This window comes from Syngnathus typhle, linkage group LG1 (assembly GCF_033458585.1).
Source record: "Syngnathus typhle isolate RoL2023-S1 ecotype Sweden linkage group LG1, RoL_Styp_1.0, whole genome shotgun sequence".
Lineage (NCBI taxonomy): Eukaryota > Metazoa > Chordata > Actinopteri > Syngnathiformes > Syngnathidae > Syngnathus > Syngnathus typhle.
The window spans coordinates 20,391,431-20,535,609 of NC_083738.1; the positions used below are offsets into that span (position 1 = coordinate 20,391,431).

General features: G+C 41.4%; 2 protein-coding genes and 1 long non-coding RNA gene across 3 annotated transcripts; 1 reads left to right on the forward strand and 2 right to left on the reverse strand.

The window, feature by feature from the left end:
- Positions 1-13,148: 13,148 nt before the first annotated feature.
- LOC133151004 (C-type lectin domain family 4 member F-like) lies at positions 13,149-17,059 on the reverse strand. The gene is made up of 7 exons (XM_061273742.1): positions 16,900-17,059; positions 16,404-16,493; positions 15,703-15,804; positions 14,126-15,619; positions 13,908-14,050; positions 13,706-13,815; positions 13,149-13,529 (listed from the first exon to the last, which is right to left on the reverse strand). The coding sequence occupies exons 2-7, from the start codon at positions 16,474-16,476 to the stop codon at positions 13,394-13,396; spliced, it is 2,058 nt and encodes a 685-aa protein (XP_061129726.1). The 5' UTR covers positions 16,477-16,493; positions 16,900-17,059; the 3' UTR covers positions 13,149-13,393.
- A 4,687-nt stretch (positions 17,060-21,746) lies between these two features.
- On the reverse strand, positions 21,747-22,760 carry LOC133153117 (uncharacterized). Its single transcript, XR_009714261.1, has 2 exons — positions 22,025-22,760; positions 21,747-21,934 (listed from the first exon to the last, which is right to left on the reverse strand). It is a non-coding gene; the product is annotated as an uncharacterized LOC133153117 (long non-coding RNA).
- Positions 22,761-26,398: 3,638 nt separating this feature from the next.
- fat4 (FAT atypical cadherin 4) lies at positions 26,399-106,980 on the forward strand. Its single transcript, XM_061273619.1, has 17 exons — positions 26,399-31,874; positions 63,972-64,103; positions 69,814-70,075; positions 70,683-71,027; positions 73,941-74,863; positions 76,121-76,295; positions 86,406-86,586; positions 88,322-88,572; positions 89,089-93,438; positions 94,802-94,906; positions 95,049-95,356; positions 97,532-97,617; positions 98,914-99,093; positions 99,394-99,518; positions 101,401-101,618; positions 102,725-102,986; positions 104,065-106,980. The coding sequence occupies exons 1-17, from the start codon at positions 26,793-26,795 to the stop codon at positions 105,966-105,968; spliced, it is 14,889 nt and encodes a 4,962-aa protein (XP_061129603.1). The 5' UTR covers positions 26,399-26,792; the 3' UTR covers positions 105,969-106,980.
- Positions 106,981-144,179: the final 37,199 nt, after the last annotated feature.

Sequence of the window (144,179 nt, forward strand, 5' to 3'; positions counted from 1 at the left end):
CCATAGACGTCTATCAGACCTCGTCTATGTGTAGACCTAATTTAGACGTCTATATTAGGTCTTTGAAATAACCAAATATAGAAATCAAATCCATCAAATATGATTATATTTAAACATATAAACTCTCAACCAGCTGTAAGTTGTATAAATAATGTACAGAAGTTGTATGGCTTTGTTTTTAACAACCATTGATCCGTACATGTGACGTTTGGTTATTTCTGCAACCTGATATAGGCGTCAATATTAGGTCTATGGAATAACCTAAAATAGACGTCTATATTAGGTCTATGGAATAACCTAAAATAGACATGTATATTAGGTCTATGGAATAACCTAAAAATATCATAAATGATCTTCAAAAGTATAAATAAAGGCAATTATACTGGTGAGTGTTGTGTTTTTTCACTGTTTGTGACAGGATTTCCACTGTAGCCTCATGACTGTAATTTAATATGAATCTAATATTGCCGTTCTTCGGAAGGCTTTAAATAATATTTCTATTGATGAACCCGGCAAATGATTGACGATTAGTGGAAAAAGTGTGTCCGCATGATTTTGACAAGTTTGTGGATGAGGAGGGGTGCACATTGCTCTTCCCAGCGTCCCACAGGAATCAAAGTGCCCCATTATAGAATGACTTTTACAAAATGACATGCAAAAAGAAAAATAATCAATATGCCACCAGCCACAGCCACAATGATAATGGAGTAATAATGAGGATCAAGTGCGGTGCTGCACTCCAACGCAGGCTGGGTGTAATTGGTAATCACGAAACGTTATCACCACGGGTTTGAGGGAGTGCTCGTTTTTTTTTTCTTTGCAATCATGAGAGTTACGTCTCAAGAATCTGTGAGCGTGTCGAGTTTGTCACTTGTGAGAATCCCCTTTCAAAATGTAAGCTGTGGGGAAACAGATGAAATCTGCCAGCGCGGTATATTTTCATCCATTTGAAAAATAATGGAGTGAAGTCTTTAGTAATGGTGGCCTCTATGATGGGATGAATACTGACAATCTGCATGCGAGTGAGATTCCTGCAAAAAGCTTTAAAACTCCCCAACAAATGCTACAAAATGGTGGCAGGGCACACTTTTCTCGTTATGGCTCTGGCCTGATTGGATGAAGCTCCTCCCCTCAGTTAACCAAATCTCTTGGGCACCAAAATGTCTTTAACATGTCTCTGATGCACTTTTGTCAAAATAACAACAATCAGGAATAATGGTACAATTTTCACCCTCGTTTCCAAAACTCACAAAATTCTTAACCTCTTTTAAAGGGGCAGTTTCAGATTAATGCAATGTTTTTTTTGTATTATTCCAGCAAATCTTCGCATATTCTCTCTGTCTGTATTATATTGCAAACCTTGAGGCTAAAGCGCATACACTAGGAGGCCCATTGAATTAATGCACAAAGTGATGAAAAATTAATTATTTAACATTTTTAATTGTATTGTTGCTATGTTTATCTCTTAAGTACCATAACGTGGAGTGCTTTTCTTTTTCCTATTAAAAGTAAGAACATTTTCAGTTTTCTTTTTTTTGATGGCTGGAACAGATTAATGGTATTATCATTTATTTCAATGGGGAAAGATGATTTGAGTTTTTTTATTTATTGAAATATAAATATTAGTATAAAGTATAATGTCAAAAACCATGCACATATGAGGGGGTACATCAAGTCTGTGGTGATGAAGGGGCTATGTGACTTTCAAGGGTGGGAAAGAGAGCTTTAGAATACGTAATAATTCGCAAGAATCCGAATATTCTTTTTCTTCTAAAGTCAATGACGAGTCATAACACGAGCTGAGGTTATTCTGTTTCCTCACTTGTGCCATTTCCAAAATTGCCTCGCTGAGAGCCCAAAGTCCTGCAATTTTTTTTTTTTTACTTTTGTTTCTCGTGTCATATTTGACAAGCCCTGTCTCTTCGGTATCCTCGGGAGAAATGAGGAGCATTCACTAATTCAGAAAAAAAGGAGTGACTGCGCCGAATTTCAATGTGCGGAATGTAATGCCGAGCAAAAACCTAAGAGACCAGAGATGCTTCCATTGAATTTTGGACACTTTAATGACTCTGACAAATGGTCCTGTCACAGGAACTGTCTTCCCTTTCTTCAAACTCGTCCGCCCTCTTATATTTCTTGATGGATTGTTCTCGCAAGCCTAATTGATGAATGGATTATTTCCTAATATTTGTCAGACCTTGATGCCGGATTAAATGAAATGTGGCAACAAACAAATCAAAAGTCTTCACATCTTGAGTGTTTGTCACCATCAACTGTGTAACCTTTTGTGTGATATGTTTTAATGGGCATCCAAAACTTAGGCGACCCTTTAGATGCATTTACTCTACAGGCCTGCACAATTTCTACATCATATGTTCTACACAACTATAATAGACAACATTTTTTATTATGTGTCCTCTACGACTCAATTTTACCAAATTAGCATCATATTTCACGTTTTATGTAACTGTATTATAACATATTGCAATAGAAAAATAAATACTGGTGTGCATTTTGAGTGAAAACCGCTCCAGGGAGCTTCATGTTGATATTTTGGGAGGATGAATGACAAGGTCCAAACATGTATCTGCAGATTTAACAGAGGAGTCAGATCAGTTTCAAGTATTTAGTCTTAACAAGTTGTGAATCTTATAACATAGTAGTCCGGAAGGTGTTTGTTGCTCAGCTGGGAGCTTGTCGGAAGCCGGCAGACTGGAACTAACAACTCTGAAATATTTATGTCCCATGAGGTGATCGTGTGTGTGCGTGTGCGTGCGTGCGTGTGTATGTGTGTGTTTGACTATTAAGAGGAAAAAAGTTGTCGCTCACTGAAAACTGGAGCTGTAATGTTAGTTATGATTATTATTATTGTACCAATACAAAGAGAAGCTGATGTGGAAATGTTGACATTCATGAATAGAAATTACGACTATTTCTCAATCTGTTTCGACTTTTCTACTCTGAAAAAATACAACTTAATTTCCGCAGCATATTTTTTTTCTTAGAATATCCTAACCACTCATGGAATATTAAAACTTCTTTGTGTTTCCCTAAATCTTTATTATTTCTCTCTCTCTCTCTCTCTCTCTCTCTCTCTCTCTCTCTCTCTCTCTCTCTCTCTCTCTCTCTCTCTCTCTCTCTCTCTCTCTCTCTCTCTCTCTCTCTCTCTCTCTCTCTCTCTCTCTCTCTCTCTCTCTCTCTCTCTCTCTCTCTCTCTCTCTCTCTCTCTCTCTCTCTCTCTCTCTCGCTTCCTGTTGTTTGGGGTTCAAGCTCCCTTTTGTACATTTACGGCAAAGAAGCTTGTTTAAGAACATAACAACTCAGCTGAGGTCACGCTTTGTATTTGCACATACCATAAAGTCAACGAGGGTCACGTTCATCCTCCCTGCAGCTCCAACTTCCTCTTGTTGGGGCCACCCTGCTGCATTATTCATGCCTGTTTTCTTCAGTTGAGGTCAAATTCCTGGATGACCCAAAATGTCAAGTGATCAAGAAATACATCAAGATATCCAAAATACAAAACACCTTTCTCCATTGAAATGCCATGAATCAATTCCAGCCGCTCAGACCCCTAACATTAGAATGTGTCATTATTTTGCATACGTAAACATGCCCGTGAGTATTATGTTGTCTGTCTACATGTGTTGCTGCACCGTTTGTGCTCGAAGAGCTTTTGCTTAAAGGGTGATAACATCGTGCCTATTGCTGCTCGTTTCATTAACCTGTCAATGGCGTTTTTCATTGTGCATTACATATCTCTTTGTTTCAAGTGCAATTTGGCAGTAAACTTCAACTGGCAGTGGAATTAATAGCCAGAGGAGGGGAAAACATTGCCACTGCAAGATATAAATCACAGAGAATTAAATAATGCAGAGCAAATTACACAAATTATTTTACATTAATTCTGTTACTAATATGTCTGCATGAACAAAAGCACTGAATATAAAAATAAAAGTGACTACAATACATTTTAAACACTGAATTTAGTGGTTGTTTTGCTATTCTTCACAGTAAAGATTTTGTCTTAATTCACAAACACAACCCCCCCCCCCCCCATTTTTCTTCATTCCTCTTTAAAGCAGAATATGAACACAGCATTTTTAAAAAAAAAGCCTTTTTGCCAGGTTCCCTTTTTCAAGGTTTTTTTTTTTCTAGGGGGTGGGGTTGTTGCTACTGCTCTGTGTGACCTTGCAACAAATGGTCCAATTATGCGAGGTATAGCAGCAGGCTCATGCATTCTTTGCTTAACCCCTCATGCTGTCGCACGCACTTGCACACACACTCACGTACTCAAGCGTGCACTGGCATGGGGGGTGGGGGTGGGGTCAAAGTTCACTGCACACTGTGCTGGGGCTGTTAATTTTATTTTTCTTCAATTTGGTGGCTTAACGACCTCTGCAAGGGTGAAAATACGGCTAAGCACTCAGCGTACAGGTGCCGTAAAAATGCATCATAAAGCTGCTTTTTGCACGACATTGAAGCCAGACAAAAGCAACACAGTGTGAAAGTCTGTTGTGCCAGCCTCAGCCTTCGAAATGTTTGCTGAAGCAAAGTTAATCATAATGCTGTCCATTATTTGTTCCCCTCTACTACACTGAAAAAGTATTTCCATTTTTTTTTGTTTTATTTTGGAAATTTCTAAAATCAAATAACACTAGAACTTCCTGGGAGACACAAAAGCACTCAATTGGAAACTGAATCCAAAAAGGAAGCAGGACAGAATGCTGGAAAGATGAAGTAACTAAAAAGAGCAATCTGGCTTAAATAAAAAAAAAAAAGTGAATTTTTCTACTTGCTGAAGAACTGTAGTTATGTAGTTTTTTTAGACAATAAACCAGACCAATAATTGCCATTGTTGAATCAACAGTTTTTAGGAAAACTAAGTTCAATCTTTTTGATTGATTTATTAAAATCAGCAACTGCCAATGTTAGGGTTATACTTGCCAATTTTTTTTAACCTCAAGTAAAAAAAAATCCAAAACCAAATGTTGAACTAATTTCTGATCAAGCTAAAAAAAAGCCATTATCAAGTATTTGGGACTTCAGGAAATCACAGTCAGGTCCAGTTTTGACAATTTGAGAAACCCAGTGGGGTGACTTCTGAGGAGTATTCGGCCAGCCATAATTAGTCCAAGAGAGCAAGAGACCACAAAAGAACACAGACGACGTCAGTTAGGTTCAACATTCATGACTGAGAAACGACTTGGACTGAAAATGGTTAGCTGATTGGAAAACAATTATGTGTAACAAATATGCTTGAAACAAATCAGGATGAGTGAAAGCACTTTTTCACTGCACTTTAAATATTTATAGCAAATGAAAGGCCCTCAAGAGACCGCCGTGTTCGGGTGTTTTGTACGTTTCACGCAATGGAACTGGAAAAGCAATCAAATGGTTTGCTCATGATTTATATGATGTTTTTATAAAATCTCTGCCACAAAGCAGAGCATAACCAATGGCTAACATTTGTTGGTTCAATAAAGACGACTGTGTCTTGGATGGAGCAGTTTAGGCCGTGGTTGCCATGACAATGGGGCTAACATCGGACACGGTCCCAGATATGTCTTTTAGTTTCCAAACTACTCCTATTCAAATTGTTCCAAATTGGATAGTTTAGATCAACAGCTCCTTTATTTTTTCTGACAGTCCGGCCTTTGCTGACTTTGATTTGAAAAATCACTCGTAACACTTTCCACACCATAAAATAAATGCTCAGGGAAATCCTTCCAAGAAATCAGGTAGTCAGAGTTTTGCTTGTAAATATCGGAAAAAAAAAACCCCATAATTCTTAACATACATTCCAAAGGATAATCACTCGGGATAATATTTTTAAATACACTCGATAATCTGTCTTTTGCTGATATTTAGTTAAAAATAAATCACTGTAATACTCCTCATTACAGACCGAAGGATAATCACTCCGAATAATCTTTCCGAGACGGATAATCTTTCAGATACGTCTGATTTTATCAGAAAAAACTACTCTTCACACACTCAAACCAAAAGATAATCTTTCAGGATAATCTTTCTGGGACATCCTTTGTTGAGTTTGACCACATACATGACTCTTAACACATGCCATACCAAAGGATAATCTTTGAGATCCAGCCGATGATCGAGCGCATGCTGAAATCGATACATCCCACACCAAAGGATAAACTTTGAGGATAATCTTTCCAAGACATCAAAAAAATTACTCTTAACACTCCCGAGTCCCCACACCACACAATAGTCACTCAGGATAATCTTTTTGAGACATCCATCAGTTGAACCGTTGTTGACTTGAATAAAACTATCAAAGGGACAATCAAGATTTACCATTATTGTAATCATAAAAGCATGAGTGGATTGACACATGCATGAGGATCTGCTCGTGTGGAAAAAGTTGGAAGGCGGGTATGAAAATCATGGAAGAGCTGCCATTTCCAAACACCATCTGCTAGTGCGTGCATGTGTGTATGTGTGTGTGAGTGCGTGCATGCATGTGTAGGAGGAGGCAGAAGCAGGACATATGGCCTGTGAACCTTCTCGCAGAACAAGATGGGAGCAGTGTTGGGGGGCTGTCAGTGTTGAATGTGTAAATTCCAAAAATCCGTCATCTTTTGCTTCCTTTGATGACATGTTGTTTATAGTTTGTTGTTGGATTGCCCTATTTTTTTGCAGTTTATGCTGATTTTTTGCACAGCATGGAATTTACTTGGGTCACCTCACTTTATTTAATATTCATAGCCTAATGATTTAACCGACATGCTCTGCGATTGGCTAGCAACCAGCTCAGGGTGTGGCCCGCCGACTCCCCGAAGACTGCTAGAATAGGCTCCAGCGCGACCCTTGTTAGGATAAAGCATTTCAGAAAATGTGTGGATTGATAGATTATCTAACTGATATTAACTAATATTCTTACACATTGTATTAACAAAGCTTAGCAACTGTATAATAAAAGAAAAATAGAGTAAAATTACTAGCCGTATCAAAGAAAAGCAAACTAAAACGGATTATACATATTGAATGATTCTTTTATACTCTTTCATTTGTGTTTATTATCACGAGGCCACAGTGCTGTTTTTCCTTAAAATATACACAAAGAATGCGAGGATTCAACAAGTTTGTCACAGGAAGGACAGATAAGGTCAATGCAACAGCCTTTAAATGGAGCACCACGGCCACTCAGAAGCCTTCTCATAGACAGGAAGTCAAGTGTATCATTGGCCCGCTGCTACCGGGATGCAGCAAGCTGTCCGATCTCCTGCGACAGGTGCGGTGTTTTTCAGAAGGCCTGGCAGTGGCGCTGCCAAAGCCTCTTTATATCTCCTGCTGATGATGCGTATCCATTTCCCGCCAATGTGAGTAATTATGTTTGTGGCCGAGCCTTACGCAGCAAATAGTCGATGAATGAGCCGTGGCGGCGGCCAGACAAAAGGGGCTCGGTTACTTGGTTATAGCGCTGTATCAAAATTCCCTTTATACCCGCACAGGTCAGCGTGAACGTCCGATGTGTTCAGTGGTTTTAACGATTATGATAGACATATTTTGCGCTTGGTTTGACACAGTGCAAAGTTGGCTTGACTGAAAGTGTTGGTCAGCTGCAGCCTTACAACCAAACAACTGGAGATAAATTGGTTCTGGAAAATATGATACATGTCAATGTCAAAAAGAGAAAGTAAAGCTGGATTTAATGTTGAAAGCAAAGCCAATATAAGAGCCAAAGAACTCAAACATTTTTAAACATTAACAGATGTCTGGAAAAGGCGGACTATTTCTACTATCTGTTCAAGGCAATGTTTTTCCACTTTCTTCTAATGTCACGGTTTTGGATAAATGCCACCAACATAAAACTTGGGGAAGAATTACTCTTGCAGTGTATAAGAATGCCAGAATGCCAGGGCAGGGGTGTGAAGCTCAACAGGCAATTATCCCTTCTCTATTATGTTGAAAACAATTTTCACTGTCCGATAAGTCACATCAGATGGCGATTTCATTAAATTTGAGAGTCCTTTTTTATTTTTATTTTTTTACGGTAACACTAAATGATGCAGCCATGATGTAGAGTCAGTGGTGAAATTGTAGCAAATCAAGTCATAGAGCATCATAAATTTGATCTTATTAATGAAACTCGATAAAAAAACACAGCGCAGGCTTTGTTGTTATCATGAGCAAGTTAGTTGTTTGATGTGACAGATCTTCGTGTAAATATTGCAGACATGAAGGAGTGTTGTTGATAAAATCATAGAGGACCCAGTACAGATCCCTGTGGGACTCCTTATGTGTTGTCAAGTTTCCAAGTTAATTGTGGTTTGAGGAAACCTTGCTCGCGGATGTTTCGATGTGGTTGTCATACAATGTCGTCATCTAATTAGCAATTATGGGATGTTTTGTTGGTGATTGAAAGTTGTGGCAAATCCCGGTTCACTGGGTTGTGTGTATTGCCTGATCTTCTGCTGGGAATTTTTGGGGGGAATACAGTGTAAAAGACGTTTATGGACTCAGATTAACCCCCACAATTTAGTGAGTCATCCTCTGCTATCTATGAGCGATTCTTGAGCTACTGCGGTGACTTGTGCTCCATTACTGGAAACCATGAAATTTTAGATGGCAAGGCCAAGCAAATTCAAACTTCCAGCTCAGTTTATTCAAAAAATTTCATTGGGTTTAATACCCGCAATCTACTCTAAAAGTAGTGAAATACTGCAACCAATTCCTTTATTTTACCTGGAGATAAAAAATATCAGTTTGACATCAACCAATGAAGATGACAGATGACAGACTTTTATTCTCAAGTACTGTACCATGTATAGGGCTGTAGTCTGGCTGCTTTTATTTTTTTATTCATTCATTCATTCATTCATTTTCCGAAGGAGGTTAGGAAGGTTACATCCTGAACTCGTCACCAACAACACACACAAATTGAAACGCACACTAATACCTTTGGATAATTCTGAGAGGTCAATCGGCCTCCCATGCATGTTTTTGGAATGTCGGAGGAAACCCACGCAAGTACGAGGAGAACATGCAAAGCCCACACGAGAGAAGGTCGGAGTTGGAATTAAAGCTCCCCCTCTGAATTGTGATGCGGGAAATTTTATGGGGTGAAAAGGGTTTTATGGTAAGTGTGACAGAGGCTCTAGATTCAGAATGAATAAACCATATAGCCTCATTTTAAAATCAAGCAAATTGCAGGCCCAAGTGTTCCGTATGTTTGCCCTTTGAGACATTTCTGTGATTAAAGGCTTTATAAATAAACTTGCCTCTTTCTTAACTTTGCCAACTTAAAATGGGACGACTGGAAGAGACAGTGTTTTGCAAACATCCTCACACACCAGACATAATGTGTCTAGTTGGGTTGTTGAAAAAAAAAAAACCTCTGGAGCTGATGCCTCTTGGACGTGTGATTGAGTGTTTTCTAGGGCACGTTCGCAGTGCAAATTCGTCTCGCCGCTCGTTTCCCGGCCTCGTCCTCACCGCGTTCTAGTTTTTGAGCGGTGTAACAAAACATCATCTACTGCCGAGCAACCTGCTTTATGTTGCTACCGGTGTGGTTGTGTAGGAGGAGTAAAAAGGCAAAGAAAAAAATGCTGTCAAAATATTCCTGAAAAAGGCCTGTTGTGTGGAAATCAATGTTGACGAGATTGTTCAGCACGACACGGTCATTCCAAGTGCATCTGGTAGTTTGGAAAGGTTGTCTGGAGTACAGCAGAAGCTACCAACAACACATATAAAAAAAGGGACACTTTAAGATGTACCTTTTAATGATTTGCTAGAGTTTGGGGGTTAGGAGTTGGTTACTCAAAGGTTTGTGTAAAAATATATAAAATGAATAATCTCAGGTCTCCATAAGATTATTGACTAGCCTGAATTTTCACCAAGCCTTTTTAAAAAATATTTTGTATTAGCTTCATGTTAGCGTTCTCGCTCCCTTTCAAGCAATTTACCTCACGTATGTTTTTCAACTTGACGTCACACATTCAGATTACAAAAAAAAAGGTTCAAATTCTCATTCAAGCCCGTGAAATCTTCAACCTTAGTTAAATGACATGGAAGGGTGTGTTTATTAATGAAGCCATCACAGAAAGCGTCATCCTTAGCCACAAACAGATCGGTTAGAATCACGATGAAAAAGTCTCTGGCCTTTTCCACCAAGTGTGAAAATCCAATAAATAAAAATTTCCTCTTGTATGTTTTAATAGTTTTCCGTCCCACGGACTTTGAACACATCTTTACGTCATTGCTTTAGGAGCAATTCCACAGCCGTGCGCTAATCCACTTGGTGGCGTAAACTAAACGGAAACATGCAACTCACCATGTGCGTCAGAGGAAAGAGAAACCAGTCTGGCAGACTCCCTTGTCCTCTTAATACGTGGCAACGATTTTCAAACCAAAACCAGTCTTCTTCCCGACGTCTGAAACGGAGAAAACGTGTTGTATGTTTTTCAACGTGACACAATTAAGAGACCTGTTATTTCGTCAAATGTGATGTGTGTAATTTAGTCCAGCAAGGAAGAGCGAGTGGAAAATGTATGCGGAGAGGAGATAGGATAAAGACAAGATGGGCATCATATTGCAATTATGTCAGAACATACAAGTGAAACTAGATTATTTGGAAATCCAAGTTAAATCACATTAGTTAGTAAGGGATAAGAAATCAAATGCATGAAGGTCTCCTCTGACCATTGAATACCAAAACTGTAGAAGAGACTCCAAGGGATCCATTTGCGCTGTGCTCCTGCAACCTTTCAGTCATCTTTGTTTGCCAAAGAACCATTCAGTCTCAAAAGCTTTGCAGAAGACTTTGCTGTTTGGAATGATTTTCTGCAGCCTTAAGTGAAACATGAGCACACACAGTGGAAAAGGACTCCTACAAAAGCTCAGACACAAACTCAGATGGAAAATCTGTCAAAATTTGACCGCACGACAAAGCGCGATTACGGACGTCCATCATCGTCAGTTGCCTCGTTGTTAGAGACGGTGCCTCGTTATTTGCTCTTTTCTGCTCTCAAACCGCTACATGCAGTAATATGAAATGCCGCCAAAACATGTATCCCCTCTTTGTGAACAATCCAACACATGGTGGTGCTAGAATTCAGTTTCAAAGTTACAAAGTACCATTTACAGAAACAAATTATGTGGATATTTTCATGTTACGTTACCTTGATTACCCTCTCGCTAGTTTTGTTTGTTTTGACTGAACAAAAATTAGATTGCATCAGCATAAAGACTCAGGTTGGCTTTTTCCAAAACTGCTAAAGTGCCTAGTCAGGTGCCGGAACAACACGGTCTCTAATCCTAGTGAAAAATGTAATTGTGTATACTCATTCATTGCAGTGCATGAGTTTTTGAGCAAATTGGTAGTTTTTGTTTTTTCACTTTTTTAAATGATGGCTACACAAATATGTTTGAGCCCAAATCACAAATTTAACTCGATGAGTGTTGGCTTCTTGACACTTCTTTAAACCTTCAGGCAGAAAACCATGATACAGTAGGAAGAATGCAACGGGAGTGGATGAGCCTATTTGGCTAGAAAAAAAGGAAATACTAAACTTCATCAGGGATTCATCCAGCCTTGTCTTTTACTTTTTTTTTTTACCGCTGGATATAAAATATGGAACATCTGCTTTCTATTTTCAATCCCTTGCGATAATATGACCTGTTTGCACTTTTGACTGACAGACTGATGAACGCTGGCAACGTGTTTAATTGGCACCTTCTTTAGCAACACCGCTATTTACGCCCTTCCACATCACCATAATTGATCTGGTCGCGAGGCAGCAGCATCGACGTTGCAGTCGAATTGTGTAATTTAATCCCGAATGAGACCTCCCCCCCTCATGCTAACACAGCACTGCTTCTAAAATTAGGAATTGGACGCCCACATAGTTGTTTGTGCATTTTTGCGTTGTGGATTTTTATTTTCAAAGTCTGTCTCACTCAACCTCTGTGACACACATAGGTGGCTAAAGTACTCAAACTGTACTTAGAAGTACAGATGCTTGAGTTTAAAAAAGAAAAACAACTGTCTATGAACTGATTCAATCCCTTAAAGTTACTAAAGTGGAAAAAATATCTTGAACTGAGTGTTGTTATAAATTCTGCCAAATTTAAATGATTGGAAAAAACCTGAGTATACAAAAAGAGGCATCAAAATGGGAAAACAAATCACGACATTTTCTTCTTTTGATAATTTGTATGTCCATTGAATGGGATAAAACCACGCCCCATTTAACTTATACTCAAATAGCACAAGTCTTTCTAATATCTATGTTTGAGCTGCAAAAATTGATACATTTAAAACCTTTGGTGAATATAACCCACATAGTCGTCGCTCGGCTTTTCATGCCCTGAAAGTGCTCGTCACCCGCTACCAAGCAAGCCACCAGAGGCTAAGTAGGAGAAATATCGTTCTCAGTTGTGTCATCGTCAATTATATTCCCTGGTTCTTGTTGCTCCATGTGTTTTTTACAAGTTATAAATCCATAAATTCTTAATTAATTGGTCAAACAAGATTTCCATCAGGGTTGACTTTGTCTCATCGTATCTACATTGTGTTCTTCATCCGTTGATATAAAAAAGTAACAATGAAGTATGGAGTTGAAAATATAGGATGTACAGATACCTGTTTTTAAATGTATGGACTAAAATTAAGTGGGAACCCTTCCAAAAAGTCCTAAAAAAGATATACTTAAGGTTGTAACAAATGATTTGTATTTTGTTACTTCGCACCACTGGCGTTATCTCATTGACTGCTGTGTCAGGTCCGTATGCGTTCCCTCCTCCATGCCTGCCTTGCCTGCCCAGCAACTCGGGATTGATGGCAGACAGAGGTCAGCACATAATCGCCACTGATGAATATGGAGGAGGCGTGCTGCCTTTTTGCGCTTTGCACTGAGCAGTACCCCCCCCCCCCCCAAAAAAGATAAGGAGCCCTCCTCCACTGTGTCCTCAGGGACCCACTGACTCTCACCTCAAGGTTGGAGATAGAAGGTGGTTGTGTGGGTGTGACGCTTTGAATTGCACTTAATGAGAAGGCTCAGTCCAATTATTGGTTGACAGCCACCGCACCCAAAATGACCCTCATGGGAGAACATTTTGAACCGTCACCATCCAACCATACTGGTCCCCTTTTGCCCTGGAAGAAAGAACGGCCCTTGCTGCTGTTCAAAATTTAACCAGTCCTTGTATATATTTATTTACATGAATGGTAAATAGAATATGAGTCTGTGAAGCCTTTGACGAGAGTGCCCAAACAAATACAGCTTTTCATTTTCACATGGAAATCATTAAAATAGGACTGAAATAATCAAACGAGCTAAGAAAGTGTGTCTGAAGCAATTCAACATAAAAGATGTGCAGTGTCACCAGGTATCCGTTAAGTCTAACAGGTTAAGGCTAAGTATCGTCATCAGTTCTCACAAATCCATCGTTGTTCAAGGGAACAGCTGTCATCGTTCCAGGCTCCAAACGATAGAAATGATTTGCCCTGGATTTCACCACAGTCCTGGTTCCGGAAGTTGTTAGGCTGGCCATTCTGCCAGAATCTGTCACCCAGAACATAACCTCAATTTCCGACATTAACGAAACGCTTCTATCCGGCCATATATGTACATGTTGCATCACATTGCACCCTCTTTTACTTCTCCAAACCTTCTTCAAACTAAGTGAAACCTGGAAGTGAGAACTTTGCTGGGAAATGTTGACATGTTCTAAAACTTACGCTATAGTGAGGTTGGTCCCATCCACCCAAATCCACGTTCCCTCCTTGATATGATCACTCAGACCAATCCATGCGTGCAGGGCATGCCCCAATAAACCATTAAGGAATGTCTGTTTGGGAAGACAACAAGCAAACCACCTTTGTGTAGCACAGGAGCTAAGTGAATGAACGCCTCATTGACATTGGAGTCTGTTGGTCATACCTGTTCCTCTCTGTTGTTGATGACAACCAAATCGCCTCCTCTGTTGATGCAGTCCTGTCTGCTTTCAGCCCAGCTCTTACTCAAGGTTGACAAAAAGTAACAGTTGCTAGCAAACTTCTTCCAACCGACCCCACAGAGCATGGCTACAGAATGTAAACAAAATGGAGAGATTAATGACGCCATCAGGCCATCACTGGACCGGTGTCCAAAGTACTTACTACTCATCTTGGTGGTCATCTTGTCCACTGTCTTCTGAAGCGCGTACTTTTGTGTCTCCAGGCTGCTTTGATTTATGCGGAGCTGCTCGTTTTCAACACGTACAGTGTTGCAGTCACCGTGAGTTTTTGGTCTTTGCAGCAGACTGTTCCTGATCTGACACATCCTACTATTTATGCTCAGCACTGTGTAATTTCTTTCCAGTCGGTCCCTGTCAGCCTCCAGCAAAGTATAATCTCTCTGTAAATGGTCTCTGTCCTTTTTAATATCGTTGTAGATGGACTTTACCACATCTCTCTCAGCAGCCATTCTGGTTTTATTGGTCATTAGTATTTGTGTCTCGTGAGCCAGGGATGCGTAGCGGTTCTGTAACTCATCTTTCTCGCTTCCCAATGAGGAGTAACTGCGTACTAGCCGATCTTTCTCGCTTTTCAGATCATTAAAGCGGGACATGCACTGATCTCTTTCAGTTGCCAATGTGGTTTTACTTGTCAGGAGGATCTGTTTCTCTTTACCGAGTGAATTGTAGCTGGTTTGTAACAGCTCCTTTTCTTTTAGAAGGGATTCATAACTGGCCCGTAACTGGTCTTTCTGGCTTCTCACTGAAGAGTAATTGCGTTGTAACTGATCTTTCTCATTTTTCAGACTGTCCAAGCGAGACCCCAACAGATCTCTTTCAGCGGACAAGGTGGTTTTACTCGCCTGAAGGTGATCTTTCTCTTGAACCAGGGAGTCATAACTGACCTGTAACAGGTCTTTGTCCTTCCTCAGTGAAGACTGACTGCGTTGCAACTGGTCTTTCTCATTTTTTAAATTTTCAAAGCGCGATTTGAAGTCATCTCTTTCTGCAGTCACATTTGTTTTATTAGTGACCAAAAGCTCTCTCTCTGTCATGAGGAAGTTGTAACCGGTCTGTAACTCATCTTTCTCTTTAACAAGAGATTCATAAGTGGTCTGTAATTGGTCTTTCTCCTTTTCTAGTTTGTTGAGGTGGGACTTCAACTCAGCCCTTTCAGCAGCCACAGGAGTTCGAAAACCTTCCTGCTCTTTAACGAGGGAATTGTAGCTGGTTTGTAACTGGTCTTTCTGCTGAACGAGGGATCTATAACTAGCCCATAACTGGTCTTTGTCTGTCCTCAGAGCACTATTTAGGGTATGTAACACAGCATTCTCTCTATTTAGGAGACTGTAATTGGTCTGCAACTTATCATGCTCCTGCTTCACACTCTGGAAATTGGCCCTCAACTCATCTCTTTCGTCAGTCAAAACCATTTTGCTGCCGAGAAGGTGATCTCTGTCTGATACCAAAGAATCGTAGTTGGTCTGCAACTGGTCTTTGTCTGTTGTCAGGTTTTTCAACATCACCTCAAGCGTGTTTGTATAGACATGGGCTCTGTCAGTGGGAGAGCTATTCTTGTAGAGATGGTGATCTGTCTCTTGAGTCTGGTGGTTGGATTTAGCTTGGCTCTCTGTTGAAAAACCAGGCAATACCTCATCTGTGAAAATAGATTCAAAGTGTTGAAATCAGTGAAAACAATGTCCCTTACAGTCATGCTTGGACATATTGAGGGTGACGTACAGTTGATAAATTGCCCAATGTTACCGGCCAGTAGGACAGCGCACAGCAAACCAAGACACACAGTGATGCATCTGGATGACTTTTGTCTTTGTTGAAAGTTCACTGAATTAATTGAAAGGAAACATATTGTGAGTTTACACCGCGTCACGGACGGAAATGGAGCTGGGCGGCCAAATGCAGCTTAGACCAGGGTTTATTGAGGGAAAAGGTAGTTGGAAGGGAGGATGAGGGGAACAAACCAACAAAACCGACAAACTAACATAACTTAACGGCGACAGAATGACAGGGGTAACTGACAGACCAACTTGGAGAGCAAAAGACAAACCGACGAGACTGCAGGCGAGAGGCGAGAACAATACGAGTGAGGGGAGTGAGGGGCAGACAGGACTTGAATACACGACAGGTAACATTGATTGTGAGGTAACACAAGAACGAACAGAAACCATGGTAACATATACACATAAGAAAACAACCAGGGACGAGTCGTGACACACCGAGATTGGACTATTGTTAAATCTTTCTCACTAAATATAGATAAATAAAATAAATAAAATAAATAAAATAAATAAAATAAATAAAATAAATAAAATAAATAAAATAAATAATTACTTAATTACATAAATAAAGATAAAATACAACATAAATAAATAAAGAAATACTATGTTGAACTGATTAATTTGTTGATTATTATTGTACATTACCTTCAGTGACGAGCCCCTGCATCGTTAAATTCTTTGTTAAATAGCCGCATTCATCAAGTTCCATAGAATCCATGTTAATCTGTATTTTTTCTAGTTCAAAAAGGAGAAATCCATAGATTGGTACAAAAAAGAATGTAGTCAGTTGTCACAGTTTTCAAACAGTACTGACTGATTTTGTGATAATGGTATGATATTACTATTACTATTTAGTGACCATTGTAAAAAAAAGGGTTGTAAACATTTAAAAATATAATAAAACCAATCAGTTTATTTAGCCTGCAAATTAAGACATATTTAATTTTACTTACTAACCCTAACCCTCCCTAAAAAAATAAACCTTCACTTTTAAACGCAATAGTTTTTTATGCAACAATATATTTATTAATGTTGCTGTTTCCTACTATTTCTTGTTTCACAATTACGGATTTGACACTTCATGTTTTACAATAGCTAATTTATGTCAGTGTACCATGATAAAGCCATGAAACGTCCTTACCTTCGATCCGTCTTGATAGAAAACTAGAAAGTTTTAGAGGTTCTGCTTTTACATGAAATCAGTAAGATTTTTTTTCTTTGCACCACAGGAATTAGGAGTTTATCTGGGCTCTGATTGGCTGGATATGAAAACATTTATATTGACTGTCCACAACAGTCCATGTAACTATGGTTCAATGACTTCTGGTCATCATTTATAAGAAACAGTTCCTTTTTCCTTTCTTGACTCGATCAAGTCTTTCACTTCCCTTTTTACCACACTTCCAATCTTTGCTCAGGTCAAGTGGAAAAAAAGTAAAAAGGACTTGTTTCCCACGGATGAGGTACCATAGTTAGCTTTAACACTCAACGTGTTACTCAAAGTCTATTATTTATTTTCAACAGTGAAGACAGAAACTTTGAAAGAAACTCAAGATTCAGCAATAAAAAAAGATTTTGCAATAAAATCTACATTCTAGTACAAAAATTACAATAGCCAAGGTTCCTCTGAAATACTAATACTCTAGTCTACACTGTTTACGTATCCGTCCCACAGACCATAGTTTGCTCATGTCTGGTGTAGAACATTGAGTGCGTTTGGAAATTACCGTTTTTTCCCATGTATAATGCGCCCCATGTATAATACGCACCCTGAAAATGGCATGTCGATGCTGGAAAAAAGCCTGTACCCATGTATAACACGCACCCAAATTTTGACTCCTGCTTAAGTCCGTAAACGTAAAATTATTTCAGAAAAAAGATCGTCTTTGGGAACAACCGGATGTTATTCTGCCGGTCAGTATTACTGCGCATGCGCTAGCAAACTCAATAGCGAAGAAATGTTTCGGATTTGTGTAGGGTACATTGTGACAGCAAACGAGCAGGTGATCGAGCAAGCGTCTGATACGAGAGCATTGTGTTCGTAAGGAGCGTGTTTGAAGTGAACAGCAGAGAAGAAAGCGCATCTGTAATGGCGGCCTCCGTATGATATCCGGATAATAAAAAAAATAAAAAAAATTGTACCTATGTATAATGCGCACCCCAGATTTTAGGACAATAAATTGGTTAAATTTTGCGCATTATACATGGAAAAAACGGTAAATGAATGGGATCACACACTTTCAGAGCCGAACAGGAGTGTCAGAGTGAATTTTCAAACAGGCCCAAAATGAAGTGAGAGTGCGAAGACAAATGGAGTCCAATAAGCTTTGAGTGTGGTGTTGAGATTTAACAGCCGGCTGTGTGGATCCTGGCAAAAAGACAAATAGGATTAAGTCACAGTTCATTACCAGATAGTGGAAGAAGTAGAATGTTTTAAATGCGGCAAAATGAACCTCACTCCAGCACAGTAAATCAAAAGTGGATCAAGGAGGAAACAGGCGTCGTGTTTTGAGTCGGACTTCAATCATCCCTCGACTGCAAACAGCCAACATGATTTAGTTTTCTTTTCAGGCCGCAATTAGACGCAGAAACATGTTCAGAGAAATATTCAAGTCTGAAGAAGATGGTTAAATGTTCCCTTTGCAACTAGGCTGATGATGTCCGTATCATTTCTATGCACAATTGTATTGATGAAGTACAAGAGGGATCCTCTTAGCGGCAGTCTTATTTTATCCCCAAATTTGATATATTGTATAAAAGCTAGGTGGGTATAAAGGAAATACCAAGCATTTGTGCGGGGAAATGACAAATAATGAAGATGCATAGATAGCTAGGTATTCTTACTCCTTCAAATTACACAAGACGCAAAAAAAAACATTTTTGCATAGCAGTTTGTGAGTCTAAATTTGCATTGTGACCTCACCCAAACACATTGAAATGCAAGAATGAGAATCGCAGATCTTTAAGCTATGCCACGAATTGAACGGTGAGAGACGGTTCAAAAAGCTCTGATTGGCTGGACATGATCAAGACAACTTAGAACATTGTAGTATATTATACTGAATATATTTAATGTTCTGCATCTTGATTTTGACTTTTGAGAGCGGCGTAATAAATGTTTTCAACATCTCCGTTCCTGTAATCAGTTTCTGTCTCTTGATTTTCATTTGAAATCTGTTGGCTATCTACTTCTTCTGAGTTTATATTTAAAAGTTTTGGATAGCAGCACTACTGAATATTTTTTTTTTAGCTGCTACGGGTCTGTTTGTCCCCTCAAAATAGTGTGTTGTGTTTTTATAGCATAATAAAAAAATCTATTGTCATAATAAAGGCTGTTTTATACATACCACAATAACAATATATATCATGACATAATGATAGTCTTCTCAAATCTGAATATGGTAAATAACTGTTTGATTTTCTATTTCCCAAACTCAGTTTTTTCATCACACGCTGCTACTACGACTAAGGCTTTGGAAAACGCTAAACTGAAGGAGGACCCATAGAGTGCTGTTAGGACTCATAAAGGTTCTACGTGTTGTGATGATCATGTGACTCATGCGTCGTTAGCCTCCACACACCAAGGCTTTGTTCCCCACATTCCTCCACTTTGATTGACACCTGTGGTCACTGAGTCACAGGTACAGGCCTGGTCTTAACATTCCCGCCACCTGCAGTCTCCAACACCCTCCAACACCCCCGCTCAGCTGGCTTCACAAAGAGGCTGTGATGGTTAACAATGCAACAGTTTCAAGTCAGTGAACCAAATCTGGTTTGAGTCTTTTGTGTTTCTAGCGAGTCTGCACCCTCAAGTCAGTGAACCAAATCATCTGAGTCTGCAGTTTTTGTGTTAAATCTCCGTACTTGAGTCAGTAACCCAATTTAACAGAATCTTTTCGAGTTCTGGGAGCCCACTTGCATGAATATGTTGCCTGATTGAATTGAATCATTTGAGTCATCCATGATTCTTGTAACTTTGCTAAATCGAGTCAGTAAAGTAAATTTTTGGAGTCGGTAGTGTTTCTGGTGAGTCAGCTACTTCAAGCCAGTTTCCTGAGTCAACTGAATCAGTGGTGTTGAGGATGTTAACTCGAGTCAGTCACATGATTACACTGAATCATCGGGGTTTCCGGTAAATTCGCTAACTTGAGTCATTCACCCAAATCAACAAAATCATTTGAGTCTTTGGGGTTTGTAGGTGTGTCCACTAGTTGGTCAGTTTTCTGATTCAACTGAATCAACGGAGTCAGCAGTGTTTCTTGCGACTCCACTAACTCTAGTCAGTCACCTCATTCAAGTGAATCATCTGATTTCGCTATGTTTCAAATAAGTCCACTTACACAGATCAGTATACCAAATTAGACTTAGCTAATTTACCTTGTGTATCGTGATCTCATCAAGACCACAATTGTTTTAAGTCACGATGAGTCTAGTCATCTAAGGTAACTGTTCAATGCCCAAGTCTCACACCCGAATTCTTAATATTTGAATCATGGATGTAAATATTTGTGGTGCTGAATCCTTAGTTTGATCCAGTTACTTAATTGCTCCCCACTAAAATTATTCGGCCCCGACGTCTGTTAGCTTGGATTCTGCTGCCAAAGTAAGTGAACATGATTTCCACACTCCCACAATTACAGAGCTGGGAGACATAGCCAGATAGGTTTCTCTTCAACCAGGTCATGCACAGTCTACAACGTTTGGATTCCCAAGACAGGTTCAACAAGGGGCGTCCATTAGCTTTGCAAATACACAGCATCATCGGCAAAGATCTCACGTGTTGGAGAAAGTCAAAATTATCATGAAATGCGCTGACTAACTTATTCAACTAATCATAACGATATGATTGGTTGAATGAGGCGGCAGGTGGTGATGGAGGTGGGTGGCACAGCAGTAACCTGAGGGCAGCCTTGGTTCTCAAAGCGGCCCCACCAAGCACTCCATCTGACTCATGATGAGACTGCCTCAAGGAGATCAAACACTAATCTCTCGCTCATCACGGAGGCCGTTGTTCCCCGACTATGTGATCATGTTTTGGCCTAAACAACCCCCGTAAGCCTCTCTTTTAATTATCCCAAAACACACTGACAGTTACCACAGCACAGTTTTCTCCTGAGTCATTTCATTGAGCGGCGGCCGACTGTTTCGGCTTCTGGCCTAAAGGCTTCCCTCCACGATGGCCCTGAACTGGACTGACAGAGGAATCATGTTGGTGGGCGGGCGAGAACACAATTTCAAATATCCAAGGTCGTTATTTTATCGGAGGTGGCTGAATAGATTACGTGTATGTCCCATGATGAGCAGGAGTGCAAAGGCTTGAATAGATAAACTGTGTGACTAAAAATTGTTGGTTCCTTCTGGGGAAGCCAACACCTTCAGCGTCTAAAAGTTTTAATACATTGGTTTTAGTGTACAATTGTATTGCCCAACTTCACAAGCAAGGAAACCTTTGTTCTAATTTTTGTTTTGTTTTGTGTTGAGGTTCAGATACTGTATTTTCCGCACTATAAGGCGCACTGGATTAAAAGGCGCACCTTCAATGAATGGCCCATTTTAAAACTTTGTTCATATATAAGGCGCACCGGATTATAAGGCGCATAGAATAAATAACTCAACGTTGCTCAAATGTTAATACAATCACAGCACAGTAACACTCGAAATTGTGAAAACAATAACAATATATCAATAACTCAACGTTGCTCAAACGTTAATATCACACAACACACAAAATAAACACGTAAAGCTTACTTTAATAAATTAGTCCTCATCCATAAATCCGTATTTATCCATATATAAGGTGCACTGGATTGTAAGGCGCACTGCCGGCTTTTGAGAAAATTTGAGGTTTTTAGGTGCGCATTATAGTGCGGTAAATACGGTACTAATAATGAGGGCCACAGTTTCCGAGCAAGTCAATCAATCAATCAGAGTTTATTTCTGCACGAATAATTCTCCTTCTCTCGTACAAAGAATTTGTATTTTTGCCACCTCCTGCTGTTTGTAGCAGATGTTTGAACCATTCCCTCCACGTGATCCTCAATTGTTAAAATCACTCGCATGTCCTCCGGCGTCGCACATCACGTGTATGAAACGGCGACCCCAGGTTATAACGAGTGCTTCAACGTGGAGAGAGCGCCTTCTGCGTCAGCCAAGCGTGGCGCATCGATCCGAAAAAGCTGGAAGACAAAAGATGAAACGTGATCATGCCATCCTGATGGCATAGATACTGTAAGAGCGATGTTGCGACGAAGCGGGACACTTAATACCTTATCATGCTTGGCGGAGGGGGACATTCATCCCTGGGAATGCAGGAGTGATAAAAGTGGATTTATGGCCCATTACGAACGCTGCAGGCACACACCGTTGAAACATTATTTGCTTTTCATTGTTCATACATACAGTAGGTTGCCAGCTCGTTTCGACTCCTATACACTTTTGTGCAGGAGAGTAATTTAACCTTTAACTTAAAAATGAAGTGCACCTAATTATGATTGGTTATGTCTCATCTTAATAAAAGGGAAAGGCAGTGAAAGCAAGAGAGTTTCCAGTCAGTGTCCAGTGGCAACACCTTCCCTGTCTTTGAAAAACTTTACCCACAAAGTCTTGCTAAAGTAGGGCTGACGTCAGTGAAGTCACTTGAGACTGATCTGGATTCGAGTACAATTTGAGTCGTGGGAGTTCATGCCCTGAACGGGGATGGAATTGGTACAGTCCTGTTCACTCGTTCAATTTACTCTAGAGTCTCCCTGTCTGTACTTTTTACTTATTTATCTCAATGTAGACATTATATGAAGATTACAAAAGGACATTCAGGAGAATTCCAATCTGAATTCTTTGGATGATAGAGAGATGAACTTCACAGGCCTTGAGATTCCATGTTAAGTCTTCTTGGGAGTGAGGTATCAAACTGGAAAACACAAAACGGAACAAGGCAGCAGCAGCACATGGTCTCCTCAGGGTTCCATTAAAAAGTCAAAATGAAGAGCTACTAAACTCCAGAGTGGAAAGCATGCAAAACAGATTAGTTAAGTGTTGCAAACTGCACAAATCGCGACCTCGGTAGAATGACCCCCCCCTCATCCCCAATCTTCTTTCCTAATGGAGCAGAGTGTGAAGGTTCTGTCAGAGCTTATAAGGAGATGGACGTTTTCTTTCAAAGCGAGTCTCCCCACAAGAAGGCTTTTTCCAAACATAGCTTGAGGCTCGAGTGCAGATTCTGATTTATGCTTCCTTTCGACGCTTCACAATCAACAAGGGATTCGATACCGTAAACGCATCTGATGTTGAGTTTGACTTAATGCGTGCCTCAGGGATTCGCCTGCACCTCTACTTACCATTCGTGACACACGATCGCTAGATTGAGCGAGTCCACTCGTAAGGTTGAAGGTTTCCCTTTGGCCCCAAGTCAGAAATTTTCTTTTACATGTATATTTAATGGCACGACGGTTGCACTTTGACAGCGATTATCTTGACAAACATGACATGGTAATTGCGGCACCGGAGAAGATGTTTACAATTTGACAGCTGAGTGTAAAGAAATGATTTACATGCTTACAAGCCATCTATTTTCAGTAATGCATGTTTGTATTTCTGGGAAGTGTCCTAGGAGCTTTGACGATGAGGATCTTCAAACCTTTGGGAATTATTGTTAAACAAGCACACTGATGGTTCATTATCAGCCATCTATATACAGCCTTTATATCCTGTCTCTATATCTCCTCTCGGATTGTTTGTCCCTTGATCATCTTTCTCTCCGTCATATTTCCAGTCGTCATTTGTCCATTCATAAATAAGACCTTTGAAATTCAACTTAAAAGTTAAAAGCAAATATAAGCTTACTATCATAAAACATCCTAATCTATTTCAAATCATCTGTCTGTTCCAATGTTGTCTTTGTATCTGTCCCTCTGTCCATCAGAAGAGGATACTTATGTGATCATTAGCAAAAAGGCATATTTTAAAAACTTAACAGTGCGGTCCAGTCACGACCTTCTTTGATTTAATTACGTCCAACATTCATTACTTCAAACTGTACAAAGACCGAAATGCAAACGGAAATGATGACGCTGCAAGCGAGGATATTTAAAACAATGCAACCATGACACCTATCGGTCGTGGTTGGTATTACACTCAGAGCATTCTCGTTACGGTACATAAGTCTAAAAACTTAACTATTATGTCATGTTGAAATGTTTCTAACCAATTTACAGACTCTTTACAATGAATTATATCTTTACTTGTAATTGATCTATTAAAGAAAAAACACTGTTAAAAATACTTGTAAATTTGGTTGAATCAATGAATGAAAGATGTACAATATACATAGAATCATATTTTTAAGTTAATATTTTATAAATTAATTCATTTGAAATAAAATACATTCACTGTATGTTATTTTTTTCTATCAATGACGAATCGGCCAGTAAGGCAATATTAGTGTTATTATTATTGTCATGATTGTATCATTTATTTATTTATTTATTAGATTGTTGATAATCCCGCTTTTCAGGTTCATTTTCATACTGTACAAAACATTAAATAAGAACATAAATGGAAAAGGATATTTTGATAATTTATTTAGCCTTTAAAATGAACAGTACTGTTAAAATAGACCTTCTTGGCACTTGAGTTAGGAAGCTTGAGCTATGCCGTTATAATTTAGGTTGGGAAAATAAACACAATTACAAAAATCACGACACACACACACACACACACACACACACACACACACACGCACGCACGCACACACACACACACACACACACACACACACACACACACACACACACACACACACACACACACACACACACACACACACACACACACACACACACACACAAAAGCACATTTAGAAAACCAAAACAAATATATAAAAGAAAAAACTATTTATAAATAAATGAGGGCCATATGAGCACATTTTGGTAGCACCGCTGATCAGTGATAAATATCAATCATTGAAGAATTGGTCTCCATAACCTTCCGAGTGTGCAAAGACAGATTGACTGCTTACCAAAGTTACAACTTTAAAGGAAAAAACGACTAAAATAGGTCTGCACTCTTGTCTGGAAAAGATTTTTAGACTTTATTTACAGACCTGTTCCATCTGTTTTTATCGTTGATCCAACTTGTGGTCGGGGACCATCTATTTGTGTCTTTATTACTGCTTAATCATGTGTATTTGGATCCTCGTTTCACTTGTTGGACCATCAATGCCATTGTTAATCCTTTTCTTGGATTCATTTTTATTATTTGTTCCCTAATGTTTCAAGGTTTTTTTTCCTGTTCCTGACCTGTCCATTTGAGTCTTTTTTTTCCTGTTCTCATGGACTGTTTGTGAAGGCTGTTTACTGATGTTGTCCTAAAATGATGCTTATTCCAAATAAAACAACACAAGCAGTCACTCCAGCAAAAGTGACCTGCCTTCCTGCTTGCGAGCTGGCCGTCTTAGTATCCGGCTAATTCTCATCACGTGTCCTGTGGGACATAATCTGCTTTGACGCTCTCTCCGTCATGTCTCTCTTCTTGCCCGTTTCAGTTCATCCTTAATTCAATTACTGGAGTTGACTCATGTCCTACTTTGCATCCAGATAGAAAGTGAGCTATCTCAACGCAGCATTAAAAACATTGCTAGCATTAGTACTAATTAGTGTTAGTACTACTAACACTACTAGCATTGGTAACTTTAGTAACCTTAGTAACAGCAGTAACTGAGAGCATAAGTCATAACACTGAATTGTTATTTATATTTTTTCTTTTTTTTAATTTGATCTCATTTGTACTCATTATTCATTTGTTAATCCTGTTCCTGGACAATTCGTCTTTTTTACATTTGTTCCTGTTCCTTCACCGTTCATTTATTTGTTCTTGTTTTTAATTGCACGTTCACTTTGAGATCAATTTATTAGCAATGTGACATACATTTAAATGTAATGTTTTTAGTTTTCAATTTTTTTTACATTTTGATCATTAATAAAAACACGTTTTCACCTTGATTTACAATTTTTTTTATACTTGAAATACATACATCTCCATCTGATTTGACTGTTGCTGTAGCACGTTGTAACCGCTTAGTGGTGCTATTGATCCATTTTTACAAGTGCCCCATGATCATCAAAATCTGTGTTTGTCATGGAAAATGTACTTTATTGTTGGCGTAAAAAACAACAAAAAAAGAATAATTAAATAATAAAAAAATTTTTTTACAGATGGATGGTTTTAAGCTGTTACATCAAATTAACCAACCAATCACGTCGTTTTTCTTTGCACATGGTAATTGCATTTAAAAAAAGTATTTTCATATTGTAAATGGTTAAAATGTGTGATTATTAGCTAAATTTTTATCTTTGTTTCCTGCTTTAATCTTTTGAAAAGTTGCTTATTTTGTGTTTTGTGAGTTTCAAAACACTTTACACTTTTAAAAGGCGTAATAATGAGTTATATGAGGGGTGTAATAACCACCGTGCAGCATGATTGACAGCTCCTGCAGTAGCAAGAACAGCGCGTGTGTGCGTGCGTTTATACGTGAGCGCGTTAGTGCGCGTGTGCATGTAACAATGGAAAGTGACGGAGGCGGTGCGAGCGCGCTCAGCTCCGTCCAATAGGATTGTCGCTGGGAGGGAGCTTGCCCCGACTCCAGCTTTGTTCTAACTTTTTCTAGTGTGACTTTGCCGAGTAGCGGCGCAATGTTGAGTGCAAGCGCAAGTGGTCCGTTATTCTTTTCCCTCCAGGGCAGTGCGCCGCTCCTCGCTCCTCTGGTCCACCTTTACGCACGGATACTTTGAGTGACATTTTGACGCGCCTTTTTGGAGGGGATAAACGTAAGAGGGAGGTGGGGAACTTTCTTGTATGTTGCAGGAATGCTTTTCACCATCCCGTGGATGTTGCATTGATGAGGAGCACACATCACTGCAGGAGTTGAGTGCTCAAAAGGACATCACCACTGAAAGTTAAGTTTCCACTTTCCTCGAGTTTGGATTATAATAATGGTCTAGTGTGGATGCTTCAAGCTGCACCGGGCTGGCTGACCTGACCATGGCGCGGCTTCACTCACTCCTGCTGCTGCTGTGGACTCTGTCACGCTACTCGGCGTCCATGCAAGTCCGCCAAGAGTTCCGCGTGCTGGAGGAGCAGCCCGCGGGGACCTACGTGGGTCAGATAGAGACCCGCGCTGGTTTCACGTATCGCTTCAGCGAGAGCCACAGACTTTTCGCCATCAACGGCAGCACTGGGGTGATTTCCACTTCGTCGGTGGTGGACAGGGAGCTGCTGCAGAGCGATGTCATCAACGTGGTGGTGCTCTCCAGCCAGCCGACCTACCCCACGGAAGTCAGGATCGTGGTGTTGGATATTAACGACAACGCACCTGTGTTCCCGGATGCATCCATCATGGTGTCCTTCAAGGAGGATGCCAGCAGCGGCCGCCAGGTCATCCTTGACACAGCCACCGACTCTGACATTGGGAGTAATGGCGTGGACCACACCACTTATAAAATCGTGAAGGGCAACCAACAGAGGAAATTCCGCTTGGATATTACTGTCAATCCCAGTGGTGAGGGAGCATTCTTGCACCTGGTGTCGACAGGGGGCCTGGACCGAGAGCTCACGCCCTCCTACCAGCTCCTGATCGAAGTGGAGGACAAGGGGGACCCTAAGAAATTTGGCTATCTCCAGGTGAACGTCACCATCCAGGATATTAACGACAACCCGCCTGTGTTTGAGCGTGAACAGTACCAAGCGAGTGTGTTTGAGGACGCCGCTGTCGGCTCCAGCGTCCTGCAGATCACTGCGTCCGATCAAGACGACGGGACCAATGCGGAGATCAGGTACTTCCTAGACGAGGGCACCCCCTTCCAAATCGACCCCAAAGATGGTACCGTTATCATAAGGCAAAGTTTGGATTACGAAAGTAAGAAGGAGTATTCGTTGACAATTCACGCGGTGGACAGTGGGGCGCCTTCGTTGTCTGGTAGGACGGAGGCCACCGTCAAATTGTTGGACGTGAACGATAATGATCCTGTGGTAAAATTCAGATACTTCCCCACCACGTCCAAGTTTGCATCTGTCGATGAAAATGCACAAATTGGCACAGTTGTAGCGCTGCTCACAGTGTCCGATTCCGACTCCCCCGCTGCTAATGGAAACATCTCTGTGTCCATCCTAGGTGGTAATGAGCAAAGGCACTTTGACGTGCACAAGTCCCCTGTGCCTAATCTGAGTTTGATCAAAGTGGCCAGCGTGTTGGACAGGGAGCGAATTTCCTCGTACAACCTAACTGTGTCAGTGTCGGACAATGGCAAGCCGCTGGCGCGCTCGTCTTTTGCTAGTCTTGTAATATTCGTCAATGACATCAATGACCACCCGCCGATATTCCAGGAGGCGCTGTACAGAGTTGATATCAGCGAAGATATCCCCAAAGGCAGCTACATAAAAGGGGTCTCTGCAACAGATGGCGACTCCGGGCAGAATGCCAACCTGCGCTACTCGCTGGTGTCTGGAAACGCTTTGGGCTGGTTCTCCATCAGCGAAAACAGCGGACTTGTTACCAGCTCCGCTTTGTTGGATAGGGAAGTTGCATCCCAAGTTGTGCTCAACATTAGCGCCAAAGACCAGGGGCTGCAGCCCAGGATTTCCTACACTAAACTCATTGTGAGCATCACTGATGTGAATGATCAAGTGCCCACATTCACACAGAGTATGTATCACGTTTCCTTGGTGGAGCATGCCCCCGCTGGCACTGAGCTGCTCGTGCTTTCAGCCTCCGATGACGACCTGGGCGAGAACGGGACAGTCCGTTTCTCATTCGATAGCGAAACGGCGCCTGGCATTCGCGAGCTGTTTCGCCTGGACGCCGCGTCGGGGCGTTTGAGCACAGCCGCAGAGCTAGACAGAGAAGATGAGGCCTCCTACTTGCTCCACATCCAAGCAGCAGACACAGGCACGCCCCCGTTGCACTCTGTTGGAAAAGTCAACATCACCCTGAGGGATATCAATGACAACAGGCCCGTTTTTTACCCTGTGCAGTATTTTGCAAATGTGAAAGAGAACGAGCCCCCGGGGACTTACGCCACTGTGGTTTCCGCCTCAGACCCTGACTTGGGAAACAACGGCACAGTTAAATACATCATAACGGCAGGCGACACCTCCAAATTTCACATTAACAGCAACACAGGTAAAATCACCACGCTGGCATCGTTGGATAGAGAAGTGAAAACCACTTATCAGCTGCAGGTGACGGCTGCAGATGGCGGTGGGCTGCGCTCGCACGCCCACGCTATTGTCACTGTGACTGTCATAGACACGCAAGATAATCCACCCATCTTTAGCCAGAGAGTTTACAGCTTTGTCATGTTTGAGAACGTGGGCACGGGAACTGTCATAGGGACTGTGTCGGCCACCACTCTAGATCTGAACTCTAATATTTCGTATCTTATTACCTCGGGGGACCAGAGGGGGCTTTTTGCCGTAAACGCAGCAGGTCAAATCACAGCATCCAGTCAGATAGATCGAGAAGAGCAAGGTTTCTATCACCTGAAGATCGTAGCCAGAGCAGGTGAGATCACCGGTGAAGCCTTTGTCAACATCACAGTTAAAGACTTGAATGATAATGCCCCCCACTTTATTCACTCTGTGGAGCATGTGAGCGCCGTGGAGAACTGGAGCACAGGTCACGTAATATTCCAAGCAAAGGCATCTGATCCGGATGAAGGTGCCAATGGTGTGGTGGTCTACAGCCTCAAGCAAAACCCCAGACATCTGTTTCACATTCACGAGAAGCACGGGCTCATCACCCTGACTGGACCTCTGGAGGTCACCACCTCGTCCTACGAGATCGAGGTCTTGGCGTCGGACACGGGGGTTCCCCGGCACACCTCCAGCTTGGTGCTCATGGTCAGCGTTTACGACGTCAACGACAACTCCCCTGTGTTTGGCCAGTTCTCCTACGACGTCGCCATCCTGGAGTCAGAGCGTGTCAACAGCCGCTTCTTCAAGGTGGAGGCCACCGACAAAGACTCGGGTCTCAACGGGGAGATCATGTACGACATCATTGGTGGCAACACAAGAGACGTTTTTGGCATTTTCCCAGATGGGCAACTGTACATTAAAGCAGAGCTGGACCGGGAGCTGCAGGACAGGTATAACTTAGTGCTTGTAGCGACTGACCGTGCCGTCGAACCGCTAAGTGCCACCGTCAATGTCAGCGTGACCCTAGACGACGTCAACGACAACCGCCCCCTGTTTAACAGCACCAATTACGTCTTTCACTTTGAGGAGGAGCAGGCGAGGGGCTCGCTGGTGGGCTTGGTCCACGCCGAGGATAAGGACTTTGGGCCAAACAGTGACATCAGATACTCGTTTGAGACTTCGCAGCCCAACTTTGAGCTGAACGCAATCACGGGAGAGTTGACGAGCACACTGCGATTGGACCGCGAGTCTCTCGTGAGACAACGAGGCGCCGCTGCCTTCAGCTTCGTTGTCATCTCGGCTGACCAGGGTCTCCCTAAACCCCTCAGAGACCAGGCCAAAGTTCAGGTTTACATACGAGACATCAATGACAATGCACCCAAGTTCACCAAAGACATTTACCAGGCCTCCATCTCCGAGTCGGCGCAGAACATGACCCAGCTGCTGCGCGTCTCCGCTTCTGATGTCGATGAAAACAACAATGGACTGGTCCATTACCGCATCGCTGAGGGCAATGAAGAGGGACAGTTTTCCATTGATGGCAGCTCAGGACAAATCACGTTAGTTGGCAAGTTGGATTATGAATCGACAGCTTCCTATTCTCTGAAAATAATCGCTGTTGATGCTGGCGTCGTGCCCTTATCCTCTTCCTGTATGCTTAGCGTGAAAGTACTGGATGAGAATGACAACTCCCCGACTTTCCCCAAATCTTCACTGTCTGTGGACGTGCAGGAAAACATGAGGATCGGTGAGCTGGTGGCCTCAGTGACGGCAAGTGACGCTGACTCGGGCCCAAATGCCGATATAACGTACAGCATCACCGCCACAAACAACCACGGCACGTTTAGCATCAGTCCCAACACGGGCAGCATCTTCCTGTTCAAAAAGCTTGACTACGAAACGCAGTCGTTTTATAAGCTCAACGTCACGGCCAGGGACAACGGCCGTCCCCAGCGCTCCTCTTCAGTTCCTGTGATCATTCATGTGAGGGATTTCAATGACAACCCCCCCATTTTTACCCCCGGGGACATCTTCAAATCCATCCCAGAGAATCTACCCATCTCGGCCTCGGTCATGACCATCACAGCTCACGATACGGATGCGGACATCAACGGACAGCTGGAGTACTCCATTGTTCATCAGGTCCCAAGAGGAGGCCACTTCAGCATTGACCCAATCTCCGGTCTCATCTACACCACCAAGGAGGTGGATAGGGAGTTTTCAAACTTGTTTGAATTGACAGTGAAGGCCACTGACCAAGCTGTGCCATTTGAATACAGACGTTTTGCTTTTAAAAATGTCACAATATGGGTCACGGACATCAATGACAACATCCCCACTTTTGTGTCCCAGAATGCCCTGGTGGCTGAGCCTAACATTGTAATCGGCTCCATCCTGACAACAGTTGTGGCCTCTGACCCCGACGAGGGGGAAAACGGGGAAGTCGAGTACGAGTTGGTGGAGGGCGACTCAGACACGTTCATCATGGACCGCTACAGCGGTGACATCCGCCTCGCTTCGCAGCTTGTGCCCTCTCGCCTCGTGTACACACTCACCGTGTCGGCCACCGACCACGGCAGCGAGCGCAAGACCTCCAGGACTGACATGACTATCATCCTCCAGGGCCTGGATGGCCCCGTGTTCACACAGCCCAAGTACATCACCATCCTCAAGGAGGGCCAGCCACCCGGCACCAACGTCATTTCCCTGGACGCGGCCAGTCCGAGAGCTTCCGGCGGGAAAGTGGAGTACTTCATCGTGGCGGTGCGCAGCGGTGGGAAAGCCGCAGGACGCCTCTTCACCATCGGACGCTACACCGGAGTCATACAGACGGCGGCAGAGCTCGACAGGGAGAAGGGCTCCGACCTCTACCTGGTGGACGTGTACGCCATTGAGACGGACGCCAAGCAGCCCAGAACGCAGCGAGCCGAGGTGAGTACACCACAAACATTTTTTTTATCAGCTCTATTTGTTGTGAGGGTTCATGAACTCATGCACTGCCATCTGTCTGACATATTAATGAGATCAAGACCCACACTGGAATCGGAGGAACGTGACACACACACAATCCAAATCACACACACCAAAGAGGCCACTTAATGCATTTGTCCGCTCAATTATTCACATTCTACACGCAGCTTTTTGGTTAAATATACATTTTGTTGGTCGCCGTATAAGACAACCATGTACTCTGCCATCATTAGCAGTGTCACCTTATTTCCAAATAGGGATATGACTGATGAAAAACAAGTCCCAGTAGAACAAGGGTGGGCAAACTTATGCCACATTTGATTTTTAAAAAGGACGGTTGGGGCTAACTATTTCATGGTTGAGGTATAAAAGTAAAATGCCAATGTAATAATAATAATAATAGTAAATAAAACAATAATAATAATAAAAATACAATTTTCACTTTTTTTTCATTTATTTAATTGTAATAAATATACATCATAAATAAATGAATAACACATAAGTATATTTTATTGACCAATTTAAGGATAAATGGCAAAATGAACACAAAAGACTACATACGTAACTCTTGCATGTAATTGCATGGTGTGTGTGTGTGTGTGCGTGTACACCAGTTTTACTTTTGAGCCTTGGGGTTGTTTTGGCACTGGGGGTGGTCCCGGCTGGTTTCGTGATATGACTGAGAAGTTCTCCACAGGCAATAAGTGACCATTAAAATCGGACAACCTCTTAAGCCTTGCTGAGACTGTGCCGAGGGCAAAGAGGGTGAAACCAAAGCTTTGGCCTGGTGTTTGTGTTCATGACGCACCTTTTTGAGGCAATTGTGCGTCAGAATGAGAGACGATATGAGACGATATGTTGTTGCAATGCTCTGTTTTGAATCATTGGTGATCAATCTAACAATGTGTTTATTATTGCGGTTGTAGTGTGACAGCTGGTTCTAATAGTTACTGTATTTTGCGATATGAGGGCGGTCAAAATATTAGAACCAGCTGCTGGTATGATACGGATTTATTGTCAAACCATAACTCCTCGGTGGTAGGTGACACTAATGTACCCAGCCTCGCATCCACACAGTTGTTGTTGATGTCACATCCACTAGTGCTAGCATATTACAGGCTAACATGCCTATGTGAGGGTTTGTGCATGACTTGAAATGTACAATAAAAATCAGATAAAAACATGAATATAGCTGTAATCCAGCCTTGGTTTGCTGAATGTTTTGCTTAGGCCAGTTCAGAAATATCAAGTGTTCCTTTCTTCCCTTCGCCCTAAGGCCTTCCCGCTTTGCACACTCTGGGCTCTTAATGAGACGTCATTCCCAGACTTTCAAATTGGAGGTGCTTGAACTTCATCACCCTTGCTCGGCACGCCGAGATGACTTTACCTTATCCCGGCTCATCTGACCACATTACGAGAAGCGTGAGATCCAATAAAATGTCAGAGTATGTAGTTCACATGTGGAAATGTGCTCCGAATTTTTTATTTTTTTTTGTCCCGCAGTTTTTTTTTTTTTGCAGTGTAAACCGTCCGACTTAGACTAGTGTTTTTCCAGTGCAAATGTTTATATGGCAGATACTTGCTAACAATTGGAGAGAGTGGTGGTTGTGAGTCGAGTTGAGGGGTGATGACCTTGTCGCATTTCCCTTCATTGATTGGTCACATAACGGGAGGTTGCTTGTAAACCTGCAGTCGAAACTTTCTTTTCTTATTATGTATGTGCTCAGATTTGTCATTGTGGGTCCGTACATGACGTACTGAACAAATTGAAAAAAAGTTGGATGCAATGAGCGCTTGATTTACTTGCGCTATTTCTCCGAAGAATGGAATTTTACGTTGAATCCGAGTCTTTGTGCTGCTTCCTGGCAGGGCAGTTGCCTTCTTGGCTGTAATCTATCCATTGTTGCGGAATGCTTTGTCATAGTTTAACGAAGGATGTTTTTTTTAAATTTATTTTTATTTCGATCCAAGTCGACAGTCATCGCATCCTGAAATGCTGCGGTGGATGGAATTGTGTCTTTTCGTTTGTTTGGATTTTGAACCTCCTCATAAAAATGAATGGAAATCATCCTTTCCATTTGTCATCTTCAAAGCCATCAATTAACTGCACAGTCAATATTTCAAAGGGGGACATACAGTATTGTGCGAAATGTATTGTATACAAATAGATGAGTCTCTGGAGTGCATTTCCAGCCATCAAGTGGGACAGGGAAAAAAACCAAGTAAATCTTTTGTTTGCTGATTGTATCTGAAAATTGCTCTGGTAGTTTTGTTCGAGTGCATTTGATCTACACAGAATGGATGAGGAGGGATGAACATGTTTTGCTCTGGAGTGAATCTCAAGGAGTCTACATAAGCACCATAACAAGTTGTCAAAGACTTCCTGTAACAATTTGGAAATTTGAACCTATTACCAAAGTGATTTTTATCGACTGAACTTTAAACATAATAAAAAGCAAAGGTCTTGCAAAACACCAAGAACAAATCTAATCACTTAATTTCTTGCGTAACTTTCCTTGTGAATTGATTCCCAGAATTTCAGTCATATTTTGAATGTTCTGACGTCAGGTTGACTTCTAATTTTAGTGTTGCAAAAAGCCAAAGATTAGGTTGCTCCTTTTGAACGGAGGTCTTGTATGGCATCATGAATCAAGCTCGTGCAAATATATCTTGCAACTTTAAAGTTGCATGATTTTCCCCAAAGAGGAAGAAGAGAGATAAATAAATAATAAAATTGGGTTGTTTTCACTTCTTACTTTGTTCCAAAAAAAAAGAACAAGGCAAAAAATAACCCTCATTTGACTGACTTTCAACTTTAAGCATTTCACCAAGTAGACAAGTGTTTAAAATGAGGGAAGATTTGACTATGTGGATCATTCCCAAAATTTTCCAGCATTCTGCGTATGCACTTTCATATCCTGACATTCAGGCCTTTCCAATTCCACTGCTACTGATGTTTTTTCCCCTCCTAACTAAATCTCGATCAAGTGGCACATCAGCTCGTGTCCCTCCTGCTCTGTAAGTCATTGTTCGCCTCCAAAGTAAACACAGCCAGGCTTTCCTTTTTGCCTCTGTAGATAAACAATCCACAGGCAGCAGCGGCATTTTTTTTCTTTCATTTGTTATGTTTTGGTCAGTGCCAGCAGCGTCTCGACTTGGCAGATCTATGAGTAAAAAGAACATAGATAGATGTGGACCTTTTGGATGGATGCTCAGGCCTGGGTTGGAGTTGTGAGCTTGAAGAGGCAAAGAAGAGACTCTTGGAGTTGTGGGTTTAAAGGGGAAAGGGTGTGTGTGTGCGTGTGTGTGTGTGAGGGAGGAGGTGGAGCGTGGCATGGAAACATTTTAGTGCCAGATGCAGACTGCGTTGCAAGGGATTGTGGGAGAAAAAGACAAAGCTAGCTTGCTATTTTTGTGACATTATAGTCATTTTAATGCCTCTTTGCTTTGATGCTTAAATTCCTAGTGTAGTGAAAAGAAATGTGACAGACCACAGAGAATATTGTTGCAGTCCAACCTTGCCAAATTTCAACAATTACAAAAATTGCTAACCGTAAAACGCAGCTTGTTGGAAAATTGCTGTGGACGTGTCTACTGAATGTGCTGAAATTATACCCAGCTCAACTACAACCTGAAAAATGGATGCTACTTGGTAATATCAGTTTGCCGTGGAGCTTGCAGCAGCTAGCTGATTTACTAGAGTAGCGAACTTTATAAAAAAGTGTCGTCATACCCCGGCAACGATTGATTAAAAAAATCCGACCTGCACGTTACCATTCCCGACTTCTCATAATCAAGTTGGCCGCGCTCGAGTGAAAGCGAAGCTTGGTAACTTTAAATTACTCTTCTTGTTCTGATTGCAGAAACAAAGAGAAAAATCTCCTCGCTTCTTTTTTAATCATAGTGCAGACCACAAGAGAAAGAAAGAAAAAAAACAAGGGACTCCCAGTGGAGATGAATTCTGTTTGTAAGAGGCAGGAACTTGCAGACTCTTTTACTGCCACTAAATGACGCGTGACAATCAAAAGTCACACAGGGAGAAAAATGCAGTGCTGAGCACGCATGTGTGTTATTTTAACCGCGGTTTAGCCCGCACTGACTCGGTTTGAGAAGCAGAGAAGCAAACGTCACCTTGAATTCTACTCGGAATTGCTAGCCAAAGGAGCATAAGCGGCCAATCTCGATAATTATGTTGCCAACGGAAAGTTTTTTTTCTTAATTAAAATGGGTGAAATAAATAAATAAAAATATTTGATTTGGATAAAGAGGTACTAAATATTGTTTTGCATCCATTTATCATTCGCAAAAAAAAGTATTTTATTTTCCAGTTCACAAACGAAATGAGACCTCTTAATGAGACTTTCTTAATTGAGCTGTGCAGGTTGTGATTAAGAAGCAGTAAAAATATTTGAAATGATGTCTTTACTTCTATTTCTTTTGTCTTACTGACAAAAAAAAACGTGCATTTCAACACTCTGAGGGGTGTGTAGACATTTTAGATCCACCGCAGGTGCAGATTTTTAGCATTAGAAGGCCCAGTCCAGAATGTACTGTGACAGCAATAAAAAAAAAATGCACGGCTTCTTAATTTTACATTTAATGACTGAGGCAGGCCATTAAAAAGTCACTTTTGCTAAATCCACCCCCCTTAAATAACAAGGAGTCGAGTCATTGTTTTTTTTGCACGAGTTCAAGCCGTGGTCAAACGTGAGTGCCTTTCTGGCTGCGGTGGAACACGCGTGTTTATTCACATTTTACAGCCATTGTCTCATAAAATGGACGACCAGAACCACTCCCCTTTACCGCGTTCATCCAACATGACCACCTAGCAGGACACCACATGCCTCGCGACATCGGCATCCAGATTAACGCGTGAATTACACACACACATGCAGAAAACACGCTCCCAGTACTGCAATTAGACCGTGAATTACAGCACAGGCCTGCTCAGTTTCTTCTCCTCCAGTTCGTCTTATACGAGCCTTCTGAGGGACATCGTGTTTTAGTTTAAACTGCACTTCCATTGGACAAAGAACACGAAAACGCTCCACTTAGTTTGCCATCAGCACTTTCCACAAAGAGAGTGAGGTCAAACAGTCATTTTTTAAAGCCGTAAAAAAAAGTTCTCCACAAACTTATCATCCCCTGCATCTTCAATAACTGACTTGCTTTTTTTATTGTCTGCCAACCCCCCACATTGGATGATTGATGCTGTCATGCCATTAATACAAATTGGTGGTTTATCATTATTTGATCCATTTAGTCATTTTTAAACAATATATGTTTTTCGGAATTTATTTTTGCATTTTTTGCATTTTTCTTCCACGCAGCGACTTCCGTACCCATGTAACAATTCAAGTTCTAACTTTGTCAAGAAACTATACATTCATTTTTAGTTTATAATTATTGATAATGTAGGAGCCAGTTGGTAGCTGGGAGGCCACATAGCACTAGAGAAGATCGACTGGCACCACAGGAGTGAGAGTCCATGTTATTGTATCACCCTTCCTCCCTCCTTTCCTCTTGTTTTACGAGTTTTCCAGAATCCCCCCCCCAAAAAAAGCACCCCCCACCCCGCTAGTACTACTCGCGCTCATGATTTAACATGCACACGCAACTTGTGCTTTGTTTTCTCCTGTGTTGTTGTCATGGTTTTACTTTTTTTCTTCTTCTTCTTCCAGCTGTTTTCAATTGAAAAATGGGGAATGCACTATATATACAAAAGTTTTGGGTCACTTACAACGGATAATCTGGAAATTATTAATATGGAAATATTGATCTTTTTGTCTGTGTATTTTTATGTCCGTCTGTCTGTCTGCCCCCCCCCCCTCACTTTTCTCTATCTTGCTTCCTCTCTTGCCAGTCTTTTATTTATGTCATTCAGAATCTGTGAAAAGCTTCCCAAATGTCACACCCGCCGTTACGCTGTAGGCAGTTTCGATTGTTAATGATATAGCAGCACATTTGCGTGAGCCAGCCAGTGTGGAAAGTGGAAACTGTAGAACCATTTAAGCAGAAATCGAGCTGTATCAAAGAAGCTGCTTTTTTTTTTTTTTAAAGTGGCTTCCAAGCCAGCCGCATTGAGATCAATCAGTCCAATCAGACATGTGTGAAACTTAAGATTCCGCTTGAACTTTTCCACGCGACACCCGCCGTTGACTTTGCACGAGGAGGCGGGTGCGATGGGCCTGGGGCTTCAACCGTGCCAGCTGTGCTCATATGGAACCAGTTTGATTTCCCGCCCCCAGCGCACACCAACCCTCGACCCCACAGCCCCTCACGTCTATCAAAATGTGCCGTCCGGCCTTTTTGCTATCTTGTGGTCTCGCAGCACACTCGGGATCGATGATCTCCTTGCTCGTTGCCCCCTTGAGGCGCGGGTGATTAAGGGGGCAAGCGTTGAAATATGAAGTGGTGCTGATGCTCTTCAAGCGCAGCGCACATCTGCAAATGTTTGGTGGCTTCGGCGCAACAATTCCAAGAATTTACACGCAATTGTTGACACTTTGTTGGAAATTCTTGCAATGTGCTCCTCTTCTCAGGGCAGAAGGGAATGCTAGGTCCCTTCACACTGTCTGTTAGAAATAAAAATTATGTTTATTTTAGAAACATTAACTTTCTTTATAATTTCTGAAAGGGCACTTTTTGAAAAAACAACAACCCTTTTTCTAAAGAAATGTATGGGTATTAACTATTTACAAATTTGTTTTGACACAAACAAATCCATAACATTTCTGACCTTATTTTTATGCGTTGGTGATTATAAAATTCCTACAAATAAGCTTAGACAAAAAACTGCATCTATATTTCAAATGTAAACAAAGAAACAAAAAGGGAAAATTTGGGCAGAGGATGAAATGAGATCCTTGATGATAATAAAAGCTCTCCGCTTGCAAATCATATGTTGGCTTCCCCTCATTAAAGTTGCTTATTTGACTAAATCAGATTCATATCATTCATTAGGCCATTGTTGATTTTGTTTATTTGTTGTTGTTTTGCTTTCCCCTCTCAGAAGCGTCTTTGATTCATTCTCGCAGCCAAATTAGTGGATTGGACAATTCCCAGGATGCTTCATTTGGGATGTATATGATTAGGACCCGCCTGAAAGATCAGAGGCGGTGTAGACACCAAAATAACCCCCACCCATCCAACCACCCAACCTTGTTTGCCATCCTTTTCTCAGCCTTGTCCTATCTTTCTTGACTGTTATTAGTTCCGATCATAAGACCGACCCCCCTCGTAGACTTTGTGGAAATGAGGGCTTTCGAAATCTTTAGGGACGGTTGGAGCAGAGGGAGGAGACCCCCCTTTTGCCGAGACTCTATTTAGCAGAGATTACATCGTCAGCGGGTTGGCGGCTGTAAAATTTGCCGCAGAGGACTCAAAAGGGTCCTTTTCAAACTTCGCCATTGTGTGACAGGGATTATTCTTTGGGTTGTTATCCCATTACGCTGGAATAGTGTCGATTTTCTGCCGAGGAACTGTGTGCCAGAATGATTTGGAAAGGCTAGTTTGCTAGCATATCTTCACTTGGCGCGCCTTTTGTAAAGCAACGCAGGAGTTGATTTGTCAAAAGATACGACTGTATCAACTTCCTTTTCAGCACCAGTGCACCAGCAACAATGTGCTCATGTTTTCAAGAAAATATATGTATATGTATAAAATATATCCTCCCAAAAAAGATGAATATTTAATTTTTCATGGTAGTATATTTATGAGAAAAAATTGGCATAAAAACATTTTCACAAATTATTTTTAACAACTATCAAGAAAAAGTCGTTCATATTTCTAGTACAATTAGTACATCTCGTTCATACATCTGACATTTTCTCCAAAAATGAATAAAAGGAAATCAGCACTTTTTCTATTCTGGGTTCGTCTAATCTGCAGCCAGGCTTGAAAGAATGACTGTATTACGAGACGTTTCCACAAGAACTCAGCCCAATGCAAGATTCCTGGAATATTTATGGTATTAATTTCTTCTTGCGCCTTTCTCGTTGTGCAACGTTAGACATCAACAAGGCTTTTCAAAGTAATGCTCTTAACTAGTCATGTCGTTTCTTTTCCTTCTCTGTGCATTTTGCCCAAACACTAAGACCTTGTGTCTTTCACTTCTGATTAGTGACACTTTAATAAAGTCGTTTAAAGTTCAGTCGAGTGAATTTTCTACCTTTTCGAGTGTTTCTATGGACACGGGGGAAACGACCCGCATTCAGTCCAGCGCGCCATCTTTTAAATGCAAATGCTTTAAAAGTAACTGTGTGATTTCGTCTATGGGGGGTGGGGGGTGCCGAATTGGCGTGGAGACAGTGTTTTCCTTTTTAAATATAAAAGGCGAGCGCGGCTGTTTTTCTTTTCTTGCTGTCTTGATCTGACAGCAATTGACTGAGGCAGTCCTCTAGGCGTGACAAAAGCTTGGCAAAATCTTTACATTGCCTTTCCCTTTCCCGGACTTTTTCTTTCGATGGGCCAAGATGGACAAAGCCTGTCTTCTCTTCCACTTGATTGGGTCAGAAGGCGGGAGTTTAATGTTTAGTCCCAGCATTCCCAGCGTCAGCCCTCACGCTCCCGCCTCTTCGTGCCGTTCAGTAAAGGCCGGAAAAGCTATGTCGAATCGACCACAATCGGTTCATTAGAGATGGAATTTTAGACCAGGATATGGCGAAATGAGTTCTCCATTACCTTCGTTCCTGTAGCTGACTTCACGTTGGGCTTTTCTAAACAGCAAACTGAAAGACTGCAACCAAGCAGTACAAATCATTTCAATCAATTCCGCACAATCGTCAGAATTCATAATGCTCAGTTACCTGATTATTATGCCACATGATTTGGCATTAAAAAAGTGATCTCATTGATTTTCATTTATAGGCAGAACTTTACTAATTCATACAAATCTATGAAAAATAATGTGAGAAAAAAGCCAGAAGAGTAGTTGGCAGTCAGTCACAATTAAGTATTGAATCTCAACCTACAAGTTTGAGCCTTGGGTCTGCTAAATTTCAAATAAGTCAATCAAGACATTACTTGGTTTGCACGTCAAACTGTAGGTCAAGTTTCCATCATAAAATATATCTGGTAAGTTAGACAATTTGCACTCAGTACCTCTACTTTTTGCTGTAGTAGAGCATTACCAATCAGATCATTTTTAATGGTCTGAAACCAATTTTTTTTTTGTCTTAAATTTAACAGCTCAGTTAATGTTGAATCCGCTATTAGTAAGCTTAGCAATGAAGTTAACGTAGCTTGCCTATCCTTGCCGGAACTGTAATTGAAATGAACATGTCTTATATCTATTTGAAGATGTGACAAAATAACATTTCGAGGTTTAGCTGTCACCCTCTTTCCATGTTCATTGATTTGATGTTCCTGGGAAGGCTGATTGGGCTATTCAGGGTCTTGATAGGTGTTGTATTGACAGGAGGGGAAGAAGGGTCGGCTTGGGGGTGTGCACGCCACCTTCATTGTGCCCTTCAGTGGAAAAACAAGAGCGCTCCTGGGAGACAAAGACGTGAAAAGGAACAGTAGCCCCTGTGTCCAACCCCCCACCTCCCACCCCGGCCACTGACTGCTGCTGCTGGGAGGCTTGCATCCTCCATTGGAGTCTCAAGTGCAGTTCCCACCCTCTTTCACCCCCCCCCCCCTTTCCAACAATTCTCTTGCTGCTTTTTCATTCTGTCAAGTGGCAGCAGAGGTGTTGCCGTTTCGTTCTCTGACCCTTCAAACAACAACCCCCCACGTCTCTGGGTCCCATCACCTCTGAGTGTGGCGCTTGTGTTTGTGCTCTTCATTTGAACACGAGTGCTCTTCACTTGTGTGTCAACATAAAGAGACTCACTAGTGACTACTAGTGGCTTTCGACTGTCCTGCCGCCATCAATTTGACATGATGTCAATTGGTTGATAGCTACAATAGACTCTTGCTCGGTACAGTTAACGAGGTCGAGATTCTGGATTCTAATCCAACGACTGTATGGTTATTTCTATCGATACTCTGGCTGCCAAAATCAGTGAAGACTAGAACGTCAGTGCATATGCTTGTTTGTCTATACGTGCTCTGTGATTGACTGAGGATCAGTCTCTCACCCAAAGGCAGCCGTTATAGATTCCAGCAACGCCGGGATCCTAATTAGGATAACTACCGTTGGAAATGGATGGATGGAAAAAGTCATCTGGTGGGAAAGATAAAATCCACCGTGCATGTATCCAATGAACTGAAAACTAGAGTAGTCATGCTTTTAGTTATCTGTTCTTTCCGACATGTCTCTCTTAAAAGGTTATCAAGCCTCTCTTATCGAGGCGCTTTCTTTGATCCTCGTTTGGTTTGCCTCTTGTATTGTACGTGGGCTGCATGTGGGGAGACTTTTAGTATGTTTAAAGGGCTGTTTTTGGTCGTATGCCACAAATAGTGACTTATACATTGATAAAGATTGCCAAAAATACATCAAAACCATGATTCAGCACCCTGAAAAGCAAAAGTGCAGAACAGACAGTCAGTCAAGCAAAGAATCTCAGGATAAAATCAATCTATGGTCTTGAGGACAGATTAAGGAGAAATAGAAATGATTTAGTTACAAAATGCAGGCCTTTCAGAGGGGGTTGAACAATGTAGGTTTTACCCAAGCCAGCCAAAACATTTTTTCTCAGATAGTCATGCAAGTAGATGTCGTGGCCCAATTCGTAGCCTGGAGTTTGATTCCTTTCGAAACCAAAGAAAACTAGACTTTTGCCATAATCTTGTGCTGTAAACCAAAACAGCAGCACCTACTGAGGCAAGTAAACAGTCTTCCAGACAAATTTGTCTTTCTTTTTTTTCCAAACTCATCCTTAAGACACGAGGGGGTTCAAGTCTTGTCGGTTTTACGACCAGCAAGAAGAATTACAACATCAGGGGCTGCACTTTAACCTACACCGACTTGCCGTCTAACCTTCTGAGAGCACTTTTTTGACCCTTAACCTTCGAGTTCTTTGCTCTAACCCAGGAAATTGCCGCCTCCACTAGGGTCTTCTCGGCGTTTGCCTGAGAGTCTCATAATGAGAGCACAATGAGAGTCAAATGCTCTTAAATCAAGGTTGTGAATCCTATTTAGATGAATTTTTGTTTTTCAAGGCACTGGACCATTTCGACTGTCTTCAAAGAGGTTCGGTTGGTGTCTCAATTGCCGCTCGCATTCTTTCTCTTGGTGACCTCTGTAAGTTGGCTTACTTTGCAGAGGGACTCCATCCTCATCCTGCAAGAAACCAACCCCCCTCCCCTCGTCCCGCCTTTCAGTCTAATGCTGCCTTCTTTTGAAGTGTGGATTTTCCGGAGAAGAAGTGCTCATTTGCCCCTCCCCGGCAACGCACACCAAAATCTTCTCATTGATGTATCAAGGCCCTTCGCTTTCGTACTGAGGGGGGATGCAGACCCTCGATTTTGGGGCGTGAGCTCTTTATCGTAATATACTGTATCAGGGAGTGCTTCCCTCCTGGTATGTGGGGATTGAAAGGCATGGTCATGTGCTGAACTGATTAAGAAGTTGGTGGTGACCCGAGGTTAAACCCCACCAGAGAGAGCAAGGGAAGTTGGGTAGAAATACAAAAAAAGTGGTAAAATGGGTCACACAAACGTTTCAGAATACATCCTTGAAAAGTTCCCCAGAAAGCCACTCCAAGGATAAAGCTCAGCCCCTTCTGCCAAGGAAAGCGGACATCCTGAGAAAGTCAAGATAACCCCATTAAAGGGAACCTCCTCTCAATTGTCACCTGGGCTGACTGGAGTAAAGACACTTAACTTTTTTATCAAGTTCCATTCATTACGCATGACCTCACGCTTGTCTTTGGACCTGCCTTGTGAGCCAAAGTACTTTTTCTGTAAGCGGTTGATGAAAAATGTGTTCATGTTGTTTAGTAGATTTACTGTATTTTCTTAAATAGGGGTTGCCCGCCAAATAAACACCTACATTTTCCCATCAGGGGAAAACAAAGGGTAGTAAGAGCATTTATTCCGCACAGTGACATTACAAATATCCTAGGCCAATTTGTACTCTGTTGCTAACCAAACCAGCAGCACTTATCAATGCACATAAAACACGTGGAGTCAGTAGACTGAGAATTGTGAGGCTCCTGATCTATGTTAGGTGTATGGACAGAATCATTGGTGACATTTAGCCTTCCAGTAGACTCTTGATAATCAGTGCGTTGGAAGTAGTCTGTTAAAGAGCGTAACAAGGAAGCAGAGGTGGCGGTGCCTTATGACCTTATCGAACCCAAACGGCTTGTCGGCACACATGAGATGTCTCAATGCTGTCTTTGTTTGGATGCTCTGTCACTCAGCACTTCCTGAAATAAAAGCGTGCAAAATTCAGCTAAGTCAAATTAATGAGCAAATTCTTACCCCTGGGCACTTTCCCCCATTGTTTGCCGAAGGGAGTGTTTCCACTGGAGACCTTTTGGCCTGGCTCGGGGCTTGCCAAGATTTCTCAGGCCCAGCCAGGTAATTCCCAGGCTTTCCCTCTTGTTTGGCTAAGAGCGAAAAAGTCGAGCCCACCCATTCTACCCATCGGCCCATTTTAAAGTCATTAGGTCGTTGTAAAACAATAATAGAGGCGGTTGCATGCAATAGGTACGGGAAAGTTTGCATTGTGGATCGATATGTTGGTGTACACTGTGTGTCTTTCAGCTGTAATGGTAGACGCATGACACCGCGACGGTGGACTTTAAACTTCCACAGGTTTCAAGCCTTATCTCAGATTCGATGAGGTCTTCCTGTTTGGGTCTTGTGATCAACGAGACGGTACATTAAGAATATTTTAGTCTGAGTTCGGACAGTTTCTGACATTTGTTTTGGAGCCTTATAACAGAAATAATGGAAAACAGTACGGGGCATAACAGTACCCCAAAAAACACGGTTTGCTACATGTTTTTAAGATTATAGTATGATAAGTTGTTTTGTGTTGAGTCACAGCCCACCACCATCAATCGTCACATTTGGTCAGAATGCCGCTTCAAAAGTTTCACTAGTCAGGATGTCTGCTAGTCAGAGGCTGAGCTGTACTGTGTTTGTCTGCGGGTTAGACACATATCTTTTGTACCTCAAATAATAGGTTCCATGTGGGAACTCTGTATGTCTCCATACCATCCCCTTCTAATAAATCTGAATACATCTGCCATTACAGCCCTACTTCATATGGATTCTATATCCGTGTGTGTGAGTGTGAGAGCTTTGTCCTTTGTGGGACTTAGTTGGGATCTTCTGTAAAGCCTTGTGTGACATTGAGTCCAGGCCTTTTTAGGATTTCTCCAGAGCCTAATAGGCAACTGTGATAATTCTGAGGGTTGAGGCTATCCCGGTGGTCTCCCCCATAGGCATCTTGAACTATCTATATTGGTAATTAACACTCAAATTTTCCTCCTCAACAACAAGACACTGTTGTTCCTAATAGGCTGTTAAAAGATACTTGTTAAAGCTGCATTCACTAAAGTTGTGGTTACTAACTGACCAATCCCAGTCTTTAAAGCCATACACACTCATAGTCAGTTACTACAGGAATAAAAACATGATGGAAAATATTTAATAGCTCAAGCGCAACTTGCCATGTATGGAGTCATTATTCTAAAGCAAAAGTCGTTTCTATTTAAGGCAGTTCTTTTGTTCCGACAAGTGAATTTTTTTTTCGATGTTACCTGCTGTCACTTTTGAATGTGTCTCCAGTCTTCCTCAGATGGACAAGAACTGCCTTATTTTGTTTTCATAAAGTGTAGTATGTGAAGGTTATGTTTAATTGGCTCTAAGATTGTGTGAAGGGATTTGGAAAATTACTTTCTCTTGGAAAAAAAAAAAACCCAGACAATACTCTTAAATATTCTTATCTCAGCAAAGTAGATGGTTCTGTAAAGATTAAAATGATTTTTTCTTGAATTATTTAGTATCGTTTCTCACAAAAAGGCAACATTGCATTATGTCTACATATGGAATTTAAGTTTAATTGGGATTAGTCCTGTGAGAAGAAAAATCCAATATAAGGAGTCCCTGGTCTCAAAATTTTGAGAGCGCCCCGAACCCAAGCAGATCAGCAAGTGGAGATAATGTCACTTGTCAATATAAGACTGAGTGTTTATTTTCCATTTGTGCAAGATAATAAACTTGCAGCTGGAGTTTGAGGTTTGCAGCTGGTGGTTGAAGTTTTCAGATACAGCAATATACATTTCAACACCTCTGGACACGCTGAGTGATGTGTGAGGCCTCAAGAATTTGGTGCGGGACTCCGTGTAGCCTCTGCTCGGACGGGGCATTAATGCCATTTTGATTTGGACTAATTCCCCGTGAGGTTAACGCAGCTTTGCTTGCGCAATCATAGCAAAGCATCGGACTTGCACGCGTCTCGGAGCTCTCGCTCATCTGTCAACTTACGTCCTTATTAGGCTCCCAGTGCGGGCTCCTTTGCAAGTCTGGCTTATCGAACAAAATGCATATTTGTACAACATTTTCTGCAGGACCATAGTTGGATACTGCATTTTCTGAGGTGAATCTGTGTTTTTTATAACGCCTTCTTACAGGATGATGACACCCATTAAAATGTAACCTAATGTATTTATTATCTATAATTGAATCCAACATTTTATTTAAAAAATTAATTTTCTACTCAGGGTTCGCATATTAAAGAGGAATTCATCAATTACAATTTTCTACATTTTGTAGGCTCAGGACAGAACATATCAAATTTGAACAACCACAATATTAAAATGATTTTTTACTGCAAGGATTTTAAATTCACAATTAAATAAATATAAATGATCACTGTACTAGTGCATGTAATAACCAAATGATTATGTTCAGTTGAAATATTGAGAAATAATAAGAACACTGAAATAATAAAGCACCTGAAAGGCATTACACAATTAGAATAAAATGACTCAAATTAATTTATTTGGAATTGAAGAAAAAAACGATTAAAATTAAATTTATTGTAACATTACATTATTGAAATATACGTATATTTTATATCAGTGGAAGCAATGTTTAAATGTTAATGAATAAATCCTAATTGAAATAATAATAATGTAAGCAATCAAAATAAATAAATAAAATGCTCGTTAAAAATATTTTCTCTTTACTATACCTAATCCATTTGAAGTTTACAATCATTCGATACTTTATGTCCGCAAATACATTTCTAAATAAAAATATATCAGGGGTCTGTAAACTAATTCCAATGATGTTCCCAACTTCCCACCTTCTTCCAGCAGCGAACATATTTTGCCAACTTCAAAAAAAAAAAGTCAATGTGCATACTGATGCATGTGATGAGCGCCCCTCCTTCCCTTCCTTTTCTGTTCATCCCCAATAGAAAACAGGCGGCAATGATGGGGAATGTGTATGGTGGGCAGCAACCAGGGCCGACAAATAAAGGCCGATCCCGTGAATGGCGAGGTTCTGCTTCCCGTGGCTCTGTTTGCAGCGTCGACCCCGGAGGCCGCAGCCCCTCCGCCCGGGGGGTTGTCAGTTACTGATGGCGCTGTTGTTTGCAGCGTGAAGGCTGGGGGGATGCGGGCGGACCGAACTGAAGAAGGTCCATCGCAACTTGTTAAAAAGCGTGAATTAATGAAGTGGCCGAGCTGGGAACTTCCTAAAAAAAAAGACGGCTACTTCCTTTGCATCTCTAAGGCCTCTCCCAAACTTCTTTTTATTCTTTCGCCATACCCCCTCCTGCCCTCCTCACTACTCTTCAATCCCGCCAATCGCCCAGATCCTAAAAAAAGTCCTTTAATCCTTGGGATTTCTGTAGAGTGGGGAACAGGGACTGATAAACCGCCAGAATAGGGAGAGAAAGAAAGTGGGATATGTAAATGGGAGCAGTAATCACGAAAAAATGGAGATAAAAGTGTATCGGAATGTTTGTGTTCCCCTTCCAAAGTACGATATGGGGTCCGTTTTAAAGACACAGGCCACAATCTAAGAATAAAATTAAACAAAAGCTCAACATAACTTGAGCCATTGGCTTTTCAATATTTACTCGCCAAAGCAATAAAGGTTTTGCTTGGTGCCTCGGAACGGTCATTGCCTTTAAACAAAGGACTTTTGAACACAAACGGTGAACCAACAAATATAGACAAACATAATACTCAGGGCGTTTATTACTAATATTACAGCAGCTTACTGAGTCTTTTTCGCATACGCCTATTGTGCAAAACATATAAGATAGTTTGAGCGGCAAGTGTTTTTTAAGCACCAGTGTATTTGCATTAAAAAAAGTCCACCAAAGTCAATGATCATAGCAGAGTGGTAATCAGTATCAAGGAAGTATATATATGCTATATATGTATGAATTTGAGAGCCCTTAGCTTAACATAATACATATTGTTCTGGTTTTAGTGTGTTAATAAAGAAAATGATGCAGATATTAAAGCATCCTTCTTTTTTTTTTCTTTGGAATATGCCACCCAGTTCTCACGTATCATTGTATGTCCTCGTCTTTAAATAAATAATTTTTTTCATTTTGTTTGAGTCGACAAAACTGCTTGAGCAGCACGACGTCGTCCCCCCACGGTGCGGCAGGCTCCATTTTTACTGCCTCTCTATATTTATGAAAGCCTCTCAGATTTAGCGGCCGTCTTATTAGTTTTACGTTACTTACGACGTCTTGTCTCTCTGCGCGCCGCTGATTTAAAGACGCGGGTGGAAGACGCGCTAACACTTTTATAGAAGCGTAAAGCGGCGCAGTGATGCTGATGGATGGCGGTGGGAGCGCCTTACGTCTGGCGTTGCACGCTGGGGGTCAAACCCGGACACTCCATCAGCCAGCAAGTTTATCCTCCCTCGGGTGAACTTTAAAAAATGTGCGCTTTTTTTTTTTGTAACAAGTGTGTAGTCTCTTGAAACAGGTTTTCGCAAATATTTTGAGACCCCTTACAGTGTAAAGATGTTTCCAAGGACCCCCTGATAATCCGAATGCTGATTAAACATAACTACCGCGTGTACCCCAAAATGCCATGAAAAAGTTGCTCACTGAAGGAAAAAAGTGGTTTAGTGATGTTAATGAACGTATATAATGTTAGAAAAGTGCTGCAGTTTGAGAACCATTCTCTTAAAAGCCGCATTGGACCCATACTTGTTGATTTAATGCTCGTACATACAGCCACCCCCCTCCGCCTTTCCTTGTGAAAAGATTCTCATAGGATCCAAGCATGCTGACACTCCAGCTTTCATTTCGGGGCAAATACGTCAATTTTATGGAGACGGATTGGCCTTTAGGCCAAGGGGCCTCACCTAGACCTGGCTCGTCTCAAAGCCTTGCGTCGCCTCCTTCCCCACACCCGCCGTCAATCTCTCAGTTGCGGCCGTTTTGCAGATAACGCTGACTTGGCTTATGTGGTAAAAGTGACTCATGCTTATACTTTGCTTTTAATCGGTTATGAAAAGTACAAGAGTTGAGATTGGAAGGACTAAAGTGAATACATACATTGACAATCCGACCAAATGACTGTGGCAGCCGACATGAAGGCCCTCGGCATCAACCACGAGATGGCCATGGACCGTTCCCGGTGGAAGAAAGCCATATCGAGAACCCAGTCCAACCGAGCGGAGCCTGGAAAGCGGACTTTGAACCGATGATGATGATGATGATGACAATCCGACCAAATGTGAGCATTTCTCACCACTTCTGATTAAAGTTAGCAATGGCCCCTTTATTGACCGTCTCTGGATGATATTTAACTCTGACGAAGACTATCGAAGATCGTTGGTGTCTAGTCAGTCACCCTAATTCAAACCTGAACCCTGTCTCTACTACTAAGCCAAACAACCTACCTAAAACCTTGTTCTGATCATAACAGAGCTTAGCCTATGCATTATCCTCAACATGCATACCGATAATCGGACATCATTTCAGTCCGATTCCTTCGTTCAGCAAGAATTTTTAGATTGATAGGTAAAAAAAGTAACCTCTTGGATTATCCAATACCCTTTTGTGTGGTGTGTGTTCTCTTTGGAAAATCTTTTTTCGTGTGCTGTTTGTGTCCCTTTATGGCTGCCCTAGGTCCCCATAAACATGAGTGGCTGGGCGCTGTTTGTGTTTATATTTTATTAGCTTTCATTCATGTAATTCCTCTATGTGAGCTTTGAGAACAAATTCTCCCTATTGGTACAGATGAAGCCTCGACCAGAAAATCTTTCATCAGCTTTACGCTTTCTATGCCAGTGGACCATAATTCATATTTCTTCAATATAAAATGGACGCTCGCTTGGAATAACATTCACAATAAAACGCTCTATCCAGAATATGTCCTTCCTAAGTTTCCATGAGATTTTTCCATATGGAGCTCCCCTTAGGCGGAGCACTTCTTCCTTTTGGAGAGGGCGCAGGATGACACTCTCCAACAAATTGAGTATGAAAAAAAAATCTGCTTTTCTTTAAGTGGAAAGTGGATGTGCACTGTATGTTGTCATCCATGGCCTATTAACATTTCCATCCCAATTATGGTCCTTTTACTACTACCAGACAGATGAACAAAATCTGCTTGAAAAATGACGGTCAAATTTGCAATATAGCTAGAGGGTATTACAAATAAGAAATTAATCTGCATCACAAAATGGATTGTTTTCCACTTTTGAGGTTCCATTGCAAAGTCAAATGAAATCACTTTGTCATCATCTACGTTACGTGGCTGCTTTTAAATTGGTGCAGCCAAACATAAAAAAAAAATGTCTCCATCAGTTAGTGAGGACCAAAGGAGTCGCCACGCAAAATGTTCCATAGCAACATGGAAACTTCTCTATCGTCTTAAGATCAGAGCTTTTCTTGTGTTTTCCACAGTCGGATCGCATTTTCTGCTCTTCTGCAGGAAAGTGGACCCGGTACGACCTTGAGATAGTATCGACGCGTCGGCAGCTTCCGCTAAACCCTTGCCAAAATTACCCCTGTGCTATTTAACTGTCGTTTGTTCCTGTAGGACCACGGTACGTTCTAGTGTTTCCATGCAAAACAAGCTCTGAGATATGGTACAATCATATCTATGCAATATAGGAACAAAAATTCAAAGCCAAAATATGTAAGGGACCAGTGGAGAAAATATCTGACATTGAATTCAGATGTGGGCTTTACAACACACTATAATTACAAATGTGGGACCGGCACATTGGACCAATCTTTCACGCTGTAGCAGTAAACCTTTTAATATCGCCTCAGCTTCCTCAGAATGAAAAAACAGGGTGGGCGAAGACTGACCCAATGCAGGCAAAGCCCTGTAAAATTACCAGTTCCAAGAATCGAGTCCATTATCTGGAACAAAGACGTGGGAATCTACAGGTAGGGAAACACTACTAAAGCGTCTTGCTTAGAGTTGCGGGGGGTGGAGGAATCGACAAAGCTAGCGCCCCTTTATGAAATTAAGCAATTAGGTCTGCCAGGCTTGTGAGATAGAGACAAGAAAGAGCCTTCTCTTTTTTTTTTCCCCTCTCCTGTTTTCCATACAGGCATACACACTGCCCGCGCTCCCGAAGCCCAGCATGGATTAATCACGGCGTCTGGCCGAATGAATGGCCGCTTCACATGGCCGAGGCCTGTTAGTCACTATTAACTAGTTCGACAATAAAACTCACGCCGCACAGTCTACTCGCTCCCCCTCTGCCTGCCCTTGCCACTTTGTCCTCCGGCTATTCTTGTTCATTGTTTTAACATTTTTGCCGATTTCCCCCGGTTTGAGTTTGGGTGCGAAATACGACCGTAGGTAACCGAACTGTCCATAGTATGAAGAGCGATGCAGTAGAAATAAGATTTGTTTTTTCTAATGGCAATGTGTTTTTTGTCTCTCTGTATGTTTCATCCATTTGAGCTACGGAAGTAGTGAATGAGCATAAGCAGAAGAAAAGTTTGAAGGCCATTAGAGCCCAATTGCACACTTGTTGTTTTTGGAGCCGCTTGAGTCAAACAATTTTGCGGGCAAACTCAATCTGTTACAGGCACAAGAAACAAAGAGAAAACAACAATGCGTGTTCGTGCAGAGTTGGCGTTTGAGCGCATTTTGTACCGCCTAGTTCCAATTGAAGTTTCAGGTCCAGAAAATAGTTTCTAGATGGCCAGGCAGAGAACATTTGATTTCAAATGATAAAGCTTCATTTTAATGTTTGGTGCATCGTCTCTTTTCCCAAAAAGGTGCAGCCGAAATAAAGTAGTCCAAGTCTTGGACGGCCTCAAAAACACTTAAACGCGAGAATTCGTGCTTTTAAAATTATAGTCAAAGTAATTTTGACCTCATTTTGTCGTAAATCAAGAAATAAGATTCATCTCAAAATAAAGGAATTTTTGAAGACGAAACAACAGAACTAGAAAAGTCTAGGCCTTTTTTTCTGAATCATATATTTGGAAATAAAATGACAAAACTTGGTAAACGTACTTTTTTTAGATCCTTGCTGAAATTGGCCTGTTTTAAGCGGGCAGTCCATCTAATTGCAAATGAGACACAAATTCCAATGTTTTGCAAGAGTCTAGCGGTAAATTTTGTCTGAAAGTTTTAATTGTACAAACGTATTGCACTTCCGCGTTTAATAAATCTCTGCTCAGTGTTTCAGTCTCAGCTGGCCTTTGTCGTTGGCCTGTCTCACTGTTTATTCTTACTGCGGAACGCTTTCATATGGTCCCATCTTAGAGGCTCCTCACTTACACACGTCATGTGTTTTCTCTTTCTCTTCCAAGTGCTTTCCGCTATAAGCCGCTTCACATCCTTTGAGCGAATCTTGTTTGGAAATAGCGAAATTTAAAATCTTTGTTGGCCCTCGCTGGCTCCTGACATCATGCTACGCTGATGAGCGAGCGGCTTAATTTGTCAAGTAAAAATAGTCCTTTGAAAGAAAAAAATAAGCCAGATGATGTATTTTTCTCAAGAAAACCAGTTCAGTTCATCACATCTATTTTCCTGGCGGTGCTACGACAAACATTTTTTTTTTTCAAAGATTTCTTGACATATTGCGTTTTTTTAAAAGTTGCTAAGCTAACAAGGCTTGCTCGCGATTACAGTTGTTTAAGTCGATTGCTGTTTTGAATGACTTAACAAGAGACAACAAAGGCAGCTTTAGGCTTTTCGTGTGGAATCTGTGTGCATTAGCTTCTTGGTTAGCATTCTTAGCTAAGAATAGCATAAAGCATTGGGACACTGGACAACTCTCGAAGAGAATAGAGCTGCCAGTGTTGTGAAATGTCAGCTAGCCCATAAATCCCATCAATACACGCTCATAAAAGCTGATAGATGCAGTCACTCACTTCTAAATTCGGACCCGTTACAGTTTTAATGAGTGTCAGTGGAGGTTTAATTGTGTCGCTCATACGTTTAACAACACTGCATGTATTGAGCAAATATCGTTAAAATAGGATCAGTTATATGCTTTATGTCAACTGGAACCTCTGGTTCAAGATTGGTTCGACAGTGGAGGTTACTGTTTGTGCATGGGAGGCGAGTTTCTAGCCATCAAGACAAAACTCTTTTGACGCCTCATTTTGCAGCATTCAGGCAAGTGTTAGGTTGTAGATTCTATTGTCCTTAGAATTAACTGCTGAGCCAGTTTGAATTAAAAATGTCCCATCACATTAACGCTTCCTTTGCTATTTTCGCTGGTGTAAAAATCAACATTTCACCGCTCCATATGTTCCCCTTCCCACTGACAGCATCCCTTCATTAACTTCCAATATTTGTCAGCTGTAGCAACAATTCTCAAGAGCGTCCGAATGGTTTCCCCAGCTGTTGATGCATTAATCGCGGGAGGCCTTTCTCATTGGGGCATTGGATGCTCATAGATTATAGGTTAGAAAGAAACACAACCTCATTTTGTTATAAATGGGCTCTTTTTCCAAACACAGCTGTATTAGTAAAAATATGTGCTCCTCACATAACTGCAACTATTCCATTTTAGGATAACAAAATGACTACAGTCTGAGAAACGAGACTTTTGCTAAATTGCTATTTAAGTTGACATGCACAAACAGGCCTCAAGAATGCACGCTTGTACTTTGCAGTCCCCTCCTCATATACTTTATACTTAGCGGTCTTCTGTGGTATGCGCTAATAGTGAGAGGAATTTGCCAAAGCTTTTGATGCCATTTGTTTGCGAGACTAATCCGCATCAAAAAGCGCCTCGCGTTGGAACCCTCGCAAACCCGTGCGTGATTTATGAGCTGAACTACAATAAACCCCAAGTTATTCATGTGTAAATGCTCTAAGTGAGAGGGGGATACGATAATTTAGCACCATATCCAATAAATACATAACATGCTATATGTTTTTGTGGTATTGCATAAAATAAATTGTATTTCCTTTTGGGGGCTTAAACTGCATTTTGTACACTTCATTCGCATTCAGGTAGAGTGAGACACCAAAAAAAAAAAAAAAAGTCCCGCTGCTGCATTGATGTCATGAACGTAAATGACAAAATCTTTTTCTCAGGCAGGATTGTCACCACGGAAACCTATGTACAGATTGTGAATAGGATGGCGTTTTTGGCAGCTTGCTAATCATTACCTTTCTTGTTAAAATTCCCCCCATGGATCAGAGCCGCCGTTTCCCACACAAACAAACAGGCACGTGATTATAACAAAATTTAGGGGGAAAATAGTCTTCACAAGGCCTGAGGCGGTGCGTTTGACCACCCCATTCTGCGTCTGTCTGCCCTTAATCTGGATTAGTTGTTTTTTTTTCTTCTCTGGATTAACAGCTCGAGATTCAATTAAATATCACGCAGAGCAATTGGTTCGAATTGCATGAGTGTTCAAAAAAATAAAAAATACATTGTACAACTTTGATGTTCTGTCTGTGGGAACTCAGACCTTGGGAGCCATTTGAGTTGATTTCTTTCAATCAAATTTTTTGAAAACGACTCGGGAAAAACACATTCGAGCATCTGTCGTAGAAATGAAAATAGTGCTGTTAAGCAGATACTTTTCAACATATTGTTTTCTAATTTTGACCAGGAATGATTTCAAATCAAATTAATTCAGCCATCAGATGTTACCAAGTATGAACAGAAAAACTGTGACTATGACAATTTTAATGGAGACTCTTGCTATTAGAGTTGACTTCTTTCAATGTCAAATTGCAAACCGAATTCATCTTCGACCATTTGACCTTTTGCCACCTGTTGCAACACAATTAGCAGACTCGGAACTTCAAACTCAAATCACCTTGAATCTTTTAATATATGACTGTCAGATTGTGCAGCACTTTTATGCAAGCTCTTTCATTTTCAGCTTTGCTATTGAACTTTGACCATTTTAATATCAATGAGCCATCTTCCACAATACGACTTCTGATTTCCTCTTATTAAAAATTGCTGAGTCCATTCAGCATCACAAAGAGCTTTCATAAGGACTCTTTTGTTTTCAGTTCAGCTCATGTTGTAGCATTTACAATGTACTGCAAATTAGCGTATACATACTATTTATTGACAAAATTTTAAAATGAGGTATTGCCTTCAACCATTAAAAAACAATTTTTGTCTGTCTGCCATTGCCAAGTAAATAGTTATAATTTGACTAAAAGCAAACCAGACAAATCATAAACTCTTTTTCAAAGGTCCTAAAGCATTTGTGGGTGAAGTTTTCTCACCCATTGAGGAGGCCAATTCATTGTCAAAGGCCCCATGGAGGCTTCCGTGCCTCCCTTCCTTTCTTCTTTTGTTCTTTCTTTGCGTCGGTCTCCACGCACATCCATAACACCTTAAAGCTTTCCTCCTGCCAGTGTTTGGAGGGTCAGCTCGTCAGGTCAACAGTTTTGCATTGTGGGACGCACAAGGGTGGAAAGGCCAGTTTAACACAAGTGCGTTTGTTCAATGACCTCTGCTAGGGCTCTGACAAATATTTTATGGATCAGGAGAGTGAAATGAATGGGCAGGGGTTAAAGGCTAGCACTGTAGGGATGGTGGTGTTGCTAACTTTTGACGGAAAACCAATAGAAGTTCTACAAAATACTATTTAGAGGGAAAACAATAAAAAGAGCAAATCCGAGACATTCCGCTTTGAACACAAATAGAATAGACTATCAGCAAAACTAAAATTTCATTGCCGTACACACAAAACAAGGTGACTTCACATATAAAGACAAAAAATTAGTATTAGTTACAAAATTAGTATGAGTACAAAAACAGTATTGAAACTTATTTTCCACACTTACCAATATTTGTCACTATTTTTGTTTTAATAAATGGTTAATTAAATGTTTTAGGAAGGCTTTGCTGTCACTCATTTACAGCCAAACTGAATGCTTGGGTAGAGCAAAAATAATACTGTACGTCTATTAACATGGTAGCAGCATCACAGTATCGGATCATATTTATTAGTATGTGTACAGATCTTTAGTATTGGCACTGACAGCGATATTGCAAAGTACTTAAAAACGGTCACATTGTGTGCTAAAAGCAGAAACGTGACTGGTCGGTTATCTTTCAAGTGTAAGAGCAAGGCCTCATTGTGTAGCGTTCCTGCTCCTGCTTCCTGTTAGAACAGGAAATTCATCGCATTGAGGAAGTAATCAGTCCTCCCGTGACCTTCTCAAGAGCATCATTCTTTTTGGCTGCTTTTCAACATGAACCCTTTGTGAAATAAAAAGGTTTGCTGAACTTTCTCCCTGTTTTGCCTACATGTCTTAAATTCTATTGCCACTAGCACACCAAAGCTGTCTACAGGTGCTTTATTTCAGTAGTTTGTGGTGAAACTGGGAGCTTAAGTGCTTTTCACGGGGGTGCCTCAGTTTTATTTATTGAGGAGGTGTTCGCCATTTTTTTCCCTGCCGGATTGAAGGTCAAATTATCAATGTCAATGTTCAGAAATAATACTGCACATGCATTTTTTTTTTGCGTGTAAATCATGCAATTAATGCAAATTAACCCATTATACCAATATTTATCACCAAAGATTTTGAAAATAAACAACGCTCATCAAATGTGTATTTGGGGAAAATTGTGCTCTGCAAAATTAGAACATTGCTGCTCAAATTAAATCATTTTAGTACTGTTTGATTATTTCAGTTCTAAGATTTATTGAGACCTTCATTCTCAAGGTCTTAAAAAAACAATTATAATAAAGTGTTTAAAAACAGTGTTTAAAAAATACTTATGTTAACAGTCCTTAATTGTGCTAAAGAAATTGACCATCCATTTTTTTTTTTCAATTTTTTGTTTTATCCACAAACTGTTGGGGATTAAATCATTCAAAATTTGACCCAACTATAAACATTTTCCAATGGAGTTGACTTTTACTTAACTTTTCCTTCTCAGTTTGGAGGACATGATACCAAGCCTGACAGATGATGTCTGAGTCAGGAATCCTAATCGACTCATTTCAGTAGCCACTGTCACGGCTCTGCTGTAAATCTCCAAGAGGCTGCCCCGAATTATGTGGAACCCCAAAGGAATGTAAAAGCAAGTTAGCGCTTGCTCCATTTTGGACGCTTAAAACGCAACCTGGGAATGAACAGAGGGAGATAATAAAATGTGTAGGCGACAGGGGGAGCCCATTGAGTTTTTTTTTTTTTTTTTTAATCTGCTAATGAAGTCTTGGAGGCCTGTGATTATGTCTTCAGCCACGATGCTCCTTCCCATGCGCCCTGGAAGGGCATACAAATGGCCTGTTAATTAAGATGGATGGTCCTTCCAAAAAGGTCCATCTTCATGATAATGCCCCACATTGAACATGCAAAGCCTTGTAAAGCGTCCTTGTAGTGTTGACGGAAGTGCGTACAAAAGGATGCATGAGATTGAAGGCGGGGGGGGGGGGGGGGGGGGGATATGAATGCGCAATGACTGATTGGTGCGCAACTTTTGATTGATTTGAGAACAAAAACAGGCAGAAATTCAATGGAAAGACATTTGACAGAAGGTGCCTTTTTTCCATCACATTGAAATTGAACATTTCCTAGTCTTTTTGCTCACTGACTTTATTTCAGGGTTTTTTCCCCCACTCCTTTCATACTGCCCAAGGTCATTTTTCACTGGGGTTAGTGGCACATTCCGACATTACCATTTGTCAGTAGGTACAATGCCAAAAAAGACAAGAAGAGCAAAAACTAGGCTGGGATGATAAAAAAATAATCAACAAATTGGAACTGGAAAAGGTGACAGCAACACAGCACAATGTTGCGACAAAGAACTGACAGGAAAGCGGGGAACTAAATACAGACAAACTGATGAGACAAACACCAAGGGGCGGGGCTGACAAGGTGAATAGGTGGGAACAATAACTTGACGAGACGGACGTTTAGCAAAGGAACACAAATCAAATTCTAAATGAAAACCAAAGAAACTAAGACCATGACAGTTCCCGTCAATCGCAAAATGTGCAAATAGTTTAGCGCAAGATGGCTATTACTTGACTCATTCCAAATTTGTATTGCTTCCAGAATATTGACCTTTTTCTTAACCCCCCGCCGAAATCAATGACATTGTCCACTCACCGTTTCATCAGACTACCCGTCTAATCGCGAAACTTTTCCAAGGCTTTATCCTCCCCTTTTAGTTGAGTAATGTTGAGAATACATAAATGCAACAGGCAGAACAATTTATACTATTAGGTAGAATTATTTTTTTAAAATAGACTTTTTGTGTTTCATTTCTATGGTATGCCGTCCGGATTTTGCTTCTGTAAAATGTAACATGACTCAACAAAGATTGTGAAACAATGGTTGTCAGATTGTAGTTTTGTATCTTAAAAACCCAAACAAACGTAAATATTTTGCTTAATAGTCTGAAAGTCAGTCTTCTAAGAGAAGACAAAACCTTTTGAGACATTTTTACTCCCTCTTTTGTGGGCTGTAACTGGAAGTAGTTGCGTAAGAAGAGCAGCAATATCACCCTCTAAAAAAAATACCTGACTTCAGGCAACAAATTCAGAAGAAAACAATTAAGACCTTTTTCTCACATCTCCAGAGTATTCTCGAGCTAAATTAGTAAATTATTTTGGTATTTTTTACCTTTCATCTGACAGGATGAAGAGCATGCTTTTTTTTACGTCTCTGCAACCTCGTAATGCAAAGATACAGAATGTGTCACATTTTGGTGATTTCGGTGATACTTTTGAATTGTCCTCAAGGAGCTCAAAATCGTCTCCAGCTTCCATTAGAGCCACTACATCTTGGGTTAATTACACTTTCCATCTCACCCACAAAGGTAATTGAGAAGGGCCTATGTGGCTGTTTATTGCAGGAGAGCTCAGATCAAGAAAAATTAAGAGTTGCGGAAAGTCATGTATGGCAAGCCTTGCAACTCGGTTCCAACTATTTTGTGATCGTCAAATATTGAAAATCGTTGCAGCTTCAACCCAAAATTGTCAAAGACCTGTTTTGTTTCGGCTGTTTGTCCTTGAGCCGTTTTTGTACGTCCAGTTATCATAGACACGGTTTTGTGTTGATTGGTGAAACTGCCAATTCCCTTTATTGAAGTTCGAATCACTTGTCTGGACTCCTTTCGACATCCCCACCCTTTCTTCTTCCTTCTCGTTGGTTACATAAGGCCAAGGTGCTTGGTGATCCAGTGCAGAATCTGTTTTGTTTGTCTGAAAGGTTCAGGGGGGACTTGAGGGGAATGCAATATTATATCCTGACTTTTTGAGACTTGAGGTTTGGCCAGCGTCCATCTTTTAGTCTGTGTGTGCGTCCCCATTTCCGGCGTGCTCCCCCTGCCACAAACTTTGCCAGAGCTTATGCACTTCAGCCCGAAGCCCTGATGACTGTGGTTGCAAGATGAATTACACCGCAGGCTTTTGTTTGACAGAGCGAGCCGGTTTGCGATTAAATACGCCAAAGACGCTTTACGGAAGAGATCCCTTTGACCTGTCTTGGATAATTTGTCAAGATGGCACTCGTATTTGCTCCTTTCCAGAGCCAATGATGAATCAGATATGAATGCAGACTTCAACCGCTTCAATTCTATTGCGCAGCGTGGCACCCTGCGGGTTCTTTGCCATACGCCGTTTGGATTTAGGAACGCAGACAGGAGGCTTGGGCTTCGTCGACGCGGCCGCCCGTATATTTCCAAGTGAAGTGCATGACATATTGTATCAGACAGCAGGGACTTTTTGAGGAAGGAATAGTTCCAACTTAAATTCGTTTTTGAAGCCATGTATTGGTGAAGAACTTGTGGGAATCAGTTTTTACAGTCTTTGCTGATGATGTCTGGGCGCGGCTCTTAAACGGTTGATGGCTTGCAGTCAGTAGAAAGAATTAGATGTAGCTGGAATATGATATGCGATACGTCTTCTTGGATCCTTTTTTTTTTTAGATGACAAAATCGATTTGATTCTCAAGCTAATCTGCATTGCTTGGAAACGGAGCAGAAAGACAACTTGGTCTTGCTTCAAAGGAAATAATTTTGCTTTCTGGTGGTTTGCATTTTGCTAGTTTGTTTAACGGGAACATAAAATTGACTTGTATACAAATAGTTGGGTCCCTGTGGTGCCATCAAGTAGCATTCTATGTGTTAGAAAGTGAGACGTTTTGAATTCTTTAACCAAATTTACATTGTACCAACTCCTCACAGAGCTTCCGTTCATTTTCTTTCACACTGTCAAACACCATTGTGTGAAAGCTTATTACTGAGCAGATCTCCAGAGTTGCAACATAAGATTTGGCCTGGTTCTTGATGACCTCAGTAGAAAAAGCACTTGTCCTCAGTGGACATTAACATTAAAATTGTGACGGAATGGGGGGGCTGACAGGGTCGGGAGTTGTGAGTGATGAAATAAGAAAACAGGATGTGCGGGATTCCCAGAAGCAGGTGAAGGAGAAGATTTAAGCAATCCCAGCTTCCTGCTTGATGAAGTGTTGTATTTGGAGTTGAATCTATATTTGAAAAATGAGGCTTCTGCAGTACAAATTACTTTTTACAAAGTCAGCGTTTTAGTGTTAAGAGGCCAAGTACAATAAGAACTTCCCTCAAGTCTTGACCTAGACTTGTCAACAGCTTCTTTAAAGAACTTGGATCCTCCTGAAATCATCTCTGCTTTATCAGAGTACGGTTTTGCCCAATCAAGATTTCCTCTGAAAGATGTGGAATTGGAATTTCCAAACTCGTCACGTGGAGATACGTGTACGTGCCGGAATCACAAGCTCCACCCATTATTGAAAGCCATCAGTTTAATATGTGGATATTCTCAAGTAATATTCTAGCTCCTGCTTAGCCAGTAGGGAACGTATCCACATTTTGAAGAGGCCTCTTTCAATGTGAGGATCATATGAAAGCCTCCACCGTTTTGTAGCTCTGAGTAGGAAAATGACTCCAAGTGACATTATTTATTTATTTTTACCACAAGCTAGAGCCAAGATTCCCAAAATGTTCCTCTCGCGTGGCAGTGGTAAGACGGAACATTAATTTTGGTATATTCCGTGTTCTGTCGTTTTAAGCTTGGCGGAATGTTGACTGTCAGCATTGGAAACTCCCAACACACTGACAACCAAAAACTCTGATTTATTGAGGTAGAAGAGGTCAAAACTCGACATAATACGTTATTATTCTAATGTTTTTCTTTAGATTTCCTGGGGTGACTGATAACAAATTACCACCTTGATCTAACGGGTTTGGGGAAAAATACATCTATTAAGTCACATAAAACATCTGAGATTTTAATTAGTGAAAACTAACCGTCTGACCAATGGCTTTTCAAAGAACGTGAAGTTGCAAAAATGAGATACACTTATTGAATTGACACTTCACAGTGGTAAACCTTTTTCACGGTTATAAAAAAAAAAAACTGTGATGAATGAAGTACATCTTAGCGTTCATACTTGCATTCACCAAAATATTCAAGGAGCACTAAAGAAATAAGTAAAGGGAATCACAGAGAACCATGAATACATTGGGGATCACTATTTTTTTGACAACTAGAAATGTTTTTTAAACAACATTTATTTATCATTCCTGCTTGTCTACTTTATCACATTTAAGGAAATACATAATAACACATAATGGAGAGTGTAAAGGGACTACTTGACCCGTGAATCATTCATACTACCGCATCAATAATACAACTCTGGAGGTGGCATGCAATTTGAAACAGGGGTTGCGTGAAACATAATCATTTAGTGTCTAAACTCACGTATTTTTACCTACTCTACGTAAGCTGCTCTCCAATCTAATATACAACCCCTACCTCTTGACTTAACTTTCTCTCTGAATCAACAAATGTCCTTCCCTAAAGCGCTTTGAAATATTCCCATCTTGCAAACCGCAAAAAAAAAAACCTTAAGACTTAATTATTTCCCAAAAGCGAGCTTCTAACCTAATTAGGTTAGTCCTCTTGAGTGTGCCTTGCATTATTTACACATCAAGGAGACACACACACACACACACACACACACACACACACACACGGATAAATATTCATTGTTTGTTGACTTAGCCATGTCCCCTCGGCTCGAGTCAAGTTGTGAGTTGCTGTCATTAGGGCACGTTTGCCCAACTTTTGAGCCAAGAGGCCTCTCATTCTGCTGCAATTATCACGACTCTAAAATGTGGTCAAGAGCTTTGGCGGGATATACGGTGGGCTGGTTGCTAGTCAATTGCAGCAAATTTACAGAAAAACACTCACATTCATACAAATGGACAATTTAGCCTGCAGTGAACATAACGTGCATGTTTAGGGAATATGGGAGGAAAACGCCACGCAACCAAAAACAAACCTCAAAGTAACCTCAAAGATTTGAAACCAGAATTGTACAACCGTAAAGCAGGTCGACCAACCACTAATGCAGCGTAAAGCCTAAAATGAAGAACGTGTTACTTAAAATAAAAAAATAAAAAAATCATTGTGTAGTCAGTTTTCCCAAAAAGGAACATTGTGGAATCGTCCCTCTATTGTTGTTGCATGCGTGTGTCGTAGAACACAGAATGAATTCCTGGCAATAGCCGGGTATGTAGAAACACGTCCTTGAGATTCATTGTGTGCTCACCGCATTCTGCAGGAAACTCTTCATAAAACCCAAACCCATTGTTGACATTCGATGACCTCTCTATTCCCCCATTTCCTATTTGTATTCCCACTCACACATTTATTTTTGTGGAAAGTAATGAAAGAATGCTCCATAATTATCATTATACTCCATATTCATCGAGGCATAAAAAGTAGGAACGCCGAGCAAAAATGTCGGTTATGGTTCAAAAGCGTGTTTACCGACTTTGAAATGTGTATTGAGGTTAGCGTACAAGGCGACGAGGGGGGGGGGGGGGGGGGGGGGGTATCCGTTTGAGTTGTGGAAATGTAATACGGCCACAAACAGACAGGGAACATTTGAAACCGCAAACGTCTCATTTGCGCTGTCTCTGAGGAGTTTTAGACATTTGCGTAACAATTCGTCATTGCAAAACTGGTCCTTGCAAAACTGTCGGCTGTATTTAAGAGCAAACGATATGCGAATTAATAAACAACAGAGGAGGATAAACCGTTGTTAGTCCTGAGATGGGTTATGGCAGCACACAATACTCAGTAGTCATCGTACGTGATGAAATGTCCAAAGGGGTATTTAATTATATTGTTGGGGAATGCAATGGTGGGTTTACCAAGCGTGGCCTAGCATAAAATGGGGCGTATGTTACTGTGTATTGCATCATTTCCATAAACAATGAGCAAACCATGCATTAAATGACGATTAGCGTAACAAGTCTCCGCACATGGCCCGAAGTTTATGCAGCCAGGGGGGTTCTGCGGTCGCCCGTGATGTGTTTATTTTGCTTTCTCGAACGCTCAAGTGAAGCAGTTCTTTACTTTGGTAATAGTGTAATGCATGTTGTTTTCTATGCAGCCCTAACGGGGGGTGTGAGGTTGAGCTGGAACCCGCATTGTGGTTCCCTAAACACTGCTTTGAGACAAGTCGACTGGGGTATTGTATCAGGAATAGTACATGCTGTAATATTGCTTTCAGAAACAGAGCGTCACTATTCATGTGGTATCAGCGGTTGATTTTCTGAACCCGGAGGAAACATAGCAATGTTTGCAAATGATCCACAGCTTCATTTTCAGTAACCGCAGCGTGCTATTCGTTTACTCATATCTACTTTAGGTCCATTTTGGCTTGGCTCTAACTGAAACTTTGGTGGTCTTTTTTTCTCCCGCAGGTGGAGATTACGCTGCAGGACGTCAACGACAACCCGCCTGTTTTCCCCAACGACATCCTGGACGTAAGCATCGAGGAGAATGTGGGGGACGGCTTCAGGATAATGCAGCTAACAGCCACGGATGCAGACGAGGTAACGGCTCCCCAAGTTTCTGTTAAGCCTCCCAGTGCTTTTGCACCTGTTTTGCAATGCCCCTAGACGAGCTACCGCGGGAGCCATTTGGATTCGGAATAGCCTCTGAATTTCAAATATTTGTTTTTGCACTGTTGAAACACCATCATACCATTATAAAGTCTACTTTTTAATTATTTGTATTTGAAAAGCTATAAATCTGGAGTGTGTTTCGACACATCCAATGTGAAACGAAACAACCAATGCCATCTACGACTAGATGCCTGTTTGCAAGATAGAATTCTGCTCTGATTTCGTCTCTAATATAGGGCGATCAGGAAAACATATTATGAAGAAAACAGTGTATACCATTTACTTGAAACAACCATGATTTTCTTTCAAGGAATGTTGGTAATACAAGAAATAACCTTTTGATTATTTTCGGGCGGCTCGGTGGGGCACTTGGGTAGCACGTCCGCCTCACAGTTAGGAGGGTGCGGGTTCGATTCCACCTCCGGCCCTCCCTGTGTGGAGTTTGCATGTTCTCCCCGGGCCCGCGTGGGTTTTCTCCGGGCACTCCGGTTTCCTCCCACATCCCAAAAACATGCTTGATTGAACACTCCAAATTGTCCCTAGGTGTGAGTGCGAGTGCAAATGGTTGTTTGTCTCTGTGTGCCCTGCGATTGGCTGGCAACCGGTTCAGGGTGTCCCCCGCCTACTGCCCGATGACAGCTGGGATAGGCTCCAGCACGCCCGCGACCCCAGTGGGGACTAAGCGGTACAGAAAATGGATGGATGGATGATTATTTTCGTTTACATTTGTAGTTCTAATGTGACTAAATGTTAAATTCAGTTCTCTCAAACATTTGCCTGGTTCAAAGTAAGGAATGTACCGGTAAATCTGTGATTTAATGCTGCGCTGTTGTTAGTTTGTTAACCAAACTCTCAACATGAGAGCTAGCAGAATTGTGTCACTTGAACCACGCGGTGTAAATCCAGCCTTAGTGTATCGACATGAGTGGCTTCTTCACACCACCGCGACCCACCCGTGCCACTCGAGTAACAAAGCGGGATTACTGGCCGTGACAGACGCTAGCTCGGTACGGGTAAAATTAGCCAATGACCTTTGTTGCACCTGACTGAGGCAGATTACCCACTCTCGTTTGCGCGAGCATACCAACACCTTGACCCACTCACGCATAATCCCCCCAGACACAGTGCCGACATGTGCACTTGGAAATTGTTACAATGTCTCACGCGTTTTCAACGTTATCCGAAAGGTCCCACAGGAGAGTGTCCTACGCTGCCGCTAATCCCTCCAGCATTACATCACTGGCATACCCTAAACAAACACTGTATTGAAAAACGGTTGCTCACTTTAAAAGTCAAAGTCAAAGTCAGTTTTATTGTCAATCTCTCCACATGTCACAACACACACAGAGACCGAAATTACGTTTTCTCTATCCCACGGTGACGAGACATATTACACGATAATATTTATTTAACATTTAAAGGACAGTTTTAAAAAGCCCTACTAAAAAAAAAACAATTTTATTTTAATTAAATTTAGCATGAGAACAAAATGATGTCATATACTTCCCAGTGTGGAGTTTGCATGTTCTCCCTGTGCCTGTGTGGGTCTTCTCCGGGCACTAATTTAATGTCTAGTCTATTTATGAACCGTGATAACTTCACGCACAATTCATTTATTTTATTTTTTGTCAAACTGCCTTAACTTCCCAGAAGGTAGGTACCTTAGAACTACCGTATTTTCCGCCCTATAAGGCGCACCTAAAAACCTAAAATTTTCTCAAAAACCAACAGTGCGCCTTATAGTCCGGTGCGCCTTATATATGGACCAAATTCCTAAATTTAAACTGGCCCAAAGCATTGTGTCATGAAATCAATCATAAGTGGCCCGCTGAAGACTATGAATCATGACTCAAAAAGACTATGGATCATTATTTTATGATTATAAAGTAATTTGTTCCGTCTGAAGTTGAAATAAAAAAGACAAAATGGAGAATGATTTGATTTGGATTAAAAATCTGACATGATGCATTAATGGTGCGCCTTATAGTCCGGTGCGCCTTATATAAGGATAAAGTTTTAAAATGGGCCATTCATTGAAGGTGCGCCTTATAGTCCGGTGCGCTTTATAGGCCGGAAAATACGGTAATCTGAATTCATTGGTATTGGATGACATCACCAGTCACTTCAATGAGCGACAGGTTCCTTGTCATTAGCTGGAAAGTCACAATATGAACATTAAATCCAGGGGCAAAATCCGGCCACTGAGATCACAAAGACCGAGAATGGTCTCAAATATAAATGACGAGGTCACACAACTTTTCAACGTGCAGCTGTTGGTCTCGCCCCCGCGTCGTGTGATGAAAGTCATAAAGTGGCACTTGTAGGCTTTTTTTTTTTTTTTTTTTTTCGAGACTCTATATATCGACTGTAAATCTCAGAGCCCAAGGCAGGTTTGAGAGCTAAAATGGAATGTTGGATTTTAAGGGACATTATTTGGCCTTTCATCTCAAAAGGCATATGGAATTGAAATTATGCTCACTTTTTCCTCATGCAGACTTAAGGGGGATGGCAGTCTGAGCTGTTGACCACAAACTATTTTTGTCATTAGTTATATAAAAAAAAAAAATCCCATTTAGCAAAGCTGAATTGAAAAACATATACATATATAGGAGGTATTTTTTGTTAAAAAAAAGATGCTAAGTGAAAGTTATACTCCAGCCAAGTTTGTTGCCCACATCCTTGCACAGGAAACCTAACTTGCACAGACACCGAGAAGTTGGAACGGATCGGAAGATTCCCCCTTTGAGGCCAAGCTGTTGACCAGCTGACAGAATGAATGCAGACATCATATCCCAGACTTAACTGTCGTAAAAATCTGTCTGGCTGGTCCCGTTTTCACCCCAGAAAGGTAGAATTGAAATCAGTGTTTAAGCCTTCGGACCAATACAAGTTAAAGCTCTTTTGAAAATCTTTGTCACCTCGTTTGACTGGCAATTTTTACAAGCTTTCTTAACTCCCGTGGAAAATTTCACATGTGCATTTTTGATGAGGACAAATTGCAACAGCAGGTGCTCCAAGAGGGGTTTCTGCAACTGAGCGTTGAAATCAACATCACCAACTGGGAGCTTATGAAGCCTTCTCTTAGCTGACGTTAAAAAGACCAACAGCTGGTTTGTCCATTGATACTTTAAGGCTTTTCTTGACTCTCTGCCCAAGGAAGTGTGCCACAACTATTATGCAAATGCCAGGTCAGTGCAGATGTGCAGTCGGGGGCTTTGGTCATGCGCAAACCACGAGTCGGAAATTTTTAATTTGCGACTAAGTAAAAAGCACTGAAAGTCGGAATTACCATCCCTGTACAGAAACAATAACTTTAAAACCCCTTTATAACATTTCATTGTTTTCCATATGAACACCTCGTGTGTTGGGACCATCTCTTGAACCAAACGAATTTACCATCTAACATTGTGAAGCAAGTTAATCTATTTTTGTAAAATTTTTCCGTGCTATTTTCCCCAAAAAACATTTCTTCTTTGCTAAGAGGATAATCGTAATCACTGTCACAGAAGTGTGTCTAAATGATTCATCTTGAATGAAAGATGAGAGTCAACTTTTCACTGCATATACGTGCATTTTTTCAAAATCAAATGGTTTGTAATCCATTATTTTTAAGAATAATATATTAAAGTATTTTGGGCAAATTTACGACTAAAACTACCAATATGGAGAATTTTGAATCTTTGTCAAATGGTTGGGGACTTGTACTATGTTTTGTCTCTTCGTTTCGCTGAAAACATTATTTTTTTTTTTTATCCCTTCCTGACACCTCAACATCACTGCCATCTTGGCTGCATTATGAATGGCAAACCAATAGAAGGCAAAGCTGCGGCTACCTCTTTTTTCCTGGATAGCCACCACGTCAAATAGAAACAGGTGACGGGTGTCAGCACATAGTTTTTCAAACGTCTGTGTTGCCCAGTTTTTTCTGAAGCCTTCGGTCTGTTAAATGAGTTTCCTTCTGCTCCTACTGAAAAGCTGCTGTTTAATTGGTTAACCCCCCACACCCCTCCCTTCGCCTGCCGTTCCCAATGATGCGTCTATCGAGGGCTGTAAAGTAGGCTTGAGTCAAGGTCAGGAATGAAAGTGCTGTTAGTGTGTAAGAGCTTAATCACATTGGGTACTTTGCAAAAAAAAAATACTTTGATGGAATTTTATTTTTGGTCTTTTTCTCATGTCGTTTTGTCCCGCCTGCCAGGAATATTAATTGGCAAACCCACAAGTGTTAGTTTCCGGCCTGCAGCCCAGGTTGCTGATGGGATTGCCAGAGTGAGAGACACTGATTGATGACAGTGGGGTTTTTAGATGAGTAGAGCCTCGCGGCGACTGCCTTCTGACTTTTTGGGTTTATTGCGCCTGGACCACAGAAGGGGTCTCTGGTAATGCAATAAGACAAGGTCAAGCCTTCAAGGGAAAAAAATGAAGATAAGAATTCATTGTGAATCTCAGAAGAGTGATTAGCATGTTTGAATTTGTTATCCTTGTTTGGTTTTATTTGGTTCATTATGTCAAAGGGTAGCATTACAAAGTCTTAGTTGGCGCGCCATTTTCTTTCTGCCGTCAGTATCTTCTCGTGTAATTCTTTTTTTTATATAAAGGCCAACAAAACTTGTGCTTAACTTACGAAGCCCACACTGTGCTTTGCTCTTGCTCTCCTACACCAACCCACAGAACAGGGTCGCTACAATGCATTGGAGGCCACCATGACGTGAATACAATTGTCATCAGGCAACAGCCAGTAAATATGCTAATACACTTATCTCAACATAAGGCTCCCTATTGTCCTGGCAGGATCAAAAAGCACCAAGCAAACAGCCCCAGATACAACTGAAAGAGACTCTTCTTGCTTAGCTTTTAACCAGCTGTAACCAGACCCCTCGCCTCATCCCACTGAATGGCAGCCGCTTTTTGATGTCGCTTTTTTATTGAACACATTAAAAAAAAACACAGACTAGGCGAGACAGTTGTCTGATCTCCTATTGTTGACGTGACAAACCTGAACGTCAGACCTCTCATCAGGCGCTTTCATGCATCATATCGCATTCAGGGACTCCTCTCCAGTTCCAAAGTTGTGCAGCTTGTACTAGAGGATCACTTAGCTGCACACGAAGCTAGGAACTCAATAAACCTTCAAACACAGAGCCTCTTCTGAATGAGTGGAGTTTGCTGAGGCTTAAAGTGTACAAGGTGTACGTGGTGTTCTTTCAAATCGCTGTCATAGATTGGTGTTGTGTATGAGATGACAAGTAGCACAACACAAGTCAGTCAACGGTCACACTTTGATCTGGAGAGGCCCCGATGCTAACATGAGTGCAAAAGTAATCTGATTTCCTCCTAGATAGAGACACTTTCATCACCAATCAATCCATCAGTGAAAATGTTTAAGCTCTATGTGGCCTATTATACCACACTTTGAGACTGAGTTAAACAAAGTCCAATGCTGCAAAAGACAAGATTTACCTTTTCCTCCTGACTTTAGTTGAGTACTTGAGTTTTGCCCACAATTTGTCAACCCTAAAACAGTCGATCGTACGTCCGCAGTCATTTGTGATACATTTCAGGTTCACTGTAACTCTGAACAGATTAATTGCCAAAATTAGACAACAGCTGTAAAATGATCTTCTATTCTCTCTATTTCAAGGGCCCAAATGCTTTGGTGACGTACACCATCATCAGCGGTGCGGACGACAGTTTCCGGATTGACCCTGAATCTGGCGATCTGATCGCTACCAAGAAGCTGGACCGGGAACGCCGCTCCAGTTACTCCCTGCTGGTGCGCGCTGATGACGGGAAGCAGTCATCCGACATGAGGCTCAACATCACTGTTGAGGATGTCAACGACCACACGCCCAGGTTTTCGCGGCCGACATACTCCTTTGACATCCCCGAAGATACTCCATCAGGTAAGGACTAGAGTGTTCATCTCTCAACTGAAGGTTAAAGGTTTAATCTTGAGTATCTGTGATCAAGTATCCTTGATATAATAGCACAGTGACCGAGTCCTCAGCAAATCAGCCATATAGTTCCGAGGTCAGAGATTCAAGTCTCAGCTGCTGGTATTTGTATAGTTTACACATTGGTAATCCAGCTTTCTCCTAGTTGAAGATTGTTCGTCTATACATACATTTCCTGCCAATGACTAGTGCCAGTCGAGGGTGTACCCCAAAGTAAGCCGCCATAGGCTCCAGCTCACCTGCTATACCCCATGAAATCTGCAGAATATGGATGAACTACAGAAAGTGAAAGCCATTTTCTATGATCCAAGTATTCAGCATGCAGCCTGGTCATGTCCCTTTTATAAATGGTACATTGTATTTATCAATGTCAATGATTCGCAGCCTGACACAGCATTTAATTTGAAAAATTGTCCTTTTGCGAGAAAGCGAGTGAGTCATCGGTATTCATAAAAAAAACTTGCAGTGATAACCCCACGCTGAGTTTTCATTTAATCGCATTGGCAGTGAAAAGCAAATCCTTGAAGGTTTTTTTGTGTCATCAACTGTTTCTCAGGCTCCATTGTGGCGGCGATCCTTGCCAGCGACTCTGACTCAGGGGTGAACGGCGAGGTCACATATTTATTAGAGGACGAGGACGAGACCTTCCTGCTGAACCCGGTCACTGGTGTTTTTAATGTGACGCGGCCCCTGGACTATGAGAATCAGCAGTACTACATCCTGACGGCCAAGGCGCTGGATGGCGGGGGGCAGGCCAGCACGGTTAGGGTCTACTTCAACATCCTGGATGTGAATGACAACGCTCCCTCGTTTAAAACCACCGTGTACAGCACATCGGTTTTGGAGAGCTTGCCGCCTGGATCCAGCATTGTTGTTGTCAGTGCCAGTGATGCAGATGATGGTATGTACATGAACAACAATGAACAGACGCACAGCACTGCACACACGGGAGGCATGCTGAACACAAAAGATCACTTTTTTACACTTATTCATTCTTCTGAGACACCTGTAGGCTCTCTGGACAGAACATTAGCCACACTGCACGTATCCCAATACGTCTCTCATACTGAAAGATGTTCAATATTTGACAACCATTTGAAGTAGCAAACCTCACATAAAAAAAATAATAATAATAATTCTACGCTATAGAAAACGAATGCCTGAGAGGATGCTAAAAAAAAAAAATAAAAATTATACCAATATTAAAAGCAACATATTTTGTATTGGATTCCACAAATTGCTGTGGGTGTACCAATTTGGAATGTCTGGTTGGTATTTTGGTATGAGCCAAATAGCTGGCCTGTGAGAAGTTCACCCGTGGTTTGGACTGTTTCTCTTATGGAGAAATGAAGGTTTTCTTTTTTTTAAATTTTTTTTTAAAGCCTACTCTGCGCCCAAACAAACACTTCAGCACATCCAGCCACTCTTTATGGCAAACGTGGTATTCATAATTAATGTTCCAGAAATATAACCGAAATGACACAATCTGTCCAACTTTGATCAACAACCAAGCTCATATTCGAACTGTTGTCCTGTTGAACTAATAAACTTCTGCCGTCCTTCTTTAGTCTTCTTCTGGCAGTATACAACCTCATATTTCATCTCATGCGTGCATCATATATCATGGCCGTCTGACTTCACGTCACGCATCAAATAACTTCTAAAATACAACACGCTGACCATGTGATTACGAGTGAGATCAGGTAGTGGCATTTGCCAAACCCGCTGTAATTACCGCTACATGTAGACCGTAATGCGCTGGTTGTGACCTACATTCCCAGGGAAATACGGCGTCCAGTCCTCCAGCCGGCCTCCTCACCACAATCTCATAAACCTATAGCTGCCCGTTCCCACTGTCCAAATAAAACACTGCCATTGTTAGCACTTCCTAAGCCCTGCCCTTTGACCCGACCCCCTCCCCTCTTTCTCTGTGGACAACCCAGATGGAAGTGGCACTCATGCCTTTGATAAGGGATTACTTGTGTACTGTAAATATGCTCTGCCCTGGTGTGGGAAGGTAGATGCTTTCCACATGACTAACCCGTTGAGTTTAATTACCAATGCTCAATTTAAGATCATTTCAACCCCTCGAGTTCCACACTAAAGCTTTTGGATAGTACCTGATGTTAAGTTTAGATCAGGGGTTCTCAGACTGTTTAGATTCTTGAATCATCATAATCCCACCAGCAATCTAACACAACTGCTACATACCTTTAAAAAAACACTTTGGGTACTTCGTTTCGGTGAAAAGTCATAATGTCATTTGAGCAAAGTGACATTTTTTCAAAGATACAGGTTTAAATTGATATTGAAAAAAAGTCATTTTTATAAGTGAATTTGAAAAGTACAACTTCATTGGCTTTTTACACTGTCCTAGGAAACCTTATTCTCTAAAAATAACACTATATTTTAAAAAAAAAAAGATGATTTATAGCATTTGTCTTTCAATAGCTGCCTGTCGTGAGTCCTAGATTGCATCTTCCACTTTGCAAAGACAAGAACGGGGAGTTCCAGCTGTTGCGAGTCCACAATTTGTGGAAATGGATGACAGATAATGCATTTAAGCACATTTAGCATATCTAGCAATGTCATCTAGAACAATAGATGCCGGGGTAAATGTGCAACGTTCCGCAATCCTGCAAAATGTCTTTGTTATCAAACTCGTATGTAATCTAAGGTCATAGTAGAGCAGCACTTGCATTTTTTTGGTTTATGAAACTGCAGATGTCTGTACTTTTTTAGCTCTAAATTCCCTCAAACAGTTGGTCTGATTAAAATACAATGTGAAACAAGATGTATGCTCAATCTAATCTACTTGCTCCTGCATTGGTTTCCTCCAAATAAAATCAAAAGACCAGATTTAGTTCTTCTTCAAATTTAGGCCTGGAAGCTAAGAACAAATTCAATTAAACATGGCAGGCAGTAAGCACTTATGACCACATGTTGCATGTCCGTGTCGGGTATTCTTTGGTAGCATATCGTTTCCATTGGGCCATTATGTACCAGACTGTATGTCGTGTGTTGTTACAGTTCAACAGGTGGTTTTACAGTCCGAACTAATATTTTCACAAAGTGTCATATTACCTAGCTTGGCTCATTAAGAAACAGCTGCATGACAAAGGGTTAACCTGAGAGTAGTAGCTTTTAAAACTCGCTGTTGAAAAGATAAAACTTGTTGTTTGCAAACAGGAAAAAAACAGCATGTCAAAAACAATCTTGTCTCACGTCTGAACATGAAAACAATCGGTGGTTTCCTGGTTTCCGCTATTTTTTGGGACGCAGACATCCACTTCCCATTCCGATCCTTGTGAGCTATTTTTTGTCATCTGCTGTATGCTCTTTGTATCAGATTTGGAATTTGCCATGTCAACACAAATGACCCCAACTGTTTGTATGTACATCACGGGATCGTTTGAGGGTTTTTAGTTTTGTGTCATATTGACATTCAGACAAACATAATTTAACTTCTCGTGTTTCCTACTAATATTATTTCTGTGACATGTTTGTAGGTAATTATAACACCCCGAGAAACAACAACAGAACACTTATTCATTTCTGAATTCAGCTTGTTTTGAGGAATAGTCCTGTTTTCTACCTGCCTTCAACCTGGACCAACATTATGACTTTCATTACATTAATGAACAGCGTGAGCTCCTACCACTACCACTGTGAACAGGCTAGCTGCTACAACTAGCCTAGAGTCTGGGGTGGAAAAAAGAAATCTCCCACGAAGAAAACAAAATCCTTTTTACTTATGAAGCAAATTTTTTGTCCTATCTAATTCCTAATTTGTCGATTGGTATGTGTCTTGCAGGTCCCAATGCACACCTTCTCTACAAAATTGTATCAGGCGATCCACAGGACCATTTTGTTATAACCAAAGAGGGTGTCCTACAAACCAAAAAGACCTTGGACAGGGAAACACAGTCCTTCTACAACCTGGTGATCACAGTCAATGATCTGGCTCCACCTCCGATGACCCGGTTCACTAGCACCGCCCAGGTGTCCATCATCCTTTTGGATGTCAATGACTGCCCACCGACATTTATTTCCCAAAAGATGACGTACATCCAGGAGAACACGCCAGTGGACACATCAGTGTTCAGCGCCCTGGCTACGGATGCCGACAGCGGGCCGAACAGCTACGTCGAGTATTCTCTCAAGGGACGCTTCGGTAACAAGTTCAGCATCGGCACCATAGATGGTGATGTTAGGTTAATTGGAGAACTGGACAGAGAGGAGCTCGCTAACTACACTCTGACAGTGGTCGCCACTGATAAGGGCGAGCCACCGTTGTCCTCAACCATGGACGTGACAATGTTGGTTCTGGACGTCAACGACAACACGCCGAGCTTCTCCCAAAATATCTATGACATTGAGATCGAGGAGAACACCTTGACTGGGATGGACATCATCCAGGTGTTTGCCACTGACTCAGACGAAGGCACAAATGGGCAAATCCGCTTCTCTATCTCAGGGGGAAATACCAACAGAGACTTCAGGATGGATTCGGTCACAGGGATGGTATCGGTGGCCAAGCAGTTGGACCGGGAAGTACAGTCTTCCTACTCACTAGTTGTCCAAGCGTCTGACCGTGGAAGCAGTCCAAGGGTGGACCATGCGACGGTCAACATTGTATTGCTGGATGTCAACGACTGCTCGCCTGTGTTTGAGCTCTCTCCTTACACAGTAAATGTTCAGGAAAACCTTGAGGCGCTACCGAGAAACATCCTTCAGGTGACTAGATCTACTTTGGTCTTTAGTCAAATGGTTCAGAGATTTAAGATGTTAGATCAATAACATTCACAGACAGAGTGTCTGAGAAGGCAGATTGTATTTTTGAATGACAGTCCGAGACCTCAAATGAGATAATGCTGTAAAGTGATGTCTTTTACCTAACTCAATAAGGGCAGGTACGTATGTGAGTGCTATAGCTGCCACTGGCGTGGTGGCGTTTCTTCTAACCGCATGTCATGAGAAAAAAACACGAGTGAAGCAATGATTTAATGATGGAAGACTACAATTTGTCTCGCGCAATTTAGGCTCCGCGGGATTCGACCAAAATATGCGGCTTGGCTTAAACGCACCACAGAAGTCATTACGGTCATGACCACCATGATGATTTAAATGAGCCGCGTATACAAATGGAGGAGAACGACTAATTTCCAGAATCCGTCCTTCTCTCGTCAGCTGGAAATTAGCGTGTTTTTCGCCTTGTTGCTGATTCCCAGGGAAAATCTGATTGGGCAAATGGAATCAGTGATAAACTTCCTGCCCTCAATAATTACCTTCATGGTATCACTGTGATGAAATTAACCCCTCTGATGGAACAATGTTACTATTAAGTACTGAGTAGTCGACATAACACGTTGTTGCTCACAGTAACTATCAATGTGTGACAGATACAGATCGTCACAATCCCATCACAACCGATTGAAGTATGTCGGTATAGAAAAGGTCCTCTCCTCTTATATTCGAGAGCTTTGGTCCAAAACAAATCACTTTGTTTACACACACTCTGAGACCGCAAAGCAATTTTTGGACAGTCTTTAAGCAGACAATTTCTTGAAGGTTGTAGAAAAATCGGCCCCAGACCAATTTAGAGTGGAGCCTAAATAACGTGGGATTGCTTCAAGTGTTGGCCCTCATTAGATATAGTTCTCTCGTAGCAAATACTAAACCCATTCAAGCACTAGGAACATCTTTCTTTATAATTATTTTAGCACTACATAGCCAAACCCACGATGCACCATCAACACACCCTTACAGTCTTGTCCTATACTGTTTTATAATGCAATTGTTCTCTTTTGCTGTTTTCTAATCGATAGTCTCTTCTCAAACCTTGTTCTGTCTGACCCTAACCCAATTAAACATCCACCACAATACAAATAACCATCAAGAAAGAATCTCAAGCTTCCCTGTTGCGGAGAAAAAGGGTTCTGGCATAAATAGGAATACAGATACAGAAGAAACGTCGTTCTCCATTTCTTTCAGGTTGTCGCCAGGGACGACGACCAAGGCGCCAATGGTCAGCTCAGCTACATGCTGAGCGGCGGTAACGACGAAGGCGGCTTCAGTTTGTCGTCCAGCGGTCAACTGAGTCTGACTCACACTCTGGACCGCGAGGCTCAAGGGAAATACGTCCTGCTGATCACAGCCACCGACTCGGGTAAGGCGGAATTCTGAGGTTTTTAGCTACGAGGTCTAGCGTAAAGAGTGATTTTCTTTAGGTCTCGCAAGATCTTATTTCAGTTCCAAAATAGATGACTCATTTCAGCAATTGTACCACATTTTGTTTCGTGTGATTGGGTTTATCTGGTTAGCGTTGTCTCTCAATGGTCACTGTTGGAATTTAGTAAGATGCTTCCAGATCGCCCAAGATAGAATATAATAAACTTGTGTGCAGTCAACAAATATTTTGATTTCATGGTGTGTGCAGAGCTCGTTTTGTGTGGTCTGATAAACTAAACATTGGAGAGTTTTTAGCTTGCAAACTAGCGGGTGTTTTTTACGATCTGTTCCTTAGAAATCCATTGAGCGGCTTTGACTGAATAGCATCTCGGGTTTATTTGGATACAGCGGTAGGGCTTGTTTTAGTCAGATAAAAGCTTAACTTGTTATTGCTCGGAGGTCAGTTAATGTGCAGTTAAATGAATATATGCGTTGCCTTGTTGCAGCCAAATCACATGGTGTCCCGGCTAAGTATACGTCTGGGGCCCCCCCTCCCCGAAAGCAACTATGGCAAAGTTGTCATGATCTATGAGTGGTTCTGTATCATTCCTAGACATATGCTGCATTTTGGACTATGCAGAGGCGATTTGCATTGAATGGTTCCCGAAGTATAGAATGAAGGAAAGGAGGTTGAGCCCTCAGTGTTTGGCTTTTGATCAAAGTCTTTGCTATGGCTGTTGATTGACAGTTGCTGGGGTCTAAATTTGAATGACCTTACTACGACGCCATAAATGTAAAACAACAAAATATGGTATGTTGTTTTTACTCTTTGAAATGGCTGTTTTTAATCATGTCTTTCAGTTTATGAAACCGTTTTATCACATTCATTTTCTCCATTTGATGCTCCAAAATGGTGACGGCACATGAATAGAAGATATCAGTCGAAGAGGGAAATGGAAAAAAATGTGTTCCACGGTCCAACTGTTGCCATCATGAAAACCTTAAAAATTTCACAGCGGACACGTCCCCACCTAACACAAATATTTCCCGCGCCGATGTTGACTATTTCACCAAACTTGTGTCACTCATAAAAATTTCTGAATGCCAACTCTTTTGGCTTTGACTTAATCTTGCTTTTGCATATTAAAATGGTAGGTCTTCCCATGCCAAGCTGTCATGGGTGTCATGAGGGCCGTATTATACATTTGTTGATCTCAGGCAAGTCAGGTTCCTGCAGAGCCGCTGTCTTGCCTGTTTTAAATGTTTCCCTCTTTTACACACCCGATTTAAATGATCAGGGTTATTATCAAGCCTCTGGTAACAGCTGGAGAACAGGCAGGACATGGCCACCTCTGGTCGATCCATAATTAATATTGTTTCTACACATTTCTATCGATTTTTTTCTTATTACACAGTCTGCGCCCTGATGGTTTTTTCATGTTATATTTAGCGGTTTGCTCGCTTGAAAATTGTGTTTAGAAGTTTGTGCCACATGGACAGAGCTGCCCGGCGAGTGAACATACTAATTTAGTGCTGGATGGCCTTTTTTGCACTGTTCACATGGAGTCCATATTTAGAGGACTTGAGAGCGCTTCCAAAATATTTTGACAAGACATTTTCAGTACAATGTTGGTGAAAGGCAGCAAGAGCAACAGAGAGAGAGAAAGGATTTGGGTTAGAATATCAAAATATCAAAAAAAACCATAATCAAGAGCGCAGTCTAAATTATCCAGCAGTGTTTTTCTCACATTTTTGAGGCCTGGGCCCCGAGTCGGCGGAGGCGAATGTTTCTCCCAGGCATGATTTGGCCCGACAGGCTGAAAAGGTGGATGCTGCAGACGTGCGTCTGCGTCTGCAGTCTTGCGCGGCTCGTTCCTGACCACATTTGACATTTCAAAGGCTGCCTTTATCTTCCTCCATGGTGCCAGATCTTCCCCCAGAGACATGCCGCGAAAAGACAAACAAGCTTGCTAGACAAATATCAGAGCCGAAACTACGATCAGAAGCTTCAGGCCAGAGTTGCTATATAGAATCCCTTTCAGTATGTTCCTGCATTTTCTCCACATCACCTGAGGTCATTACAGAAACGGTCTGCCTTATGATTACAGCGAATGCGTGTTGCCATGTCAATCTGATTCACCGAGGGCTTTCAGGAGCGATAATGCTGGCCAATATGACTTCAACTATATTTGTAATAGGGATTTTCTTCACCCAATCAGATTTTAAATTCATTCTCACAGGGTCAGGTCTCGGCCCTCAGTGAAGGCAACATTCTTTCACCCTCCAGTTCTACGTCACAGGAATATTACAACTTTCAAGGTGGTATCAGAGGTGCAATTGCATGAAAACCCAGCCGCCGCCTGTCCGTAACAGTATTCGGAAAATGTGTGTGAAATTTTAACAGTTGACACACACTTCTCTCACCATTGAATTGTCTGATTATGGGATACCATGTTGCGATGTGGAATCACACACAGTTGCTGCAACATCTACCGATACCACTGATGCAGCCATTTTTTAGGCTCTCTGTACAAGAACCAAACATGTCATCAAGAAGCAAATGAATGCTGGCCTTCGATCGGAGTCTTGAAAAACAGTCCTCTAATCAGGGGTTTCCAATCTTTTTGGGTCCCTGGGACCCTTTTCAAGTGATACACACATAATAATTTACTGCAATTCATTTTGCGGAGTCCCGCAGCTATAACACGCGGACCCCTGGAGTTCGCTGGACCTCAGTTTGAGAACCACTGGATTGTAGAGACATCACGAGTGGAACATTTCACTGCCTTTGTTTATGGGAAAAGCTTTTTGGAGCATTCCTGAGTAAACGACTCCACTTTATTGCCAAGATCTGCTATCATCTGCAGGCAAAATGCAAAAATACCGGAAAATTAATGATATACCTGAATCCCGCTGCAACAAAACATGGACTACAAGGGCTAAGTAAAAGTCATAAAAACCTATGGAAAGGAGTTAAATGATGTTTTGGGCTCCTTGAGAGGGTTTTTGCCAGAATCTGTGTGTGGTGGTGAGAATGTCCTCAGGGCACTGACATGCCCTGACCGCATTCGGGCACATTTATTAAAGAGAAGCTAGAGTAAATCTTTAAACCCATGCCAATTATGGTGGATATGGTCACACAGAAAGCCCATGTTTTTATATTCTCAGTCTTTGTATATACGTATTGCTTCTTTTCAGTGGTGGCTGAAATATTTGGGCATCTTTCTCGGGTGAATGAAGATGTGTTGAAAAGAAACTGTGTGGATTTTCAAGACTTTTTTTAATTTTTATTTTGATAAATAGGAATAAGAAAACAAAACTAAGCAGAACTCGTTAGCTAGCAATGAGTCCAAAGGCGTTAATTGTCTCGTTGCTCATTATTAGGCTAACTGAATACGATTCAGTGAATAGGCTACAATAATGCCTTGATTATAATTAATAATGTCTAATTAGAGATTTCACAAAGCACTCGAACCCATCCAACAACAAGTTAATTGGCATTAGCGGGGTCATGGAACCTATTTTTATTTCATTTCATTTGTTTTTATATCATTTAATGTTTGTCACAATTACTCTCTCTTGCTAACTGTTACAATAGCACAAGCTAACCAGTGCTCATAGGCATGTTTGCAAGCCTTTTCTAAACAGATATTCTCTGTGGTTGCTCTTCGGTATGTTGGTTTTATGGAAATAGCTTTGGGCAGTGTACAAAATAAAAGGTTTAAAAGGTGGTTTGTGTGCATCAGCCTTGGCTAGGTGCATCTTTTACGATGTTTTCTCTGCCGGCCAGCACCTCACGTTTTTGCTATGCTAATTTTGTCCCAGCTAGTACTTACTCTTATCCACAAATGAATGACTTTTGATAGTAATCCAAAAGTTACAAGAAATGTTTATTCATATGGTAATGGATATTTTGAGCCGGTTGGCACCATTGTATGCGATCTTGTGGTGCCACTGTACATTAAAATGCTAAAAGGGGAATTTCTTGAGAGTCCACCACCCTGCAAATAACATTGTCTTTGTCGTAAGAACATATAAGTATAGTAATCGTTTTATTGAGCTTTAACGCAAGTCTTAAATTTATACTTAAGGTATTTTGATACCCTTTCCTTGTTAGCATCCAAACCACTAAATGACAATTAATCATTATTATAATCATTAATCAAATTAGAGGTCTAATTTCAGATTGTTGAGAAAAATCATCTGTCATACCTAGTTTTTTTTCTTTGTTGCTGAGCTTGTGAGAAAGCACGCGCTTACTCCGTTTGTGGTGTTTGGCACTGGGGACACCTCTCAGCCTGAACCCAGCTGAGGCTATTCACCGGGGGTGGCTGTGGACAGGGTCACATTAAAAGAAGCTTTGTCGCAAGGCAACAGGTTCTCAGAGGCAGAAAAATGTCAATTTTGCCTTGTCTGCGGCCAATTTTCTTCTACCGAGTCATTTATTTACACCAGCCTTTAAGAGCACAATCGAGCCGCAGTCCATAAAACGTAATTAAACGTTTAGCCTTAAACTTCAATCCACAGATGGGCCATCTCAAAATTTACACACGCATCCATCAGCCTGTTCCCCATTTAATGAATACGGTTGTTTGAACATCTTAGTTTTTCTGTGTGTATCTCGCCTTAACTTTTTTTCCCCTCAAAACATCACTCGGACACATATTGAAGGCACGGATTATCTCTTGTGCCAGGAGAGACACCCAAACTTCAGTCTTAACACAGCTTAGGCTGGCCAACTCAGGGCAACTCACAATCTTTCCCAGGAGGTGGGAACCTCCATTTCTTCTGAATCAATGTCATATATCAGCATGCTCTGTAACAGCAGCTACAGCATAGGAAAACAGATCACTTAATCACCATTAACACAGGTATTTATACCCCCTCCTGATCACAAAGTATGGCCATGGCACCTTCTTGGTGATTAATGTTATTTGTCCAGTGGCAATGGACACTAATAAACTAATAAGGTGCTTAGAGCCTGCCATATGTTTATACAAGACAATGCTTTTTGAGCTGAGAGGCTTACACAAGAGTGTGTGTGTGTGTGGGGGGGGGGGGGGGGTCTTTAGAGTGGAAGAGGAAGCAACAGATGGTCACATGGTCTCGTTTAGTCTCATAGCCCTGAAAGCTTGTTATTTTAGACACCGAGTGTTTGGAGTTGCTCCGGGTTTCTCCATATGAAGGTGCTCCGATATGGTTCAGCAATTAACAGACCACAAGAAGTTAAAGAAACAGCCAAATTGGTTCTGGATTATTTTGAAATATCAAGCAGACATCTGAGTTTGGACATGTTTGTCCCTGAAGTTGAATAATATACATATACACGTATATGTGCATGCTTTTCATCAACAAGGTTCAAAAATTGACTGGAAATGTGTCTGAATGGACGGCAAAAAATTAGTTGTATTGTAAATTCAAAAATATTTTTGGTGACCAAATGACCAAAACATTTCTTTCAATTTTTGTACTGGTTGCATTCAGAACTGAGTTACAGTACTGTTGGTAAACCTACTCAAGGAAATCTGTTGGAATCGGAAGCAACTGATGGTCAATGTAGACCTTTTATTAAAATAAGACCTGAGTTAAATGTTTGGATTGAAAAATATGTCTGCAACAAGTGGAAATCCAATTGTCTTCCATTCAAACTTAGGCTGACTGATGGAAGAAAAAAGGAGCGTAAAATCATGGTGGTTTGTGCGATGATTGCCCACTGAAATAAAACGATCTTTTTGGACCAACATTGTGTTAATGAATTTATCACTTGTCTGATGGGCAATCTACAAATTAGTGGAACGATGATGGGAATGCAAACATTTGAGTTTGTCACGCATTTCTGGCCATATTGCATATAATCCTATGATATTTTATCTGACATTCTTTTAAACAAGGATTCAATTCAGAGGTAATTTGATACGCTGATGATGATGTCAGTAGTTAGTAAGTGTCCAAGAAATTAGGGGAGAAGGGAAGGATTTAAATAAAAAAAAAAAAAAAAAGGAATTTGCAACATGAGCAAACGTTGGATCTCTGTTTCCAGACATGAATCCAAACTCTTCTGTTTGTTGTCAGGCGCATGCAACCGCAATTTTTCATTTTCGAACAGCGAGTCGAGAGTGTAATTGCAAGACCGCAACAAAAAGAACTGTTTTAACCCGAACCATGCTTCTTCCTTCAACCTTTGTCTGCCTTGTGCCGAAAACAAAGTGTTAACCCCAAAGAAGTCAGTCATTGCGTTCTTACAAACAGATGATTCGAATCAATGTAGTTGGTGATAAAAATGACAATATGACCAGCTTTGTGTTTGCAATCCAGTTGCCTTGCTTGGGAATGTGATTTGGCTTGGCGACAGAACTGACGCCACATTAAAGTGTCGATAACACAACTACTGCACAAAGAAGAAGAACAAAGGGCTTGGGGTGGTGGGAATTGCAGACGGAAAAATGGTTTTGTAACCACCGAGACAGCTGGCATTCCTGCTGTGAAATTTCCAACAGCTCTCTTTCCGTGACAAAAAAAATGATGTCATTTGCTCGATGCCGGACTCGGGCCGCCGAGCTGGCACCTGCCTGGACTGCAGTCTCAATGATTAAGGACAGCAAATCCCGGCAAAGACTGGATGTGACGTGATTGCAGTTTTCAAAATCATCCTAGGATTGTTTCAATTACTAGAATAGGGTAGGCAAAGATTGGCTTACATGCCACAAACTGCCATTCTTTGTTTGTTATTATAGTACACACAGCATTGCTCTCTAGAGTTGTTGCCTTAATTTATGACATGCACTCAAACCAACAAAAGAAAGATTGAACGTTTATTTCTATTTTTTTCCATTTAGTAATGAGCAGTACTTGACAGGTTCTTTTAACGGTTTCTGACCAAAAAGCAGAGAAAGTTTAAATTCGTGTGAGAAAAAACATCTAGCAGAACTTTGAACCTAATATTTTTTTGCATTTGGGACTCCTCAAACTGGGAAATAAAAACATGACCTATCCGACTTCGCGCGTTGATATTTGTCTTCCTCATAATCGGTGTGACAAGCCAAGATTCATCCCCTAATCTTTATCTTCAATTAAGAAGATGAGATCTAATTTATGTAATCCACATATTTGTGAGTGGCTATAAATGGTTGGATTCTAGTTGATTGATATAACCGTCTATGAAAAAAAATATATATATATATATAATAGAATACTAATATGTTAATATTTTATTTGCAACAAATGAATCTGTCAATGTTGAATGAGATAGTTGAAAAATATTCAAGATTCAAGCGTTTTTATTCGCCATGTCTGAGCGTGCCAAACAAGGAATTCGACTTCGGTAAAAACACAGCCAATTTTTCATTCACAGATTTGATTCAGGAAAAAGGCTGTATTGATCATGTCAAATGTTGATGGGTAGAAATATTATATCATACAACATAGCACCTCATATTTGTTGCATGTTACCTCTCACACTCCAAAAAAAATGCATGTTAGATTCACATGAATGTGTCAAGGACTGTTTGTCTTTGTGTGCCCTGTACCCCATCTCTCAACCAAAGTCAGCTGGAATAGACTCTAGCTCACTCACAACCCTCTGGCGATAAGCAATACAAAGAATGGATGATTAGATACATTTACAAATTGTATTAACCTAATCTAACAATGATGTGGTCCATCAGTTTTTAAAATTCAAATGTGGGCGTCTAGTAAGTCTGCCCACCCATGTACTGCAACACGCTTGATCATAGGGAGTAATTGAAGAATCGATCATATACCGCGGCTGCCGTGTTGATGTTGATGTTGATTTATCAAGCATGTTAAGATCGTCTCACCTTGAGCATAACAATCATAACGTCCATTAACACGCGTTCGCATACGTGCCAAGATATCCGGTTCAGAGACGGCTAATTCTGTCGGCCCACGCCATGTAACAGGATCGATGTGAACTATTCGTATGTTGGCGAGCACGCCCGGCGGAGACAGCTGCCAGGGGTTATGTGATATTGGAGGGCTCCGAAGGGCTAAGACGGCACGTCTCGAGGCTTTGGCCGAGCGAAGAGAAGCGATACGGCCGAGAGAGATGTGAGAAACGCTTCCCGTCTGATCCCCGCGCCTGTCGACAACGTCGGGGTCGGCACGGGGTCAGGGCCGCTAGGGGAGTGTGTGAGTGCGTTTTTCGGTGGGGGCGAGTGTACACTGCGCTTACGGAGGATTAGCCTCAGCGACGTCCTTGCAGTGGACGAGGCATTTGCAGGTCAAAGGTGGCGCAAGTGCTTGGTGAAGTAGGTTGGCTGTGTTCTCCCCAGACGGTAAACAGGTTGTGACATCACATCCTGCGCCCGGGGGAGTCGAAAGCATTGAGCGTGTGTGTGTGTGTTTCCGATCTATATAGGGAAACAATGCTATTGAAGTTATTTGGAGGCTTGTGGATTTAATATTCATCTATGCATTTTCTATACAAGCTGATCCAATTCTGGGCCATACAACTTCTTGCCGTACAGTGGGGGATATAGTGACGGACCACAATTAAATACTTTTTCACTACATGACAGGGGATATAACTTTTCATTTATTAGGATCTCTGTTAGCCTTGGCAGAGACCATTGCAATTATTTTCCGAAATAAAACAAAACTGACTAAAAATTACCAAAATAAATAAAATAACTAAAAAAACAAGAAATAAACATTTAACAGCATTACCTCATTGTAAATCGAATCGTAATGCCACTGAATCAAACCGAATCAAATTGTTCCACTTCCTTTCTTGAATTGTATTGCACCCCATAAATTGAGATAAGCAAGGAATCATCTTTTTTTGGAGATTGCCATTGTCCTGTTAGCCTCTGAGCTCTTGTGAGCACTAAGCAGCTCATCTTTGATCAACAACAGCCTGACTGCCAAACACACTTTGGCTGCCAGTATCAGCACTAAAGTGATACAGACACTGGGATCAATTAAAGAGGATCAGCCCTAATCCGTTGCCAGGCAACCACATGAAAAACTGAATGTAAGTCACAAGACAAGCAGATTGACCATACCAAACATTTTTTGAACCTCATTTGTCAGCGGACTTCCCTGTATAAACGGGCAATAATTTTGGAATTACACGCGTTTCCGTATTCTTCTAAATATTTGTAAAGGTGGCAACAAGCCATCACCTAAAACTCAACATTGTCCATATTTAGTAGGAAACGGAGATCCTAAAGTGGAACAGCGAGGGACATGACTCATTTTTTGGTAACAAGTCAATAAAAGATGTCTCCTCTGGTTTCAGGGCCTTTTTGGGGAAGCGGATCAAAATGTTTACCGTTACCTCGTATTTTCCCCTCTGGGACTCAGCTTGGTATATTCTAATTACCACTCATGTTCTGAGCAGGAAAGCCAGCTAGATTTAAGGATGAATATCTGTTTATTAAATCAAGCCCAGCAGTGTAGGGATGTTTTGAGTAAAGCAAAGCCCAGTAATGCCCAATAATGTTGCGTTTGATTACTTTAATTGGCTTTTTAGCCTTTGTGTTGCGTTTGAACTCTCAGTCTAACCTAACCATTGATAGTTTGCTTAGTTTTATGATCCATTTTCTGGTATCTCACTGCCAGTTGTCAGGTAATAGTAATGTACTGAGCATACTGAAATTCCAATTTACTTTTTTGCCATAAAAGGTACCCGGGGACAGTAACTCAACCACAAACTGCTACTGGTACAAATGATTTGTTATTTCAAAGTAACATCAAAATGACTATGATGCAGAAATGTAAAAAAAAACGAGGGAGACTGGGTGGAGCGTAGTTTGAAGCAGATCTACCAAGTGTTCCATTTCAGGGAGGATGAGAAAGTTCAAGCAATGCAGACGTCGGAATCCCAAAGTTGTTACTGTTTTTTCAAAAGTTGATTTTCATCTGCTTTTCATTTCAAATTCGACGGGCACCGCTTTCGTCACCCACGTTGTTTTTTTCGCCTAAAATAGTCTTTCTCTCGACTCAAATTCCACAGATGACGGTCCGTGCAACGCACCCTCACATAAGAGACCCTGTGAAAGACATCTGAACGATCTGATTTCAAGTTGGAAGATTTTTTTTTTTGTGCTAGTCCAAACCTAATGGCTTTCGCTTCCTGCATTCTCAGGTTCTCCTTTGCTGAGCGGAACGGCGACAGTGACTGTTCTGGTGGACGACGTCAATGACAACGTACCAATTTTCTCTGCGTCTACCTTCCACACTACCATCACGGAAGATGCCCCCACTGGAACCGACGTGTTGCTGGTGAACAGTTCTGACGCAGATACGGGCCTCAATGGTGTCATAAGGTACATCTTCCGAACTATGGATTCTCAACTACAACAATATGCTGTGAGATATCATCACTGGACTGGTTGCTAGCCAAATCAAAAGCCCAAGTTTCATTTGTCTAAAATGCCAACGCCAGTTTTAGTCACCCCCAAATCCTTCTTACGGATTTTGTTTTTCTACAGTAAATCTTTGCCCCCATAAAGGGATTGTTGAACCCCCCCCCAACTCTCAAGCCGGACGTTGACTCAAGTCTGTCCCTTCCTTTCTCTTGGCGAATAATATTGGTACGCGCTGGGGGGTACCACAGTGTGCTCCTGTTTCCCAAAACATTGTAATGAGGATGTTAATTGTCTATGACAGTACGAGGTGTACCCATCAGGGGGTTCCAGGGGCCTTTAATAGAGACCAGTCAGTTATTAGATGGGATTCTCACAGTCCATTAAGATGGAGTTAAGGTTAGGGACTTTTAAAGGTCCGCTGAGCTTCCGTGTTGCCTTCATACTTTCTTGTAAAGTTTTTAGGCAGGAGGGTGGGGGTTGCTTTCAGAAGAAACATTTCAGAGTATGCGACGTCATGTACGTTTATACACCGGTTTATATTTGTGTCTGGGTCCGGTCTGGGTTTGAGACAGAACAATTTGCAGCCTTGACTTGCTGATGAGTTTGTATGAAAATAAGATGCATGTGGTTTTACCTTGTCCTATTCAGTCATACGTTATACTTTAATGGTTCTTTTATGGGTTTTGATGTTTATATTGTATTATATTAAAGGCCATGAGTGCATATTAAATAGAGGGAAGCGAGTTTTACTTGCTGCAGTCAAGGGAAGAGGCAAAGCAGAAATCAATAAAGCAAATTGAATGTCAAATGAAATCAGTTTGCTTATATGATTTTTAAAAACTGATGCTGAAGTAGAACAATTACAATTTAATAATTTGATATTTTTAAATACTACTGTATGTAATTGTACTTCAGTGACCTCTACAGACCGTACTTTGGCAGGATCAAATAGACTCAAACGTATGTGCATACAGCTCTTGCACACGCACACACTCATCCCTTATTGTGTGAAACAGATTTAATACATCTTAATGGAACAGAATTCATTAAATGAGCATTAAAAAGTTTGAATAAATTATTCTTTTTTTTTTAGAAGAAGAAGGTAATATAGAGGTAAATAAACAGGTAATATATTTGGGAAGATATTCAAATTTAATTTTATTCAACTATGTGTTAATTTCCTTTATCTATTCATTTATTCATTTGTTTTAATTTGTAGGTGTGTTTTAAGTTTTTTAATGATTTGTATTTACATTAATCAATTCTTAATTTAATAATTTATTAAAATATGTAACTAAACTTGTCTAATTTTTTTTTATTCAAGACATTAAATTAATTCAGAAAGCATTTTGCTGTGTAATTTAGTGTTTTTATTAATTATTTTTTCATGAGTTCATTAATGTATGTATTTATTTAGTCAAAAACACCAGTTTCTATAAAACAATAAAATACCTCACAGACCTCAGAGCATGTTTGTTAATTTGAAAATTTATTTTGGGCGGCATGCAACTGAAACACATGACACTAACAGGGAGAAATATTTTATAATGTAGAGGATTGTGCGAGAATTATGTGAGAAGTATTTAATAATATCGAATTTTGTATTTTAGACATCATTTTCATTCTGCTTTCATTCCTTAGTGTTTGTTAAATGTAAATTCCTCCTCAAATTCGTCCTTTTCTCCCCAAACAGCTACAGTTTAACTGGAGGCCACGGACAGTTCTCCATCAACCCAGCGACCGGACAGATTATCACCAGCTCCCTGCTGGACCGTGAGGAGCGAGCCAATTACCAGCTGCTAGTGATGGCGACAGATGGAGGGCTGCCGCAAGGCCTGTCCAGCTCAGCCACCGTGTCCGTGACAGTGTCCGACATCAACGACAACCCACCGCGCTTCCATCACCACCCTTATGTCACCCACATCCCTGCCTCCACAGCAGCAGGTAAACATTTAGACACTCTTTTGAAATCTAGAAACAACATTTCCAAGGATCGCCTCATAATCTTAATGACAGTTAAACATGTATAGCTGAAATATGAAATAGGATTCACAAATATGCATGGTTTTTCAAGTTGAAATGTGAGTAAAAATTCATAAGATTTTTCAAAGAAAAACCAATTTAAAGAATAGAATAGGTTTTTTTTTTTTCAAGAAAAAAATCGGTCATAATATTTCCAAGGAAATTGCTTTTAATTGGACAAAAGCTCAAATACAGTTGAGTATTTTCTAAAATTATACAACTTAGTAAGAAGAACATGTATGGATGTATGTCGACAAATGTACAAAGTAAAGTGAGCCACTAAGAATTATAAAGTGTCCAACAGTGCGGTAATACAGAAGTGTGCAAATATTAATGCCAAGAGTTCATGCTGAAGGCAAAGACTGCAACTCCAGTACGAGCCCGTTCCCTACCAACCAAATTTAAATACAAATGTAATGAGTAATTCTGTGTGTCCAGGTTCCTTGGTTTTTGCTGTTACGGTCACAGACGAAGACGCTGGATCCAACGCCCAGTTACACTACTCCCTGATGGGACACAATTCTGACAAATTCAAGATCGACCCTGTACGAGGTGCCATCACTGCCAATGAGAAGCTGACGGGGTCCTCTGAGGTTACCCTCACGGTCCGGGTTAAAGATGGCGGAGCCAACCCCAAAACTGACACGACCACTGTGACGGTCCGCTTCGTCAACGGAGGCAACTTCCCTGTCATCAAGTTAAAGGAGCATGCATTCACCTTCCCTGAGAGCCAGCCAACCAATCACCTTGTCACAACCGTGACAGGATCTTCCAGGAGGGGCGGGCCGTTGTCATACTACATCGCCAGTGGTAACCTGGACAACGCCTTTCACGTTGACCAGCTGTCAGGCGACCTAATCATCAGGCATCCTCTGGATTATGAGCATATTCAGAAATACGTTCTCTGGATTGAGGCCAGAGATCAAGGCTTTCCACCATATTCGTCATATGAAAGAGTGGACATTACTGTGCTGGATGTGAATGACAATCACCCCACATTTGATAAGGACCCCTTCCATGCTGAGATACTGGAGAATCTGTCACCCCAGCGGGTGCTAATGGTCTCTGCTGTAGATTCGGATAATGGACCTAACGGGCAGCTCGAATATGCCATCATGGATGGAAACAAGGACAACAGCTTCAGCATCAGTCGAGCTACCGGTGAAATACGAACCACCAGGCCGCTTGACCGTGAGAAGGTTGCCCAGTACACATTGAAAGTCAAAGCCACGGACCGAGGGTCACCGTCTAAAAACTCTGCAGTCAAAGTGAAAATCAGTGTGCTGGATGTAAATGACAACGCCCCCCGGTTTTCAAAGATCTTTAGCGCTACTGTGGCCGAGAACGCACCCGTAGGTTATACAGTCACTAGAGTCACCACCACAGATGAGGATGCTGGAGCAAACGCTATCAGCCGCTATTCAATCACAGACACCACCCTTCCATTTAGTATTAATGCATACACAGGAGACATAACAATAAGTAGGCCACTCAACAGGGAGGACACAGACCACTTCATTGTCAAAGTGTCCGCCCACGACTCCGGCTGGACAGTTAGCACAGATGTCACCATATTTATAACAGATATCAACGACAACGCCCCCAGATTTAGTCGCCCATCATATTACCTTGACTACCCCGAACTGACTGAGGTGGGCTCCTTGGTGACGCAGGTGTCAGCCACCGATCCCGATGAGGGTTTCAATGGAAAGATATTTTATTTTATTCGGTCCCAGTCGGAGTATTTCAGAATTAACGCCAGCTCTGGAGAAATATTTGTGAAGCAACAATTGAGATATTTAAATTCAACAGGCGCGAGCAGTTTAAACATCAATCGCCACAGTTTTATTGTCACGGCTTCAGATCGTGGCCTCAAACCTTTGATGAGTGAGACGACAGTCATTGTGAATATTGTTGACAGTAACGATAATCCTCCTGAGTTTGATTCACCAAACTACTTTACACCTGTCACAAAGAGTGTCAAAGTTGGTACCAGACTTTTAAGAATTATAGCTCTCGACAAAAAAGACTTTGGCCTCAACTCGGAAGTTGAGTACTCAATTACAGGAGGTAACAGCTCTAGTAAATTCAAATTAGATAAAATCAGCGGATGGGTTACTGTTGCATCACCCCTCACATCTGACATAAATAAGCTTTACCTCATGGGTGTCACAGCCAACGACAGAGGAAATCCGCCTTTGTCGGCACAAACAACAGTGCGAATCGCCGTCACGGAGGAAAACCATCACACGCCCGAGTTCTCGCAAAGCCAAATCACAGCTACAGTCCCAGAAAGCCTTGTTGTGGGAACAGCAATAAGGACCCTATCAGCCAGAGACAAAGATAAAGAAATGAATGGCCTCATCAAGTATAATATCACGTCAGGCAATAGCAAGGGGTTGTTTGCACTTAATAGTAAAACAGGTGTGTTATCCTTAGCGCAGCCCCTGGATTTTGAAGAAAACCAACAACATGAGCTGAGAGTTTCAGCCACAGATGGTGGTTGGATTGCAAAATCCAGCTATGTCACTGTCATAATTCACGTGACTGATGTGAATGACAACCCTCCCATGTTTGATCCAGATGAGTACTACCCTGTTGTACAGGAGAATGTTCCAAGTGGCACCACTGTATTGAAAATGAATGCCATTGATCGCGATTCAGGAGCGAATGCAGTCATGGCCTATGTCATACAATCGTCAGACAGTGATCTCTTTGTTATTGATCCCAACACAGGCACCATCACCACTCAGGGCTTCTTAGATTATGAGGCTAAACAGGTCTACTATTTAACAGTGAAGGCATTCAACGTCCCAGACGAGGAACGCTGCAACTTCGCCAATGTCAACATTCAGCTAAAGGGAGCCAATGAATATGTACCTCGCTTTGTCTCCAAAGAGTACTACTTTGAAATCTCTGAAGCTGCTCCAAAAGGCACAGTGGTTGGGGAAGTTTTTGCAAGTGATCGTGACCAAGGTGACGACGGATTAGTCTACTACCTCATTTTTGGGAAAAGCAGGAGGAAAGGTTTTGGCATCAACAAGAAAACCGGACAGATTTATGTCGCAGGTGTGCTGGACCGCGAGAAAGAGGAAAAGATTTCACTTAGAGTGTTGGCCAAAAACGCCGGCGCTATCCGAGGTGCGGATATTGATGAGGTTTTTGTGAACATCACAATACTTGATGCCAATGATCCTCCTGTCTTTTCTCAAGAGTTGTATGACGTGCAAGTTAGTGAAGGTCTCGCACCTGGTGGTCTAGTTACGTTCGTGAGTGCTGAAGACTCTGACTCTGTCCCAAGCTGGAGCCGATTTTCCTACTCAATTGCACCAGAGTTTGATAAAAAGGTCTTCACTATTAACCCCAAAACTGGCCAAGTGTCTGTTGCAGCTGCGCTAGACCGAGAAATAACGCCTGTGTATAATCTAAGCATTCTCGCTGTGGATACTGGCACACCTCCTTCAACTGGAAGCGCCATGCTGATTGTGAACCTGGAAGACATCAATGATAACGGTCCAAGTCTGACAACCACGTACGCTGAAGCAATGGAGAACCAGAAATCTGGAACTGCGGTCACCATGTTAACAGCTTCCGACCCAGACTTACCACCAAATCAAGGACCTTACATATACAGTCTTCTCAGCTCTGGCTCTGCCAACAGCTATTTCAATCTAAGTCCAACTGGAATGCTAACCACAAGTCGGGAGATTGACAGAGAACAGATTAGTGACTTTTATCTCTCCATCGTGATCAAGGACTCTGGTACACCTCAAATGTCCTCCACAGGAACCATACACGTCAAAATAAATGATCAAAATGACAACCCTTCAGCACCGAGGTCAATGGAAATCTTTGTTCACTACTTTGGAAACATATTTCCTGGAGGTTCTTTGGGAGACGTTAAACCCCAAGACCCAGACATTCAAGACAGGTTCCACTGCTCCCTCATTCCACCTTCCTCAGTGCTGTTTAATATTCCTACTGGAACATGCAACCTAAACTCAAAAGCACGTTCAGCGGATGGAAACTTTGAATTAACCATCCGAAGCAGTGATGGTGTCCATGGTCCTGTCAGCAACACAGCCCGGGTTCTCTTCATGGGTTTCACAAATGCCACCGTAGATAACAGCATTCTAATCCGTCTCCAGTCTCATGGAGTCAGAAACTTCCTCACCGACCACTACCTCAGCTTTTTACGCATTGCCAACTCTCAGTTAGCCGGACTGGGCACCGGGGTCCTGCTTTATGGTGCGTTTGAGCTCAACAACCAGACTTTCGTGATGGCAGCTATCAAACGAGGACATGGACAATATGTGAACCCCAGTGGTGTAGCCACATTCTTCCAGAGTATCAAAGATATCTTGAATAGACAGAGTGGGGTGCAAATAGACGCTGTGGACCACGATCCATGTACACGTAACCCGTGCCAGAACGGAGGCAGCTGCAAGAAGCGCCTCACTGTTGGACCTGATATGAAAACAGAGGAAAGCATCCCGGTCATCCTGGTATCCAACCACCCGCTGCCACCTTACGCTTGCAGCTGCAGGCCAGGATACACAGGAGCTGTTTGCGAGACTGACGTCGATGAATGCCAGCCGTCGCCTTGTCACAATGGCGGCACTTGCCACAATCTGGTTGGGGGATTCTCCTGCACCTGTCCTGAAGGTTTCACTGGCATGGCGTGTGAGAGGGACATAAATGAATGCCATTCCAATCCCTGCAAGAATGGGGCACTGTGCCAGAACTTCCCCGGCGGCTTCAACTGCCTGTGCAAATCCGGATTTGCAGGTACTACATGTACACAACACACACACAGACACAGCAGACACGTTTTATGTCAGACCACTCCGTCAGTGATGCAGATAAAAAAAGATAGGCAGGACATAGGATACACTCTCATGAAATTCCAACAGCTGACAGCTCACACTCCAAAGACAATATTTGCTTTTGAGTCTGAGGTGTCACATTCCTATAGTTGCTAGAAAATCTTTAAGATTGTTTGATGGGGTGGAGTATCAACTGAATATCAGGCAGCCATGTTTGCTTTAATAAAAAGGAAGCTGTGAAGCTGACCCTGCTCCAGAGTGGCGGCTATTAGTCTGTATCACATTGCATCATGTGCCTACACAGAGCTGACCACACACACCGACGCAATTATCCAACTGTAATCTAACTTTGTACTGTATGATCTACTAATCACCGATCCCGGCGCTTGACAAATTGGCAGCTTTATACAAGATCCAATCAGGGCTTTATGTTGGAAAATTAATGACCACTCAGACTTGTTAGCTTGGCTAAAACTGGGAGCTGATTTTAATTGGCGTTACTTAGGACACTCATTTTGATAGGGGCTCATTGTCCAGTTGCCACATCTGAAAGACATTTTCAAAGCAAGGCAATTTTCCCCCAGTCTAGTCATTACTGTCCATTTTTATTATGACAATAAAAAAATGAGCACGTCTAAGTTTCATCAAGATAAATGGCCCTCCAGAGGAAATGCACCTATTGACTTACAGTAGTTTGCATGCCCGCGCTGTGAACTTTAGTCTTCCTGTTTTCCTGCGCTGAAATTTTTGGCAGTCAGCTCGCTCTCCATTAAACAACTTTTCTTCAGGATTTATCGCTGCAAGCGTACTCGCAACCCTTTATCGTCTGCCTGTTTGCCATCCACCATTCTTGCCTTGGCCATGTCTGAGTCCCATTGGTATTATCAATGTCACATTCCTCATATTTTGATGTTCATTACGCTCTCCCAGCCCGTTTCGTTTCAACAACTCGTGTTCATTTTAGATGTTTGTCTTTCAGCACTGCAACAAATTCACTTTGTTCTAAAATAATCAGATCTTGGATTGGGCCTCCCAATATGTTTAGTGTGAAGAGTCTGCCAATAATGTTGACTTTTCCTCCTATGAATATTTCAAGATGCTTTGGCTCAATTTGAACTGGGAATCATAATTTTAAATGGGAAAATGCACTTGAGTTGGGAGGATTTTACTTTTCTGTCAGATACTGTATATAAAGAGGGCAAACTTATTTGATCAACTCACAATCAGGTAATGAAAGCTTTGTGTTGACCCTGTGTTCCCATTTATTGTTTTCCGATATTTTCCACCACTCCATTGTGTTAATGTGTGTTGTCTTGTGAACCCAGGCAAAACATGTGATTCCATCATCAATCACTGTGAGTGTAACCCATGTTTTAATGGCGGCTCCTGTCAGAACAGGGTGGATGGATATTACTGTCATTGCCCATTTGGTGAGTAACAACGAAGGCAACTTGCATATGTATTAGAAACCTCATTCCGTTGAGGCCATTTTCCATTCATCAAATATTCTGTGCTGTCAACGTAACTTAAAGTCATCTGTCAATTTCTTATTTGTTCTCTTTTACTCCTCAGGTGTTTTTGGGAAACACTGTGAATTGAACAGCTATGGCTTCGAGGAGCTCTCCTATATGGAGTTCCCGTCCCTGGACCCTAACAACAACTACATTTACATCAAGTTTGCAACCCTGAAGAACAATGCCTTGCTCATGTACAACCACGATAACCAGACTGGAGACAAGGCTGAGTTCTTGGCCCTGGAGATCTTTGAGGGACGGATGCGCTTTTCCTTCAACTTGGGAAGCGGAACATACAAACTGATGACCATGATAAAAGTGTCCGACGGGCAGTTCCACACAATCATCGCCAGACGGGCTGGGATGGTAAGGGCGGACGCTTTTATGGGACATGTTTGAGGTTTAAAGCAACAGCTAAATTGTGTAAAAGGAAGAGGAATGCAGAATAGAACACAAGTTTATGTCCTGAGGTTTCCTTGCTCAAAAGCAGCCAGCTTGTTGTTTGCACCATCAGATAATTGCAGTCTCCCAGACCACTGGTAGCTTGGCTTCCAGCTTCCATGGTTTGTAATTACAATTCTATTGCTTGTTTGTGAGTTACCATATAAGGAGTTAAAACATTGAAATTGTGTCTCTTGAATGAGAAGCTACACCCTGCCAGACATTCAGCGGCAAGGAAACTGAGACGAATCCATCCAAGCTTTTATAAAATAGGCATCCCACTGGACTGCAAATCTCTCCCACAGAGCATTGGGAACATCACTGGGGGACCTGCTAGAACAGTTAATTTGTTAGTTTGAGTGCTGACTGATAGTTTGTAAAGTAATATGGGGACTGTGGAAGTGAACGGAAAGAATAGGATCCTTCAGTTTTCAGATCACAAGGCAGTGGGCCAGTCGGAGATTAACATGAGAAGCTAATGTTCTCTTGAAGTAAGGGGAAAACTCCAAGATTTGATTAATTTGGGCTGCCCAATTCTTCTAGCCACAACTGAATCTGCAATCACAATCTTGTTTAGAGAAACAATAAAACAAACAGGTACAAAACTTACTGCTAAATGACTGGTCCAATAAATCAGTATCACCAACAAACCCCCCATGTGAGCATGTAGAGTTTGACGAATTAGCCTTCGGTGCAACTCATTGAACTCTTGATTGCTTGGACTATTAGAGCCAGATTAAAACGGCACGTCCAGCACCTCCGCTACAGTAGACACCAGCGCCACGGGTTCTTCCAAAAACAGCTACATTGGTGCTCTCCTCATATTCCCTCAGCCACACACAAAAGCACTGTGGACAATGCTTCAAAGCCTTTGCGGAAAAAGAAAAAACAAACCTCTAGACCGCATTAAGACACAGGATAGTGAGTAGCATTTCTAAGGGTTTACGGCCTTTGATTGCTCGAGGTTCTTACAATGTTCATGTGGTTCGGACATTTTTATGGTGCTTCAAAAGGGTCATGCTGTTGTGTGTGTGCCTCATGTGTGGCGAGGAGAGAAATGCATCAGGGCTGTGGATGATTTGTGTTCTGAGATCCAAGGCCAGTGTGCTCCATGTTTACATACGATCCAGCAGGGGTGCAGTGCGGTCCTCTCGATTTTGTGATTTTTCTGCACTTTCACACAGTTTTGAGAGCTTATTTGTTTTAGCAATCATCGAGTAATTTTCTCACCGAAGCACAGAGCTGTGACCATATCAGTTTGACAGCTGAAGAAAGGTTTCCTGTAATGTAGTCCATTATGATGGCACCCTCCTACATGCATTTGCTGGATAATCACTTGACACCATTCTGAACATTGGTCCTCAATTGATGGCCCCTGAATAAGATCCTTGCCATTCAACCACTTTGTCTTTTCTGGTCAATATGGTCCGAAATTCACAGCAAATACAGTTCATAGCATTCATTGAAGCCACTCAAATAGCTTCTTCACGGCAACTGTGTAAATTGAGTGAGAAAGACAAAGAATGACTCTCAGTAAAATACAAAACGCAGAATTTGGAAAAGGTTTGAGACTAAATTACAATGAGACAGATGGATTTCTATGAGATTTTGTTTTACAATCGCGTTTCTTTGCTGTTCACAGCAGCCGCGTGGGAACGTAAACCGCCTTTGTACTACGCCAAAAAATTTAAATTTGAATGGGCCCTTCCCTCATGATTGTATGAAACATTAGATTACATACCTAAATTGTGTTTCAATCTCAAAAAGTGTCCAAAGCAAGTGCCCAGGCTTGGCACCTTCATTAGTCAACTCGTACTACTGCGTTCCATAAATATTCATCCAGACCCAAGTTCAACTGAGCTGTGTGTGGAATGCGACGAAGGTTCTGCCTGACCCTAATTATCACCAGTGAGAAACTTGCTGACAGGCTGTTTGTACTTTTGACGGAGTAACAACTGCTGCACATAAGGGCCGATTGTGCGATTCGGATTCTTTGCAACTTCCAAAACTGTTGGCATGTGTACAAAGTGGAAACTTTGGTTAATTGGATTTGTCTGGGATGAATCCCCGCCACGTGACCCACAATGTGCTATCCCGCAGGCCGCCTCATTGACCGTAGATCTGTGCGGCGAAGACCAGGAACCAGGCTACTGTGCCGTGAGCAACGTGGCTGTTCACACCGACTGGTAAGACAAAATCACACACACATGCTAGAAGTTGTTTTTTTCCATTCCACTCCTCAGTTCAACCGTATGCACTAAAATTGAGTTGACACATCCAATTCCTCAGCTTGGAAAACTTAAATAATTATGGTAGAATCCAAATGTTTTCTTCCACCTGTTATATTGTTTATTCTGCTGTGTAGCACAGTAACTCCCCCCCGCCCAAAAAAAATAAAAATAAAATAAAATTCAATACACATTTCCAATCAGCACATGCTAGCTGAGCATTTGCCAAAGTTTTGTCAGGATTTACGTGTCTGTCGATCGTCATCGTTTAACCAAAAACGTTTCTGGCCTTTATAAGAGGGACGTAAAATTATCCCGCCAATAACAGCGGCAGCAAAATTGCAGAGTACTCAAGGAACGACTTAGCAGTGTAATTTTTGTGTGGTGTTAATGAGTTTTCCTTCATCCTGGCTCGGCTATTGTCTCGCAACAGCTCATAGTCGCCGTGCCGAGCGGGAACAAGTGAGGTAACCGTAGAAGCGCACTTGGCTGAGGTCACTGTGGCTAACCATGCCAAGTTGTCCTCAAATAAAAATTTGGAAAGGTTTTTCTTTCTTCTCAACAATATGTTTGTTCCAGGTTGAACGTGAGCTCATTTGTCATCCTTAAGGAACACAACGCCTGAGAAATTTTGCTCGGAACAACTTTTGTGCTGGGAAGTTCGTGATTAAAATCCCATATACCTACTTTTTTTTTTTTTTTTTTAGTAATACAAGTTATTTTTGAGACACATCATATAGTTTCTGCAAAGCTAACAAGTGGACATCAATCACAAGGGAGCCCTTTGAGAAAAACCAAGACCTTGAGAAGCTAAGACTTTGAGCCATTGTGGATATCTCAAGACAAATTCTTGATTAAAACTAAGCCTTTGAGGAGTTGATGAATATGATCTTCATTATAGTCTTAATTGTTCATGTACAAAGAATTTTGTCAATTTTTGACAACAGTAATAATATTGTCAAAGTTTCAAAATAACATTGTACTTAAATGGGTCATTTAGCCACTTGCTTTTGATCTGAATGAATCAATTAATAAATATATATTCGCCGTCAATCGTTTGCTTAAAACATGACCTTCATTATGAAAGGTTGTCGACACTTGGAAAAAAAGGGAGTTTGCTTTTCCATTCGCTTGGATTCAGAAATGGGGAAGATGTGGTCTGAGTGAAGGACAGTTATGTGGATACTGATTTTGTGTTTATTGCACAGCCACAATATGCCAACATTTGATTGTGGATCTCTTTTGTACGTGCAGGATCCTGGACGTGGAGCCCAACCGGCTCTCAGTGGGGGGCGTCAGGTCAATGGAGTCTGTCCTCCACCGCCCCGGTCAGGTCGCCACTCATGACTTTGTGGGCTGCATCATGGAGTTGGCTGTCAATGGACGCCCGCTGGAGCCCAGTCAGGCGCTGGCATCACATGGCATCCTTGACAGGTCTGCACCCCACCCCAATTCCCTTCAGTCCTAATTTCATCCTTTCTCCATCTTATACCGCTTGCTCCCATCTGTCTGCCTTGCGTCTCGCTGTGGGACATCTGCTCGGCTTTTGCAGACATTCTCTAAAGCTGTGCGATACCAGAAACCGGTTGCAGATTTTTTTCGTAGAAGCGAGGGGAAATCTTTTATATGCAAATCAATCCGAATTTCGTTCCGGGAGTGTGCATCTGCCTCTTTTCTTGGAGATTCTTTTGGGCCTGTCAAACCGACAGATCCGATTGTCCTTTATTATTTTAGATGCCCAAGACTGGAGGCAGCCTGCACCGCAAGCCCCTGCAGACATGGGGGGACCTGTCTGGACCACTGGTCTTGGCAGCAGTGCCAATGCGTGGACGGCTTCACTGGCAAATACTGTGAAAAATGTAAGTCAATGTGCCTTTGAGGTGTCTCCATAATGAATTTAATTATGCTTTCAATATTATTAATGATTCCCCCATTGTATGAGTCATTGTGTTGGTCATGACGCCAGCTGCCTCCATCTCAGCTTTGTGTCTTTAATTATAAAAGTATTCACAGTGACGACTCACAATTGTAATGCCAGTGACTTTTTCCGGGTGCCGCTGTTCTGTGTCAACCTGGCTATTTTCCGGCGTTGCTGCAGTAGCAGAGGCGGGACAGGCTTGTCATTTTGGACACTGGAAACCTACTTCTGAATTTTAGGTTATCAAATGAAAGAAAATAGATGCAATGTTGCGGGATGATGGTGTCATTATGTTTTTAGATGAAAGAAAGAATCTTGTTCATTTTAACAGCTGGCCTAGATAGCAAAAAACATTCAAGTTTTTTTTTCAAACTGTTCGGAGCTGTTTTTGGACACTAAAGCAAGAACACTGTTAGGGGTGCCAAACTTATTTATGATCCAAAAATTGTCCATCCAACATTAATGTGTTATGTAGTACTTTTATACTATCAACTATGTTGTTGCGAGCAAAATGACTTTTGTTCTAGAACCAAGAAGTATTGACATTATTTTTTAAATACACAATTGGGACTGTGATTGACTGGCAAAAAGTTCAGGGTCCACCCCACATGTCTACCAAAGTAGACTGGGATAGGCTCCAGCTCACCAGAAAAACACTAAAGAAAATAGTTGAATAGATAAGCAGTTGGAGGACGCCGGATGGGATAGTCTATAACCATGCATTTGTGGATAAACACAAGATTAATAGGGTATAAGGAGTATAGGCGACATCACCACCTATCAAATTTCAAGGGTTTCAACAACCCTGCTGTTTTTCTTGCACGCAGCTCATAATGGAGACGGCCAAGATGAGGTTTATTAAACTGGGTGTTTGACAGCTGTGTGTCTTATTCTTCTGTCTTCATATAAAAGACCCAGAAGAAAAAAATGTGTGGTGCAGCTGTGCATCTTTCAGCACCTCGGAAGGTGAAGACAGAGTGATGGTGTTGACATAGCTGGTGGGAGCGATCCTGCCTGGCATTTCTGCAGAGGCAGCGTTATCACAGTGGCATTGTTTTAGATATTATTGTCCGTGGCAAACCTCAACCTAGAGTACATTTCGTAATAGAGGATATAGTTCCTGAAATAATTACTCTGTTCAAGTAAGGCCTGTTATGTGCTAACATTGTAAAAAGAAGGGAACCGATGTAACGTTAAAACAACAAAATCATTGTCAAGTCATTGAAGCAGTGACGAACTTGCATGAGACGAGACCAAAAGATGCCATGCCACTCACTTTCCGGCGTATTTCATGTTATAAATCGTAGTAAGCAGCCCGGACAGAGACCTGTGACAGATTTCATATCCAATGACAACTTTGAAAAATAAAAGCTGGATTTGTAGTTCTGTCTGGAAAGGGGGAAAAAACTTGAAGTAAATATCCAGTCAAGAACAAGGAGTTAAGATTAAGATATTAAAGAGTTAAGATTAGATAAGGATTCAACTTTGAGGAATTACGATTGAGATTGAATTCCAAATATTACAACATTCCATGTCTACTCAAGCAACACTTTGAGGCACTTTGGCTACACGTGTACTGTACTAATATTCATCTCACTGACACATGGGACCCTTTTAACGGCCTGCATACTTCAGTTTGGCTTTGGTATCTGTAATTATGAGTGAGAAATGGAGGCCCAATTTGTGGTTCTGGCTGTTGAATAAGGAAAATAACTGACACATGAGTGCGCAGCAGCTGCAGAGTGAGCAACGATTCAAAGCCACTGGAGAACTTTGAACAATGAAACAGATGATGAAGATTCTTTGGCCCGTCTGTTTTGCAGATATCACGGCTGACACTGCGCTATCCCTGGATGGGACCGGCCGCCTGGATTATGCCTTGAAACAGGGCCCCAAGCGGGACGTCCTGCTCAGGCGGTCATTGCAGGGCGGGATCCATGACCCCGTCATCCCTAGCCGTCTGGAGGTCAAGTTCAGGACACGTGGCAAGAGTGGCACATTGCTGCACGTGCAGGAGAACAGTAACTACACCACTGTTAAGGTAGGAACACGGATATTTTCTCATTGTATCAAATAAACTCTGCTCTCACCTCCTACTTGTCCAGTACTATAAATGTATGACCAGCCATTTCCACGCATGAGATCCATGTGAGTAGCAAACAGGCTGTTGCTTCAGTTAAACAGCATCAGATTGATCTGACTTATAAATAATGAAACACAGCAGCTCTGGAATCAAATGTTTTCCAAGGGAAGTTAATGCCCCTGAAGTATTGAAAATGATCACGGGAGGAAGTCTGGAGTTTGACTTATCAGCGCCAAGGAACAAAACAATCATTAAGAAGGACGACTGAGTCGGCAATATGTGAAAATCCACTTCTGTTGGTGTTTTTCAGGTGGATTATTAAGTCAAAAGACAAATAGAAGATCCACTTTTCCACTTCTTGAGTTAAGACTACATCAAGAACAAGACAGATGTTAAAACCATGTTTTTTGGAGATAAAATTAAAAATGATGTACCCAATTTAAGCCTAGTCAATACCTTACGGAGTTAAAATTATGACACGATTAAGACTTTGGAGAGTGGATGGCAGCAACAACACAAGAGATTCCTAAAATAGAGTTTGCGATGATGAGACCAAAACTTTGAGGAGTAAAGAGTAAGACTCAAGGGATTTAAGTCTGTGAGAAGTTAAGACCAAAACTAATTGTTCAGTTAGTTAAGAATGGATCCAGATCAAGATTTTGAAGTTATGTCCAATTCAAGACCAAGACTTGGACGAGTGGAGGCCGAGTCAAAACCACTACTTGAGGACTTGACCAAGAATCATGACCAAGACTTTGAGACTAAGTAAAAAGAAAGGCCTTAAAAATAAATCCAAGACTTCAGCTGTTAAAACGAAGTCAAGACCAAGACTATGAGGAGTTTCAACAACTTCTAGACCTACTGAGACTAATTCCCTGATTGAGAATAAAACCCATTTCAAACCAAGATTGTGAGGAGAGACCAAGTCAAAATATGCTTGATGTTTTGTGCATTGTACAATAGGTGGCGCGTGCCAAATATGTCAGGATGTTGAAGGGCGCTGTGAGTTAAGGAAAGCCTCAATTAATTGATAGATGGCCAAAATCTCTGTTATCCTCCCTCAGATGAGAAATGGCAACATCCACTACATCTCGGATGCAGGCGTGGCAGGCAAAGTGGAGCGAACCATTGGGGACGTGGTGCTGTCTGATGGACTGTGGCACACCCTTTTGCTGGTGAAGAACAGCTCCAACACCTTGATGCAAGTGGACAACAGCCACTCCCGCATAATCCAGCTTCCTACCCAGGACTTTGGAGGTCTTGGCGTCCTCACTATTTCACTCGGAGGGATCCCGCCTGTTCCTGCACAGCAAAAAACTGCAGCAGGTGAGGTTCTACAAGGGTTCTTTGACTACTGCTCTTGATGGAAGTTGTGGTGAACATACAGACTATTAAATATGGTCAAAAGATGGTACATTAGGGATGTCCCCAAAATTCAGATTTTGCCATCAAATCATAATTAGGCACTTGGAACTGCAGTGTAAATCTCACTTCATTGTGGTGTTTTTGGATTATTGGTGCAGTACTGCAGTGGAGCCTGGTGCCTCTTATGCATGAGCACACCTAAGTACATATTTCTCTTGTGTGTTAGGCAGTACTTTTGTTCACTCAAAGACATGAATGTTTTTCTGATTGCCAACCATTTTTGGTGGCCAATTTATTGAAATTTGACACTGCTAAAATGTGCCTGTTTTGAATTTATAATAGTTGAAGAAATGTTGCTTTGTTAAATATCAGTAAAGGGGGGGGGGGTGTTTTTGTCTGTTTCCTGTGGTTTTGGCCTAAATAATGGTTCAGATATCCCCTAAATTGTGTTAGGGACTCTTTGGAAAAGGTGAAACAGAGTATTTCCAGACAGATGGAATGTGGCATAGTAAATTTTCCATTTTTCTGGGGACGGAAAATGAATCTAATGCCACAGACTAATGTGGTAAAAATCATGATTTGTTGAGGGAGGGCATTTTTCCGAGCATGCAGACTCTGTCAACTCTGACCTCAGCAGTGCAGCGCATCTTCAGTGTTTTACGACCAAACACAAAACGGCCTGAATATGCACTGCAATTAATTTAATAATAAAAAAAACTATATTAACATCACTGAGGCAGTGTTGTTTGACAACACACAAAGCCAGAGATTAAATTACATACAGACGTAGTTATCGAACACAGATGTATGTCTGGAAGCTACAACAGCTCAGACAATAGACTCTCGTTTTTTTTCATAGAACACTTTCCATTTTTCTTTATGTAAATCCCCAAGCTAAGCATGTATTTTTTCTCTACCAATTAGCTAGGAAGCATCAGCCCCAGCAAATCACCAAATTAGTACTGATATCACTTCAGAAAATGATTTAGCCCTTCTAGCCTCTAAAAGCTGTTTATTTTCTCTTGTTTTTTGTCCGTAGGTTTTGATGGCTGCCTGGCCTACGTGAAGTATAATGGCGAGAATCTGCCTTTCACCGGAGAACATGGCCTTGTTGCGTTAACCAAGACCAGTCCGTCAGTCAAGATGGGTTGCAGAGGTCCAAACTTGTGCGAGAGTAGCCCATGCTGGGATGGCCTGATGTGCATCAACCAATGGTACACATACCAATGCGTCCCACCAGGCGACTGTGCCTCCAGTCCCTGTCAGAACCACGGGAGCTGTGTGCCAGACTCCCGTTTGGGTTTCACCTGCGTCTGCTCTGAGTTCTACACCGGAAAGACGTGCGAGACCCAGGTGGCCTGCCTGGGTGTCCAGTGCCCTCAAGGGACTACCTGCAACACGGCCAACAACGGTGGTTTTATCTGCCGTCCAAATCCCGCAACGGAAGCCATGGTTCTCCCTATTTGGGCCGTACCTGCTATCGTGGGTAGCTGTGCCACAGTGCTAGCTTTGGTTGTGCTCAGTCTCATCCTGTGCAACCACTGCAAGGACCGCAATAAAACCAAAGTGCCAAAGGATTCCAAGGAGAAGAAACCCAAAGAGAAAAAGAAAAAGAAGAAGGGGAGTGAGAACGTGGCATTCGATGACCCAGACAACATCCCACCATATGGAGATGACATGACTGTCCGAAAGCAACCAGAAGGGAATCCCAAGCCGGATATCATTGAGAGGGAGAATCCATATCTGATCTACGATGAATCTGACATTCCTCACAACAATGAGGCAGTCCCGAGTGCTCCTTGTGCCCCTTGTAATGGTCCCGAGGCCGATATTGAGCACTACGACATTGATAACGCCAGTAGCATTGCACCGTCTGACGCAGACATCATCCAGCACTACAAGCAGTTCCGAAGCCACACTCCCAAATTCTCCATCCAGAGGCACAGCCCGCTGGGATTTGCAAGGCAGTCCCCCTTACCACTCGGTGCCACCAGTTACTCTTACCAACCTCAGTATACTCAAGCTCTAAGATCCACCCCACTCAGCCACGCCCACTCAGCTTGCCCCACGCCGAACCATCTTTCCAGACATTCCCCGGCCCCATTCACCAAGCCGACCTCCTTTTACAGAAACACCCCGACCAGGGAGCTTAATCTTGCTCGCCGTGAGGGCAGCCCCCTCGACTTGCACAATGACATGTGCCAGCCACCGCCCATGTTCAACTACGCCACCCGGCTGGGGAGGCGCAGCAAGAGTCCACAGACCATGGCAAGCCATGGCCACACATCCCGCCCCGGGAGTCGGCTCAAGCAGCCTATTGAGCAAATTCCCCTGGAGACGGGCCCCCCCGTAGGACTGTCCATCGAGGAAGTGGAGCGGCTAAACAATCCGCGTCCTCGCAACCCCAGCATCTGCAGCGCCGATCACGGGCGCTCCAGCTCAGAAGAGGACTGCCGCCGGCCTCTCTCACGGGTCCGAAACCCTGCGGACGGCATCCCTGCCCCAGAGTCCTCTTCGGAGAGTGACTCACATGACTCCTTCACCTGCTCAGAGATGGAGTATGACCGGGAAAAACCTGTTTCTTACAGCTCTCGGGTCCCCAAGCTCTCGCAAGTCAATGAGTCTGACGCAGACGATGAAGATTACGGCGGGAGGCTGAAGCAGAGGCGGTACTCGACCCGCCGGGCGGAAGGTGGTCCTGGCACGGCCCAGCTGCCGCCTACTGAGCATCACAACACACTGGCTCACAAACTGGGCCCGCCAGCTGGGGCATTCAACTGGGACAACCTTTTGAGCTGGGGTCCCGGTTTTGGACATTATGTTGACGTGTTCAAGGACTTAGCAATGCTTCCTGAAAATGCATCCCCAAAGGACATTGAAATGAACAGTGGGGATGGCTCAGTCACCATTCTAAATGAAGGAGAAGCGGAACAATACGTATGAGACTATTTATTGTCACGTTGTAGATTATGGCAATGTCCTCCGAAAAGAACATGGGACTATGTGTTTTTTTAATTGAAAAATGACGACTTTCAATGCAGTAAGGCAGTACCAACGGCACCTGAATCCACCTTGGAAAGGTTATGCCAGTCTCCGTCCAGCTGTTCCGTCCTGTGTCGTTTGCAACCTTTGAAGAAGCCTACGTCTGAATTCAATTGACCTCCATACATGTTATCTCTCTGAAACCTTTCTGTTTCTTATTACTTATATTGCCTCTCCCTCACAGCCTGAAAGATAAGACGGCAGATTAAATTAACACTCTCAGCTGTTGAACGAAACAAAACTCCTGTTCATACGTTGTTCGTAGACTTTTAATTCCACGGCAAAGAAAGCAAGTGCGTTTTGACGGGACCGCACCTGCAGACACTGCGTGAAAGTAAGCACACACCGATTTTCACCTCGGGTTTCGTTTTCTCACACAAGACTGGCTAATTGCTCCAAGAGTGACGATGAATCAAGTCGTCTGCCTTACACACATTTGAGGATTACAGCATGGAGAGTAATATGTTGTTTGTTTGGGTGGTATAGTTTGCATTTCAAATGCTTTGCCATTTTGATTTTCGATCAACACGATGACAACCGAAGGATTTTTTTTTTTTTATTAAACGACCCAAACAGACAAACAACAACTGTGTATATTGTTCCCACAATTCAAACGTGGAGTCATTTGTCATTGGTGTCTTTGTCCATTATGTTGATATTATGTTGTAAGGTTGCTTGTTTTTTTTTTTGTACGTTTTATTAACTTAAATTACTTAAGCTGTGTTTTTATGGATATTTTTTCATAAGCCGAAATGTATGTTCTTACTTTCGGGGAAAGTAAGGTTAAAAGACATTTTTTACATGTGTTACATATGTAATGTCAGTATTTTCCACTTTTTATAAAACTATAACATGTTGTATGCTTTGTACTTGTAAAAAGCCAATAACATAATAAAAAAAATATTTATTTAAAGCTGCTTGTTGATCTTGTTGCCAACCATTTAGACAAAAGTCAGTGCAGTCGATCAGTACTAATTTGGAAGTTGCAAAATAGAAACATATTTTAAGAAAATTTACTTTTGTCCATAACACGGTAGAATTTCAATGCTCTTATTTTATGGGACCAGTGGCTATGATTAGATGAAAATAGCTGTGAAAGTTGTGAAAATAGTTTGTAATGTTACAAGAAAAGCATTAATGAAAAGGAAATTGAGAGAAAAAACTGTACAGCAATTTGACAACGTTATATACTTTGAAGAAATATAGGAGTAATATTGTACTATGGAAAAAAGCCACGGTAAACCAAAACTGTAATATTATTAAAAAAAATGAAAAAAATCAAAGGTGCGACTTCCCCTTTAGTTTAGTCTGTTACAAACAATTGTGTAAATAATTCTGAATATTGACTTTTGAATAATGTTGACTTTATACATGGCCAACTTGATGAAACCTGAAGATGGACTTTTTGTCAGAATATCAAGCCCAGTTCTACGCAGAACAAATTTGAACATGATCAGAAAAAAGAATGCAATCTGGAAAATGTCTTGCGACAACCGAAAACCATACAGATGCTAATGTTTCCCACACTATATGACGATCCTGCCAGCTGACATTCTTTGAAGATTTTACAACCCATGATTGAAAGTGGGACTGAGGCACCCTTCAACTTCCCATAGATCTCACGCAGCGTTTTCCTACGAAGCCGCAAAATTTCATCAAACGTCGAATCGCCGTTCAAATGATTTCCGTGTTGACTTAAGCAGTATTTATGAAAGGATGTGGCACAGGAGCTGCTGACATTGGCCTCTCAGAATAAATAGTTCAACCGCCACCTTTCTCCAGGGAAATGCTTATGAAGATTGATGATTATGAGCTACATCTATAGCACCTCCTTTCGTCTGCATTCATTCATCCGTCCATCCTTTAATGTAGCTCTGACTGAGAAGACATGTCCCGCATTTGACTATAAAAAAAAATCAAGGATGGTGTGTAAACAAAACTTTACTTAAACTCTCCAGAGGACTGACAAGTAAATAAAAAGCAGAGTTTGTCTACTGTTGTATAGATTTACAATCTAATTGCATCCAATCTGCCTTGAGTCAAAGCTTGGATGCAGCTCTGAAAAACAGCCACAATATACAGTTTATTTTATTGAAGTAGGTTCATCCTCAGTAAAAAAACAAAAAGCCACATCCGGGTTAGATTAGTTGATACTGTAACAATGGATGTACCAGAGTAAAGTGTAACTTTCTAACATGTTACCAACATGTCTGCCAATTAATTATTAGTTCAGAAGAGTACAAAAAGAGTGGCTATTTGTACATTAATTACTTATTTAATTTATACATAGGTAACTTCATGTTTTTATAATCAATGTATTGTTAGTTTTTGTTTATTTTCTTTATAATTTAGTAATAGGTAAACTAACAAAATAAATTGCCATGAATAAACGCCAGACCCCAATATAGGTCTCAATTTATGCAGTGCATAATAACCAATAAATAGACACATTTAATAATACAAAAAATTACTTGTTAAACTTGCATTCAACTTGAAAATGTTTATACTGCTATTAAATATCAAATTCAATCACATAATAGATCTAATATGTCACAGAAAAATAAAGGGCTTACCCCCAATAGAAGCCCGCTATGCAGTTGAAAAAAAAAATACTACCGTAATTTTCGGACTATAAGTCGCGTTTTTTTTCATAGTTTGGGTGGGGGGGCGATTTATACTCAGGAGCGATTTATATACATATATATGTTTTTTTTTCACTTTTTTGGGCATTTTATGGCTGGTGCGACTTATACTCCGGTGCGACTTATAGTCTGAAAATTACGGTATTAATAAATGAAATAGCATTCTAAAAAGATAAATAAAATAACAAACACATGGTCAGCATGTGTATTTATTTATTGTATCACTTATTGTATACCCTCATATTTATTGTTCATTCATCCTACAGTATTTCTTATATTACATAATGATACATCAAAAATAAAATACGACCAATAAAAATAACACCTGTAATTTACTTTACAGATAAATACTTCCTACAGCAATATAGATCCCAATTTACTACTGTGCATATTAAAGTATATATGTATTATATCATGAGATCACCCATTCCTTTCAGGTTAATCTTAAAAGTCACTTATGCTTGAAAACCTTTCAAGGTCATCTTTAAAGATGCCACATCTGCTCCACAGACTGTGCGTGTTGTGGTTAGGATGTCAACCCTAACACGTGGACACAATTAGGCACAGTAAAAGTATTAACAGCACCACGGCTATTAATTGGGGCATGGTGTACAATTAAAGGGGAGGAAATTATTTGATATTTACACTTTAAGGACTTCTCATTTTAATGGGTGTAAAAATAAATAAAAGCATATGTCTTTATTTATGCTTTTTAATCATAGAATTGGAATGCTGAATTTCATTGAAATCATCTTTCCATCCATTTTCAACTCCACTTATCCTGTTAAGCCATTGTGATGTTCCATTGTGAACACATCATCCGCGAGTGCAAGCCAAATTAGCAACATCTGTTGCGAGCTTTGCACTTTCGGAAGAGTACTGGGTAGAAATACCAAACCAATGATGACTAATTTGTCCTTGAAGGTTGCTTAATGTTGGAATTATCGGACTAAATCAAATTAGGGCACGGCCGTGAAACACTGCTAATTGGGACCCTGGAGGAGTCCACCCCCCACCCCCCAAAGGATGCATAATAATAATACACATGCTGGTCATGTATCTTTCATGCGTATTACTTTTCATGTGGGTCAACATGTAAACAACAGTTTCAATGGACTTACACATCGCTTGTCTGCTTGAGTCCACCCACTGGTTCTAGACTCAAAACTGCTCTAAAGAATGCAATTTTATTTTGCTTGAATTGTGTCACGTTTGGAGATAAACACGTACATGCATGTGATGTATTATTGCTAAATAAAACAAGATAAATAGAATAGGCCTATTTTCATTTTCTTCATTTAGTAAAAGTTACATACTATTATACTATTTAGTAAAAGTTACATACTAACTACAAGTGCTCCAATGAATCACATTTTTATTAATTTATTTGTAGATTTGGATAGGATTCATAAATAATACTTGTCCTTTTATTCCATTGCTTTTTCTCAAAATGGACAAAAATGAGTTTTGCATGAAAACAAATATTTGCAAATGTTTTTTTTTAATTAAACATGGTATCATACGATTGCTTTATTACTAAAATACATATCTTTAATTAGATAACTGATTAGTTGTGGGAATAATGACTGAAATGAACTATTATAAAAAATTAAAAACATAAGATGAAAAAGTATAAAAATATAGTTTTTTTATCAAATCCAATATGATGTTGAGACAAAATTGAAACACTGAACAAAATTCATCTAAAATTCTATGTTTACTTGTATAGTACACGTTATCATTATTAGTAGCTAAAAATTTGGACAAACCATGAACCGCCGCTGGTACACCAATATTAGCGTACTTAATCAAAGATTTATTCGAGTATGCGTTGAATGGTCCCAAACGATCGAATCCAAAAGAAACAATACATTCTCATTGTGTGACATCAATCGGCCGTCCTTGAACGTCAGCGCGAGACGCGGCCCATGCCAGTGTAAACCCACTTCACCTCCACACAGGATGCACTTAGCTTGAGCGAGCTCCAAAAACAGCTGCGCAGCGCCCTTGTGTCAATGTTCCCACCCTGCCGCATGCTCTGTTTGACTTGTAGGCCTTTAAATCAAGCCTTGTTGTCCCCGGTAATGAGTCAACCTGTAGACACGTACGTACTGGGCAAATACGACTGTTTGCTGACAACATTACAGCTGTGCCAATGGTCGTTAGAACAACAAAGTGGACAATTTACAATGATGTTTATATTAAGGGTGCGGCCTATTTTCGTACAAAGGGTTTCAAGTAATGTTTGCCCATAAAACAACGTTGCGTAATTAAAATGATGGGAAAGGCTTAATGTAACTCAACGTAAGATTTGTCACAATTAAGCATCAGTTGTTCATCTGTCTCAGGGCGGTGCCATTTTGTCTTTTACCGTCCTATCACTGTCAACCCAAATTGATATGAAATTGACCTCTGACCCGCATTGCGAACGTTACGAATGACTTGCTTTCTGGTTTTTGGTCGTGTGACGTTTGCGGCAATATAGAACCCTTTAAAGGGTTGCTACATACTGCAGATGCTATTCGTTAACTGCTCTCTGCCATGGTAGCATTTAGCTAGCACATTTTAAGACAAAATTATACGGTTGTGTTCAGTTCGATAAGTTCACGGTTTCAATTGCCCAAAAGGTTTACCTGCAAATAGCAGTAAACAGTTTGAAGCCTCTTTTTTTTTTTTTAAATAGTTTACAATCTGTGAACGATGTTATGCAAGTGAGTAAAGCCAAAAGCTGTGTGCTAAATTTCTTGCTGGCGCAAGCAGTTTTCGCCACACTTGTCGAACATCATTAACCGATGTTTTGGTGTGGTCGCGGATGATGACTGATTGTTTGTCGGACGTGCGGTCCGGCGCAGGCTAAAAGCGGCGCTGCCGACGTCAGCGACGCCAACCGTGGCAGGAGAGAACTTTTTAAAAGTGAGACGGCAGCAAACAGGCGCGCCGAGCTGACCGGCGCAAACTGTAAATCAGTAGCTTCTAATTAGAGCGCAATATCGCTGAAGTAGCATAGTGTGACGGGGCATCACAAACACATGGCGTGGCGCGGCGAGTCTGCGGCATGAGCTTGTGACGACAACGCTTGCGCCATTCTGGCCTCCACATCTCAAGCCTCAAAGATTGAAAGTTACAACTAGAAGAGAGGCCAAATAAGACGGGACGGTGGAGGCGCAACTTTCTTCCGACAGCTCCTGAGGATCGCTTTCATGTGTGTTGAAAGGCTTGAAGCTGGCCGCACTACACACACAAATGCAAACACGCAATCACACAAAGCTACACAGCTTCCCCACACGTGTTAGCAATGACAGAGGCTGCTGATCATGTGTGCAGCATTAAGAAGCATTAGAATGCCTTCAGGGGTGAATCTATGCAAATATCGCGGTTGACACTACAATGACAGAGAATCAAAATGCGCACAATGTGAATCAACTTAGTAATTAAGTACATACAGTAGTGCTTTGACGCACAAGTGACTCAAGGTTTTAGATCCATTTTAGGCTATCGTGAACAAAAGGACACGGGAATGCGGTTCCAACTTGGCAGCTGAGTGTGAAGCACATTCATTTTGCATGGGGAGATAAATTAAAAAAAATGAAAAACAAGCTTCATGACTTCATTGTGCTTCGTTTTGCTCATTGGTTCACTTGAGTGGTGGATATTCCCATGCCCTGCTATCTGTTCTCAAGTCTTAATCTTCTCACTTTGTCTTTATAAAAGGCTCTAGGCTTCATGCTAATTGTCGCTCAATGGCCTGGTTACCTCTCATCTACATAATGCACCTTGTTTCCTTCTCAGCCTCATTCGCATTCAACGGAGGAGCAAGCGGGACGCCCCAGGCAACGGCCACACAAAGTAAACTAAAATCAAAAAGGAAGATTTTCAATGAGAGTGTGAAATGGGAGGTTCTCTGCTAATGACAAGATTCAAGTAAAAAAAAAAAAAAACATCTTGTGATGCATTTGAAGTTTGAATGCTGCAAACTTTGGGTTTGACTTAATTTTTTTTGAAAGATGTGCTTCAAATGTATGTTTTTGGAGTTTGAATTAAGTGACGTCATTTTCAGTCAGAATCATAAATTAAAGTCACTTTCTTCACAAAATGTAGTCTTAAGTGCCCAAAAAGTTTTTTCTTTTTTGATGTCATTTTTTTTACTTTATTTCTTTTTTAATTTAAAAATCTGAAAAATATATACTTTAAAAGTCATTTTACTTTTCCCCTAAAATGCACAATTTGTAACTCACAATCGTGTAAGTTTAAAAACAAAGACCTCAGTCTTGATCTTTTTGTCCAGTCTGTTAATTGAGGTGTACCATTGCGACTGGCTGGTAGGTTTCTTTCTCCTTTGTATGTTTTGGCTTGGACTCTCTGCCAGCATTTTCTGGACAAAAGACTTTGATTTGGATCATCTGAAAGACTCAAACATTGACATCTTTACGAGATGAATTTCAAAATAGCAGTTACAAGTTGCATGTTTGCCCACAAAAATGTGCTCATGTGCTTCCATTGTTTCTTCGGTAGGAAAATGCGGTGCTTTTCCCGTGCGCAGTTCAAGCCCTCAACTACTGAGACAACAGCGCCCGTGCGCCATCCACATCAAGGCGACGCTTTCATCGTCTCTGGCGGAAAATGCAGAACCAACAATTCAAATTGGAGTGCAAATAGAAGCCTAATGAGCAGAAATTGCTTCCACGTTGCCGTTATTTTTATGTCCTCAGAGCGTTTCATTCTAGCACTAAATCGCTATCCGAATATTTGCTTTTCGCCCCAGTATGATCTTTATCGAGGAGCTCGTCTATGTCACTGTGATTCTGCTTTTATTCAGATGGACTTTTGACGTCACTAGCAATAATCATGCTTTCCTTCCACTGCATTGGCGATTGGGAATGTCAAACCCACACAGGCACGGGGAGAACATGCAAACTCCACATTTGGAATCGAACCCGTAAACTCAGAACTGTAAGACGAATGTGCTAACCAGAAGCCCACCGTGTCGCCCTCTCAGATATTGGTAGTATTCTTTCTTTTTTAATTTATTATTATCGAACTGCCAACACATCGTGCTAATGTAACATTGATATTATAGATAGTATTGACGTTAATTTGATTACAGTATGTCAAGTGTATCCAATTTTCTGATGGCAACTATAAAATTGTATAAACCTGCAATATTTGAGATTATTTGTTTCTAGTCTGGATATCATTTGAACGCTTTTCCCAGTTTAGGAGTTGAGCCTGTTGAGCATTCCCAGCTGGTGATATGACGTTCCGAGACTCTGCGTTAATTGGGCCAAATCTGCTTTGGCAAAAAGTGTGTGGGCTCAGCACACTGCCTTGCAAAAGCCTGTGTGGTTTCTCCGTGAATGAGGAGGACAGCCCCGATTGTTTAGCGCTTATTCCATTTGGTGCTGACTCTTCGGTATCACATGCAGCCTCGCACTATGGCCGAATGCATAAATAAGAAACTGACAGCGAGGCATCTGCTTGCGTTGGCCGCCAGTGTGAATTCTCCAAGTTCAGCAGAGGGTCAGCCGTTGATGGAAGCTTTGGAGAAAAAAAAAAAGCTCCAACTCAACTGTCTCTCTGAATCGTTTTCTCCCCGTCGCAAAGGCCGTGTTTGGTGTTTTCGTGCGACTTAATAATGACCTTGACTCGCCTCCACACTCACTCCACCACTGCGGCACAAACTAGATGAAGTGGTCTGAGGACTGCTGACCAAAAAAAATATCTTTTTCATGTCTTTTTAAATATTGCATAGTGACAGTTTGATGCCTTCCATGCAGTAAAGACTTGAGTTACACACTGGTGGTTGCAGGTTCAACATTAGCAAAAGATCAAAATATAATCGCCGTCCAAGATTTTATTGCAATGGTTTTCCCCTCAAAACAACTTTAACCCTGACTCATATAATTTGGATACTGTTTGGAATCTAACCCTAACCCGAATCCTAAACCCTAACTCATAACCCTCACGCTTTATTATTCCGAATCCATTTTTAGATATGACGCAAGGACAACTTGTTGCCTTCCTCATGCTAAAGACTTGAGTTACAGAATAGAAGATTGCAAGTTCAACATCAGAAGATCAAAGTAGTCACAATCCAATGAAAAGCATGTCGTGGTGCTTTGACTGGCGTTCACTGCGGCGTAGCGCGTAAGGACGACGGCGGCCGAGCTCAAGCTTTCAATATATATTGCAAGTTGCTAAGCAACCAAACAGGAAGTGGCCCAGTACGTTTTCCCTTCTTAGGCTGGAATTCAGCAACATGTATTTATCGCCTGTACAACAAAAACAAAAGTTTATTTTTACTGAAGAGGAGGAAGAGACGACAATCTGCAGTGGAATGCATGTTTCTTTCAAAACGAAGTACCATATTTTTATATAATAGTATTTTCCATCAAATACGTTAGAATGTATCAGTCACTAAAAGTCTGGCTTCCACAATTGGAACAAAACCTTTTAACATGCTTGTGGGGAAACAAAAATTCTTAACTGCACTTGCATGATATTATAGTGACGTTAATTGACAACCTTGTCACAAAGAAGAGCCAAGAAAAGCATCACAAACACAGACTTCTCACCACATGCACGCATCAGTAACATCCACTCAAAGGTGGAGATGACAATGAAGTCATTTCTGGGTACGTTGGCGAGCAAGTGACATTGACAGTGACCAACTAAAACAGACGAAAGGAGAAGGTTCTTATTATTGTAACCTTCGTCCCAGACTGACAACAATACGCTGGAGAGGGATGAATCGATATAAAAACAGCGCAAGAGAACAAACGACTCCTTGGATCTTCAAATGTGGGAAAAGTCCAGGAGGATGCTCTCAGCAAGAACAATTTGAATATGCCTCATGGTAGCATAAATGGACGGGGTGTGTGTGTGTGTGGGGGGGGGGGGGGGGGGGGGTCATATGTAACAAGATCAGATTTATTTAAATTGTGTTTTTGAAGAAGTCTTCAAAATAATATAATTTGACTGCCAGAGCAAAGGTGGCAAATGCAGGTCCAGAATGTAGATTAGGGTACAGTTTGGCTGTAGGAAATATCAACCGGCAGGTAAAGAAACTGAGTGATTCGAATAACCTGTTACCAAACTGTGGCGAGTTTTTTACTTTAAGGACGTGTATTTCGAGCGGCACGGTGATGCATTGGTTAACAGCTCACAGTCCAGAGGTTGAGGGTTTGATTCCGGCTCTGCCCTCTGTGCATGGGTTTCCTCCGGGTTTTCCAATTTCCTCCAACATTGCAAAGACATACTCGGTAGGTCGATTGAACACTCCGAAGTAAAACCCAGACGCCTGGCAATTGAAGATTACATGAGTCAGTCATGCCCAAATAATTATCCGATTTTACTTGGTTGGCCTGATACGTATTACACATGATAAAAAAATACATGACGAAGACAATCAATGAATGGAAAAAAAAAGTGTTTTACAAGTCTGGAAGAGAATGTCTCTACCATTGTGAACTAAAAACCTCCGGAAACCACTTCAAATTTGGTAGCGATCAGGAGAATTTCCGAAGAGGAGTTTAAGTATTATCCCAGGAAATGTCGGAAATTTCTGAAAAAGGTATCTTCAAACCATAATGTCAATTATTGGTTCTTCTAGTCATGCTATCGAGGTTATCTGAGAGCGTCTGAGAGCTCACAGGTCAGAGACATGGGCTTCTCCTGAATATTTCCGTGCTCTCAAATCCAGTGGTCTCGGAAAGTCTTGTGAACACCCTCCAAACGCTGCACCTGGTTTGTATTCCACCCTCGCAATCTGCTTTCTTTGGACGCCGCATCTTCCTCTACTTGGGTTTCACCTTCTCAAGATCTCAAATACGCTACAATATTGTGGTGGGACCGAGGGGTGGGGGGAGCTGGCCTTTGGAGGGGGGTAAGGGGGTGTCGAGGTGAACCTCCAGTCCATTTGGAAAAGAGATTTATTGGAATTTGGCAGCAGATTCTGTCTTGTCAAGAAGACGTTGAGCAGCTGCGAAGGAAAAAGAAAGCAGCAGAGTCTATAAAGGAGCAATTATGGGACCTATTAATGCTTTTGTTGTACCCACCACTTCAACAAGTCAATCTTGGATCACTTTCAAGTATTTTTATGAGGCTTCTTCAAAAGAGAACCACGTTCTCTTCACGTTTTTTCCGAACAGTGTCAGCAAATACATCGTCAGAACACAGCCGCACGCTCCTATCCCCAGGCCGTATTTAGTTTGACAACTTAGCAGACAGAGGCGGCTTCGCGGCCGGCTATTATTTTGAGCGAGGGCACATAAAATGAAGGATGATGGGTTCACTCCCAAACGTTCCTCCGACAACATCATTCATCAGGGCCGTGGACATTGTCAGCACTAGTATTTCAAAGCTGGACAAGACGATGAGTGGACTGAAATGTTTTAGCTATGGACTCATCGTGGGCTACTTCTGTGTGTTTTGGGCCTTTACCCTGTTGGAGGACCATGAGACCAAGTTGTCTGACATTGGGCAGCACATTTCGTTCCAGAATGCCTGGATAGTCTCGAGATTTTATTGTAACCCTTACACCCTGCACCGGTTCTATAAAAGTGGCCCGGGAAGATGATTCAAATTGCTGTTTCTGTAAACACGGAGTTAATGTGACTTGCGCCCCCCCCTAAAAAAAAAAAAGTCTTGTCTTATTTGTCATTTGCCCACAAGTTTTGTGGCTTGTCAATATGCATTTTGGCAAATTCCAGTCTTGTGGCAGTCAAGTTCTTTCAGTGACCACTGTGGCTTTTTCTTTCTATAACGGAAGGGCACCAACAATTTTCTGTACAATTGTAGAAAGCATTTGTCAACTAACACATGAAGGATGGTCTTCATGTACTAGACACCTCTTCTCTTTTGACCAAATGGACCTTAATTCTGGGATCCTTTTGCGTGATAAAAAAAAAGATGCCAGTTATGCACTCACGCTTTCTCTGGACTAAGTGAGAAAGTCATTAGATCTTGTACAAAACCACATTCTTAAGCTGAGAGCGGCTCCACCTTCTGCCATGTTAAAAGACATGTAACAGTTAGAGGTCAACCACCATGCCTGTCCGCAAAGACGTGGTCCGCTACATGAAAATACCTTGGCCGGCACCCCCGCCACCAAGATAATTTAAGGGCGGTTTCCCCACAATCCCCAAGATTTGGCGCCGGGCACGGAAGGAAGTCTGTGCTCCCATTTGATTGCATGGACCAGACATATCAAAAAAGTTGGAATTAGCCTGTTGATGAGGTGATGAAATATTTCCTGTCTGGAGGGTCTATGTTTTTTTTTCAAATTCAGAGCCAGAGCGTTTCCCAGGTACAAAAAAATTCAATTAGACTCAGCTTTGGTCAATCAGGTGGGTTTTTGAGAGAGTTGTGTCAGATCAAGATGCTTTTGTGCCAACCTGGTCAGCGGTTTGAGGCACTTCACCAGAAACTCAATGTGTTTGCGGTTGGACTGCTCTATTTCGTTCTCTTTTTCTTAACATGTGTGAAGTTTCAGGCAAGCATAAAGCAGGTCATTAGAGAGCAGCCAAAGAGGCTTGGGTTTTCCTGGCACACAATGGCAGGAAGTGCCGCCACACACACTATGGATGGAAGCGGGAATAGCAGCAAAGGCCAGTATGCAGCAAGGCCAAGTTTCTAACTGTAATCATGGACATTAGAAGAAAAAAAACAGCATTTATGCACAATATGAAAATTGATATTTGCGGTAGCATTTCAAACTCGAGCTCTTAAACTCTGCCCAATGACCTCCCTCAAAATTTCTATTAAAAAAATCTTTATGACAAACAAACCAATGCAACCTGCACAATAGATGGTAAAAAAAATGTCTTTTAGGCAGACATTGGTATCTACGTTTTAAAATTGTAATTATTTTCTTTAAAAGTTGTGTTTTTTAATAGATAAAGGAACTTGACAGACATGACCTTTACTGTTGCTTCAAACTCAGACAAACTGGGCCTCTACTCCTTTCCCCCAAGTCTAATGTTATATTTAGTCCTCACCCTGAAAACCCAAATTAGAAAAAATAACCTTTACCCTGAACAAACACTAAGTTCAACTTTAACAGATAACCCTAACACACCCTAATTAAACCTCATGCATGCTGTTTTTCCACCATCCTCTTGAGTTTCTGCAAATCAAATCCCAAATTTTTGCCTTGGCAATGATTATGCCCAAAAAGAATAATTGGACTCGGTTCATGTATTCAGAATTATAGCCTTGGAATACATGAATATTCAACACTTATTCTGGTATGCACGGAACTTTAATTATGTCTGAGGGTGGAAACTGGGTCAGTTTCTTTCAAGAACCCCACAAAATCAACGGCAAATTCAACAGCAGTGATGATGATGAAGATTTCACTATTTTCACTATTTTCACTTATTGGGGTTTCTGTTTTATAGTCAACGTGCACAACCTCTGGAAGACATTATTTCATTAAACCTTGCATGTCCATCTCTGCTGCCATAAAACAACCTCACTACAAAACATGTCGACTGGAGTTTCGGGCTTCATATACTCTGCGTATGCTTGAAATGAAAACGAGCTGCTTCTGGTTTATAGTTTAAAAAAACCCTCTGTCCCAAATAGTACTCATGTAGCGGCAAATCAGACATATCTAGATCCTTATCCTATCATATTTTCCACATTGCCTCTTGTAGTGGCCTGTAATACAGATTTTTATTTAAACACCACTTGACACTGAGCATATAGCATTTCAATCGAGCACCGTAGAAACAGAGTAGTCTGAATCTATAGAAAACAAAATATAAGACTCCTAATAGAAAATAAAAGACCTTTCTTAGGAAAGAATATTACAACAATAATGTACTTATTTAGAAACTCATCCAAGCACACTCATTTCAGATTATTTTTTTATTTTGAAAAAAATCATAAATGCTTTTGATTGGAATTCAATTATGTTAAAGATTAAAGGGAAATGAATAGGGAAAATAATTTCCAGCATCACATTGATTCACCTGTGGAGAACAGCAATTATACGATCAAAGGGACACAGACGATACTTCTAATTTATTTTTATAACTCTGCTTCATTTAATTTGTTGACATGAGTCACAGTTGCTGTTGAATAACGTTTTTCTTTAGTCCTGTCAGTGTCAATTACGATTTTCTAAATCTTTCAAACAATGCTAGAAAGGCAACCGGTTGTATGCATATATATGAATATATATATATATATATATATATATGTGTGTGTGTGTGTGTGTGTGTGTGTGTGTGTGCGTGTGTGTGTGTGTGTGTGTGCGCGTGTGTGTGTGTGCGTGCGTGCGTGCATGCGTGCGTACGTACGTACAAGTGATATATGAGCATGTATAATGTGGAATAAAAACATGATGGACCAGCTGCACGGAGGTGGCTGACGCTGTCTGTATGACAGATAAGGTCAAAAATAAATACGCCGCCTCTATCTTTGACTTCTAATAGATAGATTCAAGCGTTATGTTTGGAACGTGCACCGGTGCATTGGCCGCAAACTCAAAGTTATCCAGGCTTTCTGTATAACGTTTTGAAAAGCTCTCTTGCTTGATACGCATTTACCCTTGGGGCTATGCATACAGATATGCATCTATTGGACATCAGTGAGATGTATGTGTTTGACTGCAATCTAGCGTGGAATGGTAAAATGCACAAAATCCAGGAAAAATAAAAATCCAAATTTGTTGTAGCATTTGTTGTGGCATTAAAATGGCATAACATAACATAATATGAAAAACAGTAGGCCTTATTTTGCTATGTGACCACATACTCAATGACTATTCCTGAGTTCAACCTTTATAGTTCCACTCTATGCACACATGTTTGCATTGATGTATAAATAGAAAGTAAGTCCACATTGTGAGGTCGTGAGGGTGATGATTGGGACGTACAAACACTAAAATACGGGCAGCTGTCCTAGTCGTGCTCGTAGCCGCAGTTGCTGCGGACATTTAAAATAACTGTAGACTTTTGACAAAGCCAGTGTGTTTGTAGTGTTCCAAAACCTCATCCGTAATTATATTTAAAGACCAAAGATGGACTTTATTTAAGACGCGGAAACAACCACCGCTGACCATGCATCAGCGGTTGATGAGTCGGTAATGGCAACATGTTAACGTCATCTGTTAAATATACCGAAGCCCATCCTCTGATGGATCTACCACTCCGACGAGTCTTCTAAAGCAAATATGCGAGGACCTGTTTTAAGTACTTCAAATGAGAGCTGTCTGCTATGTGAAAGATAATTTGGCAGCCCACTCTGACTAGATTAAGATAAATGACAATGCAAAGTTGCCAATAAAATGAACAGGCATTGTTAGTTTAATAAAGTTTAACGCAGTACAGCGTGTGTGTGTGTGTGGGGGGGGGGGGGGTGTCGTTTTTGAAAACGAAGGCTTTGATTTTCACTCTGGCACAGGGAACTGTTGGGAACGCAACCTGGAATGTGTTTTTATTGAATTAAACTGGTTTTGATTAAGAACCATGCCTGGGCATTGCTTTCTGCGCATAAACAACAATCATGTTTTTGTCTATTTTAGGAGATATCTTGGGGCATGATACAAATTGAGTGTGTGACTCTTACACGGGGCTTGGAATGATAATTGTTATTATAAGGGTGTGACTCACCCGGGGAAATCATTACCTTTTTGGCCGCATGCACCTGTTTGCATGTTAAAGGATAATTCGTAAATCTTTGAATGCTGCACCGTGTAAGGAATAGATCCTAACCATTAAACCAGTCCATCTGGACAAATACACATGTTTGGGAGAATTTTCTAGGCTTTCCCAAGTTTTCACTCACTCTGCTAAATTAGCTCCATAGCACTGAAACTGAAAGTATACCCAGTAACCCTAAGGACTGGAATTGTGACACTCAAGAACGTCAGCCCTAAAACTTTTTACACGAGAAAAAACTTCATAGCAAACCACGTAACAAGTACATCTGCCCTCTAATGGAAGAGAATGGCTGTGACTACGTACAAGTTGCCACCAATATTATATTCGGACTAATCAAGTGAAAGGTTTCCTATTGACACACTCACAGCACACTGGTTGAGAATCCTTTGTGTGTATGTTTGAATTTTCTAGCAAGATAATTGATTTATTGTCGATAAAAATGCTGCAGTTCAAAACACTCAAGGTTTTATTTTCCTGCCCCAAAATCAGTAGCTCCCATTGTGAAAGTAAAGCCGTCATCGCGCAGCAATACAGCATCGTAGTACGCAGCTGCCAGTTGATGATTGTGAAAGTATACCGGCACTTATTTTCACAGATGACTGAGCTTGTCATGGTGACGCTTTTCACTGGCTTCAATCCGCCTGCCGCGATGAATAGCGAGAAAAAGCGCCATCCCGGCTCAATTACGTGGAGTTTGGCCTCAAAAACAAGCTTCAAGCAACGGTTCTCACACAAATGCCAGCCCCAGAGGTGACGTTTGTGAATTGATCTATAGATTGAAAGCCCAAATCCTCCCTACCATGCCAGTTTGGCCCGGAAGAAAGAGGCAATTATCTCAAATGTCCATAGAGATGCACAGTCGGATGTTCGCCAAGAAAGTGGGATGCTAGGTTTACAATTTGCTCTCAAAGGCTCCTAATTAAAAGATGTAATACATCAGTGGTTCTTAAACTGAGGGCTATAACTGGTAGCATACGGGATGGCAACGTGGGGCAACAGACAGGTAGCATAGCGGCTATCAAACTGACTGGTAGGGTAACACAGAGTGCTAAAGAACAATCTGAGTGTGCGGATTTTATATAGGGCGGCTAAGGAATTGGGAGCCGGGGCGGGCAATCAGCGTAAATGCTGCTCACGGGATGGGAGGGACAGGAGAGATGAGCTGGCCAGACTATTGGTCATGCGAAAGTATGACATTATTGTGGTCACTTGAAGGTGGGCGTACTTATTATGGAAACTGGCATGCCAATAAGACAAAAATAATAAACCAATTATTCTTCACAACACTAGATGGGACCTGAATTAAAGCTTTGAATAAGATGATTCAACACCAAATATAACGGAAATAAATTCACATTAATTTGAGAACAAAAAGCTTTTTCCATAATGTTTTGAAAAATATTTGTAGGACATTTTTATTACTTTTTGAAAATCACGACTTTTTATCCAGAAAAAAATTACAAATCTTTGTTCTTGGAAAGATTATAATCTTTATTTGAATTGATAATAGACAAGATTTAATGTTCATTTAGGAGTATGAGGGATCAATAGGCAACATTTAAAGTTCAATTGGCAACAGAATTACGAGGGGTCCTTGGGAAAAAAATTAATTCAGTGGACCCAAAAGGTTCCATCCAACTACATTATTTTTCTTCTGAAACATGTTTTGAGCTAAATGAGGGAACTTCTGCTCAGACTGCAAAACTGAAGCGACCCAAAAGTCTCTGTTCCTGAAATGGCTCGGACGCTGCGGGACCCCCTCTCCCAAAGTTGAATTTGATTGCGCTGATCAAACGAATCACTGTGTTGAGTTTGCCAGAACCAGAGCGCCCTGAACTTCAAAGGCTTTGCACTAATCCTATTTGGATTATTTCATTAGGAAACTCTTGGAATATCAGAGACTAAACAAGACCTGAGTTTGTCATGTCGCCGGACGACCTTCTCTGTGGTGTGTTCATATCACATGCCAAGAAATGACCATGGTATTCATTCATCCAGATTGCATCCCACAGGATGTAAACACAAGTGTTGTTAAATGTGCATAAAATGCTGATGCGGCTCAGTTGTACATGTTGGCAATGATTTTGCTCTAACCATTTGGTAAGGTTCATTGCACAGGTTTTCCTTTGTTCATTTAATAGTCCTTCCCAAGGAACATACCCCGGTCTGGTCGGGATTAATTCAACACGTAGTGGAAACAAACGTGAGGATACCATCATAACTGGGACCGCCGCCACAATTTCTTTGAGTTAGAAGTAGAGGTGATCAAGCCAGGCTTTTATTAGATGTGTTTTGCGGAAATTAGCTTTTTGATGGCCAATGACAAAAAGTTTTTTTGTTGTTGTTGTCTTTAAATTTACCTTAATTATCGAGTGGATTAGTTTTATTAATTTTTCCTTCGAACGGACAACCATTGAGGCCCATCAGTAGCCTTGAAAACAATGTAATCTTGAGCTACGTATTTTCCAACCTACATTCCAGAGTAAAAGTAAACACGGGAAAATGTTGGAAATATTGCTTATATAACCCTAGACAGTTGCGACCATAAATCAATAATGTACCCCATTAAAGCCCAACAGGATATTTATACAGCGTAAAGCGTTCAGATAAAATGCATTCTTAAACTATAGCGCTGGCGTTACATCTAATGTTTATAACCTGAAGCCCTGCTAAATTTAACGATACATCACACAACTTTGAAAAAGTTGTTTTTTTGCCTGCTTAATCATTAATCATGCCCTCGAAGCAGCAAACTTTCTCTAACGCAATGCAGAGATAGTCAGAGGATGTCGACTCATGTAGGCCAGACAGACGCCTTCTGGAATTTAACAAAAACAAACCAAAAAAGGACAACGATTGCAGTTTGGAGGGTTTGATGATAAACAAAGGGGGAAGTGTGATGAAATTTTTATGCTGCTTTTATTCTTCCCGCTCCCTCCTAAATATGGATTACTGCAAAACTGCTGTTTGCTTTTCAATACTCACAGATAATTCAGCAAAAAGTTCAAATGGATATTTGACAAGGCATCCGTTTATAAGCGGTGAAAAGCCTCTGTACTGATAATGTGATTAAAACTGCCGCTTTTGTTTGAAGTCTTTGGATTTGAGGAATCAATTAACAAGTGCACAAAGATTAATTTGCCTCATTTGCACTCTCGGAGTGTAAAGTTGTGCCAAACACACACACACACACACACACACACAAATCATTTCTCAGCCCTTCAAGAAGAACCTGCCAACGATGGTTAATGTTTCCACCTGTTCGCATGACGACAAACATGTTCCTGTTTCCGCTGGGTGAAAATATGAAATCACAGGAACAAGTGTCCTGTTTCCTTCCAGTATATGGAATAGGCTTCTCTAAATAAACTTTTGGAAAACTGGAGATGTTGTCATTTTCACCACCAAGCATCCAATCAGTATACCGATCAGTATATTCGACTCAAAAACTTTCCAAATTAACAAAAGGTTCTCAGGACCTAAAAGACACAAATCTACTAGAATCTTATCATAAAATAGACATCTACAGATTTACAAGAGTTTCAACACCTTTGGCTTGTATAATGTGAAATTTGAAGAAAACCTTCAGGAAAAATGTATACTTCATAGAACCTATTTGGAATCTGACCAAACATATGAGAAAAAAAATACACCTCCAAAATCTCAGTTTCCAAAAAGTCCTCGAGGACAATTTCTGTCATTGTTGCGCTTTCCTGTTTTCAGAGTATTGTTGCTCCAAATAGACAAAAAGAAGAATGTCTATAGGCACCACTAGGTCAGGTCAAAGGTTGAGAGGGAGTGACCTGTAATTGACTGTGAACCTTGTATTGTTTTGGTTCACCCATTAACCACCGGCCCCTGCACGACCACCCTCCGCCCCCCGATCTCACATGCACACACAAACAACAAAAGACGAAAGGAACATTAATCCTGTAATTTGACAATGGGATTACGGTGTTACCAAGACATTGGCATCACTCTCCCGCTTCCCCTGAACTCTTTGGAGAAGTCTTTGAAAAGACGGAGTCCATTGTGGCGGCAGCGCTCCCACTGGGCTCGTCCTCTGAACTGTACGCTGATGGCTAACTCGAGCCGACGGGTTAACTTGGGCAAGAAAACTAAGTCTGGAACCCCGGGAACAGATAAACAACTATGATTTGATCGCTTTGTTCGTCTAACCGCTTGCTGTGGGAGTGAGTTGCTTTTTAACTGAAAAGGTTGAGAACATTGTTTACATGATTGTGTTTTGCGTTTTCAAAATATTGGAATACAGATCTCAAAGGGAATCGTTTTGAAATGAATACCGTCCAAACACAAGGAGGGTTATACATTTACAATTTTTTGGGGGGGTCTCGACACACACGATAAGTCATGACAACATTATTCAAGGGTGTATAGTGTTGACTGTTTGCTGACTGTTTGGTCCACTTTAAAAGGACCAGGGTTGGATTCTAACGCAGGTCCGGACCTTTTATTCAGGTGTGAATACAGGATACCAGGATTAAAGAACCGGACCGAGACCCACTTCCAAACGAACTCTGATGCGGTTCGCTTCAGGTATGAATACAAAAATCGTCGATCCGAACTAACAGCACAAATATGCAGAGCAGGAATGCAGCACGTAGGACTCGCATGTTTTCCTCCTTTTCCGGGTCTGTGCTCTGTTTTCGGGTCTGCACTCTGTGTCCGCCCTGAACATTACTGTCCAATGGGAGCACAGATAGTGTGTGGATGTGTATACAAAATACACTTCACTTGCAAAATGTACAGTCTGAATAGGAAACCGCACCAAATAAAATCGCTTTTGGCCCGGACCATAAAAAGCGGGCAAAAGGGCTTTTCTGGTCTGAATACACCCTAATGACCTATGACTTAATGATGACTCAATTAATGGCCAATTATTTGATGACAAGCATTTTAAAACCAAATACTTGAATACAAGGACTGAATTAAGTTGCTAAAAAACTTTAAATACCAAATATTGTACGATGAGTTGGCTGCATTTCCACCAATACAAGCAATGATATGATCACCGTAACTACAATGGAAAAGCCCATTACTGCCATGCGATCAATTTGGCGCAAATGTTTTAACATTTGTTCTTGTTGTATTGGCGACTGGATTGTGTTGTCTTAATCCTTGTGAGCAGTACAGAGACGTCTGTGAAAGGAATGGAAAATAAAATTTAGAACATGGTCTTTAAGTTTGTACTTGAAGGATCAGTGAGTGTGACAGCAGCACATTTTTTATCGCAAATGAAAATACAGTGACTAATGCGGAGGGGGTCGGAGGGGGACACATTTAGAAGGAATTCTGGGCTCCAGACAAAAGCTACAAAGAGTTTCCAACATTGTCTGCAAACAGTAACTCACCATATACTACATATGTGCGTCATGTAAAGGATTACTGTTTTTACTGTTAAAAATGTGCTTGTGAATACAATTTCAATGTCCACAGAGACAACTAAAAATCACTTCGACTAGTGAGGACAAAAGAAGGGCTAATAAAACTAAACCAATGTGAAGCACGAGGTTTTTAAAAATACAAGTATTTGTGACTATTATAATGCTCGACAACACTAACCAACCAGTTGATGACTGATTGCTTGACTTGAAGACAAATGTCTTGGGAACTGCTGACTTCAAAACCAGTAACCTAATAGGTATTATGACTTGGTGACCAATCACCTGTTGACATTGATTTGGATAGCAATTACTTCATGACTCGCGACTTGGACTACAACTTTTTTTTTCTCAGAAAAGCGCAAAATGCAAATCGATTCGAACGTCATTTGCTGATACAAATATGAATGGCGAATAAAGATTTTGGTTGTGTGTCCGAGTTCTACTGTTGACCATTAAATTGACGACCAACGACTTGATAACAATGCTTTAAGGATCAATGACTTGACGACATATGACTTGATGACCAATGACTTAATGCCACTAGGCTTGCGGAAGTTATTTTTATTGCCATTCTAGTAACTTTAGAAGTTTACACCCGGACTCTCACTCATCAAAGTTCAGTTGAAGTTGCGGCGACAACACTCTCCAGCGTGGCTTTACGGTCGACCTTTCTATTTTCGATCCACACAAGATTTTCAGTGTGAAACAAGAGCGGTGTCAGTGTGTCAGTGAGAAATGCATCCAGAGAGCCAGGCATCATTTATCAGTCTAGGTTGGAGGCCTCTGGGAGAAGGAAACTGGAGCTTAATCCACACAGGTGTCTATGTGTAAACCAGCCAGCTGCTCTTCAATTGAGAATCCCATGTAGTGGACGAGTGTTGTTCAGAGTAGCCAAATTCCACATTAACAGGAGGAATTTTGAGCCATATTTTCATAGTTCAGGCGGCTCGGTGGCGCACTGGCTAGCACGTCCGCCTCACAGTAAGGAGGGTGCGGGTTTGATTCCAGCTCCGGCCCTCCCTGTGTGGAGTTTGCATGTTCTCCCCGTGTCCGCGTGGGATTTCTCCGGGCACTCCGGTTTCTTCCCACATCCCCAAAAAACATGCTTGGTAGGCTGATTGAGCGCTCCAAATTGCCCCTAGGTGTGAGTGTGTGTGCGGATGGTTGTTCGTCTCTGTGTGCCCTGCAATTGGCTGGCAACCAGTTCAGGGTGTCCCCCGCCTACTGCCCGATGACAGCTGGGATAGGCTCCGGCAAGCCCGCGGCCCCCGTGGGGATAAAGCGGTACAGAAAATGGATGGATGGATTTTCATAGTTCATAAAATTCTGCAATTAAAAATATATTTCTTAACAAATGCAAATAAGTTGATGAGGCAAAAAATGCCAAAGTAATTACATATTTTCCTTTTTGTTTTCCAACAGGCCCATTTCCTCCAATGCAGAGTGGTGACCTCCTCCGACCCACTTTCAGTGCTGCTCTCTATTAACAGCAGGCCGGCCCACCCGAGTCGGAAGCCCATTGAAATGGCGGAATGGCAGGAAGCCAGCGTTCCCAGCTGCTTCTAACTTCATTCGTCCGACAATTCCTTTCAGCAAGTGTCATTTGAGCGATTGATCTGTTCCAACTGGTCGCGATCTATGACTAAAAGTGGAAGACAAAAAAAAAGCCAGAACAAACAAATTCAAAACATACAAAATGGTGTATGACCTCATTTAGGTGGAGGAAATATCCACATCAGGTTTACCCTCTCGCTTACATGGGACATGTGGGCTGAAATCAACCCAGACAACGCAGACATGAAAACTGTCACGTAATCACGACAAACAACAGTGTCCAAGGTTGTTGTGTTTTTTCTGAACAACGTGGGAAAACATGCCAAGCATCTATTAGCAACTCCAATGATAATGTATACAACCGATAAAGCATTCTCTTGACATAAAAAATAGTGGGGATAGAATGTGTTGAGAGTCTTAATCCTTGTTTTGTTTAAAAAGTCATTACAATTGAACAGTGATATAATTTACAGCCTGTTACTCCCAAGTACTATTGGTAATGTTTTCTAGTCTTTAAATTTAAACAGTGAAATAAAAGTGAATTTGTTTTCCTGTGATTGGGCCTTCCTGCACAACAAGCATGTGTTTCAAATCGCTTGCCTGCTCTTTTTTTCCATCCTCTGGAAAATGTCTCATTTCAAACTAAGCCAGTAAGTGTGCCACAGCTACTTTTGTTCTACTTAAATTGCATTAAATGCAGTCGGGACAAATACTGGCGCGGACAGTGTGCGTGATTTTCAAAAAGACTGATGCAGCTCAAATAACAGCACCTCGCCAATTATGCAAACAAAACAGTGTAAACACGAGCAGTGGGGTAATGATGATGGGAAAAGATTTGCTTTTCTTGAACTTAAAAAAACATCTCTCAATCACACCAGCAGGCAATTTAGTCAATTGGCCTACCATGCATGATTTGGGAAATGTGGGAAAAAAACAAAGAACTCGGAGGAAACCCACACGGGCACGGGGAGAACATGCAAACGCTACACACGAATGCCAGAGCGAGAATCAACCAGCAACATCTGCACTGTGAGGCGGACGTGCTAACCCGTCAAACACCAGAACAAAAACCCTCAATGAAAATCATCAGTGAACAAACATGGAGACAGCCATGCCCCGGATATTGTAAAATAAAAATAATCACATGAATCTGACATACACGTAAATAGTTTGTTTTGGATATTAAAGGAATATAGTCCTATTGTTTTATAAGATTACTCAAACTTTTTTATGTATGATTATCAACATTTTCTCAGGAATAGTCAAGGCTTAGATTCCTTCGACATTTTGCGGAAGCCAGGATAGTAAGATAGCTATCACTTAGCTTGAGTTATGAGGGGGGAACTTGGAAATCTTTCTCTAGTGTCAGACAAAACAAAGAGTCAAGAAGTAGACTTCCCCCCACAACCCCTGAAAGGCCTTGAAGCAAATTGTTAAAGAAAGGCTGCCAAGAGGCCTCCAGCTGCACATTGTGTCACAAAGACCTTTTTACATCCTGCGATGAGCGATTGTAATGAATTGTTCAAGCCACATTTCAGAAGCTTTTCATTATTCGTTCACACTAGGACAGTTTTTCATAAAATCGGTGAACACACGCGATGATAAGAACACTAGGAAATACAAGTTGGGGGGGGGATTTGATGGCGGTTGTTGGAAAAGCTGTTTGCATATAGGCATGAAACTAAAGATGACTAACATGCGCAATGTCAGAAGGATGTTGCCGTTCCAAGCGAACGCTGTAAATTGGATGCACGTGTGCGGCGGAGGGTTCAGCCAAACGTCGCTTGGCACTCGGTACCAGTTATGCTCACAACAATCGCATGGGCTACGCAACATACGAGATTGCACAATACAAAAAAAAATAACACACACGAAACCAGAGGTGGGAGAATTGCTCACACTTTGCACCAAAGTAGTATTCCAGATATTAGTACGAGTTGTAATTTGTGGATTCATGAGGCTTTACTGATTTTATGTGTGAGGCTGATTGACCACTCCAAATTGTTCGTAGGTGTGATTGTGAGCGGTGACCAACTTCCACCTCAACTTTTGTTGCATTCTTTTCTCTTCTTTTTTGTTTTAAATAAAAACAATAGCGGTCAGGTCAGCAGTCAAATTTTCTGCATACCTGCTTATTGTTTACGAAGACTAAAATGGCATAATTGAATCTTTTATGTGTGATCGCCATCCATATAGAGGAAAAAAGTAAAAGAATTAAAATATATTTTGATAAAGTGAGAAGTAGTGTACAGATATCAATTTCCAAATGTAGGGAGTAAAGGTGAAAAGTCATCTGAACAATAAATACTCAAGTAACCTAAAGATACAGAGTCTGACAGAGCCCCCCCCCCCACTACAAGAAGGAAACTCCAATTGTGCCAGAATGTTCTTTTTTCTGTAAACTCCATGGCCGCTTCCTGCCATCACCGTTTGTAATGAACCACATTGAGTGTGTCCCTAATCACTGTATGAAGTCACGACATCAGTGAATATGAAAAACACATTGGCCCACCATCCCGCCGCCGCCTTTCATGAAGACGGCAGCTTGTTTCAGTCTGCTTTCAAGCAAAGGAATGAATGAATGGTACACATTCAAGCCCAGATCTAAAGTCAGGGCCACCGTGGATGCTTCCAAGTTTGTCCCGAGACGGGGCTTGCTAAAAAGAAACAGAATCAAACCAAATTGTAAGAAATCTAATGTTCCCATGACTTTCTCATGAAAACATTCAGTCTTATCTGGAACTAAATGGGTAATGTGTCATAGTGTGAAGTTGTGATAGTGTCATGTTTTGTATTTTTGTTTTTCCAGTTGCTTGGGCTGGTGTGATGACCACAAGCCTAGCCACAATGCTCGGTGCAATACTTGTATTGGTTCACTCCATTTTCTTTTAATATATTTTTTTAATTTTGTTGAATTCCTTCTTAACTTGTAAAATTAACCTGTTAAAATTAAACTGTTGTTTGTCCTTGATTGTGTAGTTAAGATGTAGGTAGTTATTTTCTTCACTAAAGTGGCAGTTTTCTTTTGTTGTGGCTTTGTCCATCACTTTCAGTTAGTTTAGCAAAGTAAACTTATTAGTTACAGTAAGTCAACCATTTGTGGACTTTAGGTTTAGTAAAGTTCCATGTATTAATTTGCTCAATCTACCTTGTGTGCTTTTGCCTTCCAGATTCTTACAGAACAATTGGAATCCAATCCTTAGCTATAATATCGGAATGTTTTTGTGCTCTACCAGTTGCAATTACAGACTGATTTTCAAATGTCCACTGATACTAACATGCGAGAAGTGGTTACCGCAAATCAATAGGACTGATTACAAATCAACCCTGAACCAGTGTGAACATTTGTTGCACTCTACCTGATCAAGTTGTATTTTTACATGCTGTCTATCAAAGCAAGCTTTTTCTCGCCATTAAAAGCATCAAAACAATATTTGCATTGATCACTATTAGCACATTTAATGTTCTTCTTGCTGAAACACACTCAACTCTTCTGTAGATTTACGATGCACATCTGGTTCTTTCATCCCGATCTAAGTGCCTTCGTGTCCGAATCGTGAGCAGCGTGCTTCCTCGTGAACTCTTTTAGCAGCAATCTTCTCGAAAATATATGCGCACACTGTGCGGATGTAAAATTCTGCACCTGTTCCCCAGGAAGATGGACTGTAGTTTGTACACATACCGCACCGATATATTTACATTATGATGTGCTGGACAGGAGACGGCTGTTTTTTTTAAGAGGCGGAAGTCTCAACAAAGACAAGGTCAGCTGTCAGAATCCAAAGAACGCTGTGTGTTCATCCCTCTGCGTCAGGCAAGACAACGCCAGAACGACGCTTCCGGATCACAAGCTGTTACCAACACTGTGGGTAAAAATCGGGTCGAAACCTTGGCTCACACCACAAAAATGAGTTTAAGTGTGACAGTTGCGGAAAGACATCACAATAATGCCTTTCATGTTTGGTCTTCCTGAATGTGTGGACTGCAACAATTACACAGGAAAAAAAATCAACCATGCTGTACAATTGAAATGTTTTCAGACCACAGAATGCAAAGATGATGAGAAGGCCCCCATAAATCCCAGTTGGAACGTCAAAGCTAGTTCGTCTTGACTTAAAAGCTTGCGAGTTGCTAGTGCATCCAGCTGCATTTCAAACACACACACACAAAAAGCTGAACAGACCAATTTTCCTCGAGATTGGTTGAGGGGTGTAAGCATGAACCGAGGGAGAAAATATTCCGACTTGGCATCGGACCTCAGAATGTGGGACAGATCGGTTTCACATCTGAGAAAGCAAAAATAACATCACGGATTATACGCTCGTCAGTTTGCGCTTACATGAGAACGAAGATCACTATGTTGTCACCGTGATGTTTAAGTGTCATGTCGAGGAGGCAACACTACATTTGTCCTTTCAGTAACTCGCCCCAAAATTGTTCAAATAGTGAATAAAGTCATTCCATTTTCCACTGCATGCCAGTCATTCACTCGATTAATCGTGTCTTGAAGCAATTGAGGAAATTGGGGTGCGCACACTTGGCCACACCGTGGAGAAGCGCTGTTGATTCACTTGCAAGTAGTTTGTGGGCTGGAGAAGAACCACAACTAAGGTTTTCTTCCATGCAGGCCTCCAACACTGCCATAACTCCATCAGGCAGCATTAATATTGACGGCAAAACATAAGTTCGGAACACTCAGTCTCCATTCGCTAAAATGGAAGCTTAAACATCAACGGTGCGTCTTCTGCCCAGCATTCTGCTTTTCAACAAGCGTCTTACTGCAACAATTTCCTTCTTCCATCTTCTCTCAACTTTATAATCGCTTTTTCCATCCATAGACAGCTTTATGGTTTTCAGGTTGGTTACAGCTCTGTGAATACAAGCAGCTATCCAGCCATCTATTTTCTATCAGTCCAACTTTGTGACCTAGAGCCTGTCCAGCTGACTTTGGGCAAGAGGCGGGATACATCCTGGACCCGTCCTGGGTCAACTGCAGAACACAAACAAGCAGTCACACATTAACACCAATGAACAATTGAGAGTCTTTAATCAAGTTTTTGGGGAACGTGGGGAAAATGACGGTGTACCTGAAGAAAACATCCGAAGGCCGTACATTTGAACACTGACGTGTCCTTTGATGGCATGAGCTTCTGTGAGCTGGTTATCACCAGACACATTAATCAATTAGACAAGTTAATCAACTATATTGGATAGACTGCCAATATTATCATGACCATTCTGAACATAAAACTTAGAAGCAGCTGGCACTACAACACTGAGTGCGGTTTTAGCATAATGATGTGCAGTTCACTCTGCCACCCAATCGGCCGGGTTCAATGGTAGTGGTCCTACAAAGTCTCACTCTTGCAATCAGAAGTGCACTGGACCGGATTGCACACACAAAGGGTGCCAGAGCTTTGAATTGTGAAAATAAATAGTGAATAAGAGCACACTATACATTTCGTGAGCCAGGCTTAGACACACGTAGTCGTCCGTCTCGGCATGCGGGCCGATGAGTGTTTGCATTGGAGGGAAGCCACCTCATATAGTAGCTGCAGGATTTTCCCCCCCACCCAACAACCCGTGATTTTTTTTTTGTTGCACGTGAGCATTTGATCAAATTCATTTTGCACACTCAACCTGTCCTTGTCAAGGATGAGGCCTGTGCAAACATTCGGATTGTCTCGGTGTCTGCTAGAGACGTTTGAGTGGAGGCTGAAAGAGCAATCACAAACTTGAGTGGGGGGGGGGGATGTGAGGCCACTCAGAGGAAAGAGGCAAACAGAGCACCTGGGACAGGTTGATTTGGATTCAGGGAGGGAAACTTGTCGCCCGGCCAACATTCTGTTTCTGTACACAGATGACAAGATCTGACAGCGTTGCACAGTAGTAGAAAGCGGAGAGTGAGCATGAGTTGGGATGTCAGTGTAAACACTCGCGGGGCATTTGGAGGATTCCCTTCCCTGTTGTATGTGTGCTTTATCCGCTACAGAGTGGAGCAGGTCCAACAATCATAAGAGTCACATTTAATAACAGCATGAGTGAGGAGATTAAAATCTCTCTAAAAAAAAAAAAAGGAGGCTCAAAGTGTTTGGTTTAATGGGTTACGGGAAGGATTCTAAAATATGATAGTGAAGAAAATCACAAATGGCACTAGATCTAAATCAGTGCATGTGTAATCCTTGTTCAGAATATATATAGTATCAGATATGTAATATAAAATCAGACATACAGGATAGATTAGAGAGAGCGAGAGCGAGAGAGAGAGAAAGAGATAGAGAGAAAATCCAATTAATCAAACACTAATTCCTAAAAACAAAATTCTGTGTTATTCAATGGTATGGATGCAGATACTGGAAATGGCATGTCTCTTGTGAGCGATTCTCTCAAAGTAGGATGGAGGTGGAAAGTATGTACTGCACATATGGTGATGTGGAAAAACATTTAACTTAGGTTTTGGCTGGAGATAATATGCAACACGCTTGGCTCACCAGGGTGCCATCACAAACGTACGTCATGTTATTGCGTTTTTCTGCATATGGTTTGTTGTATTGCTCAGCATTGTGCCAATCAATGATCTCAATCAATCATATTCAGTGACAAGCCTGGTTCTTGTTTTGGCGTAAATGATGCATGTTTTATTTTTGCCGACAAAGAAATAGATTGATGGCATTTTTTTTGTTGAGTAATAATGCCACAATGTAGTGTGATGAAATTCCAGACCTTTCCAAGGGCTATGAATAGCCAAAGTGTGGATGGCAGTCATTAAAGTTGCATGAGCTTTTGGGAAAGTGCAATAATTGTTCAAGCTTCCAACTCTTTTTAGGCATTTTGGAGTTTTTGAATAAACAGGGAATTCTTTGCTTGGCTGATGTGACCCCAAGAGAGCCTTTCAGTGGCGTGTATTGGATGGATCTGAGGCCAAATAAGCTTTGGCCAATGCATGCACACGCACACACACCCACACACCCACACACCCACACACACACACACACACACACGCACACACACACACACACGCTTTTACTGCCTGCATAGTCATTGAGCGCTAGTCGCTAATCGTAACCTTCACCCTTGTTGTATGTTGAAGGTGAGGACTGTAACTCATTACAAGAGCATCAATTTTAAAACACGCGCTGTCAGGATCTTGTTTTTTGGCCAAGCCGGGTGCGTAAAGAATTATTGTCCCATGACGACCAATGAACACAGTCCCACATGCACAAAAAAAAAAGAACTGTGGAAACAACCATATAAATTTATCTAAAATCGTGTTTCTGCAGCTCGTTTTTTAGCCAAAAAATCAAACACAGCTGTGGACCGTCGTGTCAAGAAAAATATGCACGGGCGACAAGAAGCTGACTGTTGTTGTCTGCGGTACGGGGCCAAGCTACCATTTTTTAATGCTAAAATATCATAAAGTCATTGTGTTGTTACATTTCCAGAGGCACGGTAACAAGCTTTAAAAGCTGGGAGTCTATGAAATATCTTGACATGCTATTTGGTTCCAAAACACACAGTTTGTCTCTGAAATGTAGCAGTGGAGCGTTAAAAGTGATTAATCCCCAGCAGAACCCAAAGTTTTACCTCAACTATTTTATTTGCAGGTTTCTCTCAGAACTGCCACCAAATGTCATTTTGATGTAGCGCTAGCGGAGCACATGTTCAATTACTAGAACCGTCGATGGCTGAATTTATGAAGCGGTAGTAGCCTCGCTGATGTCGTAAATCAGACCTGTACTTTCCCTTGTAGTGATGAGTTCTATGCGGATGCTCTTGAAATGTAAGCGGGGGATATTAATCATATTTCATCTCTCACTGGGGTCAGGTTACCGAGGTTCATGCAAGCTCTCCAATGTTATTTGTTATGATTCTTTTCCCTAAAACTAAACCAGATAAATGCTGACTCAAAAAAGCATTTCATTAAAAATCAACAGACACACCTTAGGACGACTCCAACGAACTTGTTTAGTTCAATACGACACGCTTGCAAAGTACTTCAGCCAAGCTACGTGCTCCTAGGTGCAATATTTTCTTTCGAGTGACTGGAAAAATTAATGGCAAAGTTCTCACTAAATATAACCTTCATTATCAGCTCAAAACATTTATCATAGGTTCTGCACACTCCATAAAGTATTAACAATTAGATCTTGCCTTGGTGTGATAAAATGAGCTAACGACTAGTTTCGGAGGAACCAATCATTAAAAATGTTTTCATTTGTCCGTTACGTATGACCAGAGCAGGGAGAATATTGAGAATGTCAGAACTGTGCCGTGAGAGATATCAATGAGACTTTCCACCTGATATTTTGTCTCACGCCTACACAGCATTGCAGTAACGTTCATTCAGTTGCATTCTTCTCGATTTTTTCCGCATGAAGATGGGAAAAAAAAATTCTCTCAGGGATGCATACCATCAAATCAATCTCCATGGAGATCATTCCACTGACATGGTTGACAGCTGGAAGTCAGGGTTGATATGTAGAGCCTTGTATGAAGGTCGTCCTGCTCTTATGTGCATGTTAACATGACTGCTTGCACTTTGATAATTTACCCATAAATGATTGCAGTATGTGGCCTTCATCACTACATGCCTCTCGTCTGTAATCTTGGTTTGAATGACTTCATTCTTTTGCTATTGTGCTTGAATCCCCTGATTGAAGAGCCATTACTATTGTCCTCCACACAAGTCCCAGCAGATTGTTGAGGCCTTGGTGTTTACCCTCAGCGCGCCAAGACTAAAATTTACAGGATTAGACAGCCATCGAAATGGTGATGAAATAATCCCGTCGGGCAATCCCCTTTCACGAAATGGAAAGTCGGGTTTCCCAGCATTAAGTGTCAAAAGTAATCATAATGGTCCTTAGGCATGACCGTTGAGTCTCACCGAGGAGCTTTTTAATAAGATGCAGGCGTCGCGTTCCTTTGTTTGGTGCTTTAAGAGGGTGTGGCGCAGCAAGTGACTCACGTTCACTTTTTATCAGGAGTACAACGGAAAACAGGTCAAGACTGCTGAGTCACAAGAGGATTAGGCGCTAATTGATTTTAAGTACAATAACATTTAGAAAAAATGTTAACTTGATTGTTTCATAAATACATTCTCTACACCAACAACTTCTACAAGCTTTAATTAGAAGCCTGAAGAAAATAATTTCCGGAGTAGACCTGAAATAACCGAACACATATTAGCAAAAGTATTCCTGACTATCAGAGTGAAACTCAAACAGTATTTTGATTCTCCTTTTTTGCAGTTCTGACTTGTAACTGGAGGACAATTTAGTTCATCGGAAATAGATCAGAAATCAATCAGAACGAAGAAAAAAATAAAAAGACACCAATGGCGCGTGTACACCAATCACAAACATATAAAGACATGTCAAACCTTTTCATTATCCAGAAACTTGGATAATTTTGCGATGTGGCTAAGTAACAAATAGTAACAAAAATAATAATTGTCTGCACCCTTCTTTAGATATTTTGATAGCAAGTTAACAAAACACCAAACCAGTTTTTCAACATACACAACGCTGAAACCTGACACTCAGAAAATCTGGCCCCAGTTTTCCTAAGAAAAGGTTATTAGTGACCTTAGCATGTGGACAAAAAGCCAAATACAAAAGAAAAAGGCATGCACAGTTTCAAACATAGCATTGTCCGTCCATGGAGGTTTCAACTTTTATACCCAATATTTTAATGTAGTAACATTAAAAATCATCTAGGCCAAGGTTCCAATTAGGAGCTTTGGTAACAGAAAGTGGTTCAACACTGCCAAAGTAGCCAATGCACTCTTTGTTTGAGGTCCACCCTAAGCTCCAGCTGTGCATCGTGATGCTCGTCGCTTACTTGAGGCCACCGGCCCACCCAAGAAAAGGAATCACGGCGTCCAGAAGTTGTCCCCATTCCTCAATAAAAGTTTATTGTTGTCGGGTTTGAGGAAGGCTCCAGATGTAGAAATCAGACAGGGTGTGCTTTATGTAAAAGTCATACACTGTGGCAGTTTATCAGAGGTTACGTATCCTGTGTGAAATGTACACAAGTGGGATGGCCAATTTCAAGTGTGAGAGAACCCATCAATGAGGTTATGCCTCTAAATGTAAATTGGCTTACTATGTGCTGGGTCACAAATATAGTCAAGTTATCCTCAGTCGATTTAAACTCGACTAAACTTTGCCTGCGACCACATGGACAGTGTGCGTATGGCTTTGCATGGCGATGGAAAACACATTTCAAATAGATTTTAAAATTTAATAAAGTTAAAGTCCCAATGATCGTCACACACACATCTGGGTGTGGTGAAATTTGTCCTCTGCATTTAATCCATCCCCGTGCGATTTTGATCCATCCCCTGGGGGAGAGGGGAGCAGTGAGCAGCAGCGGTGCCGCGCTCGGGAATCATTTGTCAATGTTGATAAACCAAATATTTATGGCTATGTTCGCTTGATGTCATATGACACAAAATTGCCTTTGTCAGAAAAGTATTCGGTATACATAAATATAATAAAATATATATGAATATATAAATATATAATTTCTTAATACAATAAACACATTTAACAGTGTATTTATTATATTGATTAATTCATTAATTCATTATAATTAAATAACAATGATGGATTATAATCTATTATTAAAATTTTTACATATATTCCTCAAAACTGTCATTTTTGTGAAGACCCACTAAAACTGACATGAATAACAACACAAGAATGTCCAGTATCATAAACTTTTAAATGTTTTTTTCGTAATTTATCGCAGGTTAGAAACCTCATATCAACATGTTAGCAATCTTTAAAAGCTAAACATTTTTTCAAGGAGTGTTGAAGACTGACACGGTCAACATGACTCCAGAGAAGCCTCTCGGCCTCACTTGAACGTCTCGCCACATAAAAGCAGAGTGAGCGTTTCCTATCACACATTTGAGGGGCTCTCTTATGAGTAAATGAAGCTGCAGACGCCATCGCCGACAAGCTTTCCGCGGAGTCGTAAAAAAAGGCAGCAAAATATGCTCCCTGCCACACCACAGCGCTTGCTGCACCCACGCACGCTTCCTCGTCATTACTGTCGGGCTGGTGCGCTTCCTCTCCTGATGCCTCGTGGGTACATCTGGAGAACTACTGGACCAAGTGTGGAAACACAGAGGACAAGGAGGTGGGGGATTTGCTGACAGGTTCAGGAGTTCAGTTCAAGGAAAACAGCGAATGAATTATGACGACCGCACAGAGTTGCACTTTGAGAAACTGTGAGGAAATATAACTAGCTAGCTAGCACATAGGGCACATTTAGAAATAGACGCTCTGAGCGAGCACTGGTTCCCTCAATTGGAAATTAAAAGCTCTGTTCAAATCTGCCGCGCTGTTACTCAAAGACTTCCAAAAAACGTGTCGGTAAAGGTGGAAACAGTTCAAGCAAAAGCTGCTGATGGGTCAGGCTGTACAAGAGGTGAGTGTCCTCCGCCTTTTCACTCAAAATAGTGCACGAGCGTCAAAGGGAAATTTCCGAACGACTGAGCAACAAACGAAATTTCCGAAATTTCTCAACGCGCCCTGAATAGCTTGGAAGCCATTTACTAATTTATGTGAATATTGCTATCTATAAATTGATATTACTCTAAATACATATTGCTCTACAGCTATGTAGGACTCACCAACTCACTGTGCTCCATAGGACAAATTACCCTTTGAAAGAAAACGTTATAGAATAAGGGCAAACACCAGAAACACAATTTCATCCAAGGAGTCTCCGCAGGCAATTGTTTCTCTTTCTTATTGGTCGAGTTGGTTTCCAACGAAGATGCCCAGTGCTCGAAATGTCTTCCATCTGTGTGCCTCCCCCAACCTCCCACCGCCCCCCGAGCTTCACCATCCCCTCCCTCTTTCTTATCTTTGCATTAGGTGAAGTTTCCAACGGTGGGAAAGAGCAAGCAAAAAAAGTGTGGAGTGGAAATTCCTTCATTTGGATTTGGTCCGTAGGAGCCATCCGGCACATTAGAGAAAAATTTATCAGGATTCCTGTATCCAACCCTGACATATGCAGTCGGCTCTTCATCTCTTCGGTCCCGGATATCCCATATATGAAGATGTGTCCCATTGAATGCAAGCACTGATCCGCCATAAATAATTGGTCACTGAGGCCAGTTCACACAAACCAGCTGCTTTTGACATGCTCTCCATCCCAGAGGAATGCGTACCATAGTCCGCGTCAACTGTCATGTGCTTGACTGAAACTAATGTTGATGTTTTATGGTCTGCTCGAGAGACGTCAACGACTAACCTAGTTAGCTTGTTAGCCACTAGCAGCTGCTCTCTAATTTGAGGTCTTTGTCCCCCTTACTTCTCCCTACCAATGGATGGGTGAACAAATTGTGCCAGAATGAGGCATGTGAAGGCCACAGAAAGTATGCCTCAGCACTGTGGCCAGTCATCTCACCGAGTCATCCTCTTTATTTTCCACGCCACTGTGACGTGACGTTCGCCATCCTTCCTTTCCAACTACAAGTTCTTCATGCTGTCAACCCAATTGTGATCGGTAAGAATTCATAAACAGCAACTGACAAGTATCACAGAAAGGTCAGACTCAAGGTCTCCTAGCGAGATAATAAAACATGCTTTTCGATTCCATCTAAGTCATATTGCCAGGAAAGTTCCATCAATCACTTGAGAGGCCGGATGGCGCTGATTTGCTCACCTTTCCGCCAATGCATTTTACGCATCATGGCTATGTGTTTAGGTTGGATAGACCTCCAAAAGTTGAGCGTTAGGGTACATGGGCACAAGTGGATTCGGGGTAGAAATGATGGATGGATGGATGGATGGATGGATGGATGGATGGATGGATGGATGGATGGATGGATGGATGGATGGATGGATGGATGGATGGATGGATGGATGGATGGATGGATGGATGGATGGATGGATGGATGGATGGATGGATGGATGGATGGATGGATGGATGGATGGATGGATGGATGGATGGATGGATGGGCGGACAGAGGAAAGGACGAACGAACAAACGAACGGACGAAGTACTCCAAGCTTACAAAAAACATTTCCTTATGCCACCAACTACATGATGTTCCCATCATTACTGACTGTATTCAGTTAGCAAGTTCATTAGCCACTAGCTGCCACAGCTATTCGCCATTTTGCTTCCCATCACCAACCCTTCACTATTTCTACGAGAAACGTTTTTCTTAGTTATGATCTTCTAAGTATCCCATGTGGAAAAATGATAAAGAGCAGTTCAGACTTGATCTTTCCACTGCTCATAGGAGTACACACAGAGGAATATTCTAGATTGAAGCAATATGGATGTTGCCATTTGCCAAAAGGTCTGCGAAAAATGTGTGCGCAACAAGCTGTGGCAACAGGAGCAACAAAGTCTTTCCACACGCCGCATCACGGTGCCACGAAGGAGTCACAAAGCCAAAGGCGCGCCGTGGACTCCCATTTGGCTGAGGGTCTGCAGTAAAAGGGAGAGGTTACGCAGTAACGTGGAAAATGCGCTGAGTCCCGTATATGTTTTGGCACGGCAATGACACAAAAAAAAAACAAAAGAAATGACACGCCGTCAGGTTAGTGTTGATAATTGTCATTCCTGAAAAAAGCTGATGAACGTCACTGAATGATCCAAGCCACAACATCCTGCTAATCCATCAAACGAGATGAAATAAAAGAACACCCAACACGAATTATAAATATAAATCATTTTATCGTCAGCTAAACCTACAAATAGCCATTTGTCCTATTTCCAACATTTTTTCTCTCTGCATGAACAATATGTATCCAACTAGCTAAACAAATCCACTCTGTACCTAAATACAGTAATTATACTACTTAGTTAGCTAACTAGTGACCATATATCTCACTAAACACCTGTTTTCTGCTAACCACTTTACCATGTATCATACACTAATTGAATGACTGACTGAATACAAAGGTAGACATTTACACCTGCCTATCAGTACTGACGGAAGGTCCCTCAATCCAGCACTATAAAAAAAATAAAACAATAAAACTTGAACAAATAATGCAGCCCCCAAAGATGCAATATAAGTGTTCATTATGAACCAAAACACTCACAAGGCAATGATGACAATCCATCATAATGGCGGGCTACTGAGGTGGTCACGTTGCACACGTTGCTTGACAAAAGGGAAAAGAAAGAAATGAAAGAACGATGATTTTTTTTTTTTACTGGCAGGAAGGGATGGCAGATAGATAGATCACATTCAATGTGATCTCCCTCTTGTCGACATTTGCTTCGTGTTACTAAAAAGGAGAACCGATGGGGGCTTGACGTTTGGCACTCATCTGAGTGTCAAGAAGTAGGATGATAAAGAATCAAACCCTCAACACCAAAACTGCTGTATTATTTCAGTTGATGAAATGTGATTAAAATGCACATTTCAATGGCTGGCTTCATCTTCTGTTGGCGTTTGAAGTCTGTACACGTCAGTTTGATTGGAAGACAAGGGGAAAAAATTGAACACACACAGCTTGGATGATGTCATTGTTATTCGCGACAAGAAGCCGTCCGGGTAGTTTTTGGGAAACGGGCTGACACTTCAGCTGGAAAAAAGAAAAGAAAAAACGTTTGTTTGATGTTGTTAACAGACTCAGCTGCGAGAACCCCGCAGAGAATCGCGCCTATAAAAGCAGAGCGCGACTCCTGTTATCTAATGACCTCAAGTGTCTTTCACTGGCTTATAATCACTTTTTGGTTTGCTGTACTTCCTTTTAGTGAGAGGAAGAAGTCAAAACATGGAAGTAATTTGGAGACCGCCAACAAACGCCGCGAGGCACTGACACGTTGCACATCCGACATTCCCTTTTCACGTCAATTACTGTATGTTGCTAACAACAGCCTAAATAACTTTTGTCACAAGTCTCCAACAATAATTATTTTGTTTGTGTATTTTTCATTCGTAAAACATCAGAATGTTATAAAAAACTGCATTCATTTTGTTAATTTTCCGTTGCATTTTTTGCACACATTTCACATTTTTATTTTTATTGCTTTTTGCTTAATTTTCACAATTAATACTGATTGTTGATTTAAAGTAAGTTTTTGCAGGAAAAAAGAACACTACGTACTTTTAAAAGTCACAGTTAAAAAAAAACCTACTTTCTTGATGTGATAAACTGCAAGGAGTGAGGTGTATTGAAGAATCTCCTCCAAAGAGCAGCTTTATATAACCAGGCATCCCACAGAAGTAAAACTTTTGACTTTAATCTTAAAAAGTTGTCAGCTTAAAAAAAAGATTTCTTTCACTTGGCGATCATTTAGAGTAGCGGTCCAGACTGTCACCCGTCTATTTTCAAATGTCTGCAGTGAGGAGATAAATGAGTGACACACTTTCATAGAAAAGTCTGGATTTGGATTTACACCTGGCAATTTTCAAGGGATGGGGAAAAAATGAGAATTAACTCTTAAGTTCAGAGATGAAATATCCGTTTTGGGACATAATCACATTTGACTGTCAAATTATGCAAAGCTTCCACAAGAAATGGAATGAAAAATGAGAACTGACTCTAACTTGCCAGTAGTTATGTTTAGTGTGCTACATAATGTTAGGAAATAAACATGATCTGTACTTACATGCCAAATCCGAATGAAAACAAGTTTATTATTTGAGTACCCGCTTAATAAAAAGACACGCAAACGATTGTTTTGTGTATCTTTGTGTGGCTTTTTGTGTGTTACTGGTTTATTTTTGCTTTGTTTAGATGTCATCCGTAACTGGAAATGACTGTTACCCAAAACTAATGAATGGGAGAGTGTGGATAAGAAAACATTGCAACACATTACAGCAAAACAAACAACAATCGATATCGGTCCAAATATTTT

Coding starts and splice junctions, on each gene's coding strand:
- LOC133151004 (XM_061273742.1), bottom strand. CDS start 16,476: ATGGATTCTATGGAACTTGATGAATGCGGCTATTTAACAAAGAATTTA. Junction 15,620..15,702: donor CATTGGGCAATTTATCAACT/GTACGTCACCCT, acceptor CTATTTTCACAG/ATGAGGTATTGCCTGGTTTT. Junction 14,051..14,125: donor GATGACCACCAAGATGAGTA/GTAAGTACTTTG, acceptor TACATTCTGTAG/CCATGCTCTGTGGGGTCGGT.
- fat4 (XM_061273619.1), top strand. CDS start 26,793: ATGGCGCGGCTTCACTCACTCCTGCTGCTGCTGTGGACTCTGTCACGC. Junction 74,864..76,120: donor TACCGAGAAACATCCTTCAG/GTGACTAGATCT, acceptor CATTTCTTTCAG/GTTGTCGCCAGGGACGACGA. Junction 86,587..88,321: donor GGCCTCAATGGTGTCATAAG/GTACATCTTCCG, acceptor CTCCCCAAACAG/CTACAGTTTAACTGGAGGCC.